General features: G+C 37.2%; 3 protein-coding genes and 1 long non-coding RNA gene across 10 annotated transcripts; 1 reads left to right on the top strand and 3 right to left on the bottom strand.

Annotated features, from left to right (window-relative positions):
• Window positions 1-23,885: 23,885 nt before the first annotated feature.
• Window positions 23,886-73,791, bottom strand: agmo (alkylglycerol monooxygenase). Of its 6 annotated transcripts, none has more exons than XM_017491662.3 (14): window positions 73,428-73,772; window positions 66,315-66,445; window positions 65,150-65,301; window positions 47,897-48,000; window positions 46,875-46,970; window positions 45,384-45,450; window positions 45,172-45,237; window positions 44,405-44,484; window positions 42,459-42,593; window positions 36,992-37,108; window positions 34,576-34,658; window positions 33,394-33,499; window positions 25,136-25,215; window positions 23,886-24,828 (listed from the first exon to the last, which is right to left on the bottom strand). In XM_017491662.3, the coding sequence occupies exons 1-13, from the start codon at window positions 73,557-73,559 to the stop codon at window positions 25,138-25,140; spliced, it is 1,347 nt and encodes a 448-aa protein (XP_017347151.1). In that variant the 5' UTR covers window positions 73,560-73,772; the 3' UTR covers window positions 23,886-24,828; window positions 25,136-25,137. The 6 variants fall into 6 exon arrangements, with proteins under 6 accessions (XP_017347151.1, XP_017347153.1, XP_047017221.1 ...); XM_017491664.3 differs by having other exon boundaries at window positions 23,886-24,825; window positions 73,428-73,771; XM_047161265.2 differs by having other exon boundaries at window positions 23,886-25,215; window positions 73,428-73,658.
• Window positions 73,792-75,777: 1,986 nt separating this feature from the next.
• meox2a (mesenchyme homeobox 2a) lies at window positions 75,778-85,092 on the bottom strand. The gene is made up of 3 exons (XM_017490178.3): window positions 84,053-85,092; window positions 78,805-78,977; window positions 75,778-76,766 (listed from the first exon to the last, which is right to left on the bottom strand). Exons 1-3 carry the CDS (start codon window positions 84,558-84,560, stop codon window positions 76,548-76,550), a joined length of 900 nt encoding a protein of 299 aa, XP_017345667.1. The 5' UTR covers window positions 84,561-85,092; the 3' UTR covers window positions 75,778-76,547.
• Window positions 85,093-87,075: 1,983 nt separating this feature from the next.
• Window positions 87,076-103,595, top strand: LOC108277457 (uncharacterized). The gene is made up of 3 exons (XR_008398242.1): window positions 87,076-87,694; window positions 92,859-96,780; window positions 96,906-103,595. It is a non-coding gene; the product is annotated as an uncharacterized LOC108277457 (long non-coding RNA).
• A 4,369-nt stretch (window positions 103,596-107,964) lies between these two features.
• crppa (CDP-L-ribitol pyrophosphorylase A) lies at window positions 107,965-142,990 on the bottom strand. 2 transcript variants are annotated; one of them, XM_017490143.3, is made up of 10 exons: window positions 142,535-142,989; window positions 141,524-141,800; window positions 137,161-137,310; window positions 132,658-132,762; window positions 132,491-132,536; window positions 131,463-131,560; window positions 127,919-127,993; window positions 127,696-127,788; window positions 126,004-126,135; window positions 107,965-108,460 (listed from the first exon to the last, which is right to left on the bottom strand). In XM_017490143.3, the coding sequence occupies exons 1-10, from the start codon at window positions 142,681-142,683 to the stop codon at window positions 108,356-108,358; spliced, it is 1,230 nt and encodes a 409-aa protein (XP_017345632.1). In that variant the 5' UTR covers window positions 142,684-142,989; the 3' UTR covers window positions 107,965-108,355. The 2 variants fall into 2 exon arrangements, with proteins under 2 accessions (XP_017345632.1, XP_053543339.1); XM_053687364.1 differs by lacking the exon at window positions 132,658-132,762 and having other exon boundaries at window positions 142,535-142,990.
• Between the last annotated feature and the right edge of the window lie 1,189 nt (window positions 142,991-144,179).

The following is a 144,179-nucleotide window of genomic DNA, read 5'->3' as shown; positions in this document are numbered from 1 at the left end:
TGCTAAACGCTCTGCTCCCGCTCAGCCACCCTGCTACTCAGGGAAAGGTTAAATAGGGAATAATTTAAGGGGAACGCCTCGGGCTGCATGTGTCGCCATTAAGTGGTGACTATGTTGAACAGTTAACTGCTTCAAAAAATAGCCTGAGAGATTTTAAGTGCTATTCTTTTGTCAGTATCATACCACTGATATAAGAAACATGTACTTGAATGTAACTATGACTGACATGGTGACTATTATGAGGGAAGACACCAGTTTTATAGAGTATCTGCACTTTCCCAGACCATTGTTTTGGATGAAGTGCTTTGCCCACTGACTCAAAATACCAAATTTTTTTTTTTATAAAGCATATGCTCATTGTACATATTGTTCACATGTGAATTCAGACCTTTACCAAATGATAAAGGCTTACATAAGACACTGGCAGAGTTTAAACAAACAAGGACAACTGAAAGTCCCTTTCGCAGATTTTTTTTTTAACTTGACACATCTCCGAGGCAGAGATTAGTCTATAATTACATGGCAGATCAGTGACAAAAAGGAACAGTGTACTTTAACAAGGCTTCACATTGCCAACAGTGGACTGATCGCCCACTTTTAATCCTCGACCTCATTATCACCCCCTGGTCTGGCTGCAGCAGTAAATTAATCTATCTGCAAAGTGTCAAATCTTCTCACCTTCCTCCTGGTAATCACCCGAGGTGCAAATAAAAACCAAGAAGCCAGTCTGATTCAGGGTCTGCGTCCATCATCAACAAAATCCTTCCATGTCATAATTAAAAACACTTATTAGGGTGTTCATTAAGCTGATCATATCTGTGAAGTTATACATACATACATATATATATATATATATATATATACACATATATATATATATATATATATATATATATATATGTGTGTGTGTGTGTGTGTGTGTGTGTGTGTGTGTGTGTGTACGTGTGTGTACGTACATATGTGTTTGTGTGTATATATATATACACACACACACACACACACACACACACACACACACAATACGTGAATATGTGAATAAAATCAAATAAAGAGATGGATTGGATTAAGAAGTCATGCTGTAGTGAAAAAAAGTGTGAAGGAGCACAAACCTAATTAAGCTTAATTCATTCTAGTCACCCTGTAAATGACAGCTTTAAATGTCAGTGAGCTGGACTCATTATCAGCTAAACAAATACTCTGTTCTTATGAACAACTGGGAAAATTAGGAAATTGGTTCAACACAAAGGTGTCATAGGCTGTTAATCAGCTTACCGATGTTAATATCCAATCCTTTTTTTAAGTACAATAAAGTAACAGTACTTCAATGGTATATATCATCTACACCCAAATCCCAATGCATTTACTCCATCTGTTTTGCTCTCTGATTAAAATGATATACTAGCATTATAGTTGATGTGAATACCTAGATAAATCCTACAAAATTCTACAAAATCTTCAATACCTTCCAAACTACATTCATGCATTATTGAGAGAGAAAGGAAAGTATGTAATAGAGAGATCCTAAACCCATTCCCTCCTGTGAATTATTTATTAAATTCAAATAACAGATGGTATAATTTTCTTAAAATATCTCAATCATTTTTCAAAGACACACTGATATAAAACAAAATCTTTATGCTCACTAAGGGTATGCATATGGATTTCGTATTGTTTCCAGCACATTTTCAGCAACATCCATCTTTCCAAATAAAATACCATGAACATGTGTATGTTTGTTCGGTTTTATCTTTCCATCAGCCATCCTGAGGCATTACCATTATGTTGTCTGCTGCACAATAGGCCTGGCTGAGACATATGAATATGTGACTGTAATTATAATCTGATTATAAGGAGACTCTCCTGAGCTCTCTCGTGTCATCACCATGATGGACAAATGATGCTAAACTACCCAAGCAAATTCAATTACCTCAGCAATTACTCCTCATATCTAGTGCTGACTTATTGGGACATGAAATGTTAATGGCAGAATAGATACCAGATTTGTTCATCATTAGAAGGTGAGCACATCTTTAGCTAATCACAGATGTTACAGCTCAATCCAGTAGTTCTGCTTCACAATGAAATTATTAAAAGACGGCAACTTCTGTTTTACTATTGCAACCCAGAAAGTCTAAACGGACAGAACAGATACACACTTCAGGAGTGGACAAGCAGATTTTGTGTCCAGCCTATTAGATTTTGATTCATTGTTGCCTGGCAAACAAGTAGATTTAACAACCAGGGAAAAATGCTCCTTATTGACTTGTAAAACAAGTTTTCATTTGGTATGTTGCTATATTTAAAATTTAATGCACTTCACATTAGAGTGGCATCTTAGTGCTGTAACTATAGGATGAGCTAGTCATTCCAAATCCCACCACCCGCCGCACTACACCCAATGCTCTGGCTGTTGATAAAACAGGTTTTACTAAGCAGATAAATTTTTGCGCACAGCTGACAAACATTTCAGAATCAGAAACACACAGGTATGTGGAAACACTGATGAAACCAAGGAAAATAAAGTGCAGCAAAACCTGAGAGTTATATAACCCTCCTGCCAACACAACATGCAGTTGCCTTGCAGTCAACAGAAAATGAAGATACTAGTCAGGCTCGATAAATATCTTTTATATGCAATACCAGAACATATCAGCATCTCGTAGCCCAACGTTATCCATCCACTTCCTGACTTTTTGTCAAGTGCGCAAATATGATGTGCTACATTAGAAAACTTGTTAGAATGATAATCATAATTGTAATTCATTCATTTATCTTAGTTTGTATTAATGCACATACCTAATTAACGTGCCTGCCATGCATTGTTATATTACTGTATATTAGCTACTAATTTTTAGTCTACTCGGTTTTCCAGGTGACCAAAACCTGCACACTGCACACTGGATCTTTTACTTGTCTGGTAGGCAATTACATTTATGATTTTTCCACCCCTCAGACTTAAATAAAGACAACGGTTCTTAGTATCCTCATGGGGTTCTACATGAAACCTCTGATAAGGAAATCCTACATTGTAAGGTTCAACATAGGTTTCCTGAGTGGGCCAAGAATTTTTTTTCTAAGAGTTTGAATATTTCATATCTTTTTTTGTTTTATTTTTATTTACTTATTTATTTTTTGCCAAATGTCTATTCTCTTAGGAAAATTGGTTAGTTCAGGGGTTTTTGTATTGGTAATGTTCTAGTTTTCTAAATTGGTTCTACTTGAAACCTTTTCTTAAAGGGAATTATGTTTTTTAAGTTGTGCCCTGAAGCATACTGTATTATTCTTTACCTACTATGAATCATTTAGTCATGAGAATGGGGATGCTCGCATCACTAAGAAATGTTAAGAAAAGTTTCTCATGCTCACACGAAATGTTTCTCATGCGCACGCAAAAGGTTTCTCATGCACACACAAAAGTTTCTCTAAAGGTGGTTGTGCCACCTTTAGCAGCAATAACTGCAACTGAAATGCTTTCGATAACTGGAGATCAGTCTTTCACTTAGTTCTAGGACTCGGCCTTACTCCTATGCTTTGGATCAGTGTCTTGCTGCATAATCCAGTTGCGCTTGAGTTTCAACTTACAGACTATGCTTGACCGTAGGTATGATGTTCATTTTGTGGAATTCTGTGTTTGGTTTACGTCAGATGTAATGGGACCCCGGTCTTCCAAGTAGTTCCACTTTCGACTCATCAGTCCACAGAACATTCTCCCAAAAGGTTTGAGGATCATCAAGGTGTGTTTTGACAAAATTCAGACGAGCCTTAAATGTTCTTCTGGGTTAGCAGTGGTTTTCACCTCGTCACTCTTCCATGAATGCCATTTTTGTCCAGTGTCTTTCTGATAGTGGAGTCATGAACAGTGACCTTTATTGATGCAAGAAAGGCCTGTAGGTCCTCTGATGTTGTCCTTTGCTTTTTTGTGACTTCTTGGATGAGTAGTTACTGTGTTCCTGGAGGAATTTAGGAAGGTCTGACACTTCTGGGAAGGTTCACTACTGTGCAGAGTTTTTTTCTATTTGGAGATAATGGCTCTCACTGTGATTCTTTGGAATCCCAGAGAGTTAGAAATATCTTTGTAACCCCAGACTGATGTATTTAAATCACCTTCTTCCTCATCATTTCTGTAATTTCTTTAAATTTTGGCTTAGTATGTTACTGGGTAAGAGCTTTTATTTTGTGTTTACTCAGGTTGCCTTTGTTTTATCTTAGATTTTGCTTTCATTTCTGAAACAATTTAGACAAATAGCTTTTACCCAAGTGTGTTACTTTATTTTTTTTGATGAAGGTCTAGGATCCTTAACAGCAACCTTCCTGTGTGTAAATTAAACAAATGAAGAGATGAAGGAGGCTGCTGAGGTCCTTGAGAGAAAGAGAGAGAACTGGTGTGGCAGAAGCTGAGTGACAACCCTGCAAACATGCTGGTGCCTTCACAGATTTAGTTGGCAGCTGAAGCAGCAGGATGAGTTAAGATGCAGCGTTGTTGAGGTGTAAAAAGTGAGTGAGAGAGATAGATAAAGGGGAAAAAAGGAAAGTAGAGGTGTAATTTACCTGCTGTTAAATCTTACAGGTTGGTTCTTCTGTGTAATATGGAATGCAAAGTGTGATGGATTGCAATAAATAAATAAATAAATAACTTTTTTACTGACAATATGTAATATTATGTAATAATTAGTTTTTCTTTCTTGTAATGTATTATCATTATTATAATAACAGTTTATGTCTAATACATATTTACTTCTTTATTATTGTAATTTCTATATAATTGCTTTAATGCATCATGATAGTCTGTAATGATGTTTTAAGTTATGTTATGTTATACACTTACTGTAAGCTCAAATTTTAATTCCAAAAATGTACAAATTTTAACCTAATTTTGTGTAAATCATGTCAAAGGTCATGTTGAAAGTAAAATAAATTAATTAATTAGTTAATGTAATGACAGCATCTCACTCCAACAGTCAACAGAAGTTCTGTTATATGTTCCACCACACTGAAAAACAGTTCTAACTCCATGCATATGTATGCAAGTTAAAAGATTCTCCACTAGTGCTACAGTCAGTAATGATGAGTATTGACAACAGGCCTATACACAGTGCAATGTCTCCATACAGGTTAATTAACCAAAACACCTTCTGAACAAATCTCCAGCCATGTGCACTGGACGGAGCTCTGTTTCTTCCTCTGACCCTCCAGACTATGGGTTCAGACACTTGTATTACTACTGCACTGTTTGTGTGCTTCTGCATACATTATGTATGTTGCAGAGTCTCTTGAAAAATAGAACAGTTAATTACATTCACAAATAGTCAGTTTTACAACAAAAATAACTAGTACTTTCATTAATTCACTGTCATCTGAGTCAGGAACTAAGAGTATATTTAATTGCAATATTATTGTACTGAATATATACTGAATCTGGCCAATAGTAAGGAGTATTTCTCAGGTCTGAACTCAGGTCAGTGCATAAATATATAAAGTAAAAAGAAAGTGCATAAAAAGAAAATTTCTGATTTTGTTCAAGTGACCATCCTCTTCTGTGAACCTAAACCATACTACAGTGACCATTTTTTCATCTTCGCTCTCATCTGAAAGAGCCGCCATGAAGAGGGCCCCCTGCTAGCCTGCAGAGCAATGTTTATGAGAAGGCCGAAAAAAATCAATCGCTTCCGCCTTCAACATCTTTGAAAGTTGCAGTGAGGTGAGGAGCAAAAGCATGTGTGTGATCCCACAAGACTCCCTTCTTTCCAACACAACAGGGTAAATTGACAGGGATATCTTCACGTTTGTATCCCGCTTTTCTTACAAACCGCACAATAAATAAAAACAAGAAAGCAAAGGTACTGTCTGGTCTTTGATTTCAGTCTCAATTTAATGACAGCATCAAAAAAGGAAGAAAAATGCTTTCAGTGCCTTAGCCCAGTGGTGTGCTACTTTTTTTTTTTTTTTTTAAATCCAGGGAATTCTTCCAGCATAGAAGAAAAATTATGGAACTCTTCATGATCAGAGCTCAGATTTATTTTAGGAATATAATCCAACTAGTTAAATATTAGGCACATTAGGCAAATATGCTCCATTATTTTTATTTATTGGAGATGGTAGGGCTTTTTTATTCCTGCACTTTCTATCCACATGTGCCAAATTAGTTTCACTGAATCAGTTTTGCCATAGTATCATGTATTACCAGCACATGATTTATATTTGGTCACATGATTTATTTTTGCTTTTGACCTTTATAACAAACCAGTACAAGAGACCAATCAATCAAGTTTTGAACAACTACATGAAAACTAGAACAACTGTGAGAGTAGTTGATTGTGATCCCTACCAACCATCCATATGATCATTAACAACAACAACAACAACAACAAAAACATAAAACAAACAAACAAACACAAAAATCGAAAATGCCATGACTGGAGAGCGAAGACCCTTGGACGTCTGCAGACTCCACACTGCGAACTACAGCATTAGCTGAAAGTCAGTCAGTCATTCACTACCTCTATTCTGTAACGAATACCCCACCCCAATAATTACCACTGCAAAACTCTCACGTCCAAATTAATAAAAGGACATGTGTAATGTGCCCTCATAGCTCAACAGTTATTCCAATTACTGCTTGTCCGGGCAGAAGATGGGCCGTCGCTGGGAGAGTAATGACTTTGACATGAGCTCGGAGTCATTAGGAAACAGCCGACATTATGGCAGAAGCTCCTGTGTGATTGGGGCCTGTCCTCAGCTCCTGCTCTTCCTCACTGAAATGACAACAGGCTCTTTTACAGAGGAAGATCATTCAACTTTGATATTTAAATGGTACCTAATTATACACAATATTACTGGACAGGATGATCAGTCAAATGAGACAGGCCTTATTATCTGGAACAGCTTTGATTTGACGTAAAGAGCTCATAACCAATAAATTCCACTGGCCATTCAAACTTGAATTTTACAGTATGACAACATTTGTTGTTTTATTTACCCCAAATGGGATTATGCCAGGCTTATTTAGATTCAGACTAGCCAATGCACATACTTGGATGGTTTTTTGGGAGGTGGGAGGAAACCGGAGAAAAACCCATGCAGACATGGCCACACAGACCGTAACCCAAGCTCAGGACTGAAATGGGTTATATGAAGCTATGAGGTGACCATGCTACAGATTGTGCCACTCATGTTTCTGCTTTATTTCTAATAAATATAGCAAATATCACTTATAACGACTGACGTTCACATAATGTATAGCCTGATTTAAAAGTACAAACTGTGAAAGTGTTTACAAAGCTTTTCCAGTTGTTATCAAAATGTTTTGCATGTGTTGGTTATTGCATTGCCTACTTGCTATCAGAGTTCACATAGATCATTACTGAAGAGATCTCACACATTTGCATAATCTCCAAAGTAATTATGAGCTCGACTTGTTCTGTAATCCCTATCAGTTTCACTGTGTTTTTTCCTTTTTTTGAAGGAATGCATATTTTGACATAAAATGTGCTAAGAAAATATAACACTCAAATCCACAGAGGTTTTCACATCCCTTTAATTCTCTGACAACCGCTAAATTTGTCAACTCTCAAACTCAAATTCCACTAAGGTGATGTGTAACAGTGAATATGTTGAACCCATGCTGAGAAACTGGAGGAGCAGTGCTGATCCTGCCAAGGTTTAAGCCATTTTGTGCTTGGAAATTTTCAAAACATTGTTGTATTTCATTATTGTGCAGAAGGTGCCATGATACAGTAAAACCTGCAAATGAGAGAGAATTTAAATAAATCTGTATTATTTAAATTAGAAAGATTTTATTAATGAAAAGGATTCATATTTTGAGTATAATTAAATTTGGGTACCAATTTGGGTACTTAGGAGTCACGTACTGACTTTTTCTGCTACCTTTTGTAATCATATGGATAACTTAAAGCGATAATGCCCTCTGACTAATAAGGTGACCATTCCTCTCAATCTGGCATCAGGCATTAGCATTATTTGGCTAACATTTGTGCTGGCATGCATCGCTCGTTACCTTTTTCTCCACATGCATGAATGTCCCAATATGTGAGTCGTCTTAGCTGCAAATGTCAATTACCACATTTCCCCTGACATTTCTGGCTAATAGCTGACATGCGGCAGGTGTAATAAGCATCATTACATTTTCGATGGCTCAAGACACATCGACACGCAAATGCTTGCTCGCAGGTTCTGTAAGATGAGAGCCTTGTTATGTCTACAGCATATTTCATTGTCAATTTGAGAAGCTCTACACCATACCACAACGATGAAAAATGGCTTTGTTAATGTAATAGACGCTCTTGGCATTTCAAAAAGCACTCAGCTCTCTTGATTACCTCATTTAGCCTTATTACTTAAAAGTCTTATTTACTTCTCCATTCATAAAGTGTAGTCTCGCATGATTAATGGAGTAGACTGGTGTTCAGGCAGAGACTGGGTCTGTGAGGGTGTAGTGAGAGAATTAGGGACAATCGTGAAAGGTCGAATAAACCAGGGGACAACAAGGAGACATGAGTCTCTTAGATGTACCTGTGCAATACATATAATTTTCATTCAACTGATTCAAATTTCATTCAACTGAATCATCCAGTTACACAATAGATGCAAAATAAACCATCCATTCTTAATGATGTTATATTTCCTCTGTATTCTTGGTCATGCCAGTGAGCCAATGGTATAACCTCACCACCATGTTTTTAGTTTTTAGTTTTAGCTTTAAAGTGATTCTCAATTAGAATCTGAAATCCACAAAGAAATCAATATCTTGATCTAAATCTACATTCAGATTTCTGTAAAGATGCTTTTTGTTTAGTGTTAATGTTTACAGTTGAGGTCAAATGTGTACATACACCTAAAGACAAATTCAATGCAAACTCAATTTTTAACAACTCCATTTCTTTTGGCAGTCAGTTAGGGCATCTCCTTTGTTCATTTCAGAAAGCTTTTTACAACAATCAACTAGCAATAGATTTATTTCAGGAGCAAACAAAGAACACAATCCCAATTATGAAGCATGGGGGTGGCAGCATCATGTTGTGGGAGTGAATTATAAAGGGAGTGGCACACTTCAGATAATAGATGGCTCAATGCACAAGGGGGAGTATCCAATACTGAAGCAACACCTTAGGACATCAGCCAGATAGTCTATAAATAACATCAAATTTTATTTGAATTGAAAGATAAATTAGTGTTAGAGTACAAAAAGCAAAAAGCTATACATTTTATTAAAAATCAAAACTATAAAATTCCAATCCCTGTTAATTTAGAATTACAGTCGAGTCTGGCTTTAGTCTGAAATATTAAGAGAAAGTTCCATAGCAACAAACTAATACTACTACAATCAAGAACATAGGAACCATTCTGTAATTACAGCTATTTTGTGGAAAGGAAATTTTATTTTTTAAAAAAAAGACAATTAATAGTAGCAACATAATAATCATCTCATAAATCACTTTCACTCCATTAATTTTATTGCATTTAAATGCCACACCTTTGTTTAAACCTTCCTGTTGTAGTCACCCATCCATCAAACCAACATATGAACAGAGGCAACAGCTACCAAATAGCCAAAATAGTTTCTATTTTTCACCTCCTTCATAACCACATAAACCCTGATGCACATTATGTGTCCCTACTGCACCATTGAATTTGCACACCTTCCCTTTCCATCACTCTGCTTTGTTTTGATGGATAAAAAATTGAAGCAATTTTTGACAGACTAAACATGGAGCAAGTCATCTAAAAAATAATCTGAACAGACAATCCTTTTCAGGTGATGTAACTGCTAATATGGCTTTTCTGCAGCAGCATAATCATCCTATTTGCTGTTAGGAAAATGCAGGCACGCATTTAATAGCCATAGCTTGGAAAATCATAAATATGTCACTGTTTCTCTAAACATAGCAAAATGACCCTTTTAGAGTTGTGACATCAAAATAGAAGAATAGTAAAGTAAAAAAAAAAATTTTAAAAAGGGCTGATTAGCTAGAAAATGATCAAGCCTAGCCTCTCACTAAAAACAATATTTAATGGGGAAGTACCACTGAGAACTGACTCACTCCCTTTGCTAAAAAAAAACAAAACAACAACAACAAAAAAACAAATTATTTTCATTTTTAGCTGTGAAATTTTTCAGGCGAAGGTGAAAAACAAACTGATGCTAAAACAAAAATGAAGTGTTAATTGGGAACAAGACTGTAGTAAATACTAAAAAATATATTAAATAAAGGTTATAGCAAAGAATATTACACTAAATATACATTTTTACAAATTTGGACATTTATGTGGTTGTGTAAGTATTCACCTCCTTGAAGTTTTCCATATATTGTAGTGTTATAACCTGAAACCGAAATGGGGTAATATGTCACGAATCTGGACAAAATAGTCAATAATAGTGAATTGAGAGGAAAAATTCATATACTTTGCAAAATTTATGTACAAATAAAAATTGTGATTGATTTATGTATTGATGCATTCTCTTTTGCTTCGAAACCCATAAATTAGTTCTGGTACAAACAATTGTACTCAAAAATCATATAATTCATTGAATGAAGTCCACCCATATGCTTACAGTGTGGTCTCAATATAAATATACAGTAGCTCCTCCTGGAGTTTATCGAGGGGGGAGCGACATTAACCATGGAGCTAGAGGGTGCAGCAATGCTCTCCATGAGGTCAGAGGGAGGAGCAAAGTTCTCCATGAGGCCAGAGGGGGGAAGCGATGCTCTCTGCGAAGCATGAGGGTGGAGCGATGTCCTCCGTGGAGCGACATGCGGCGCATAGCAGAGAAACTGAGTGATGTCTTCTGCAGAACATGGAGGCAGAGCAACGTCCTCAGCAGAGCAGGAAAGCAGAGCGATGTCCGAAGAGAAGCCTGGCATAGTGACATCCAAGGCGGAGCAGGGAGGCAAAGCAGAGCTCTTGGCAAAACCGGTAGGTGAAGCAACATCCTCAGTTGAACAGGGAGGTGGACCGTCATCCACATTCGAAAAGGGACGCAGAGTGTCATCCTCAGTCGAACAGGGAGGTGGAGCGTCGTCCTCAGTCGAACAGGGAGGCTGAGCGGCATCCTCCGTTGAGCAGGGAGGCTGAGCGATGTTCTACATTGAATCAGCAGGCTGAGCAAGATCCACAGTAGTGGAGGGAGGGAGGGATGGAAAAGATCTTACGCATGGCTTTGAGGCCGTCTCGTTGGCCTCACACAGGAACTTGGCATGAGAGGTCACCACGTTGACCTCTGGATGGAGCTCTACAGGAGAGACCGTCTCGTGGGTTTTGGGCTAGAGCTCTGGAGTTGAGGTCGTCATGTTTACCTCTGGCTGGAGCTCTGCAGGGGAGACTACTTCATGGGTCTCAGGCTCTGGAGCTCTGAAGGTGTGGTGGCTGCCCTGCCAGCCTCGGTCAGGAATTGGGCTGTGGAAGCCACCCTGTCTGCCTTCTCATAGTACATGGTGAATAGCAAGACAGGTTTCTCCGACAGCCTAGCCGTCCACAAAAAATTAAGGTTAGGGTGAATTCAGGACTCCCGAACACTTTTCTTAATAGTCCAACAAATTGGGCTACACTGCTATGGCCACTGGATCTTGTGGTAATCAGGAGCTACACCCACCGGCAGGCTGGGCCAGTGAGCCGGGATATCATGAACCCCAGCCACTGCTTCAGGCTTGGGGTTCACCAAGCTTGCAAAATAGAATTGGCACTGCAGGAGATAATTTTCCAGACAAACAGAAAATCCATCATATGGTTCAGGAGGATTCAAGTCCCCCATGAAAAAAAGGGTGGCGTTAAGTGCCGGCAAGGTTATCTTGGCATGATGCTCCCTTTGCTCTCCTGCTGCATCCATGGTGTAGGCAAAGTAATCTCTCACAACGGTCTGTCACTACGGAGAGGAGGAAACAGATGTAAATGCAGTTGGAGCAGTTTTATTTAAGAAAGTCCAGCAAGCAAATCCAATACGTAAGGCAGAAACAAAGTCAAGGCAGGTACAGGGTCAGGTGATCAGCAAACAGTAGATCATAGAGTAACCAAAGTACAAAAACCAGGGGACAAATAAAGTTATATTTATTTATAATAAAACATTAAAAAAAATAAAAATCAGAATAGTGAAACAGGAAACAAGGCTTGGTATTGACAAAACACAACGGAAACTGAGCAAATACTGCAATGAGGTTGAAACAGAATGAGGCTTATACAGGTGAGCAGTGATGAGTGTGTAATTGAGAACAGGTGCATACAGTCATGTGACATGGTCAGGTGAGGTGCAGTGGCTGATGGGAATCGTAGTCTCTAGTCCCTTTTCCGGTATTTACATGACACCATTATAACTACCTCCAAGACATTTTGTATCCTCTGACCTTTTAATTTAATGTTTGCAATAGGACTGCCACCATACCATTCAACTGTTTTTTTTTTGTTTGTTTGTTTTATTTTAACTTTTGAACCGAATTTATGTTGATTGTTTTATGGTTGTACTTGATTTATTTTCTTTTGTTTCCTTTTACTTGATTTGAAGCTGAAAATTATGAAACAGAGGTAGAGATTTTCACTCAACTGTACTGTATATGGACAATTTTTCACGTTTTCATGTTCATAAACTTCAACAAATGTCTCAAACATTTGGGGAAAACTGTCTAAAAGCCCTGAACATCTGGCAGGGTAACATGTCTTCCACTCCACCAGTCACTTGAAAAGCAAAGCCTGCTCAAATGCTAATCACATCAGCTGAGACGATGCTCTGTCCACTGTCTTCCGTTCCTTCACAATAATAACAGCACTAACTGAATGAAGAGGCCTTACATGGCAGAATTGTGCACAAAATAGGGCCTCAATTACTTTCCTACTAGGACATTCAGGCATGGAAAACCACATTAGACTACAAACAGACGACTGCTCACATGAAAGGCTACTTTGGGGATGTTTGAATATGAAGAAACAAACACTTAATTTGCCATAATCATGTTATGAAGGCCTGTAATTGACAGGGGCAGTTCAGGGATCTGTAGCTCTGTGGCTGGAAGTCATAACAGCCAATCACCTTGCTATTGCATGACATATTACATATATTTCACCAAATATTAACAAAGTTAGGCTAAGCCAAGGTTGTCTGGAATATCAGCACAGCCACAGGGTTAATTTGAGTGCAACAAGTCCTCTGTCTCTTTGTGCAGCACATCAATACATGGCTACTTTTGGTTAGTAAAAGCTTCACAAACCGTAAAACAAGCAAAAATCAATAGTTGACAATGAAAATGGCTCACAAGGTCAAATACGCAATAATTTTTGTGTACTCCTCTGTAACAAGCAGTACTTACTGAATATTTCAGCTTCTTCTGTCACTTTCATGCAAAGTTAGCATGAGTGAGCACTGAGGAAAAGCTTATAGCATATAAGGTTTAAAGATAAGTCAGACGGTCAGTTTTCTCCTGACATCCATTTTGTCACTCTGTCTTCTCAATAAGCATTTGTTTTCCTTTTCTACTTGGTCATCTGAATTGAATACTCACAACAGATTAGCATGAAATATTCTCATACTTACGACAGCAGTACACTTAAATGCAACCATGTCCTGTGCATACTAATGACAAATTCAGAAATCACTTGCAGAGTTGCCTGGCCATGTGTGTGTGTGTGTGTGTGTATGTGTGTGTACATGACACCATTGTTGGTATGCAGAGAGCAGTCTTGTGCTTTCACTAACATCCGACTAGTATTACAAGCCGCCTGCCAGCAATGAAAACATCCTTGCATCACTTTGTTTTCTCAAGCGACAGTGATGTCGGAACTTACCCTCTAATAAGGTCCATCCATAAAGCAGGACCACCAAGAACAGGAGCCTCCCTTGCATGAGTTATTCAGTATTAATACCCTACAACATCAGAAAACACACTCTATTGTAAACACTGGGCTGAATTGAAACACACCCAACTTAACATTTATGTACACTATTAACCAGTGGGAAATCAGAAAGAAAGAAGCAGGGGCACCAGCAAGCAGATGAGGGCTGAAAACCTTGGAACAGTGTTTGTCAAATAATAATGTTGAAAGACACAAAGTAGGATGCAATAAGTCCACTATGTAGAAATTCTATATTCACTTGTGAAAAAAGGAATAAATTTTCCTATAATTTTTCAAGATTTTTCACTGAGTTAAAGACCATGTTCATAATACTTTATACCACAGAAAAGTCTCGGTGCTAACAGTGATGATGATTAATTTTCTACTGCATTCTATATACAGCAGCTCTAACAGTAGTGCAGGGCAAATCATATCATTATATCTAACTAATTATTGTTTCTATGGTAACAACTCATTTACAGGGACATGTATGTTGAATGCTCTACATGATCATAAGGCTAATAAATACATTTTAAAAAGGTGCTATTTAACAATGAACCTGTATAACAGTTAGTATGCTGATGTTTTTCTGTAAGGAAATGTTTATTTAACATTTATGGAAGGAGTCAGTGCTTCATAAACCTCAGTCTAAGTTTCCCAGCACAGGAAAGCCTTCAGGACAGAGGAGTTTGCACTTTCCAGTTTCTCAGTCACATGACAAGCTGTGTTCCACTATATTAAATGTTACTGTGAGCAGTTTAAAAGGACAATGCATCATTAATTAAACAATTAAATTGGTAATTGTTGGGAAACCAGTATGGTATAAGAGGAATAAGACACTTTTACATATGTTGTTATTGGAAAATAAGCAACTTTGGTGTGGTAAGAATAACTCCGCTCAATCACACCACTCCATCTTTGTTTATTTTGCTATAACAGCACACCCCCAAATGTTTTATTCTACTTATTATAGGGGATCACATATTACACAGTCCATCCAGGATTTTTTCAATTGCAGAAATTAATGCAAAATCAAGGAAACTGCAATATTCGGAGGTTGTCCACAGGTTTGGGCCAAGACGTGTCATGTGACGTCAACACTACGCACGTTCAGCCAAAGCAATTCATGTGCATCGAACATGAGTACAGCTAAAAGGTCTCATTTGCCAACAAATATCACTGCGAAAGACCATGCAAAACAATTTCTTCAATTGCAATTTTGCCAATTCAAGTAGTTTTCTGCAAAAAAATGCACAAAAATCTCAAATCTTGAAAAAAGCTGCCGCAAAATCAACTATTTTTGGCCACAACAATCACAAAAAACTCAGTGAAATCCTGTACAGACTGCTTATATGTAAGACCATAGCTAAAAATGTGCATATAACGTAATTATTTGGCAACATTAACAGTTTATTAGTGCCAAATGTCGTGTTCTCCTAATCCTACTTTATATTGCTCTCTATATAACTAACTGTATAACAATATAATAATTGCACCAGTTCATTACAAACAACTATATTTTACAGTGCAAACATGCTGATAACACTTCACATTAGGACATTGGGACTTCAAGGCACATTCTGTGGTATTTATCAAAGTACTGAAGTGATATGAGCACTAAATAAATCACTATTAATAATTAGCACTCAATTAACATGCAATATTTGACCATAGGTTACTAATTTGCTAATTAAATATGTGAAAAAAGATTAAGCAAATTGTGTGCAAACAGGATATTCTGATATACTTCAATTTAATTAATCTGCTAAAACAGATTTAACATAATGTATACTTGAATGCATCATAATCAAATTTTTTGTCAAAATCAACAATTTTGCTGAATTAAAAAAATCTATATATATTAGATAAAAACTTTGTATGTTTTTAGTCGATGCCTATGTGTATATGATGTTTTTAAGCTAGATTTTATATATATGTACACACACACATATATATATATATATATAAAATAACTTTTAACAGATATAAAACATCAAGCAATCAACACGTTAATGAACAATGACTCATTTATTCAAGGTACAGTATCTAGAATTTACTTTAAGGTGAATGCCTTTCTATGAACATCTCCAGGATCAGTTTTCTTTTATTTTTCCACTTCTGTGTTCATTAGAACAATCATACAGCCAGGTCATATTTGAGGTGCATAATGTAAAGCAATAAGAAGTAGAGTAATCAGGACCTGGGTTAATATGATCAGTAATAAATCCAATTAGCTCTGTGTGTGAGTCAGAAGGCGACCAGTTCAACAGAGCCACCGTGCTGACACTCTGGGTAATGAAGTTTCAGGAAAACAAAAGAAAGCCAATGTACTTGCAAATGATCAAATTCACAAGACCTGACAATATATTCAGTGGAATCTGATCTGAGTTGGAATGAGCGAGTGTTATGTGGTTGAATTTTGTTTGATTTGGTATAACTGAAGTGATAAGAAAAGTTATAAATGCTAACTCTAACCTTAACTTTTATAACTACTCATATGTTTTGTTAAGTAGTTCCAACGGTTAGGAATTTGAAAGCACGATAACTTGATTTTCATCACAGTTCTTCCCATTTTAGAGTTGACAAAAAACCATGAAGCTCTCTGAACTCATGCTACAGGGACTGATGAACAGCATCTTTTCAAAATTATGTCTAAAATTCACTCATTAATTTTTAACATAGCAAGTTCAGCTGAGTGACAACTAATGTAAATCAGGATGATGCACTTTGCAATATTACACTTGTAGTAGATAGTATTTTTAGTCTATTCCCTGTAGTATTTTCGTCAGCAACCCATAATTTAGAACACTTATGTAAAAATTGCATACATTTCACAAATTATCAAGTAATTATTGAGTAATGTGTGAGTAGGTGTTGAGAAAAAAAAACAACAACAAAAAAAAAAAAAAAAACAAGTCTTGTATGAATAAAATGAAATTTGCATGAAAATAAATTAGGCATGTCTAAATTAATTAATCTTGTGGGGAAAAACACATGAACAAAATAGATCATGTGTAAAAAAACAATCTAATGTGACAATAAAATTATCATGTGGGAAAAATGATGTGAAGAAAATGAATTGTGTAAAATGTGTGTGGGGGGGGGGGGATTGTGTAAACAATATGAAAATAAAAGAATCATGCAAAAAAAATAAGAAATATCACATATGAAGAAAAATGCCAATTTCATGTAAAAAAAAACAACAAAAAACAAAACATTAATTCTGAGATTGGTGTGAGATAAACAAAGATCCATGCATGACATGTGAAAAACTATCTTATAGTACTTATAGTATGTAAAAACTCAAAAAGAACAATCTTATAGTATCTAGAAAACTCAAAAAATTCACATCATATAAAGTTCACATGGGCTTTAGAAGACGAGTTTAGAGGAAGAAAGAGGAGGATGAGGCAGTTGGACGTCTGTGTCCAAAGCTCATTCTGAGTGAGGGACACCTTCCAGTGGACTGTGACACAGATGAAGCACTTAAAGTGAGAGCCGTCGAAACAATCCCAGCAGGCCCAGGTGAATTAATGAATCCTCCCCCAATCCAGCAAGGAGTGATCCATTACTTCCTCTAATTATAAATAATAATCCTGATTATTACACTGGTTAGCCGCCACCAGCTGAGATGGATGGCCCAAGACATGATTTATCTTTTTTTTTTCCCCAACACTTCATATGGATATCCAGTCACTCCAGCATCATCAGCAGGCCACTGTGATCTAAACTCCAAATCACACAAACTGTAATGTATGTGCTTCATTGTCACAGCAGGACTTATAAGTATTGTTTCAATGAGTTATTAATTAATTAGCATCAGACAAACAGAACTGTACATTATGTACATCGACTGTATGCAACTCCTTCAATCTGTACATTGTTTTTCATCTTTAGGTCTAGAACTCATTCATTTATACATTGATTTATCTGTGAACCTGTAAAGTCCACATATTGTCACACTGTATTTCTGTCAGGTCTCCTGATCCAGAATAATTTCTGACTCAAACTGATGGAGGTCAGAGGTGACAAACATCGGGAGATTTCCTTAATTGATGAAGCCGCCCAAAGCTCCCTGTGGAAAAAATGTGTCTCATTCAATTCACTCACTAGAGCTAACAGAGTGTGTGATACTCCAGAGGTACACAGTCATACTGAGGTTTAAGCACCCTATATATTTATATATATATATATATATATATATATATATATATATATATATATATATATATATATATATATATATATATATATATATAAAATGTCTATATTTTTTATTAATGAAATCTTTTTACTTCACATACAGATCAAATGCCCAATCTACTGATCACATCATGAGCATAGCAAATTCAATATTAATACAATTTATGACCCAGCCAACACTCAGAATATACCTTCGCCTTGCTGTTGTGATAGCATCACTGATTTTTTAAATTTATTTTTTTGTACCTTTAGTGTGTATCGATTACACTGAACGTGAATGTAGCTTACATTTTAAAGACCACTCTTTAATTAGCACCTTTAATTAGCTTTTAGAGTAATTCTTTAAATGTACCCAAAATGCACCTGTCCAGGTAAAAGATACACACTAAAGGTGTGCTTACGTGTGAGGATACTGTAATAGTGACAAGGAAAGATACAGTTTAGTACCCATGTTTCTGAGAGTGTAGTGTCGGACCGCAACAGAAGGAGGTGTGCTAAAAGAGGGGAGGAAACAAAATACAGACAAATGAATCCAAAGACAAATATCTTACCTGCTCTAAAAGCCAGTGTTGAATCCAGCATGGAAAACACACTGCACGTTCATATTTATATTAAAATGATCATATTGAGGTAAATAAATCACTCTGGGAGTGGCATGTGATTGAAACTTCAATCTGTTTATCAGCCGTTTAAATGACTGAATATGATAAATAAGCTTTTCATGCTTTACTATGAAGCAACGATTGCAATAGCTTGTGAATTGTGTTATAAAGAATGTGCATAAACTGAAACACTGATCCCTCCAGTCGTCTGATAGCAGACACAGTAAAGTCCTGTGAGACATCTGAAGCATTTATCACACTTACTTTTAGAGTTTCTTCAACTTAAGTATGCTGCAAGGTCTAAATAACAGAAAACGAGCAAAGCTGATGAGACAACCGAAAGAAAAAAGAAAGAAAGAGAGCTGATTAAGTTGTATTGTTGTAAAGCACCTCTTTAAACTAAGCTAATCTGTTAATTAACAATGAACACACAGAGAATTTGTTTGTAATGCAATTCGGTGTAAAGGAGCTCTCAGTCTCTATGCTTCACTGCTGATCCAAGCAAGTCGAGTTAGAAATACTACAATCAGATGCACATCGCTGCTTCTCTTGCACTGGTGTTGGTTTAATGTATAATGATGGTGTGTGTGAGCTGCACAGCGTATGTGCACACTGTAGTCTACTTTCAAAAAGACATAATGTGTAGGTGTAGAAATCTATTTATGTATCTATTATAAAAATTATAATCTATTAGAAAAAAAATTTTTTTGGAGCATTTATTGTTGCAGCCCTATTCAAAATGAACAATGGATGATTTTTTTTTTGTTTGTTTGTTTGTTTGTTTATATTTTAGTGTAATTAAAATGATCTTATGTGGAAAAACATGTAAAGCTGCATTTCAGCATGGTATGCCCCGAAATTTCACGTGCATTCATATAAACACGTGACATCATGTGAATAGTATGTGATCACGTGAAAAAATAAAGTCATGCACTACATGCATGTTTAAAGTTTTAATGTAAAAAAAAAAAGAAAAAAGAAAAAAAAATAATGTCAAAACAACAATGCATTTTTAAATGTAAAAATTGTAAAAAAAAATGTAAAAAAAAATTTAGAGTGCAGAGAAAATGGGCATGCAAGAAATATATATATAACAAATATTATCCCTTTAGAAAAAAATCAACAACTTAAAATAACAAACATAAATGATACTTTAAAAAAACAACAACCTCCAATTCAGTAACAAACATATTTTTTTCTGTCAGATGCACCACTGTTTAAACATTTCTGAATCCAGTGTGACTCTATATATGATTTTTAAGTGATTGCTAACAAATTGATAAATACACTCATTAATAATCACTGATCATGTTAAAGCTTTTATTGCGAGTTTCCTGCTGACAGACAAACAGGAGCAGCAGAAGTGCCCTCTATTTCGACCGTCTACTATTACCATAAAAATATTACACAGAGATTCCAATACAACATACTCTTGCTTTAGATTCCATACATACTATACATCAGAGGGATGAAGATGGAGGCTTGGACATTTATTTTATATTTATAATATTGTAAGGTTAACTCAATGATTTTTGTTTTTGAGTTTAAATGTCCTAGGTTGTTCTATATATAAAAATCCACAATTAAGCAGTGTCATAAACTTCGTTGAGACAACACATAGAAAATGCAAGATGTCTTATACTAGACCTAGAAGAAGCCTGGGGTGGAAAAAAAATAATGGGATAAATGTAGTGTATATGAAATTCAAACTTGTGTTTTATAGAAAGCTGGAGTAATGTTGATGTAATTTATGCAAAATAATCGAATATTAAAACAACTTATAAGACTGATTTAGTAGCTTTATGAGATACAGGTCTAAAGTGATGTATGTAGATTCTATCTAGATATGAAAACCAAATTAGTAAAGCTTGTATGCCATCTAGAGGACACATAGATATTGCAGGTTTCTAAATTAAAGAGCTTCACTGCCCCAGTGTGGCAAGACACTCGATCTTCTGCAGAGTAGTAAAGTGTAACTTGGTCAAGTCATTAAGCACAGAACAAAATTCAGGGAGGGGTGGAGATGATGTGATGCAGTTAGATATGGATTAGTCAAAGAGGTCAAAGAAAAGAATCACTGCTAGAGTCCTCCTCAGAGTGATCTCAGACATACTGCACTCACACTCAATCAAAATACAGCGACAAATGCCTTTTTATGCTGTGATGGCTTTTAATACATAAAGAAGTACTTTACTATAATATACTATATATTATTTTTAATGTTTGTGTCACTCCCACAAACTCAGCAAACTCTTTAGGCACCCTTACATCTATAGTAAAGTAGTTTATGGGAGTTCAAACACAGACACTAAAAACGTACAGGATGAGGTTTGTATTTTTCATAAAGTCCAGGAACTTGTAATATGAGTTATGAGTTACACACAAATGTGTGTGTGTGAGTGTGTGTGTGTCAGAGAGAGAGAGAGAGAGAGAGAGAGAGAGAGAGAGAGAGAGAGAGAGAGAGAGAGAAGATCCATAAAAGAAAAAATAATCAATAAGACTTCACAAAAAGGAAGGGAGAAAACAGAGTATACATAAGGGCTGAACATAGAACAGGTGCGCACATTAGTAGAAAATAATAATAATAAGACAAAGGTGGGGGCAGCACTGGAACTAAAACAAGGGCACATTGCCATAAATAAAATAAAATAAAATAGTCTTAGACAAATATGAAAATGAAATAGAACTCAATCAAATCATAATGAATCAAATATTCAATCTAAACATTGTATTATTTCTATAAGAATTACTATAACTTTCACACTAGTGTTAACTGGAATATATATTTTTACAAAACATGACCTTATTTACAATGAGAGACAATGACATTTAATACAGAAACAAAAAATACAATATAAAAAAATGAGAATAACTTTCATAATTACACATTTATCAATTTCTTTAAGCTTCACTTTCTATTTAGTTCATATTGATTTTTTTTTTTTAATTGAACAAGAACAACTACTTTTGAAGCAAATTTTTGTGCTTAGTACAATTTCTCTAAGCAGCATGACATTAAAAAAAACATATTTATATTACATACAGAACGTGGTTAAGTCAATTTGATCTTTGTGAATATGACTGATATAACACTTTGTGAAAGTTACCTCAGGTCTGTGCATGCACGACTTCTATCTGCAGGATCTCTGGCTTTTGTTTGTAAATATCCTGAAATATTCTTTATAATAAGATAAATAAGATAATAAGATATATGAAAATATCAAGATCTTTAAAATACATAAAATTCAGAATTGTGTTGTTCTAGGTCAACCGGATGTCCAGTGCTAAGTAGTGAACAGAACATAAAGGTTAAGGACATGGACACTGCAGCACTCGTCAGAGTTTATTCTCAGTTTAAAAATGACAGAATTAAAGGCATTTACAGGCAGATGGAAGTAAAAGCAGGGATAATTTTCACCTGTAAAAGCAACCGAGTGGAAGATGAGAACCACATCGGGAGGCTAATTAAACTAAAAAGAACAGTCTGAGATACATACTGTATCTGCTACACTGATAACAATTACACAGCATGAGCAATTGCTTTCTCTGTCTGCATCCTGTATTTCTGTCACGGGCAAAACTGGAGCAGAGAAATGAAAGTAACACCAGATAAAACATCCTATGGCTGCACAGACACATGCTATTAGAGCTGTTGAAGCTCATTCCAGGGATTTCCTTCTGTTGAGTAATATGCAATAAAAATAGCATAAAATGTTGAAACATTACCTAGTGGTCTATAACAATTTTGGAGGTCAAATCATAGAAAACCTGTGAGGTGAACTAAAGAGAAGAGTCCACTAGAGTGGTACCTGGAAATGTGAAGGATCTGGAGAGATTCTGTATGGAGGAATGGTCTCATATCCCATGTCATATATTCTCTAACTTCATCAGGCATTATAGGAGAAGACTCAGAGCTGTTATCTTGGCAAAGGGAGGTAGCACAAAGTGTTGACTAAAAGGGCGACAATTGTTGCACATCTATATTTAACAAAGAGTTTTTTTTCATAAACCTGTGTTGAGTTTGCAATTGTTTGATATCCATGAGAGCAGAGTATTTTGTGAATTTTTTTTAAACAAAAGATCAAAAGGTTAAACAATAAAGGCAATTTTTCACAGCCTTCTTTGCTTTGCATATATAGTAAGGGTGCCAATATTAGTGGAAGGCACTGTATATGTATATGTCTTTTGATATCCCTTTTCCTGTTGTTTTTTAAAGATATATCTTTGCATATGAACACATATTTGTTGTATGTATTTCTAATTAGAAAGTCAGAAGACGTGCAAAGTTAAAGTATGGTAAATAACAATAACCTCTCACTTTGTTTTTGTTTTTTTATCTTACACTTGTTTTTCAGTTGCTGGAAATGTCATCTTGCAGTAGTTCACTGGAAACTATATCCTCTCATGTACTCCACTTTGAATAAAAATGCCTGCCAAATGAGGACATTGAGTCTGACTTTGGCAGAATTTTATCTGTGGAATTTTCAACATCCAATCTAACAATGAAGTTCTTACCAAAATTATTACAACAGATGTATCATATTACAATAGATGTAACCACAGTGAATAACTTGGTAAAAAGAAAAACATGTTAAAACGATGATGCAATTGTTTGTCTGTATTCTAAATGTGCTTCCACTGAATGTTTTCAGTTAGTCTCAAATAACAGTCGATTCTACATTTTGAAGATTTATTTGAATAATGATTGGGTTAATCAGAAAAGGACAGACTATCACACTAATAAGAATCAGAATAGGGTTTAATGCGTGGCTATGGCTCAGGTGTTAAAGCAGGTTGCCCAATAATCGTAGGGTTGGTGGTTCAATTCCTGGCCCACATGACTCCACATGCCGAAGTGTACTTGGGCAAGACACTGAACCCCAAGTTGCTCCCGATGGCAAGTTAGTGCCTTGCATGGCAGCAATGGTGTGTGTGTGAATGAGTGAATGAGACACAATGTAAAGCGCTTTGGATAAAAGCGCTGTATAAGTGCAGACCATTTTTATATTTATTTCAGCGTATATATATGTGGATGATGGACACTGGTCTTACACATGAGTGCACTGCTGTTTATAAATTTTTGTCATGTGCTGTCCTGTCTGTAAATCAACTGACTGTGTTTTGCTCAGTTATCCCCCCAATATAAATTACAAGCCATCTTGTACTGAAAGTGCTGAAGTTTTGATGCCACCTTGTGGTCTGTAACACAATTGCATGATCATGTGAACTTGTTGAAAACGATGAAAGTAGGTTCAACAATTTATTTTCAAAGATGTAGTAAACAAATGTAATTGAAATTACATTACATGGTAAAGAACAGCCAGGGGCTGGGAAATATTCAATCTTAGTAAATCGTACAATATAATTCAGATGTTATCACTGCTATCCAAATGGGGGTAAAAAACAGATTAAATATGATGCACCTATTAACAACTTTTAATTAACAAAAAGCATCATATGATGGGGATGATTTTTTTAAACACAAGACTGTACTTTATGACTCTGTTTGATACTTTTATGATACAAATCTTTTATAAAGCTAACAAAAAATCAGATATTCAGCTAAATGAACTAAAGTTAGGAAAGGACAGGTTATTACATATGGACAGATTTACTGAGTCATAAATCACAAATAAGTTTTAAATATCAATTTGCTAAAATGATTAAAGCAAACAGAGGTAGTAAAATATATGTTTGTTAAACAAGATAGCAAACTGTCAATGGAATAGTTTATATAAATGTGCCTATAACATTGTTTTATTCATTATGTCATTATAATTTCATTTTCTTTTCCTTATTTTATGTAGATAAATCAGTCCACTCCAGATAATGAGGTCAGGCAGTGGGTGAGGAGGCCTGGGGTGCAGTCAGCATTCCAGTTCAACCCAATGGAGTTGAGGTCAGGGATCTGTGCAGGACACTAGAGTTCTTCCACTCCAATCTTGTCATACCATGACTTTTCGACCTCGCATTGTGCACAGGGGCATTATCATGCTGCAGCAGGTTTGAGCTGTTTTGTTCCAGTGAAGGAAAATCTTACTGCTACAGCATAGAAGGCCTCCTATACAGTTGTGTGCTTCGAAATTTGTGGCAACAGTTTAGGGAAAGACCAAATATGGGTGTGATGGACAGGTGTCCACATAGTTTTGGCCATATAGTGTATTTTGTTTATCCTTCTATGTAAATTCTACTTTATTAAAAAAAAAAAAAATGAAAAACGGGATTATATTAGTAGTAGTAGTAGTAGTAGTAGTAGTAGTAGTACATATTTCTGTATTATTATTATTATTATTATTATTATTATTTATTGCATATGTAAGAAAATTCTGTGCATTTAGTATTATATGCAAAAACGTCTATTAATTGATCAATCCTATTCCACAATGCACAATACTTTTTAATTAACTTGTTAGGTAGTTGGTCTTCTAATTAAAGACTGTAGACAAATTAGGATGCTTCACAGCAAAATACACTTAGTGTTTGTCCATTTAGCTTACATTCAGTGACTCTTCTCCTTGTTAGTCAGTTTAGTGAAACACTGCAGAGCCCAGTAGATTGCAGAAAGAGTAGCAAAAACCTGCATGAAAAGATTTTTAGGTCAAACTCTTGGCAAAATGTTAACATGAAATATTCAACCATGTTGTCTGTAGTTGTCCTGCAGTGTAAATAGATTAACAGAATTCTAAACTTGTAAATGAAACAAAGAGCACATTCAAGATTATACATTGGTCATCATCATGAAGAACACTGTAGGTACTGTATAAAGTTACAAATCTCTTACATTCAAAATGTGTACTCCTGTGTTTCTGTAACAACCAACATGTGAAAGTAGGCCATGAAGGGGAAAAAAGAATAACAAAAGGTTAACATCAAGGCCAAAGAATCTCCCATAATGCAACAGCTCTGTGTCAGGAGGTTAATGGTGGTGGTCACTGAGGAATGAAGTCAGGGGGTTCTGCCAAAAAGTGTCCCGGGTGGAACCACCGCTCCTCCCCTGTGTTCTAGACCATAAACTGCATCCGTGTTCTTAACTCGGGCCAAAAGAGAATCCTGTCCATCACAACTCCTCTCCTCTGATGGGAAAGAATGCTTCCTCTGAGCTCCCCAGCTGTTTCCCTCAGAGAGAATGAGAGACAGAGACGCAAGGCTTGGAATGTCCCTGTGATTCCTGACCCCTCACTACCTGAATCACCCAGCATGGCCTTACGAGTTACAAAAAAAAAAAAAAAAAAACTCACCTCAGCTTGTGATTGGAAAAAAACATGCTGTAATCAGATATTCAGTGAGTCCAAGAAGATATGATATTCAGAAATATGTTACCTAAGAAATATCTTACTTAATACAAGCAGATTAACATTAGTTCCAAATTAGTTTTATCAACCAAATTTGTTATACAAATTTTAAAGTCAAGATGTCGAAACCAGATGTGCTTTTCAACAGAACATTTTAGCATTTTATTCTTACTGGTATAATAAAAGGGTTTACAGGATGAAAAAGAGACAATTCTAAAGAGAAAAATTGTCATGCAGTAAGATGACCTGCATTGCAATTAGTTTCATTAAAACATAAAATATATTTAAAAACAACACAATTAATTTTTGGCTATTTTGAAAAAAATATTGTTGCCTTTGACCCACATAAAATGGCAGAGAAATCTAGAAATTAAAGTAGAATACTAAAAATTATCATACAAATATACTCCTCATTAATAATTAGGAAAAAAACAACATATGCTTCCTGTATTTTTCTCTTAGCATTTTTAAAAAAATTTCCCTCTTATTTCTCTCCCCAATTTGGTCACCTGCCAATTCTCACCCACCAGCCAGCCTTCCCCAATCATACACCAGCTATCAACCTGGAAGGGTAAAGGCTAACATGTGCATTCCACACATGAAATCAACCAATCACATCTATTCAAACTGCTGCATGACAGGGCAGCGTAAGATAGTCACTATCTGCCCTCTTCCTCATACATGAGTTCAGAGATGCCCAATATTGGCTAGTGTCACTGTGATTGACAAGGGAGAGGGAGTATGCCATTTAATTTGCTCTAATAATGCTGTAGTTATGACCGTTGTTTATGTGCATGTGAAACTTCTCATAGCCATACATTCAACACATACATGCATCCATACAAAACAAACACATTAAAAAGAAGACAAGGGAAGAATTGTAGAGTAGATAGTGAACTTTGTGTTCAGTCCAGAGTCTCTAGAGGAGCTGCTGACTGAAAGGAAAACAGAACTGAAGCACTGCTGTCAGCTCGATGATATACAGCTCATAATAGGAAGTTTCCATCCTATACTGTTCACATGGACGGCCAACATACACACTGTTTTCAGACACACACACACACACGCACACACACACATTTATGTGGATTCCTCTGTTGGATTAAATAAATCTAATCCAACCTAATCCCTAATCACCACATCTGTAGTGCATGTGCAACCCAACAATCGCTCCTTGCTATGAGACAGAGACTCTTGTTTAAAAAAATTTTTTTTTTTTAAATGGAGTAACAGTAAAACTAATTCTAGTTAATTACGTTTTTCCTGAAAGTTCTGTGGGATCCCATGCACCACAGACCCTTTAAAATGTATTCCCATTTCTCAATACAATTTTTACAGATTTAGTACTTCATTTTCACTGAATTTTGCCTGAAAATTTCAAGAAATCATTCTATAACAAAAACAGATCAACTACAAAGGGACTAGAGATCAGGTTGGAAAAACACTGGAGTGTTTCTTTGGAGCATTAAGTTAATTTATAGTAAAACAAAACAGAATTTGAGCCTCCTGCATATCATAAACTATTGTGACACCCTTCACACTACAGATGTAATCAAGATTAAAACTCATCAAACTCAGAGTAGCACAGCATCATGCACGATATCCTATCAGGCATAGTAGAAATGACACTCTCTCACACAGTCAGCTGGGTAAGAAATAAAAGCCCTGGAGCTTTATAGCATACACTAGTTATAGCTTCCCAGACCATAGACTGTTTTTTAAGAAGAAAGTGGTAACTATTTTGAATGCTAAGTTCAGTTTTATATTATATGGATCAAGGTCTCAAAGTCCCCCACATGAGCAGGAGCTCTCTGAAGCCATGTCTGGAGAGGATGAATCGGGCCGAAGGAGCTGCACTGGGCCAAATTAGCCCCGCAGCACTTTGATGCAGTAATGAAGGAGGCCGCGGCCACGACATACACGTCTCTCTAGACGCTATGTAAACCACTTCAGTGGGATTCCTGAGAGAAGGACAAAGATGGATGGCTCCTGTGGGACTTGTAAGGGACCTACAGCGGTCGGTTTAGCAAGCTAAACCTGTGGCCTGAGCTCCCTGAGGCACGCTATCACTCTCACACACATGCACATAGATGCTTTTTTGTCTTATTCTCCTTGTGCAGACCTTCAATTGATATAACAATTAATACATTTAAATCTAACTCATCTTTAACCTCAGTAACCAAAATGAAACATTTTAGCTCTTTTAGTTTTTTTTTGTTTGTTTAGGTTTTTTTTTTTTTTTTTTTAAATAAAAGCTGTTTCCTTTTTTTTATTTTTTAAATGGGACCCAGACAAATGTTCCCACAACGTCAAAATGGTCAGATATTCCTGTTGTTGCAGGGACATTTGCTCCCTAAAATGCACACTTGTAGCGTGATTCATTCTCTGCTAACAGGATAAATTTGCTGTGGAATATTTATAAACTTTTAATGTAATCTAAAGGTAGTATACGTTAATCAAAGCCGTGTACACAAAATTGTGAAATCGAGAGTTACTATTATTAGCAAGGTCAAAAGTATGAATCCCTATTGTCATGCTCTGGTTAATGTATTTCACTGTGGCTCATTACGGGGTCTGATGAAGACAAACAGTCACACACATGTACACACATTGTCTTACTTAAGACAAGTTCAATCAAGCCGATACCATTAAGCAGTAAGTATCTTAATAATCTTAATATCTTAATGTAATATTTTATTTTTTAATAAAGTTTTTTTTAATGGACACACCATTAATGACAAATAATTTACAGTCATTTACAAATTTACAACACAATTAATGTTACTGCATATTTGAAATATCTATTGTTTAGAATGTTAACTTATTTCATCTCCATGAGCTTTAAAAGAACTTTGTATTGCACAGCTGATATCCTACTGTATTGTCTAGTGCATTATACTGCAATTAAACTTGCTTTACATTTATTGTTCAAGAGCGCTTCACTTCTTTCCTGGATTATTATATCACTATGGAAAGAGAAAGCTCGTAGTATTCCCCAATTCAGTCTCAAGCAAACTTCATATTCTGACAAACAGTGGAACATACTTAAAACCTGTAGGTTCCACTTTTGTACAAAGTGTGTCAGGTGCTACAGAAAGATAAGGCCATGCTGTGCTGAGTGGAGCTTTTACATGGAGTGACCTTGATAATATTGTCATAACCTTTACCCTTTAAAATGTATAATTATGTTCCTCTCTTGAGAAATGAGGTGCATAAATATTATCTTTAATTTGTAAAAAAAAAAAAAATAATAATAATAATAATAAAAATGGAAAGAACTCAGGAAGGAACAGTACAAACCTGTAGTGCAAGATTTCCAGCTCTGAGGTATACTTTTGATGTACTGATATTTCCAGTCATTACACCTTAGTATAGTATATATACAGCATATGTGAAGTCTGTGAGCTTCACAATCTATTATAAAAGAACTATAGTATATCTGATCAATCATACACTGTTTTATTGATCAAAATGGCATACTGTGTGAGAGAGTAATGCAAGGGTAGAAAGTGCCCTTGTTGAGAGCAATGCAAAGTTAAGACTCCTTTCAGAGACAGGTGTATTTTTATTAGCACTCCACTTTAATTGCTATGAGCTCACCACTCACAGTCTGAAGAGAAGCTCCCTTAATTACTGCAAGGCATGCAACATCTGGAATGTCTCATATCCAGACCCCTCAGCCATGTGTGACATCACTTATCCGCAATTCAGGTGAATCCACATGGCTCTTCAAAATGCAAGTGTGTAACTGTAAACAAGTGTAAAAGAGCAAGTGTGGGCGTAACTGTAAGAGCGTAAGAGACGGGTGTGCTTGTGTGCTGGGAGTGTGACCTCGCCACCTGAGTTTATAGGCAAATCCTGCTGCTTTAATGAGGAGCCCTCTCAATAATGAATACCAGCCTGTGGTTTAAAAGCCACTATATATCACAAGAAAGACTTCTACTGTAGTGGTCCTGATATATGACAGCCAAATCAAAGAATTGCTTTTATTTCATGATTACTAATATTCTTTAATTAAGCCATAAGAAGAAAAATTATGGATTTACAGTTTATAGCAGGCTTTATTATTATTATTATTTTTTTTTTACTCCAGTCCTGTGGAACCACTGACCTGTACAGTTTTGTACACTTGGCTGACTTTAAGCATATCTGAAATATGTTCCAGAATTTTAGATAATATTAGCTGAGATTTCCATTGTCTCAAATGTAATTGAGCCTTTTTTCCATTCCAGACACAAGGATTAAATAAAGATCAAGTTCAGTTACCATGTCAATTTATGTTCTGAAACTAGCCTGGAAAAATTTAAGATTAAGAGTTAAGCATAAGCTTAAACTTAAGCCTGCAGTATATATGTGCAGAGAATCTGAGAATCTGATACATTAGCATTGGAAATATTATGTCCTTTAGTTAAACGTATTACTAACAGTGATTTATGTTGAAGAGTTTTCAGATTTTTTTTTGAAAATCACATTCACGTAGTTGACAAAAATTAACATGACTTTTCAGTGTTTTTCCTCAAATGCGCTTAAGCTTTAGACTAAGGCTCACTGACCTATGGTCAGTACCATATAAATAGTGAAATATTCAATTTCTGGTCTTAAAAACAATCAAATATGTTAAATATTGGGTTCCTTTTGTTATGGACCACATTTTGTTCCAGATTACCAGGGCAGCTTCCTTTACCATTAGTGTAGTAGTACTGCTGAGAACCAGTAGCAAAGTCATCAACTCTTCACCATGACCCTACATGGGACTGATTGAACAGTTGAGGAAGCACTTACAGAGCCTTGTCCTCACTAAAGCATAATGCCAATAGTGATAGATGAAGCTTGTGGGTTATGTAAATACTGCTGAATATTCATTGTCATTCCTCTGACATTGTAATTCACAGCAGAGCGCAATGTAAACAGCAGACAAATCTGTGGCTCCCTCTAGGAAGAAACAGGTAAGTTATCCTTTGCTACATTGTATTAGCAGGAACAGAAATGGGCAGAAGGCTTGGCTGCTCAGCCCCCTGGGAAAGAGAAGAGGGATCACCTTCATAACATTGGAACAAAGACTGAAGGAGTTGGCATTGGGCTTAAGAGAAATGCAAGAGCTGTTAGTGGCAATGCAACAGTGCAATGAAGTGCAAAATTCTGAGGAACTTAAAAAGAAACAGACCTTTCTTATTGACAGACCCTTCTTATTTACTTCTTATTCCCTAAACTTGAATAATGAGCCCACCCTGGTTGGGAGAGCTGATAGCCCACCACTGGAGCATCTACTGAGCAGAGTGAAGCAGGAGTGCAGCTCAGCAGGAGCAGTGCATGTACTGCAGGTTGATATTAAGGTTTATTAAGGCTTAAAAGTAATAGAAAAGGGAAAAACAAGTCTTGATATCAGCATGGTAACATTGTCTAAATGAAAAGCTGCATGGCTAGTGCTGCAAAATTTTCAGGACCCCTTAAGGGGGTTATACATACTAGTGTGAACAGACAATACCACAGTCATGATCAACCATCAAGACGACACAAATCTCAAGAAATGTTGAGGGTGGGCTACTAAGCTCTGAAAGTAAACAGATGCACATACCTATTCTGTCTTTAGAGCTGGCCACCTACTAGGCAGATAAAGACAGATAGGGGACGTACTGTATCAGTCCTGCGCCCAGGTATTAGAAAATTAGCAAGAAGGTAGTTCAGGTAATGTGGAACACCAACAGCAGAGTAGAAGTTGATCTGTCTGTGAACAGACTTATAATTCACTGCCTGCTCTGGATCACAGACTGATGTTATCCAGGATGTGTTGGCATACAACTGGCCAAATCTATAGTTTTTATATGATTTTCTTCTAATACCACTGCTATAGATGATACTGCAGTGGATCTGACTGACTATTTAACCAGTGTGTTGATAACCCATTTCAGGTCAAACAAACCAGGGTTACACTTGTTGTTAATATTACTAATAGGCCATCTGTGCTCACTACTAGGGAAATTTTCTCACTATGTTGGAAAACACTGGGCATAAACCCTTTACTGTAGCTTGTGCCATGAAAGATGTTTTGGGGTTTTTACAGAGCTAGTTCGAAGTGTCTCTTCCATACCCTACCTAAAGTGTATGTAGCGGTACTGTTTGCCCAATGGGAACAGCTTAATTGTTTGCTGCTGGGAGGGTAGAATCTAGTCAAAATGTTTCTTAAAGGTGTAAAACATCTCTGGCCACAAAACAGTCATAACACAATACAGCTAGTTAACAAGAATATTTATTTTATTCAAAGTAAAACCTACGGCCCTCGTCAACCACAGCCCTCAACAACACTTTAGTAATTTATCTAATCACTCTATACCGTTCGTCCCAATTGTATCAACTGTACAATAATATAGTAATTATTAATGTATCACTGCACAATTTCAATGTAACATTGTACTGTCCTGTGTAGGTCTTTTAAAATCTTGCACATACATACAGTATATGCATATTCAATATTCTGCCATTTCATTATACTTCCTCCTGAGCATATATTATGTATTATGTTTATTTTATGTTACTTCAGTGTTGACTGTTTAGAAAGATCAACTCCCAACTTTTTGAAGCTGGTAAATGAACATTGTTTTTGTCTTCACACAGACAGGAGCAAAATAAACAATAGTTTTCTCTATACTACATGTGGGAACTTTTTCAGACTCTTTTATTCCTTGCAGATCTACGGGGAACAGAATTGTGGGCGTTTTAGCACCTACGTCTACAGATGTACGGTCACACACACACACACACACACACACACACACACACACACACACACACACACACACAGAGAAAAAAAGCGAACAATTTTACTCTCATGTGTAAATCTCATCATCTCTCTCCAGTTAGCCACAGACAGAGCTAATTGATTCCAGAAGTGTTGCCTCTACTTTAAGCAGGGGTGGAGCAAAATGGAGAGATTGGGAAAGAGAAATTAAGCGACGGAGAGATGGAGGGTTAGAGGTGCTGGAGTTGTAATGAGGGGTCAGTCGCAATCCATAGACCTGTTGCGAGAGTCAGGAACACATGGCAATTTTATGGTCAATTGAGCCATGCATCTGGGGTTATACATCATTGTGGTTGTGAACTAACACCAGGGCCCACTACGCACCGCATTTTCTCTCTCACACGCACACTCACACACACACACACACACTCTGAGCAGGCCACAGATGCACACTCTCAGACAGAATAGGCAGCTGCACACTATGTTGATATGCTTCATCTATACTGCTTTACAGCTGAGCCACACACTCACAAAACCCACGCCCACACTTACCATTAAGTGAGCTCCTGCCACTTTCAGTTACACTAATTAAGCAATCTAGTGTGACACAACTTATGTTTAAGCACTGTTTATATGCTGTATATAATATGTGCACTGTTGTGCTGAATTCACAGAGATAATGTCTATGTTGTGTCATCCATTTTGTGTAAAATGTTAAGAGAGTTACCTCTGTTGCAAGATCCAGTAGAGGCACCATGGAGCTGATATAACCAAACCTGTTGAGTGCCAACATTAGTAGGCAGCGTGACATCTCCCATAGAGCAGCATTAGGACTGTAAAAAACAGAACAACATACAGTATTAAGTCTAAGGCTGTTGTTCTTTTTACTGGAGCATTTTCATGGAAAGTGTGAAACTGATCCCCAGTGCAAAGCACTATTGTTTACCTAAAAATACTGTTCTGGCATTTACATCATTTGTATCTGCATCTTTTTTTTCTACCCAGCGATAGAAATGCCAGCAATGTCAGTATGATTTGTGAATTCTGGCTGTGACAGTTCATCAACCTCAAATCACTCAAAATATGAGGTTTTTAATCCTGTTTGTGAAGATATTATTGTTGTTTGCACCTGCTTGTAATACTTTCTAATGAATTTAGTTAGACCTATTTCCCAAAATATAAACGAATTACTAACCTATTTGAAACCACCATGACCCAGACCAGGCAGTTACTAATCACAAGGACCACTGCACATTCATGTTAACTGTCTATGTTTGAGCTTAATATCTAATTACTTGCCTATGCCTGAATGAAAGTAAAAACCTAATACTCATATGTATAGTGTGCCTCCTATTCATATCTGTATTTGTATCTGTTTAAAAAATATATATTCGGGGTTCTATCCCAAAGACAGAATGCCTTCTGGTTACATAAAGTAACGAAGACCCTGAAACACAAATGAGTACACAAAACTTGACCAAATGTAAAGTAAACTAAATAAAAAATAATTAGAACAATAAGAGCTGTAGCTATTATCTATCATTTTGTTCAAAAAAGGAATGCACAGATAATAAACTAATAAGCAGAACTTTGTTTTGGAAGGAATCCAGATGTATGAAAAATTATTTACGGACCCAGAATCGATCTTTGAGTGGACACACAAGGTTTCGGTCCAAGTGTTAAAACGTCCAAAGAAAAAAAATAGCATGCTTACATTTTAATGACCATATGGAAAAGTGTAATGTCTTACTATGGCCATGTTGCTGTCATTGACAGAGCTCTATAACTTACATCAATAGTAACAAGTATCAAAATGCTGTATTATACACATCATTTTTCAAAATGTTTTATTCCCAAGAAGCTCCATTATTGACCAAGCAACATACTGTATATAATAAAGTCTCAGTACCTTAGGTCCATTATATACCCAAGGATGGTAAGTGTGAGTAATATGTATCCAGTGATAAGCAGCACAGTTGTTTGAGACAGCATCTAGAGAACAAAAGTAGAATAGAAGAACAATATGGTCTCAATACAAAACCAGTGGATGTCAACTCAGTTGCTCAGGTTAACTTCAGAATCCCACCCACAACCTCCTCATGTTTATGTTCATGACCCTTATAAAGTAAACTAGCCAGAGAAAATCTCATTAGGGTAGGTATTATGAAGACCAGCCAGCATGGGTGCACAGACAACTGCAGCTTATTCTGTTTGACCTTTAAACTTACAGTGCAGAGCCCTCTGTCTGCTATATGAGAAATTCTATAGTTACATGGTTGACATTTGGTGGATGTTTGCTCTCTAAACCTTATATGCAGAGTCTTCGAAAATATTTCTCTCTTGGGTACAGTACAAGTCCTCAAAGCTTAGACTCTCATTTAGAAGTCACCACATGTAGTGCAGCTGAGCTGTCCATGCTGTATGTAATACATTTTGCTGGCGCTACTGTGTTTCTTTCTTTTGTTGGACACTTAAAAGACAGTTTGTGTAATGTTAGAGCACTGAAAATAATCTGTTTAATAACAAATTGGTATAATTAATTAGTATTATTAATCATTGTCGATATCTCAGAAAGAAGTTATTAACTTGCTCACTGATAATGTGCAACTATACTCTACAGTTAACATAAACACAAATAAACCAACTATGTAACTGCTAATGATATTAGATTGCACAGATAGACATACGTGGGATTTCATCTTGGTTTTGAGTTGCATTGTCATATTCTCAATTAGTTATTTAACATTAGCCAAACCTGTCAACACATAACACTCTGTATTTTGAAAATTTCTAATAATAGTGACTAGCTATTCTATTGCTATCATCCTCTATTAATTTGCATATTGGATTGCGAAAGCACAAACTGAACTCATGCATAATTACCATATTAGTACTATCAGAATTGATTTAATGTAGGAAGGTCTCCCATGAAAAAATAAGTTTAAATTCTGAATATATTTAAAAATGCCATTTAACAAAATGAAGTACAGCAAGAGCTTGATAATTGAGCAGTAATTTGAAAATAGCATGAGAGGACTTCTCGTGCACGAACCACATCAGATGGTTAGGTTCCATAAGATCATTGATAGGACTGTGATGTTTCTTGAATTACCAATATGTGACATTGCCCAGGTCTCAGAGGGAACTTTGTGAAAACACTGTGAGTCAGTTTCCTAAGGTCTGGCTTATGTTTTTAAAATCCTTTCAACATGCTAATTTCTAATTTGTCCCACTATCCTATTTCTACAATAACACCAAGCCAAAGTGTAGAAAACATTAAACCATCTGGATGTTTTCTTAGTCACTGCAGTAACAGTCGAACTGTGTTAGTGTTTCTACTCCTCCCAAGGCTAAGATTAAGTTACTAACATTATTGTCCTCACTACTATTAATTTCTGAAGAACAAAGTGCAAACTAATCTACTGTGTTGGTTTTGCCGAGTTAAGCAGTTAACGTTTCAGCAGTGGTCAATTTCTGCAACCTCAATAATTAACAATAAGTCAAACAACTAGCAAGAATGATAGTCTCAAATGGGTGATGCAGTTGAGAGGTAACTCGCCAAGTCTTAAAAATAAATGTTTTTCTAGCTTTGAAGTACCACTAAGCTGTGCTGTAGCATCACTTGTCAGTGCAAATAAATGTGCATGGCACATAGAGGTATAAATACACACTTTGACATTATTTATTGCTTGACCCAAGGGCATTACTTAGTTATTTTCTCTGGAAAGGCTGATGGATGCAACAGGAAGGCTTTTTAGGCGATGGGAAATGGTTGAATTGGCTCTCAGAACATTTGTATTGGTTGTTGGACCACCGGCAGCTGTTTTATTGGTTGGTGATGGGAGGGAAGGGAGGGTGAAAGAGGGATCTACAAATTTCACAGTAAGGCACCGTCGAGAGAACACCACTGAGGTAGGAATCACAGGAAGACCGGCTGTTTCATTTCAGCAGGGAAGCAGGGTGGGTCCATGAAGTTTGGCTAACCAAAACTATGCCTGGGGAACACACACTTCCAATGATACCAATAGGGGAACATAGTGTCTGCGTTTTTGTTAGGGAGGTGGAGTAAGATAGAAAATAATACGCAAATGTTGCTTAAAAGATGTCTGTCCATGCACTCTAGTGAAAGGCCATATAATCGAGGTAATTAGAGGGAGAGTTTGACTGTTGTTTGATAACAGGCCCTGTGTTATAATATTAAGCACTGAGTAAATTAAAAGCTTTCAATGAACCATTAAAGACAATGAAAGATTTGCATGGGCATAAAAGCCTTAGCAAAGGCAAGGACCAAATGTCTTTCTACGATAAACATTTAAGTTACTCACATGTTCTGTTGCAAATAAGTTGTTGTAATTGACCAGCACAAGAAGGAACTGCACATGCACATAAGCTTGAAGTGCAGATGACCAATGTGGATTGTGTGGCACTTCCTCTCCTGTGATCTGAAAAGAAGCAGTATGTTTATGAAATATGAATAGTATTTCAGTAACAGTTAATCAGTTCTGTGTCCTTCATCACTATTCAATAAAAATTTAAGGCTGTCTTCCAACTAGCATCTTGTGAACTTGGTGGCATGCCTGACATGTTATTTAGTATGGTAGTATTCAGTTTTGAGGCATAGTCCAAATATTCACAAATTTGATGATATAACAGATCAGCAGTTATGGTATTACAGAAATACCATAGTTTTTGAGAATAAAAATTGTATTTTGCAGATCAGCATGACCGTCACATTTAGTGAGTATTGGGTAATTAGCTAATTAGCATTAGCTAAAAGATAAAAAGCTGTTACTTTCTCAACAAGAAATCATAATAGGGGATAGTGGTAGTAAGTTAGCCCATTGAACATTATAGAGAAAAACTATAATATCCGGTCACTACAAGACACAGATCAGTGTAATACACATATAACCAAGAGTAAAGTACTAAAATAAACAGAAACATACCAAACACTACTAAATATCCACTCATCAGTCATTATCATTAACTAAAACAACTTTGCAACTGCATAACAATACAAATTCCCCAACACAAATGAATCACATCACCATCATTCACTAGCTTCCCACTAAATTAGAGAACAAATAAATACAGTACCTTACCTGTTCAGTAAGAAAATCTAAACTAAAGCTCCATCACTCCTAAATCCATTGTCCTCATTGACTAGATTGACTCATTCACACTCCCACACTCCTATTCTCTCTCTCTCATGATTGGTTACTGACTCTTGCCTGTCACTATAAAGTAAGACTTCTATCATACCAAAGGTTTGATGAATCTGAGACATCTGTATGACTTTCATACAAATGTTTTGCCAATTCCCCTGATGTCCCTGTTACAGTGTTGACTGTGAATTACTGTTACAGGATTCTCAGGGTGACTCAGCAGCTCTGTATATCATAATATACAGTATTTTGATGTGACAATAATGGTCACAATAATGATAGCTTTGTAGAGAAATGCTTTGATTACATGCTTTTCATTTAAGGTTTGGCTATTAAATTATAGTTAAGTCCTCAGAATGAATATCAAAACCCGTTTTTATCACAGTTCCATAAACATTCATTCACTCATCTTCAATAACCACTTTATTCAGGTCTGGGTCATGGTGTACCACGGGTATCACTGTGCATTTTACCCAGGATGGGATGTCATTCCCACCATTCACACACATTCACACTAATTTACAACCAGGGGCACTGTAGCAATCCACCAATCTGCATGTTTTTGGACAGTGTGACGAAACCAGATAACCTGGAAGAAACATGCAAAACTCCACAAAGACAGTAACCCAAACTCAGGAGTAAACCTGATACCGTAGAACTGTGAGGTGGCAATATTACCCACTGTACCACCATGTCACCCAATCTCCACGAAGACTGTCCATTAAATAACACCTACATTAAATTAGTGGTACCTATAAAAAATTTTTAAAAAGGTTTGCGAAACCATTGAAATTTCCTGGATGTCTGCACAACATTCTAAAACATGTTCTGAAAAAGTCAGTATAAGAACACACACACACACACACACACACACACACACACACACACACACACACACACACACACACACACACCATTTGAACTTGTCTTACTGCTGAACAAATGGTTTAAAGAATCAGGGATATTGATGTAAGGCCCAATGAAAGGAGGTTAATTAGATCCAGATGTTCCAGTCGGTTCAGGTGTGGGTTTGACCTCTAGAGCCATTTATAAAAAAAACACATCATTTTTGTTACCAGCTTGCACAGCAAGTGCAATTTGGATTAATCAAAATGATTTCAGCGGAAATCAGAAAAAAATCGGTTCAAGCTTATTAGACTAGAAAGGGTCACAAAATAATTTTTAGAAAGTTGGACCTACAGCAGTAGTTCAAGATTGTGATTTCTCTCCTTGCGACCTTGAGGATCATTGTAAGCACATGCTGTAGAAATCTTAAACAAGTAACAAGAATCCTATTAAGCTCTCTTAGCATTGCTTGCACTTAACCACACAGGAAATCAATGCTCTCTAAGAAATTCCTGAAGACCACCTGGATGTTCCAGCTCGCTACTTGGAAAAAGTTTTATGGACAGATGAGTTAAAGTTTTTGGAAAATGTACATAGAACTGCTTTGGAGAAAATGAAACACTTGCTTACAAACATATAAGCTTGGGAATCATGGATGAGGTAAAACAGTGTGAAGCTGCTTGGGATTAATTGCAGATCCCACATGACCAATGCTTTCAAATTGTATTTACAGAAGAATTTCATTGTCTGTCTGAAAGGCTTAGTGGTAACAAGGCCCAAGTCTAAAATGCAGGAGTAAATCAATAACACAGTAGCTTCAAGAAGAAAGTCCATATTTATAAATGACTAACTCTGACCTCAGTCCCATGAAACTGCCGTGCATGATCTAAGGCAGGCTCATTTAGTGAAACACCTCAAACATGTAAGTGAGCATATTTTGACAAGTGAGCTAAAATTCCTTCTAAATATTGTGTATGACTCATCAACAGCTGCACAAAGACTTCTGGTAAAAGTTATTCACAACACAGCAGCAAGCAAGCTTTTCGTCTTCATGGCACAGTTCAATGGCTTATAAATAGTCATATCACAAACCTTTTCAAATAAATGTATAAACTTTTGAATTCTTCTACTTCATCTACTTCTACTACATCTTAAGGGACTATAATGCATATTTCCGGAAAGCAGGTCTGCAATTTTTATCAGGACTCTTCCCACCTCCCAAAAGCATGCATGTGCAGTAGGTGGACTGGCTTTCATTAATTGCCTAAGTAAAAAAAAAAGTTACAAAAGGAAATGCTGTTTTTACTGTATTTCTATTTTATAGAATATACTTTTATACTTAAAATATTTTTATTTTATATTTGTACCACAGCATTGTTGAATTCTCAATTCTGATTGGCCAGAAGGTGTTGCTTTTTTTTTTTTTTTTTTTTTTATAAATAAAAGCTGCTCTGACAATAGTTTCAGGTGTAATTTAAATGATAGGTTTATATCAGTGTGCTCCTTCTAATACATTATTGATTCTATAGTAACAGCTACACATTGACTTGCCTGGCAGATGCTCCTTATAATCTAAAAATCTAATAATAAATGGATTAACAAAATGTGTGGCTATTTAACAAAGAAAATGTTTTCTTTTAGGAAATGTTTATTTAACATTTATGGAAGGAGTCTCCAGTGTCAGCACTTTACAGCAATCAGTAAGTTTTCCGACACGGGAAAGTCTGCAGGACAGACAACATTGTCTTTCTGGTTTCTCATAAACATCGTGACATCTGATTTTTTAAAATCTTATTAACTTTATGCGAGAGAACAAAGAGAGACTGGAGAGGGAATGATTGTTTATAGCTGTTATAAGATAAGTTGTTATAACTGGTCTTGCAGACATTATATAACATCAGATGTAGCTGTAAATGGATAAAAACCAAGACAGGCCATTTATTAATAATTAAAAATTGTGGCAAATAGCTTTGGTATAACAGGAATAAAACTTTGGGACTGTTCATAAAAATAATCCACTCTGCGGAAGTAAAAGTAACACTGAGTTACATCACACCCCTGTTATGGAGAATTTTTCTTAATGTGTACACCCCTTCATGATTTATTCCTTAATTATCAAACAGGAGTACATCATTTGCCTCTAACATATGTTAAAAAGATTTGAAACAACAAAGGTAGTAATCTAAAACTTGTGTACACTATCATATGTTTTAATACGTTATAAATGCCATAAATGTATTCTGAATGTGCAGTGTATAATAATAATCTTACATTCATTTATATGAATTCTTAAGACTCTCTCATGTGCAGCCGCATGTGGGTTTGACCTACTGGCTTCAGCAGTCCACTGCTCTGTTTTCCCTCAAAACTCAACTCCTCCAGCACGACCCTCCCTCCTTCGCAGGAGTATGAACAGGCATGGCCCAGCTCTCGCAGTCCAGCACCTTTCAAGGTATTTCAGTCAAACTCCAGCACTCGCCACATGCTCTCCATCACCAGGCTCTCTTTAGAGCTGCTTTAATTGCAGTGTAGGGGAAAAAAGAGGCTTTGTTTCATGTGTGAAGTAAGAATGGCTAAAAATGTGCCACACACACACATTGCTGTTTCAAAGTAAACCGCCGCAGCTCCTGATGGAGAGACTTCAATCCCGTGTCGTGGGCCTGGCTTTTAAAGACATGTGAAAATTGAGCTTATTGTGCTTCAAAAGCATGTGGGACTTTTTTTGGCACTGGGCTGTACTTGTAAAGTGTGTCATTTTATATTAAGAGTCATTGTCACGACTTTTTTCTGTCACTGAAATTGTAGGCCATGGATGGCAAACAAGATATAAACGTTCAAGAATAACAAGATTTCTCATACAAATTTAAGCGTAAACTTGCCATCTAGCTGCCCTTCAGCAGTAATAAAGCCAGGAATAAAAATGACGGGAAATTAACTAATCAAAAACAGGCTAGTGTACTACAGCCCAACATGCTGCATAGCTGTTTACTGTTACCATTGTGAAATTGATCATTTTCCAGTAACAGCAGCTCTCGAAATGTTTTACTCTGCTTGTATAAGAGCAATTTTCCAACAGTGACCATTTTTCATTTGTTAAAGAATGACATTATATATTTTTATCTGTTTATAGTTATGTTTCATGTTGTGGACCATCCACTAAACAAGTGAGTTCCTGTTATAAATTATGTTATAGCAGATATAAATAGTCACTTTTGAATTTAAAAAGACAAAAAAAAAATTAAGCTTGTCTTGAACCAAGAAACTATAAAGCACAAAATTCTCTGTTTTGAAGAATGTCCCATGTGAAACAAAATCCAGTTTCAGCTTCACCACTTACAAAGTGCTGACACTGAAGACTCCTTCCTTAGAGACAACTTGACCATATCAACAATTTCACATATTTGTTAATTAAAGTATGTTTTAATGAAGCATCCACCATTAAAGTACCTGTGTAAATTGTTACTACAGAAACGATAATTTACTGTATTAGAAAAAGCACATAATATAAATCTGTCTTTTGCCTTGTAACCAGAAATATTGTCAGAGCCGCTGTTATAGGAAATTAATCAACACCTTCTGACCAATCAGAATTGAGAATTCAACAGCGCTATGATATGAGTTAAGCTACTTCACAAACCTACAGAGAACTACATTCAGAATTTTCCTCTACATGGATTGTCCATCATGAGTTAAATTATGGGCTTTTACAGGTTGTTAGAATCAAGACCTTATTGTATAATTAGAAATATAGGAGATGAGAGAAAACAGAGACGTTTCCAACCTCGGGTAGATCTTCAGGATCTCCAAGCCTCGGTTTGCCTGGTGTCCAGCCTGGTCCACTAAAGATGACCGACAGCTTGTGTGTAATACCATTAGCACTGATGAACTGCTTCAACAGATATGTGTAGTATTCAAACTTCAGAAATAAAACAGAGCAAAAACAAAACCTCATGATTTGAAAAACTCATCATACAGAAGCATATGTGCAACAAAAACTCACAGTGAGTTGTTTACATGAGCAAAGTACTCTCATAACTACAAGAAATCCAATTTACCAATAATCTGTTTATTGGTGCTACTGATACTGAACAGAAGTGGTTTTACTGGAAAACTTTGTTCAAGTACTTTAATAAAGTATTATCTCAAAGTAAAAGTAAAAAGGAGTCAAAATAACTGAGTAGGAATTTAAAAAAATGTATACAGTGGAAAAACTAGTAGAGTTATTGATAACACAAACATGAACAAATACTTTAATTGAAAAGTGAAGATAAAATGTTTTAAGTTTTAATATTTACACCCAAAGAAATTCAGAATGTTATCAACATTCTGCATTTTTTTAAAATTATAATTATTTTTTGCTCATGTATGTAGACTTATAATAGTCATGGATTGAATAAACATTAGTCTATATAGGTGTAATTTAAACAAATGTCCGTTAATATGTCCTAACTTACTTTCCTAACATTACTTATGGCTTAATTATATATATATATATATATATATATATATATATATATATATATATATATATATATATATATATATATATATATTAACTAATGCAGTAAATAATAGTTAAATGATCCTTAATGTAAAGTGTTACTTTTGATAAATCAGTTCCAAAGCCCCAGTCTTTAATATTGGCCCTGGTGATATAAAGATTGAGATTTGGGTTGAATTTTGAGCAGTGGGTTGAGTTTCTCTTTCAACATGAGTTTATTAAACCTGTTTCTTTTTTCTGGAAACTGATCACATTTTTTAGAGCAGTATTGTAATACAGGTACTGTAGCTGTTACATTGTGCATTTTATTGATCATTTTTACCCGGTGATAAAAATCCTAGTAGATTCTTTTTCTGCCCGGTGTTTGGGTTTATAAAAATAGATTTATATATATATATATATATATATATATATATATATATATATATATATATATATATATATATATATATACTTGAATAACATGTATAAACTTGTATATGGGTCTCCTACATTTTCATTTTCTAAACTCAGAAGCAATGGGGGGATGCAAAGATTTGCACTTGACAGTCTCCATGTCAAAGTCCTGCATCAAAGTCCATATTTTCTGACAATACAAAGTTAAACAGCTTTGCTGATAGTCCTCCTGGACCACATTTGTTTAAAACAAAGCATACAATACAAAAAAGATTGCAGTAATCTAACCATTATGGAGTATAATGTTATAAAACATATATGTTTCAAATCTGTTAACAGCATATATTTTTCTAGCAATGTTGTATTTGGGTGGAGGCTTGTATTAGTCTGTTGTATTAGTTTTGGTGGAGTAGTAAAGGTGAAATGTGAGTGAAATGTTGTGTCAATGAGTGAGTTATAGCCAAGGGTTATTAAGTTCTTCCAACAAAAAATGTATGAGAAACACTATTGTTATTTCATTTGACATTGAAACCAGTGTCTAAGTGTTTCATGCCACAGATAAGATTGCGTTTGTCGTTTGCTTCCAAGAGAAAGTGCAGAGAAAATAATCAAAGGCAACTTGCACATGGTTTCTTGCCGACACTCTCGCCTCTCTTGTTTAAAGTGCACTGCTAATGTTATGGTTATGGTATGGCTTTCCCACTGGTGAGGAAACAAGAGTGAAAGCAGCAGAGAATGCACAGCTCATATTTACATTTAACATAGCACTGAAATTCTGAGCTATAGACCTCGCTGGGCAAGAACTCAAGATATATTTGTGGCTAACATACCTCAACAGACAGAATGTCAAAGGTGTTGATGGGGTGTGTGAGTCCATAGATGACTTTATCATCTTCTGGAGCAAAGGTTCCTACAAGAGAACATTTATAATACACTAATAAATACTTCACTCACGTGTATTGCTTTTAACATATATGAAAGGCAGATGCTGTAACATATATTATATATGTTTTTAATGTTAATCTTAAAGTTTATAACTATAAAGGGTGCTGTATCTGACAGTTTTTTGCACTGCATACACAAAGACACATTGACTTAATAACAGCTTAATAACTATGTTTATGTCTAAAATTAATTTTTAGTGTGTTTTTTTTTTAGTTGTTGTTGTTTTTATGTTACATTTTCTTCCTTACAATTTCAACCTGGTTATGTGTGCAAAAGTTGGTCCCTAAAAGCAAAATACATGTCCACACTCACATTGTATTTATGTTTACTGTATGTACTGTATGTTCCACATTGTTACACTGTTGTATTTACTGTATCATACTGGATTCACTTCCTCAGCATAGATTTATTGTCTTGTCTATATGCAGTGCAACATTTATAATTTGCACTGCATATTGTCTGGTGATTATCTTGTACCACACTGTTGTCAGTTTCCTATAATATTCTGCACCAAGGTACTGTTTCATTCTACTGTATATTCATATAATCTAGAATAAGAATAAAAGCCCTCTACTCTACTGTATACACACACACACACACACACACACACACACACACACACACACACACACACACACACACACACTCTTACCCAACATCCGGTCCCAAATAATGAGAGTCCCTCCATAATTCTTGTCAATACAGTAGCGGTTTCTCCCTGCATCATGATCCAAACAGAATAAATTACGAGCAAATCACTACAACTAACATTGTTTGGTATATATATTGTTTATAATTGAAAACAATTATATATAATTATATAACGTATATATTTAAAAGTGGTCTACCGTGGGTGTTACTCACCATGATGAACTCTGTGATGACTCGGAGTGTTCAAGATCCACTCCAGAGGACCAAGATCCCTGACGAACTAATGAAAAAAGCAGTTTTAAATTGTTTTGTGTCATATATTAATAAACAGTGCCTCTAGAACGTGATTATTAGTGTCATGTAATCAATTGACAACAACAACAAAAAACATCCAGCCTGGGGGTATCGTGCAGTGCCAGCTGTTGCTAAACAGAGATGTAAACTGTGTCTGAGTTTTAGCCTCACACATGTGATTAATCTCTCCTATTGATTGCCTTGTCTTTGTTTTGGCCAATATTACTGAGGAGGAATTGTGCAGGACCCAAAAGCTTGCATGGTTCACGTGCTTGCTAATGGATTCTGACACGAAACATCATTAATTTTATGTGTTTTCTTGTCTGATGAGCTCGCTCGAAGCTCCGCTAACTATGGAAAGAGAGAAGTAGCCAGATTTCCACATGGAAAGAACAATATAGATTAGAAGTAAAGCAAACACAAAGTTGGAGGGAATTACAATGGCTTTAAAAAGAGGGCAAAAAGCTGATAAGTTCCCCCAAATGCACCTACAGTGCATGTGTGCATGTATATGTGTGCGTGTGTGTGTATATATATATATATATATATATATATATATATATATATATATATATATATATATATATATATATATATATATGCACACACACACATACAGTACCTTAATTTCCCACCACACCAATCCATTATAACTCAATCTCTAAAGTTACTAAAGTTATACATTACACAGGTGTTTAGTTTGCCCTCAGGTGTTTGAAGGAAATAATGATTTTGATGGATAAATGTAAACCTGCTGAAGTCTAGATTTAGCTAGGGATTGTGCGAGTGAACATGATTTTTCAGTGGGTCATTATTTCACTATAATGACTGGTCTGGCTCCAGCTGAATTTCATCTTGAATGAAAAAGGTTGCTCGCCGCTTAGCCGAGGCTTTAACGCTGGATTATGCCTGGGAATTTCATGCCAATAAATTACATAACATCAAAAAAGCTCATAAAACAGGCATAAATTATATCCTTCAGGAACTTGCGGATGTGAAGACTGTTTTCACTAATGGTGCTCTAAAAGATGGAAATGATTCCAAATCCATTCCTGCTAAACGACTCCCCAAATGACTCCCCCAAACTGTAAAACCGATGGGCCAATGTTCACTCAAATGGCAAGGGTATGGTTATGCTTCTGTTTGGATTATTTCATAAAAGCTCATTATTTCTTATTGAACATCGGTCTGGAGTTTCAAACCTGGAAAGTGATACATAAAGTAGGTATTTTGTGGTGCATGAAGCATTGGGATGGTTAAAGTAAATAACCAGAATTAGTCTCAATTATGGATCATATGCGTTTTTCACTATATATGTACACTAGGCGTACTATATATCATGGGGCTACTTGTTACAAATACACCAAGCTAAAGTCTTAAATGTGATTGATGAACAGATTAACACTTTACCTCAGTGTGGATCCAAAACTGATAGAGCAAGTTAAACTGAATGTGTACAGCAAAGACTGACGGTGGAATTATTAATGCCATGGGGAGGTAGAACACCTGAGAACACACAATCAGCTCATTATATACATTATTAAAAAACAAATAAAATTAAAATCTTCAACCTTCAATTGAGGACCAGTATACACCTTGCAAATATAGCCTCACAGATTTAACACAGATTTCACTTTTCTTTGTAAAACTTTGTACAAACATAGTCAGATCTATACCATTAAATTCAATGTAAAAATTCAAAGAAAGTTTACACATGATCATGAATGTGAAGCTCATGTTTTGGACTGAGGACATCCTTGATAAAGCTGCACCATGTATATTTTTAGGGCTCAAAGTGCAGTTGAGAGAAGATAGTAGAAATCAAATTCACTTAGAGAGAATGAAAGGGTATTTCAGAAACTCCTGATCTCCTCGGGTGTTTACGCATAACACACAACACAGAGTGATGCAAAAAAGCATCTAGTGAGCAGCAGTTCAGCGGGTGGAAATTGATGAGAAATTAGTCTCATCTTGTTGATGAGAAAGATGAGGAGAATGACCAGACTGTTTTGAGCTGACAGGAAGGCTACAGTAACTCGAATAACCACTCCTTACAATTGTGGTGAGCAGAAAAGCATCTCAGAATGCACGACTTGTTGAAATTTGAGGCAGATAACAGCAGAACACCACACCAGGTTCCACTACTATCAGCCAAGAACAGAAATCTGTATTAAATCTGTGTTAAATACAACATGCTCAAGTACCTGTTACAACAGAAACTGAAACTGCTTTGAACTTAGTGTAAAAGTAGTATGCATCAGTTATAAACTGGATTTATGATGGACTAATATAGTGCACAATGGGGAGAAAATGATGCAGACAAAACCACTAATTACTGCACCCCATATAGTGCACTATCTAGTAAATAGGGAGCCATTTCAAAAATTACAATGGGCTCTAAAGGAGAGTCTCTATCAGATGGTGATTGTTACCCATGAAGCAAACTGCTGTGTTACAGACTGCCGGAGTGCTGTAGTCAGGTTGTAGTACTCAGAGCTGTGATGAACTTGATGAGCGGCCCACAGGATATTAAGCTCTACAAAACACACACACACACACACACACACACACACACACACACACACACACACACACACACACACACACACACACACACACACACAATTATGCATTTTCACCAAACACATATCAGAACACCTAACTGTGAATGACAGAGGAGAGAAAACTCAAAGTCAAACTATATCCACTTCTGCTTTTGTGTTTGCTTTAGATAAAAACTATGATAATAAGCTTTGGTGAAAGATACAAAAGCTAGTGCTCAGTTGCAACACACCAGTTTATATTCGCCATTTTGTAGTTGCTTCTACAACATTAACTGCTCTGATTTGGCCCTCATTCTTGGATCCACAGAATTATGCCTGCTAAGTTTGAAAGGATCTTATGAGCTGTTCTGAGACCACCCAGATGGCTCTGTAATGCTTTAACATGGCACAATGGGCTGTAAAAAGACGTTTAACTGAAATTAAACTATTCTTGTGCTAAAACTAAGAAAGATCAAAGACTTATCCCTGTGAAAGCCTACTGAAACTGTAACTCCTTTCAAGTAATGGTAAGTTTTACAGAATTATAATAACCAAGAAATGAGTCATTTCTATGGCAATGCCAAAAATGGATATATTGATCCCCGTCATGATGAGGCATGTATGGGTTCTATTTCCAGAGAGGGACAAAGCAAAAACTCTTTATGGGTGCTACTGTAGATGAAACCTGGCATGCGGTTCAGTATACAACTGGACTTTATTTATCATCAAATCACTGTGTCTGTTTTACTTACTTTCAGGAAAAATATTGCATAAAATCAAACAATCATTGACACAAGAAACAGGCTGGCACAGTGAGTATCTTTTCCACCACACAGCTCCAGGGTCCCTCGTTCGATCCTGAGCTCAGGTTACTGTCTGTGTGGATTTTTGTATGTTCTCCTCATGTCCACACTGGTTTCCACTGGGTTCTTTTGGTTTCCTTCCTTCTTGCAGTAACATGCCAGTGTTGAAATAGCTATCCTAAAATTGCCCCTGTGTGAATGAGTGTGCATATGCAGTTCCTGAAGATGAATGAATGAAATAATGTGGACCACCAACATACAGCCATTCAGGAGAAGGAGGTTTCTCTATTTGCCTGTTAATTCAGAAAGTTCCACCTCATGTGTTTTCAGGGTGTGGCTTCAGAGGAGTATGGATGTGAGGGTTGTATTTGTATGAGTTTTGCTTTCAAAATGTTCACAAAATGTATACCTTTCAAAATGTTCACTGACTTTATCAATTAACAATTTAACAATTAAGTTAAATCCTGGCATAGTAGTCTGCTTACTTAAATGAATATATGTAATGACTGTAAGGGCACACGGTGGCTTAGTGGTTAGCATGTTTGCCTCCCACCTCCGGGGTTCGAGTCCCGGGGCTGTGTGTGTGGAGTTTGCATGTTCTCCCCAGTCCAAAGACATGCAAAGGTAGGCTGATTGGTGTGTCTAAAGTGTCTGTAGTGTATGAATGTGAGTGTGTATGTGATTGTGCTCTGCGATGGACTGTCACCCTGTCCAGGGTGTACCCCGCCTTGTGCCCGATACTCCCTGGGATAGGCTCTAGGTTCCCTGTGACCCTGAAAACGAGTAAGTGGTAGAAGATGGATGGATGGAGGTAATGACTGTAATTATAACATGATATGACGCCAGTTAGTTTACAACCTCCAGTGTTCATGTTGTCAATTCAGTCCTTTGATATTCTCCTTGTGTTTTCTATTTAAAATAAGACATTGTGCTACATTGAATATTAACACTTTTTACCTGCATGATTCAGTAACAATATTTTAATTACTTGCAACCTTTCTAGCACCAGTTCTAGCTGCACAAAATATTAACACACGGCCTCAGGGGGGTGGGGGGAAGCATATGTTATATTGTTGATGTCTAACACATTTTAAATATCACCTTCAGTATTAACACTGTCAGAATAAGACATGAGAAGCTCTGCTTCAACGTAAGCTCCATTGAAAAGGTGAGCCGGTAGAGTTCCCTGCACTCCAGCTGAACAAACAGAGAGTTGTGAGGGCGTAAGAATAACTCTCTCTCCTCTCATTCTGCTCTACAGCAGCCAGCAGCACTGAGCCAAGATGTCAAAATCACCTGGATGAAGCCAAGACGAGCAGCCGGAGTGCATGAGCTCTGGGGAGAGCAGCGCATTTTCCATTCAGAAAATTTCATCAGGCCATTGATGCTGAGCCACCAGGCCTCTTGTCAAGGCTACATGTGGCGCTTCAAGTTAAGAGCATGTGTTTGTGTCTGCGTGTTTCACTAAAATGATATGGAAGGGGGGAGGGAGCTGGTAAAAATTTTGGCACTGTCTAGACTGTTGAGTGTTTTGATTGATTGCACTGATTTCCTCCTAAAATGCCGAATGATCATTACACCTGGTCCTAGTCATGTTGAAGAATATGTGCTGCACTCATCCAGCATGCCAAGTCATTAACAAAGTGACAGACTAATCAAAAGCCATTACATTATACTTTCCACCTCCTGCTTCTGTCATGTGTCAGATGAATGTGCTATCACAAAAGTACACACTGGCAAATAATCCAGCCATTGTTTGATAGTGTATGAGTCCTCGGTTTCCCCTTATGGGGTGGAAGAAAAGAAGATTGATGTCGGGTGTCACTGGTAGGAAGTGTGTACAGCTAGGCCTCATTGCAATCCGTGTCCTTGTGTGTGAGGCTCGGCTGGACACTGCATAGTTTGGCAGTCTGTATTCAGAGGGGAAGCACATTAATGATGAGAACCCATGCCACAGAAAAGCTTTTCCCATCTAATCTGAGCACCGAGGCCTGCACATTTACACTGCCTCTTTTCTCTGACAGTGAGGGTAAGCATGTAAGCTGCATAGCACTGCATGGATTTCTAAATGGACCAATAAAAAAATAGTCATGAAAAGTGCAAGTGATATTTTGCAACAGAAAATGTATGGTATTGCATCTACATAGTTTCCAAGAGTTTTTTTATTGTGATTTTCCATTGTGTTTTTTTTATAAAATGTCCTTGTGTAACTTGAAAAGTGCTTATAGTCTCACAAACTTTCTGTGCTGTATTACCATAATTAAATTAAGATTGAGTATATTTGCTGATAGTTTACAATGAAAATGTGTATTATTTGTAGCCAATGTAGTCAATATCAATTTCTACCTGGTCAATTAGCTTTAATTATGTATTGGTTGGCCAAATGATAGCTAACTTACTTTCAAACTTGGCTGCTGGTTTACCAGCAATGTAGATTATTTGTTTACACAATATTTTAATGCTAACTAGCATATTCTCTAACATAGTTACTGATTTACACAATATAATATCCCACTGTTATCTAGGATTGGTTAAACCTGGATATTCACTTACACAATATAATACTCTAATGTTAGCTAGATTACTAGCCCACTGGGTTACAAAATACAATATCCTAATATTAGCTAACTTCCTTTCAAACTTGAACACTGCTTTATCCAATAAAATGTGAAATTAGGTAGCGTGCTTTCAGACTTGGCTACTGCTTTACATAATATTATAGTTTGCATATTGTAACGCTTAAGAAAATTCACTATGTTTCACTATGGTTATATTATGGGCTGTTATGGTAACCATAGCAGCAGGGTTTTCTTCCTACAGTACGCTATAATTTGTAATTAAAATCAAGCACTAGCAAACTAGCTACCCAAAAATAAACAGTATTGCTCTGAAGCTATCTTAAACTAAATCATGTTGTTCCTTACAAAAAGATCCTTCCTTTCTCAGTAAAATGTGATGGCTTTACATGTTTTTTAAGAAGCAATATCATTCTCTCAGATTTATCAACTTTGTGTGATAGATAGGATGAGAACTAACTAGATTTTTTTTTTTTTTTTTTTTTTTTAATGGAGCTTACTTCCAAGTACACTTTGAAGCAAATATTTCATTAACATTCAAGTATATGGCTCTGAACTGAAGTAAGTTTACTTACCAGTATACATTATGTCCCATTTTAGTCCAAACAAAGTCTAGAACTATTACACAGATAGTATATCAAGTAGTAAACTTGTACTGTTTACTTAATGCACCCATAGCACACTTTAAAAATGTACTAAAATATAAATAAACCATGATTTTATCATGCCAATGAAACTATGGTTACCACCCTATTTTGGTGTAAAGAAAAACTAAAGTGGTAATATTAGCTGAGCTAACTACTGTACTTAGCTACCATAAATTTGTGCAGTGCCATATTTAAATAGTTAAGCTAATGTTGCTAAATACAGTACTGTGCAAAAGTCTTGGGCACATGCAAAGAAATGTTGTAGAGAAAAGATGCTTTCAAAGATAATTTAATTAAATGTTTCTACATTTAAAAAAAATACTATAAAGAACAGTAAACAGTAATAAATGAAACAAACTCAATATATGGTGTGATGACCCTTTGCTTAAAAAAAATTGTATTCTGAGATACAGTGTGTGCAGTTTTATAAGGAAATGAACTGGAAATCTTGCAGAACCAGCCACGGTTCTTCTGGAGACTTTGACTGTCACATTTGCTTCTTATTTTTGCAGCAAAATCCAGCAACCTTTATTTATTTATTTATTTATTTATTTTTTTAGTCTGAAAAGTGGCCTCTTTTGTAATATACTGCTTCATTACTGGCATACAAACATTTTCTTTGTAGCATTTAATTTTGTGCTAAAAACTAATGCTTGGAAATCTAAAAAGTTTTTGTACTTATTCGATAATGTAGAAGTCATAAAATAAAAATCTATAACAAAGTTTGTACTAAAAGAATAGAGTGCCAAATACTGTATGTTAGTTCTGTTAGGTTTGGGGAATATTGTTTTGTTTTTTGTTTTTTTGATTGGGGGGGGGGGGGGGGGGGGTGCAAACAGCACCATTCCTGTGAGGCTGTAATGGTGTACTGAAGGGAAAGTGCTGACTCAGCATTGCTGTTCCCTAAATTGAACTTAATTTAAGGCTTATGTAAGATGTGCCCTTGAAGTTTGATTTTAAAATTCAAAGGATCAAAGGTGAATGCGATATGATGAAAGCCTCTGTATCTGTTAAATCTTGTTATTGTGACCTGTGACAGACTCAGATTACAGAACAGGAGAAAACTTCTGTCACTTTCTACACACTGTTACTAGAAACCTATAATAAACTCCAAACTGTTCCAGTTTGGTTTCTCATCTCTTCAGTCTGAGAATTACAGATCATCACTGTGAATCCTGTATAAAGAGTCAGACACTGTAGGAAAAACTTATTATAATTACTTTAAATTGCTCAGCAAAATTATTTGTACACTGGTCTGTTATATAGGACTTGATGTTATTATCTCTTAATTGTACACGTGAGACATGCTTCCTAAGCTTGGTCAAGTGAGTGTTGGCATCTTCTGGGTTATCAAGTGGGCACCCTCCTTCCTCTATGTTTCGCTGATAGGCCCATGACACATGATGCCTCCAGAGGGTTCAGCCACGAATCCCAGTGTCCCGGGCTCAGTCCCTTGATGCCATCTACTCACTTGAGGGCCCAGGTGGAGTCCTTTCTCTTTATCCAGAGCCACTGACTATAGTTTTCTGTAGTTCTGGAGAGATCTTCGACTGCTTGCTGGTGGGCCTCCCTCATACGCCCAACTCTCGGAGTAGCCTTGACTTTGATGTGGCCACAAACCCTCTGCAGCCTACTTCAACCAGCCGGACCTTTGCTTTCCAGCCGCGATGTTGCGCATTGGGTGCAAGCTCAGTTTACCTGTTGCTTGCGCTCATAGGCTTCATCCACTCCATCCATCCAGAGCACTGCAAACTCAATGATGTACACAAGCTGGAGTGAGGATGACCACAGCACAATGTCTGGTCTGAAGTTGATTGACACATTCTCAGTTGGGAAACAGAGCCTCTGGCCTAAGTCTGCCACAATCTTCCTATCGCGTGCACCACATAGCCACAGTGTCTGGTCTTGGAGAGGTGGGTCTGGCTTGACCCTCACCTTCCCATACAAATGCTATTGCTGGCTGGTGGGATGAAGGGGGGAAGGGTGTTGACGCTCATCTGCTGAATGTCTAGCACTGTTGCAAGACATCATAGCAACTGGTTGTGTCACCAGGTGTATCAGCCTTGAGTGAGGCTGGTCTTGCAGCCCACCAGGATGTGCTTTATTGTTGCTGGACTCAAACAGAAGGAGCATGTGGGGTTTTCTCCGTACCACTGGGTGAGATTCATGAAAGATGACAGACATCATAGGCAGCCTTGATGGTGAAGCTCCTTCTGAATGTCTCCATTTCCCACAGCTCTTTCCAGGAGATCTTTCTCTTCTCCACTCCCTCCAATCTCATCCACTGCCCTTTCCTTGCCTGAGCAATGGCCTTTAGGCACCATGCTGCCTCCTCCTGCTGACGTATCTCCTGCACCACAAGCCTGCATCTCTGAGAGTGAGTTGCCTTGTTCCAGATTGGTATGCTGGTCCCAAGGCCAAGACCACTCCTCCCTTGCTCGAATCAGCCCATGACATCTCTGTGCTTGAACGCTGCCTATGCCTGCTTGGATGCTTCTGCTGGGGTCCAGTTCCTCCCAATAGCCAGGATGGGGGCAGTTTGGCTACAAACGGATCACTCGACTCTGTTAGCATCATCTCCAGTCTTACTTTGGTGCATTTGTACTCCTCTGAGTGACTGGAAATGGGTAGCTCTAGGACTCCTTTGTCGTAGAGCCATAAACTGCTGAGGCACCTAGGAAGACCGAGCCACTTAGTTATGTATGAGTTTATCAGTCTCTCCAGATTTTCCACTTTCGAGATTGGAGCTGCATATTGGCTTAGTGTCCACATGAGGCATGGAAGGAACCCAAATTGCATACAGTAGAGCTTCAGCTTGCCAGAAAGTGTGGTTCTGTCGATGCTCTTCAGGCCACTGATGACATCCTTCCTGAGCTGATCTAATTGCTCTGTGTCTTTGAGGGATGTGCTGTACCATCGACCTAGGCTCTTCAAGGCTTTTCAGAGACCGTTGGAATCATTTTATCACCTGTGTAATAGCATTGGTCTGATTGCTTCCCCTTGATGATGGAGATTCTTCTGGACTTGCTCGACTTGATCATCATCCAAGCCAGCTCGATGTTCTCTTGAAGCTTTCTCAACAGCTGTACTGTACAAGCTTTGGTCATGGTGAGTGCCGTGAAGCCATCCATGTATGCTCTGACAGGCCACAGCTTCAGGCCAGGTCTCATGTCCTCCCACCACCCATCGAGATGCTCTAATTATCACTTCTATAGCCATGGTGAAGGCCAGCGGGGAGATGTTCCAGATGTTGCCACGCTGTGGTTCAGTCTAATGTTGTCAAGTATAGCTAGATGTCCTGGAAGTAGGCCTTAACAGTGCGGGCTACTGGAACCCTGAAGAAGTCGAAAGCTGTCCAGAAGAGGTTATGAGGTACTGAGCCAAAGGTGTTGGTGAGGCCCAGGAACACCACATGAAGGTCAGTTCCCTCCTTCTAAGCGACTTGGATACCAGATGGTGCTAGCGTGTTCCAAGCAGCCGGAGAAGCCTGATATCTTTGCTTTCTGGATGGATGTATCAATTAAATGGTTTCTTTGCAGGTATCCCACAACTTTTTCAGTTGCTTTTAAAGGTCTGCCTTGGACACTGAGAGACTTCCACTTTTCTCCTTTGTGAAGAGACCCTTTGAAGGGATCTTTGTAGAAACTTGTTCTTGTCTGCGCCTTTTTTCTATGCTTCTTTACCAGGTTCTCAGCTCTCCTCAGTGTCACAAACCTGCTCCAGATTCCTGCTTGCAACAAGTTTATACCTTTCTTCTCCTCCTCTGTGGCCTTTCTCCATTGCTTCTTCAGCTGCCTCCTCTCTCTGACGATCTATTTCCTTCTGCCTCTGGACTTAATGGGGATCGTCAGTGTAGTTTTCCTCCTTTCTACCACTCAAAATAGTTTAATTCCCCCATTCTCTCCAACCTCTTCATGGTGATGCTTTTGAGCATCTCTAAGATGTTGCAGAGGTCAGCGTTGACCTCCTCCCACATTGCCTGTTTGCAGGACTTGATCAATGGTTTTTGCCCCTGGATCTTTTCCGGTGCAGGTCGAAATGGGCTGGGTTCAGGTTGTTCACCTGGGCCTCGCTCTTCCTCTGCTGCAACATGGTTGTTGATGCCTCCCACCTTTGGTTTTTGTTCTGCTGCTGAACTTCAGTTGACTGACTCGGCCTGCTTCTCGGAAAGTAGCTGTCGGTTTGAGATCCCTGTTGCCCCTTCTTCAGGCACACTTACTTTCTTTATCTATTCAGTGAGCTTTAAATAATAAGAGTTAAAAGCTTGAGCACAGCATGTTTTCTTGTGCATTAGCACATTTTATCATATTTTTATCACTTTTATCTCATTTACAGTACTGTTAAACCCAACAGATGTGTCCAGCCTAATGCAGGCTTGCACAGACTGTCATATAGCTTTGTACAATCAATTTTCAATTTGTTTCACATACATTATAAGGCAATATCTCTCAGAAGCAAGGAGGTAGCAGTTTTTAGAGCCAGTCTTTTGCTGCAGACTGCTCAAGCTAGAATTTAGTTAAAGCTCAGGTAAAGCACAGTCATTAACAAGTATATGGCTCTTCTAGGAGAGAGGTTTAATTACAAATATACATTTTGTCCCATTTTAGTCCAAACAAAATGTAGAATTAGTACATGGATATTATATAAAGTGGCAAAATTCAGTGCACTGTGATGTATGCACTCATACCACAGTGCTGTTGAATTCTCAACTGTGATTGGTCAAAAAGTGTCGATTATTTTTCTAACAGTAGCTCTACCAATAAATCTGGCTGTAACTCAAACTACAAGTTTATATTAACTTATTAGATCTAATATATAATTTCTATAGTAACAGTTCAGACACAGGGATGCTCATTCACACTTTACATAAACTACATGTAATAAACAGATTTGAAAAAATCATGTTATTTAACAAAGAAAAAAGTAAAGTCAATGAAATTGTGAAGTTTTCTTCACAGTGAAGACATTTATTTAATATTTATGGAAGGAGTCTCAAATGTCAGTAAGTTTTCCACAATGGGAAAGTCTTCAGAAAAGAGGACAGAGGCTTTCTCAGTTACACAACATGACAAGCTGCTTTGTTGTGAGTGTTTTTTGTTGTTGTTGTTTTGTTTTTTTCTATTAACTTCAAAAGAGATAACAAGTGGCTGCTGAAGGAACAACTGCATACCTTTTTATTAAATTAAGTTGACATTAAATAAACTATAAATGACTATAAATGGATAAAAACATGTTAAGTAATAAGTATGAGTTTTTTTTAAATATACTAATGTATAGTATTATTTTCCAAAATTATATATATATATATATATATATATATATATATATATATATATATATATATATATATATATAGTTCAGATAGACCAGTGAACATTCCTTCAGGTTTACTACTAGGCTTCATGTCTGTAGAAGGCCAACATTCACGGTTTACAAACAAAGCCAAAACCTACTATTTCCCCTACACTATTTGTTCTGTTTCACATAAAGAACACCCGCTGTGAGATTTCAGTGAGAAACCACCAGCATGTATTCCACAGCGCCACCCTACACAGCAGCGGTGCACTAAATGAGGCGCTTTGCTGCAGAGTGGCAAGAGACTGCATGCCACGTCACTCACACTGCCAATGGTCTGTGAAAGGCAAGCTGGAAAGGACAGGCCGAGTGCTAATAAGAAATGCCAACACAAACAGGCGGCTGGGCCAGCCAATCCCTCGCCTGTCACCGCAATACTTCTCACTGTCTCCACTTACAAGCCGAACCTGCTGGATGTTGAGGATGGTTTAAAGGTGTGATAAATTTCAAACTGCCAGCATACACACAATAAGGTAAAGGGCCTACCTACAGAGATTTGTCTTGTGGGATTATTTTAAGTAGTTTCATTTGGTAGCCGGCAGGCTTCACGTGCACAACAGTGATATCCTGTGTCCCGGGCAGGAGCTGTCAGTGAAATTGCTGAAAGCTTGCTTATGACTAAAAATACACTTCTGAGAAGGACAAGGAGTTGGTTATCATGTTTCCTACACATACTTTAACTATGGAATAGGCTCAAGTATCTTTCAAATTTAATATTTTCCAAGCCTTCAACTGAAAGGTGTGTTGAGATTTTCCTATTTTTTTTCCTAGCAACTAGCCAAATGAATATGAAATAAATAGCAACCGTCGTATTGTTGTTGTTTTGTTTGTTTTTTTTACACAATTTTACAAGATCTGCAAAAATGACACCAAAATATATATTATTAGAAAGAACATTTTATGGTTGTATACTAATAATTTACTTTCCTTAAAAAAAAAAATCCCTCAAGCCTCATGATCACAAGATGTTATCCTGCTACAGTCCCCTTTGTTAATGTGTGAAGTGGTAATAATGTTAATTTCTGCAGATGTAGGCCTCAAAATAATACTGAAAATAATGTCCCAATAATATCTTTTCCCATATTATTTAGGGGTCCAAGCACCAAAGTTTATACCAGGATTCTTCTTCTTCTTCTTTTCTTCTTCTGCTTCTTCTTATTCTTTTTCCTCTCTATTACATATCATTTTACATATTGGATCATATCTCAGGAACCATAAGTCTTACTGTGAAAAACTCACTTACATATTTTGAGCTAATTTGTATAACATGCAAAACTTACTTTTGCAAACCAGTCCAAGGATTTTTGTGTATTTTCAGAAAACTTCTATCAAATTACTCATCAGAGTAGGCTTGGGCAACACATGCCAATTAAGTCTGGTATAGCAGAGCTTAGACAGCTGTTTATGTCTGCAAAGCATGCTCATCCATAGAGAGCAGGGTTGAATTCATATAACTGTTTTTCTGGAACCATAGGTCTGATCAAGCTGAACTTTCTGCGTCTTTGTGCTAAACTCTAAATGGATTTTAGATGATGATATTATGATGATGCACAAAGGGTGCTTGGACCCCGTAGGTTGCCACTTACGGATGCATCTTGTCTTTGAAATATACGCATCGCTGTTAACATTAAAGCTTCTTAATCAGCTTTATGCAGCAATATAGAAATAAAGCATTCTATATTGTATTTCTTGTCCAGGCTATGCAGGAGATACTGAGTTAATGATCTGGACAGCATGTACAAGATCTCTGTATTTAAAAATAACTGTGGAATCACATGCATATGACCAACAGACTTTTCTACACTGTCTACAGAGACATTAAACCTTCAACTCAGCAAGATACATCCCATAGACTGTGCTGGCCTAGGTTTCACATACACACACACACACACACACACACACACACACACACACACACATATTCGTGCAGAAAAGTGGCTGATTGTTGATATTATTTCAGTGTCCCAGAGGTACACCTTACTTGTCCAAAGCCCAGAATCCACATCCTGACCGGCTCAATTCTTTTGTACGCCCTCCAACCTGAGCACACGGGGACTTCCAGTGGCGGCAGAAGATTTATGAAGCCCCTGTCACCCAGGGTTAACCCCCGCCACCTTCTACCACGAGGATTCCTTCTGAAAACAATAACATCCAGACCTGCTGGCCTCCGGGACGCCCCACAGTGCCAGTGACGTGATCTGTTTGTTCTAGTGATTGCTGCTGTCTGCAGTCGCTAGCGGATCGCTGTCACCGTCATATCAGCTAGGAAAAATCTCCCGACACTCAAAATTACAGGGTGTTATCTTATGCAGGAATATTTTAATCAAACATTTCCAGCATTTGTAATAGAAAAATGCCTAGAAATAAATAACTTTGTTCAATGACAAGAAATAAGCCAAGTGTACAAGTGAGGATTTGCATTCTTAGAAAAAGGTAACTATTGTGAATGATTTTATTTTGTGATATATATTTTGTTTCTATTAAAAATCCTTAAGGGTAAGGGTAGTATACAAAATGTTTGTATACTGGTATAAGGTTCTCTACAAGCTGTAACTTTATATTCTTCCTGTCACAGACCTAATTCTCAGGTAAACTACTGAATAAAGTTTTTAAAAATTAATTGATATGTTTTGTGTCTTGATTTGGACAATCCGGCAGCCTGGGCATGCTGTAAACTCTGACTGTTCTGTGATGAGAAAGTGGACCTATTGTAAGTTTGGTCTACCAAATCACTACAGATATTTTCCATGACACAGTGGAAACTAAAATGACTAAAATAAACAGAATGGAAGAAAAGAGCAATTATAGAGACCTATATTCCTGTTGTCACTATACTTTTGTGTTAATGACCATTGGACATTATGATGTAATCATTGTGGGTCAAACACAGAATGATTCTCTCTGATAGAGAACATAAACAAGTCAAAAGCAACCAATGGTAATAAAGCAAGTGTGCCTTGTTTTTAAACTAAAAAAAAGAAGCTTAAACTCATATGTATGACAATATAACCTAGAGAAACAAAATATGGTGAAGATAAATTAAAATACTGGAATAATGGAAGGATGGCCATTTCATGAAATGCAAATGAGGCATGTAAAAAAGAAACACTTCAGAAAAATGATTCTGTGTGAATTGGCCATAATAAATTGTTATACAACATTTTTTTTTTTTTATAAGGCATTGTAAAAGCATTCTGCTATTAAATAATAAATTGCTCAGCACATACCCTATATGGCCAAAAGTATGCGGACCCCTGAGTATTGAACATTCTATTCCAAAACCATGGGCATTAATGTTGAGTTGTTCCTCTTTTGCTGCTATAAAAAACCTCCAATCTTCTGGGAAGGTTTTGCACTAAATTTTGGAATGTGGCTGTGGGGATTTATGCACATTCAGCCCCAAGAGCACAAGAGGTTGGGCAATGATGTCCACCAAGAAAGCCAGGAATGACATTGGTGACATTGTAGTTCAACCTAAAGGTTTTCAGTGGGGTTGAAGTCAGGGCTCTGTGCACCAAAGTTCTTCCACTTCAACCTTGGTAAACCATATCTTTATTACCCACAATTTGTGTACAGGGTCATTGTCATGCTGGAACAGGTTCGGGCGTCTTAGTTCGAGTGAAAGGAAATCATAATGCTACAGCATGCAAAGACATTCTAGACAACTGCATGCTTCCAACTTTGAGGCAACAGTTTGGGGAAGGTTCACATATGTGTGTCATGGTCAGGTGTCCATAAAACTTTGGCCATGTAGTGTAAGATAAAAGTTGTTGGCAGAGGTAAAAGCCAGATCACTGTAACATCACAGCTGTGTCTAACATTCACTCACCACATTTATTGGGCAATATGCTGGTAAAGGAACATTGTTTTTACTTTAATGAATAATAAAGTATCACATCATGGTTTTGTGAAATTTATTTGCGGTTTAACCTGGTCATGGTGAGGTGATAAGGACACATATCCTAACACCTTGAAGACCTAACTTTAGTCCAAAGTTTGCAAACTCACAACACTCAAAATGAATGTAAAGTTCCAGAAGATTTTAATTGGTTCTGCAAACCGTCATCTGATGTCTCCACTAACTGTTATCATCAAAAGAATACTTTTAAGTAAGCTTTGAAGAAGACTTAAGATGTAGAAATTCTTCCCCTTATTTTCCCACCTTTATCTTTCTCTGATTTTCAACAACATTTCATTCTACATTGGCTTTCCTATTTATTGCTCCTTCTGGACAGGTCACTGTGCCGAGGTCTCCAGAGAGCGTTCTGGAAATAGAAGTAGGCAGAAAGCAGAGCTGGTCCCTGTCAGGCCGCATAAGAGAGAGAACAAACAGAACTAGCACAGCTCTCATCAAGTCATACTTAACTCCATTTGAATTCTCCTGACCCAATCCAGAGTAAATGCCATGCAGTTTGGGGCCCTGAGTCTTTCTGACAACATTTTTTAATTTGTCCAAATTCTGACAGGGAAAATAAGGCAAAGCACCAAATCAACCCTGAAATGCAACAAAGCATTGACAAGATTCCAGGCAAAGCTATAAACCTTGTTTATCCTGCGTGCTGCTTAAGGTTTGCATGAAACCAGAGGTAGTGTGTGGTCAGACCAGAGAGTGTGTATGGGTCAGACAGACATGCAGCTGCAATGGTGTATGACTCAGATCTGCTCCAGAAGAAGACGACAAGGAAAGCACCAATAAAAAGAACATTTGAAACATACACCGAGAGTTGGAAAATCATGTAACAGATGGAAAATAATACAGATGACTTATTAACTTGTCAGATATTCCAAAGCTACAAATAGAAAATGCAATAAACATACTGACATTTTGACTGATCATAGATTTTTACATTAAAATCGTTTATACCACAGCACTGTTGAATTCTTGATTCTGGTTAGTCAGATGGTGTTGATTCATTTTCTATAACAGCACCATTAATCCACTCATTCTAATATGTTATCTTTTTAATAGTAACTTACACAGGGACCTGTATGGCAGATGCAATTCACAAAATAACGTATGCAATCATTGAAACTGAGAAGTTTTGTTTGTTTTTTTTTTAACGAGGAGATGATTATTTAGCATTTTTTGAAAGGAGTCTCCAGTTTCATTGCTTTAAAACAGTCAGGGGTAAAGCTATAATTTTTCACACTCTTGAAAGTCTTCAGAACTTTTTGCAGTTTCTCAAGTCTTTGTCTTATTGACTTCAAAATTAAGCAAAAAGTGTGCCTGGTGAGGAAATAACTGTTTACAGCTTCTATAACAAGATAACAAGAACTAACGTGTTCCACATACATTTCACAACATTAAATATAACTATAAATTAATTGAACAATATACATGTTGTTGTGCTTTCAAAAACTGCAATCTTTGGCAACTTGCTGTGGTTTCTAAGGAATAAAAAGCTTTGTATATACACCTCATAAATACAGAGCTGAACCCTAGACTCCTAACGTTAAACAGTATTGAATTTGCATCTGCATTGTATTTTGGTGTTTATCATTAAGAACTGATTATCAGAAAGGTTGTATGACAAACTGAGTCCCAACTGTACCCTAGACTACTGCTCATATTACAGTAATGTCTTCTCAATACTGATGGCATCAGAAAAGAGAGGGTTTCACTTAAAAGCACTTCCTCCTTTCTTTTCCATTTCCAAACAAATAAGGGCCACTTTTAAGTGTTTTACATGAAGGGAGGAAAATGAAATTCCCATTAAAATAAATAAAATAAGTGTTCATATTTCACAATGGCACTAATTGGGGTCTGTGTGGTTTTATGATAGTCATATTTCTGCTTTTTGTCTGTTGCTTTGCTCAAAATAAAGATTTATTGCCTGCATGTGCAAAAAGAATAGGATTTTAGATAAATATTCCCATGCTTCACCGGAGGCTAAATTGAGTATGAAAACCAGTTTGAAGCCATTTGTGTCAAAGTCAGAAAATGGCAACACTACACTCATAGGATTAGATTTTAGCAAACCTGGCATACACTTGTGTCTATTGAATTGGTTGCTTAAAATAACACACCAATAAAGTCCATTCACAAAAAAATAAATAAATAATAAATGCTCCTTTTTCCTGTATATAAATGAAATTAGTGCAATGTTTTTCTTAATAAGAAAGCATTTGGGTAATAGAGTTTATCATACACTTCATCATATACAGTAACCTCCCATCTGCATCTGCGTTATTGTGAACATGTGGCTTTAATGCACTTACGCTATAGTCTATAGTCTATAAATAATCCCATGCACTGATATTAAACAGATAAAAGGCTGAGGCCATGGCCTTTATGTCTTTAGTGGGAGTTATGTCCAACCCTGTGATATTCAGGAAGGATGATGGAACAGGAAAGCTAGACAAATAATTTCCTTCAAAAAATGTACAAATTGGAGACAGGAGACCGCTGATATAAATGACATTTCTTACTTCACCAACAAGCACTCTGGACAGTGGAAAACACAACATGACAACCACAAGCACCTCATCACTCCACTCCGTCTCAGTGACGTCTGGAGAGACATGATTTTAATAATGTACTGGTGTGTTATTAGGATTAAATCTGAACTAGCCTAAATTGATGTTACATAAACATGCACTTAACCCTCACAAGGGAGATCAGTGACCCCTATTAGCTACAGCGGGAAGAAATGAGGTCAGTAAACTCGTCTTTGACATATTGATTATATTTCTCTTTAACAGAAATGTTGTAATGGGCAACGGTATTGGCTCAGGAATGCTGCCTGTTTTGAAGGCGACTTAAAGGAGTATTTTCCGCTTAAACATACCTTTAAGCCTAGATCACATGCGCTTAAAGGAAATTCACCAAACATGGTTGTAGTGGTAAAAATAGATCTATAGATGAGTTTTGACATAACGGATTTATAGACAATGGTTTGATTGAATTAGTAATGGCCAACACCTAATATCCTCAGCATTTCTTAACATTCCTGAAGTCATTTCCTGCACTTAGTTCCTTTAATTGTTCTCTAGTATGGCATTGCATGTTTTTGTTAATTTCAACATTGATATATTGCCATTCATTCCTGTGAATGATCCTTTAATATACCTTATAAGCCTATAAGACAGAAATGCCTCAAGTATATTTTGTAGAAATATTTGCAAGTTTTATAGTTTAATCATATTTGTAGGACTAACTTTAACCACATTTTCAGTATAACACTGGTTCAGCCTGTCTAAAATCACTGTTGGCTTTCTTCAAATTTGACATAAGAAGAGACTGGTAGAACTTTATATTTGAAATTTATATGGGTTGGGGGTTCAATTCCCACCACAGCCCTGTGTATGCAGAGTTTGCATGTTTTCCCCATGCTGTGGAGGCTTCCTCCGGACACTCCCCCCCACTATGAGTGAGTGTGTGAATGTGTATGTGAGTGTGCCCTGCGATGGACTGGCACCCTGTCCAGGGTGTACCCCACCTTGTGCCTGATGCTCCCTGGGATAGTTTCCAGGTTCCCCGTGAACCAGTAGGATATGTGGTATAGAAGATGGATGGATGGAATCTATTGCAATAATTGGCATATGGGTCTAGGATTTAACTAGGTCTACTATTATTAGCTATGTATAGAGTGCAGTGAAATATCAGACATTTTAGCATGCTTAAAATTATGAAACAGAATAAAGATAGGAAAAAATAGGAAGAGTTTGCACTACTGGAAGTCAAATATAATAATCTGGGGGAAAATGTATTTCAATGTTGCAGTCATCAAAGTAGGTATGGTCTTTAGTTACATGACATACCATGGCTGCATCGATGAACCCAGTAGTATCCAAAGTCCACACCTAGGAATGCTAGCCACCATGTCCAAGCTGAATCCCAAGGTAACTCCAATATGTGGAAGTTGTTCCAAACATATATGTAACTGGAAACCTCCAGACTTCTCATAAAGAGCCTGAGATAAACAGAATATGAAATTAATACAAAGATTAGTTTGTGAGGAAGTCAGCATTTATGCTGTTCACAATAAAAGATACAGTCATGACAAACATCAACAGTCAAGCTCAGTAAACTTCAAATGAAAACACTTCCTCTGATCTGACAGGTATAGTTTCATTTTGTTTTTATTTCATTATACAAGTATTACATCATTCATTATTTATTTTTTTAAAATGATGCAATTAAATGTTTTCTACTTTAAAAAAATCTATTATAAAGAGAAGTAAATACCAGTAAACTAAAGAATGGCAATATTTGGTGTGACTTTGCCTTTAAAAATACATCAGTACTCTGAGGTACACTTTGTGCAGAAAATTGGTTGCTAAGTTTTTCTAAGCATATTAGAGAATCTGATGCAGTTATGCAGTTAAGTCTGGAGACTTTAACTGTCACACAAGCTTCTGTTTTTGTATGTAAGCATACAGCCTGACAGCCAGCATTCTTTTTTTTCTGTCTGAAAAGTTGTCTATTTCATAATAAGGCAACAACAAAAAATGTCTGTAACATTTTTGTTGTTGTTGAAAAAGCGATGTTTGAGAATCTAAAACATTTTTACTGACCCAAAAATGCATAAAATAAACATTTAAGTATTGAAATGTAGGTGCCTAAGACTTATGCACAGTAGTGTATTTGATTTTATTCTACAGGATGTCTCCATACATACAATTAATACTTTTTTAGCAAACATGTCCTCTAAAATTTTTCATACTTTTTTTACATTATATATTTTATTTGAGATAGCCTTTAAGAATGCCTTTGACAAAAAAGAACATATTGAAATAAATAAATAAATAAATAAATAAATACATAAATAAATAAATAAATAACAACAATTTTTCAATAACCTCACTATCTTTAAAAAAAAAAAAAAAAAGTAAAATCACACACTTTGACACAAAGCTATAGAGTATAAAGTTGAGCTAAAGCGATAGGTGTATAGATACAGGTAAAACAATGTGACTAACTCACTCAGGCAGTCGGGACATCATGCCTGCTGACAGAGATGTGGTCCCATCATTAATTTTGATGAGAAGGTCTCCAGTCTTCAGCCAACCCAGCAATCCCTCCAACAAGATCATTCCAATAAAGAATGGAGTGGCCTACATGACACAAACATCAGAAATTGTCATTTTATGTTTTACATTTTAATTTGTTATTCTACTGATATCTTTTTATGTCAAATTTACAGCAAACCAACAGTAAATGTATGTAGCCAGGAATAGTGTCAAATTAAAAATGTGGATAAATGCACTCCTAAAATCAAAATATTACTGCAAAGTGTATTTAGAGCATGTCTGTCTAACAGGCTTACAGGCTAGATTAAAGGACAGGCTGACCCAATATTCATGTTTAATATTTATACAATAATTTTTTGCTTTTATTGAATTTAATAATTGCAAGCAGTGTTCACAGGAAGGAATGACAATAATTCAGACATCATTGCACTTTTTTATTTATTTATTTATTAGCTCATTATTTCCCAGTTTAGCCATTGCCCATGCCTGTCCACTGGCTAGATTTCCTCTATTGCACAACAGCTATTAATCTGGGAAGTGCTAACACATGTTTCATCTGAGCATTGAATCTTTTCATGCTACTGCTGAAAAGATGGTATAGTTGCTGGTGGGAGTTGCCAAAGAATTATTTACAGTTAATAGAACTATTTATATTATTACTATAATACTATTACTATTATTATTTAATATTGACACTAAATGTCATTTCATAGTTTCTGTTGTATTTAAATTGCTGAAAGCATGAAATTTCAACTACCTATAAATATTTTGTTTACAACAATTTAGATGATGAACTTATAATAATATTCCACTTCACACATGTGGACTTCATGCCAGAGAAATGTCCACAGTTTTATAGCAAAATATTTTTCACTTCTGGACAAACGCCGCACTGTGAAGGGAACTGTCGAAGCAGTGCTTAAGTCCCTCAGTAATTCTCAATAATACCAATGTGCAAATATCAGTCGAGCAAGGTCTCTCACATGCACACTTAAATGTAAATACAGTCCTTACTCACTAACCCCTAATATTGACTCAGTTAGTAGTGTGTTATGGTCACTTTTCTGTCTGTGAGTAATAAAGCAATGATAATCAGTTTGTCCGAAGTTCATTCATTAACATCAATATAAGGCATTCATTCATTTATCCTTAGTAACAGCCTGGTCAGGAGTGTGATGATTTAAATTAGGCTAGTTATTTATTAAACAAAAATAATAACTGCATAAATGGGATTAAAATGCATTCCCACATATTCCTCTTGTTATGAAATTATGAACTCAAGTGAAGTTGCTGAGGTTTAGGAACTATTAGAGCCAGAATTCACACACCATGTTGACACTGCTGGCAATTTAATTCTGTTTTTGTCCTAGGTTTTTGGGGTTCCTAGTGGCATAGATTTAGGGCATAGAAAAATATTTTAAATAATAAAAATAATCAAGAAAAGCACCAAAAAAAATCAACAACACTGGATTAGGCCACACCCACTTCATCTTAAAATCCAGATACAGATACAGAGAGTGGCACTGTAAATGGATAATAAGCGCATTATGTGTATTCTACATTCCCTAGGCTTCATTTAACCTGCTGTGCATTGTGGGATTTTAGTGCGCTTGATATTCTACGCTATACTTTAAAGCATTATTATAAAACAGTAAAACTCCCCAATGAGTTTAATGAATATATTAAATAAAGTGGTGTGTTTCTGGACATAAAGTGTGTTTCATAAATTGAAACAATGATTATTGTTTGCAATTTCTGGAACCAGCTGTCAGCCAGCTAGCACATTCCAAATTTTTCCTGCTGCAATGTTAGCTGTGCTGAGAGCAAACTGGCTCAACTCGGAAAAACGTGTCAGGTCCCTGTTTGCGTTGTGGAATGTGAGACACATATGCATGCACACACACACACACTCATACACACACACACACATACACACACACACACACACACACACACACACACACACACACACTGTGAGGTACAGCAGATACAGCTTGCACTGTTCTTACTGTTTTCTTATGTTGAGCGTGTGTGTGTGTGTGTCCATGTTTAAGTCTCTTTATGAGGACCAATTTTTCCTATAATAATAGGAATATGGAAGAGTTTTTGAATATTTGATTTACAAAATCTGCAACTTCACTAAATAAATGAAAGGTAACTTTTTTGTTTACTGAGTTTAAGGTTAGGTTCATGTGTACATGAATGAAATACCCCACAAATATAGAATTACAAATGTGTGACTGTATGTGTGTGTGTGTATAAAAACACTCCAGGGCACGATATACCACTTGGGACCCCCCAACATTACACGCAGCCCCACATCTGGCTGTGGACTGCAAGTCAGCACCGCACAACCTGCAAACAGAGGTCTGTCTGTATCAATCTGGAGTTTAGTACAAACAGGATTTTCACTTATTAAAGCTACATCATATTGCATTATTACAGCCAAAGTTTTATATTGACCCAAAAGTGTCAATATAAAAAAGTAAGAAGTTTTGACTGTTTGAGGTACATTTCTACATTTCATAGTTTTTCGTCCTCATGAGGTTTTATCCCATAAAGTTTAAATTTTATCCCATAGATCACTTCTATTTGGTGGTGTGATAGTTTCTTTTATTCAGGCAGTAACATATTTTGGGCTTGTGAAAATAGTTGAGTGAATCTTAATGGTTTTATAGAAAGCTTTGTCTGTGAACGCCGATCTTGTCAGGAAAATTACATTTGTGAAGCAGATGTCGGGGTTTTTAATCTTTCTCTTTGCTTTGGGGATGATATTTTACACTAAAAGTACAAATATCAAATGATTTCATTTTGAGATCTGATCACATTTCCCATCAAAATGTGTTTTATAATAGCAGGAGGTTTCATTTTATTTACTATATTCTGACCATGGTTAAAATGATATGCAACAATACCTGACATACATGTCTTTTTCTCTTTGTGTCTTATAAAAGCCAATCCATGCACACACATGTGAACATACAGATGCATGCAGACAGGCATTAAAATAAAGTCGTTGAACAATAGTGTGCAAAGTTAATCAGTGTGTGTTTGTGGCAACATTACAACAATTCAGATCCCTGCTGTGTGGTTAATTGTCCGTTCCCAAGTGTTTATATAGGTCTATTGAAAATTAACCTTTCTACCTCAAATTATAAACATGTGTTGACTTGGTTACAGCCAAACCCAAAACACACCCACAATTAAAATTTGAGGGGGCTTTAAATGTGAGAAAGTACACAAGTTTGCAATATGCTGTGGCATCAGGCGAATTTTGACTGTAACATAAACAGTTCCAGACAGAAGAAGTCTTAATGTCTGAAAACAAAATGAATTTGATTACAATTTAGGCTAAAAAAATGGTTATAGTATGCAAAGCAATTGCAGCAGACCTCAGATAAGTTTTGGGCTGCAGGAAGAATCCTCTGCTCTTGTTCTGACGCTCAGAAACGATTTCATTTCAAACCCCATACTCACATTGCCCAGATGTGGTGTAATGATTTACGACTAGTCCACACAGCCAGCAATTACAGCTGAGATACAGATTCATTTCAAGCATTTTCTACTGTCAAAGATACGGTTGACTTTGCTTTTAGTTTTTTTTAATTGTATGCTGATCCAAAACAGCCACTGCTGGGCCCTTGATCAAGGCCCTTATCCCTCAACTGCTCCGTTACATAAATGAGATAAATGTAAGTCTCTTTGTATCTTACCATCTGATAAATGCCAAAAAATGCACGTAAACTACTGTAGAAGGTCAAAGATCTTACATTGTCATTTTCTTAGTCCTCACCATTTACTCATGCTGATGAAGTCTTTTTTAATTGCAGGTAGTATAAAAGTAGTGATAACAGACAAGTCAGCTATTTGAGTCAGTTCTGCTCACACTTCACTCTGAAGTGAATCTTTAGCATAATAAGGTTTCTTTTATCAGTTATAATCTGAACAGGAAACGTTTTTAGAATGTTTTCATATTTTCACACACCAGTTTTCTGCTACAGTTTCAGAATAGAAATACAGTCCTACTACAAAGACTAGAAGGAGGATAAAGTCCTTAATTAAAACCTTTTTTTCAGAAAATGACTCAAATTGGTGCCAATTCATTCTTGCCCATTTTAGACAATCGCATTCTTTTGATGTAGCTGTTTGTTTGTTTGTTTGTTTTTACTAATAATGGTAAAATAGTAATAATTTTACTACTATATTTAGGGATCTATAATTTTTAAATATATATTTGTTTTCTTAGTAACATGGCTATTTTACCCGTGCATCATATTCCTGTCATAATCATCAGTTTACGTCCAGTGATTTAAGAGTGCCACATTACCATGTTATCATATCATGTTGCTGCCCTCTCATGCAAATCAGCTAATACTAGAAAGCATTACACAGCATTCAGATTTCAGGTTAGATGGAACTGGCAGTATTTTAAATGCTTTAGCAACTAGATGGCCTCAAATAGCTAAATAGCCAAAGAGCAAAAGTAGTAACACTTCTGTTTAAGATTTCTTGGAGATTAACATGTAACATCGATCATATTTGCTCTGAGATAATTTCCTGTAAATAAAAGCCCTGGACTTATAGCCCTAAGCAAAGTTCAGTGTGAGCTCACACTACTATTAATGGTGTTAGGGTCAGTCAGATCTGCCATGACTGGAATAAAATGCATGAAATAAGCTATAGGTGAAAGCTCACACATATACACTGCTATGTGAGTGAACACCTTGGAAATGGCCTATGATCCACTTTCTTGGAAATTTCAACAGGTTCATTTCTCATAATACCTAGTGCAAACACTGTGATATCCCAAGTGACTTTATTCAAATACCTGTGATTATGGAGAGCCCAGGTGTGGGGGAGTTACTGATTTTCTCACCCAATTCACTATAAACCAGCCTAAACTGTAATTTATCAAATGAATGCTAAAGCACAAACCAGTACAGAAGTTGCAAATTAGAAACAAATGCAGCCTAACATGATTTGAAGAACCAAATATTAGAGGGAAAGTAAAAACCCATTCTGGCAAAACTTTTTTGCTCACTCAGTCATTTATGTAGCACTGTATGTTGCTTCCAGGTCTCTCAGGTCTTTCCTGACAGACCTCCATTAGACCAGATATTATTTGGGTGGTGGACCACTCTCATCACAGCAGAGGCACTGTTATAAAGGTGACCTCTTTGTGTCTGTGAGTGGTGCTGGTACAAGTGAATCAGACGCAGCAGCCTTGCTGGAGTTTTTAAGCAATGTGGGCCATATTTAGAGCTGGAGACTGAAGTTAAGTTATGTCAACATTTGCTTAGGTGTTATGAGTATTCAGAGTCCGGTTACTCCGTAACCTGACTCAGTATGTCAATTTTCTGGGTGCACCTTTCAGATTATGCAAATCACCTGTGTGTACTTAACACCTATGAGATTGCCAGATTTCTTCTGGTTTTCATGAGTAGACCAAAACAGGGTGTTTCAATAATATCCAGACCACTGCCTTTAAACAAAAGCACTTGTCTTTAAGCCTGAAAAAAAAAAAAAAATAAATAAAAAATTTCTTTTGCTCTCAAACAGAATACAATGTACCATAATATGATTATGTTAAGGGGTGGTTATGGCTCAGGTGGTAGAGTGGGTTGTCCACTAATCGTAGGGTTGGCCATTCGATTCCTGGCCCACATGACTCAACATACCGAAGTGTCCTTGGGCAGGACACTGAACCCCAAGTTGCTCCTGATGGCAAGTTAGCGCCTTGTATAGCAGCTCTGCTACCATTGGTGTGTGAGTGTGTGTGTGAATGGGTGAATGATACACAGTGTAAAGCGCTTTGGATAAAAGCGCTATATAAGTGCAGACCATTTACCATTTATAAATGCAAAAGACAAAAATTAAAAATAAAAAAGACTAATACAATGATACATGAATGAGCAGTGTTGAGATTTGATCTCACAACCATCTGATCAGTAGTCCAATGATTACTGATCAAAATCAAGATCAATTCTAGTATAAAATGGAGGCAATTACGGTATTAAATTCTAAATGAGCCCTGTGTATTTTAGTGTATTTTACAGGCCACTTCATTAGATACCTACCTTTCTGGTCCACCTTGTAGAGAGACCAATGAGACCAGAGGCAAAATGTTCTCATGTGTACACTGTGTTCTATGCATTTATCTATGTTAGTTTGATGACCTTAGCACTGGTGTTTGCAGTGTAGACCAGAAACAATACTTTGTCAGTGTCACTGCTGTACAGAGAATCTCCCACCACTCAATAATATCTGCTCAGTGTTGGTCCTCTGTCCACTGTTGAAAGGACACATTTTGCATAGCAATAGAGGTACTACAATCAGTAATTGCTTACAAAATGCACCTAGAGTATATGGTAGGGGAACCAGATAAAATGGCCAGTGATTATAGGTATAAGCAAGATAAGGAATATAATATGTGGTTGTAGGAAAATAATCACTTTTGAGGTGGTAACAGTAACTCCGTTTCATGTCGAATTACATTATGCCACCCCACTGTTGATTATTTTCCTATAACAGCAAATCCTGAAGTGTTTTATTCCTTTTGTATCACCTCAAATTACACTTTCAATAGCAGTGATTCTAACATGGGGCTTTGGGACACCCAGGGGTCCATGAAGGGCAACCAGGGGGTCTGTGAATTTATTTATTTATTTATAGTGGTGGAAATCATAACCCATTGTTATCAAAGTTATATAATAATTAATAGGTTTGTATTGTTATTAGTTGGTTTGGCTTGTCCCTTGAATTGAATGGGTTTAATCCAAACCTATAAATAATGTCAGTTTATAACTGGTGTGTTCTATGGGTGGAAAGTTCTCTAATGGCAAATGAATAGATCAAATACTATTGCACACATTTAAATAATGAGTAAATAACACATTTAAACAACTATTTCAATAGTTGGATTATGTTTATAATGTGAATTAATTTCACAGTTATAGGAGTTGCTAACTATAAAAAGTTTAAGAAACTGGTAGAATGGCCTTATACTGCAGAAGGCGATGGCATGCGTGTGTGCAAGCCGGTGTTGTAGTATGAAAACTTAACCTACCTGTTTGACATATTGCGGAACCTGCTCTACTTCCGCAAACAACGTCTCGTTGGGGGACATGAGGTAGAAGAGCATGCGAGTCCCCTGAGAGAAGGACACAATGGTGTCGTCCCTGTCCTCCACCTGCGCCATGCTGTGTTTTCAGTGTGTGTGTGTGTGTGTGTGAGAGAGAGAGAGAGAGAGAGAGAGAGAGAGAGAGAGAGAGAGAGAGAGAGAGAGAGTATGAGCGGCTGCTGTGTTCACAAACACCGAGCTGACTTTTGTCCTCCAGGGGGAATGTTTGCGGTGCGACTCTGAGAGATAGGATGTGATCAAATCCCCATATTTATCAAGATATTCAAGGACACATGGATCAGAAGTAACTCTGACACTGAACTCAGCTATCTGAACTTCCGCTTCTTAAAAGATTAATATTATACAAGAATTGCGTAACTCCAGATGGCCTACATAAAGTGCATATGACAGGCTGTAAAAAAAAAAAAAAAAGAAGAAAAGAAAAGAAAAAAAGAAAAGAAACTATAACATCAAACATTGGCTAAGAATAATGTCGATTCAAAACCATTTGTATCAGATCCTATTAACACCTTAGCAACTTTTCTAGTTGTTTTTAAATTGCTGTATATAAAATTAGTTAACTTCTTAAACATCTAAATCTTAATAGTGGCATTTTTTTTTGGCTTAGAACTATAACTAAATACTATACAACTATAACTATAATTTTAATAGTCATTGATAGTTGTTGATGATCTCCACTGTAATCACATCAGTAGAACAAAAGAAAACGTGGGCAGTGGTGGCTCAGCAGTTAAGACGGTAGTTCTAGAACAATAGACCAACTATGAGCTCTACCATGAATGTAATTTACATGTATGGTATTTGGCAGATACCCTTATCCAGAGCAGTTGAGGGTTAAGGGCCTTTCACAAGGGCCCAGCAGTGGCAGCTTGGTAGTACTGGGATTTTAATTCATGAGCTTCCTCCAGTAGTCTAACTGAGCTACCACTACCACCGCCCTGTCCTGAATATTGACAAACTCCAGGAGTCCAATTGATTTGGACAGATTTTCCCTCATATCCAACAATTTTCTTTCTGCTCTTTTTGTTCTGGTTTCACCTGATTTGTGTGACACACACACACACACACACACACGACACACAGAGTGTATGACAATGCACAGTTACATTCTAGAAAGAAAAAACAAGAGAGGTGAGTGAGTTATTAAATGAAAACAGAAAACTCTAGTAATAAATCAGTCTATATTCTTATGTGTCAGAATTCACAAGTATTATACATTGCATGAGACCTTTTATATTATTTCAGAAATGAAATGAAATTAAGTTAAGTTAATGAATTCCCTATTGAACTCAATGACAATAACTTCTAACGTAACATTTAAGAAAAAAAATTGAAAGCAGTATCATTTATTTTTCAACTGTATTGTGAACTAAAATCAAGAACTACAGTAAAAGGCTATTTGGAGTCATTACCTCATCACTGGTCATGTCCCCAAGGTCACAAAAAGAATGCATATCCTGTTAAGGTACCTCATTCACGTCAGCAGGAACATCTCGGCACATTTCGGAGAAGCATTAAGTGAGTAGGCCTGTTTTTTGGCTCAGACCATTTTTACAATATTACTTTTCCGGTTAAAGGAACGCTTCCTCAAAACAAAAAAGACTGGGTTACAGGACTAAAATCATGCCATAAAGTGCACAGTGTACCACAGCTCAAACCTAAATGATACATTTCAATTGACCAACATGCTGATAAGTAGTTATACAGCCATACAGTTTTAATCTTCACTGTTTGCATCTATGCAGTGCTCCATGCGATACTTCCTTCACACTTTGCTTTTACTGTTTATTTTTCTTCTTTTCTTCTTCTCTGTTTATTTTATTTTTTTTAGTTTCTGCTAATTGAAACTAAACCACCAAACATCCATGTGGTTCTTGTGGCCGACGCGCTCGATTCAGTGTCTTGGTGGGCGAACCTGTGTTTAGATACTGTGATTTTCTTTACAAATTAAGATGCATGCTCACATTGTGGCGAGACAAGTTGGATCCCATAACAATATCTGAAATGCACTTTTGTAATAGAATATGATCCATTTGCACACTTCCTTTTAGGCCTCTGGCAGAAGTCCTGACCCTGCCTAGCGGAGATACTGAGTTTAGCATTCTCTCTAGAGCTAGTGCACTGCTGCTTCCTCAATGATTTATTCATGTTAGCCACACTCTCCATCCTGGCATAAATTAGCCATAATGAGGCACAGACAGGATCACACAAAGCAGTCAAAATCCATTTGCTGTTGATCATGGTTTAGGCCAAGTTTGCAGACAAAACTACAGACTGAAAAAAAAAGCTAACAACATTTTTATTTATGATGAAAATAGCAGACGTGAGATGGGTGGTAAGAAAATAGTCATACTGATATTTACACAAATTTAAAAGTGAAAATAAAGGGGGTTTTTTTCTTTCTTTTTTTTTTTTTTTTTTGCTTCTTGCACAATCTAGATTGAATCCTAATTTTGTATACATTGAGACTTGTCGAATATACAGTATAAACAAATTAATGATGGTTTAAACCAAAGCATAGACCCACTTTGTAACACAAGGCATGTTTTATGGAATGTTCAACATTTTGACCAAATTAGAAATAACATTTTAACACTGACAAGTCCCACATTCCTTTTTTAATGAAACCCTGTAGGCATGTAACGTATTTATACTTCCCAACTCTTACAATATTCCACTTGTAAACTGTTTAACTGTTCATTTACAGCAAGGCACTTTGTTGTTCTTGTTGTTGATTTTCTTAGTAAAGCACATGCACATATTTTACATAATCATAAGTCTGTTTAAAAAAAAAAATGTCAGTCCTTTGTACATATGTGCATGTATTTTGAGCACTGTCATTCAGCTATCAGCTACCAAAAATCCTTATAGGGACATTCCTTCTACTCCTCTAGGTCTTCCAGTTGTGGTTTGTAATGAAGCCAATGGAGATTAAAGGTCCTGGACTGCTGACCCAATATGCGGCTCCTCTTCATAAATAGCAACTGTGATAGCACTAGGGTATGATAGGACCCCAGTTTTGCATTCAGGGGCATCATCTTCATATCATAATTGAGCATGCTCAGAGCTCTGATCGCTATCATGGCTGTCCTCGTTAATCAGTGAGTCTGCTCTGTGGTGGAGTCCGACGATGCCTGAAAACTCCGAAGGCAGCAAAGTCCCCTTTTTCACATGCACCAGTTCCTTCTCCCTTGCCACCACCCCCTGCTGTCCACCCTTCACTCGCTTCCACTTCATCCGTCTGTTCTGAAACCATACTTTCACCTGGAGAGGGGAAAAAAACAACTCTGAAAATACACAACAGACTCAGTAAATTCTAGGAGTGAATGCTGAACAGTGTGCTGTGCCATATGGTTTGCTGATGAGTTTTCATTTTGGCATAGTACTGTATGAGCTATCTACACAACATCCATGACTCACCAACCACAAGTAAGCTAGTAACATTTGGTCAGTGAACAGTTGCTTATTTAACATGATCACATGAGTATGTGCTATTTATTTCTGCAGGTTGATATGCAAAATTTGCTAATGCGGTCTGTTAAAGCTATTTAAACAAACAACAGTGAGAGTAAAAGACTAAGACTTGAAAATGATCTTTCTGCTAGACGTCTAGATTTAGGCAGTGACTGGTGCGGGTCTAGACATTTCAGCAAAGATCGTCCAAAAACACAATATTTAGCATACCAAGTTGGACATTATATTTATGTGAGACAATGTAAGTCATCTCAATAGACTTTCATGGATGCCCCTAGTCAGTTGGGACTCACTTGGTAAGATACTACCATTACCCAAAATGGACTGTTTCCATATTAGTGATAATAAATTGTCAGAGTGCATCTGTTCAGTTGTATCAAATGCTTCCCTTATTTCCTTTCCTGACAAGTGGGGGCAATCATTTACATTTCCGGGGATGATGAGTAAGCAGTTTCTTAAATGGCCACCACTATGTGAAGGAGGCTTCACTGGTCATGAACGTTGGTGCCTAGGGGCCAGATCAGACTGTGCTAAAATTTATTTTTGGTGGGTCATGATGCGGATAAAATGAGTCATGTGATGTGGCTGTCATCCTACTTCGCAAATGTTGGTGTTTGCTCCTGGGCAGCAAATGCAGTGCTATTGATCCTAATGGATTCCTCAGACAGTTTTCACAAATAAACCCAAATGAGAACATTCAATATTGATCACTGTTGAGGGATGTTTTGTCTCCTATAGGCAAATACTAAGCTAACAGACAAAACAAACCTAGCTGTTTTGATGACATATTTTAGAATCAAACATAATCTTGGTAACATTGGGGTTAATGGTGTGTGTATTCCTTGTGATAAAACTTGCCATATGATTTGCCACTTGTGGCCCTTGCTGTCACGACTGTTCTTAAAATACATCTGCAAGCTTTGCACTTTTGCCCACAGCACGGAGAGCTCTCCACGTCACTCCTGACAGGTTTGAGTACTTATTACGTCTTCTTAGTATCCCATCAGGCAGTCAGTCCTTCTAAAAATGTAATCTGAGTAAGCTAGGACACTAGCTGTTACAATTATATTTAAAGATATTATGACTAACGCATGGTATTATTACTACTTTTGCTGTTATTATTATGTAATTAGTGAATAGTGGCTGCAGTACAGTGATAATTGTCCAGAGATTTCATGGCCTACTTCAGTAGTTGCTGGTTCACACAGGGATCACATAGCAAGAAGGGGTTTGTTTACTCCGTCGTGTGGCAAGGTTAATGTTATGCTGAGGGAATGTGACCCCAGAAAAAGTGCCTAAATCTGAGACTTCAGATGTCAAACCCTCACTGCGAGCTGTGCTAAAGAGCCGTTGAGACTTGGAGAGAGGTTTTTTTTTTTTCTTTAAGATTTATTCATTAAAGTTTGATAAGGAAGGATAATTGAGACTGGGTTTAAATTCTGAATGTTTTGCACAATATCAGTGTTTAAATGATTCAGAACCATGATATTTGATCAGATCTTTTCAGATATCTCAGTTTCCCTCACACCAATTAGATTGTCCCACAATATTTATTTGGCTACACAGAAGGTCTTCCTACGCAGAACAATTTGGGAGATTGTGCAGGAAGTGCTTAACTACACGAGCATATCCTTAGCCTGCCTCCATTTCTTCACTATAGCCTGATGAAGGGACCTTGCTGAAACATCTGGAATATGATAGTCCCCATGATAATATCTGTCCACAGACACAGCAGCATGGAGAAGCACGCAAACTGAATACTAAATTCAACACTTTAGTTTTAGACGAAATGCTGAATGTTCAGGCTTGAGGTTGCATGTTGTCATACCTGCCTTTCCGTCAGGTCCAAGTTTACCGCTATTTCATAACGCCTCAGTCGGGTCAAATAGTTGTGATGGGCGAATTCTGCCTCGAGCTCCCGGATCTGTTCTTTAGTGAAGGCGGTCCTTTCCTTCCGGGGCTTGCTACTCGTGTCCGATTTGTAATTTCCATCCTGGGACTCTGGAGGGAAGCAAAAGAGAAGAAAAATATTTCCACTTGATATATAAAAACCAGAATTTCCAAGTGATGCTAAATGACTATAGAGTTTCCATTTCCATATCACAAGGCATTAATACCTTCTCAGAAACTGGTGTAAAAGGGATTTCTGCCTTGTGACATTGTGGTTGACATAAAATGCCATCGTTAATAAAAGTAGGGCAAGCACTGCAGTGTTTTATAGCACTGACGTTCTCGATGGTGATGGTTCATATTCTGGCTGCTGGACCTCTCACAATGTGTTCACTCTTAACAAAAGCCTTTTCCAATGTGGAGTTCATTTGTCTAACTCTTAATGAATTTAGGGACCTTTAAAGTTTTAATATGGAATAAAACAAGTCTGGATAACGTGTAAAAATATGGTTCTTTACTTTATTTACCTCAGCATTTTACAGGCTTCTTCCCTATATGACTCACAAGCTATAATAAATTTCAGTTGTGTTAATGTCTCTGTCGTTCTCTCTTTGTTACATTTCACTCTCCCATATGTATATGTGGAATTACCATTTAAGATTTAAGCTTCTATATTATTTGGCTATTGAGTTAGTACTTATGACAAACGTTGGACTGGAAAACTCGGAGCGAAAGACGAAAAGTTGTCCCAAGAAATTTTGACCTCTGCTGTTTTTACACCGCAATGAAGAAATTCAGTTCTTGGTGTTTGTTTTATTGGTAGAAACAGAGAACTGTTTGTCCTTCTCATGACTAGATCTTGCGGTATGTTTTTAAGGCTATGCCTCAGTGGCAAATTGCACATCAAGGCAACAAAACCTCCGGTCTGTGCTAATCCAACTGGCAATCCTAAACCCAGCTGTAAATAGAGCCCACTTTAACGAGGCCCCATCCACAAGCCATGGGAACAACTCTACTATTTCAACACACACATATTTCCAAAAGGAACTGATTTCAAATATATACTATTTTGGGGTGAACAGCACTTCCTATTGCGTTTGGCTAGATGGTGAAAGTGTGCAATTAAAAAAAAAAAAAAAAAAGTTTATGAAGATTGGGGAAATGTGCTTTTGTCCAGTATAAAATCTTTAGTTATTTATATTTAAAAATCAGAGCAATTTGCACTATTAATTTTGTAGAAAAAGTTAGTTTTTAAAATATGTTATACAGTATGTATGAAACTGAACAAAATCCAACCACCTTTGTATGTTTGTACTAAAAACAATAAACAAACAAACAAACAAACAAACAAACAAATAAGATCACATTCTTCTTATAGCAGAAACTAAATAATTAGACAGACAAAGGTCATGAAATTATGAAAAAGACTGCCAGAAGTGCACTTTACAGGCTTTCTACAGAGATCAGGCAAAGTCTACTGTGGAACTACTGATTTCTTACACCATTTCCATTCTGCACGGCCCATTTCATCAGTCGCATTTCTCTGTGACCTCTGTAAGCGCTCGGAGTGGTCTGTAATTTTAGCAGGACTTCGTTGGCTGCTGGGCGTCTGGCTGTGTTTGCCTCTGATTGAGGCCTGGAGAAAGCCAGTTACTGTGGGCTAAACACAGCCATTGTGGAAGAAGAAAGACTAACATGTGAAGTTGTTTGCGAACAGCTCCACAACTTAAAGCAACTTTTCCCCAGCTTTACGATACAGCGGCTACACCGCAGCAATTAGGTCTGCGCCTTAACTTTCATCTCACTTCAAAAACACAAGCAGCGCTGGAAAAAAAATGCAGTGTTTTTGCTGTGACAGTCTGCGTGTCTGGATGATTTTTGAAGTTCTCTGCACTACATTAGTTAGAAATGATTTATCATTTATTTGTCATTAATTATATCACAAAGTGTCATTATTACTGAGATTGATTTCAGATACAAGACGTTAACTGAAAACAAATGTGTCAAATAGTCATTTGTTTCCAGATTTGTTTTAGTTTAGTGTTGTATATGGATCAGCTGCCCAGCACTGAATTCCGTTGTGAAGAAGTAAAGATTTATTAAAGAAATTCTGACACTGTAGTATGCATCCAGATGTCCCAATGTGGAAATAGTTTATCTGGCCTAATAATATGGTGACATTGAGTACAAACTCGCTTGTACAAGCCTTAAATCATTTATTTTTTTATTTATCCCCCAGCCAGAATGGATCATAATTACTTTTCAGCATGTAGGAAGCTTTACATGTTATATCCAAGTCACATTTTAGCTATTCCAGTTTATTCTTGTCTATAGTTAGCAAATGACAGTATGCAGATATCAGCACGAACAATATAAAGTATTCTTTTGTAAAAATAAATAAATAAATAAATAATACTAAAATAATAATAATAATAATAATAATGATGATGATAATAATAATAATAATAATAATAATAAATACAAATAAAATTAAAATATAAAATATGTCTATGAAAATTCCCAAAGCTTGCTTAAAAGTGACCAGAATAAATAAACGTCCATGATGCCAAAAAAAAAAGGTTTCACCTTATATTGAAAATCTAAGCGAGAGAGTGAGGGGGTTGGGGGCTGGGTTAAGGCCCAGTTTTTAAAAAACAAGAGGTCAGTAGTGTTACTGAGTGAAACTGACAAGCCAACCATTACAGCTCCACAAGAAAAATATTAGAGTTTGCTGTTGTTTTCTTTGGACTGTCTTAATGAATAAAGTCACATATAGAAGATGAAACTCAGTCACAAAAAATTAATGCAGTATCTTAATTGATTTTCTTCAAGACATCAGACTTCATAAAGTGTAATTCTATAGGTCAAATTATATAAGTGAACCACCAATGAAAATACTTAAGCATTTTCTAGGAATTGAAAGTGAAGCATTACATAGTTCCCAGCATCTAAATTGGATGTGATCTTAATTAGACTGCTGTCACATCTTTGAATTGAACAGTGAGTATTAGAAATGCAGTTGTGCTCATAATCTACATATAGTTCCCCAGAGTCCTATTAGAACCAGCAGAAAATCACAGTTGATAATGTTAGCAGCCATTTGTCAGATATAAATCTGCCGTACTACATGCTGAACTACAGGAGAGCAAAGAAGGTCATTTCAGAGGGGAAATCTCAATCAATGCTCACTACAGCCCTTCCACCTACAGCCAGTTTATGTACAGCATGCCTAATTAAACCTACAAAGGGCCAGAAGAACACTTATTCCATAAACACAGAAGAGTTAGTTATTATATATCAATCCAAAGGAAAATATTATGACTTAGATATACAAATAAACATGTACAGTATACTCTGTGTATAAATATATATATATATATATATATATATATATATATATATATATATATATATATATATATACATACAAATTCAAATAAAAATTTTATTTGTCACACACACAACTATACACAGTGCGATGTGTAGTGAAATGCTTTTTTACGACTGTCCTTCACATAAAATGGAATTTACATAGACTTAAATAGACATATATGCTCAGTTAGTAGCAAGAAAATTACCTCCACTGGTCAAATGATTATTTTAGGAACATTAGGGAAATTGTTGGATATTGTCAATCAATAAAGATTAGGTCCAAGCTAGACACTGATATTTTATGCTAAAATTTCTATGTGTATTTTAGACTGCATATTATAATTGACATTAAGCATAAAGGAGTTGTAGATTCATTTAAAAGAAAAGTCTTTTAAGTCTAAATCTTACATTTTGTGCCTGTACAAATAGTGTTTCTAATGCATATTTGCTCTGTTTCAAATGTTAGTAATGTATATTAGCTCTATGTATCGATTTTCAGATTGACATATAAACAGTAATCACAATTTACTGTTACTGAAAACACCTGCTGTTTCATTTCATTCAGTGGGGCTTATGAGCTGGAAAAAGAGAATGTAAAAGCCCTAACGTCCTATTAATAACATTGTAAATTAACTACTCGACGCATACTTACTGCTGAAATAAATGCTAAAATAACTAAATAAATAGATAAATAAATAAATAAATGCTCAAATATTTTGTTTTATTATAACAGCAACAACAACAATAATAATAATAATAATAATAATAATAATAATAATAATAATAATAATAATAATAATAATAATAATAATATGTGAGGAAAAAATTACAACTGAAATATGTGACATTAAAGCCTATTAGATACTACTGAACTTTTTTATAGATATTTTCTCTAAGCACCTTAAATATATTTTCTACTTCTCCAATTCTGACATCACAAAATAAAATTAAAAAATTTAAAAATCCAGATAATGCTTTGCATACTCTGAGTCTACCCTCTCTCATCTCTCTATAGGTGCTGCTGTTCTCTCCTTTGCAATCCTTGAAATCCCTGATTATCTGTGATTTTATTTATTTATTTATTTATTTATTTTACAGTATGCCTAATTTTCTGCTCCCTAAAAAGTGCAGAGACGAAACAGATGGTGTGTAAAGTGAAACATACGAACAGTCGAATGCCCACACAGAGTTATAGACTGGCCTTTGCTCCTGGCTCTAGTCAAAATAATTGCTTCTGTGCGTGTCAGCCAACACCTACAAAAGTCTCTCTCGCAAAAATACAGCTCCACATTTCCGAGCAGCAGGAGACTAATTTTCCAAAAATGCTACTACAGAACCGAGTCTGAATAATCCCACAGCCTGCTACAATGTGTTAATAGCCACTGAGTCATGAAAGGAAAGGTAACGAAGGGAAAAGCTTCCGATCCTGTGTTTCTCTTTATGATAAACATTTGCGTATGTAAAAAGTAGTTTTATATATATATATATATATATATATATATATATATATATATATATATATATATATATATACATATATATATATATATATATATATTCAAAGTTCCCAAGATTAATCTGTCAGTAAATATATATATATATATATATATATATATATATATATATATATATATATATATATATATATATATATATATATATGTATATATAATTTTTTTTCTTTTCAAAAATAATAACATTTTAGCAGTACTGAGTATTTAGTGTAATTTTGAGCATTTCACAATCATTAAAATGAATATTTTAATATACACTATGCTAAATATTTTACAGTCTGACTTCATGCAGTCTCGTACCTGAACTATCACTCCTTCTTTTTCCGTTCCTCTTCTCTGCCTCTGCTGGAGACAGCGTATGACGCCCAAAGTCGCCACCAGGCAGACAGGAGACCCCTGAGGGCACAGCTCCACCAAGACTGGGTGTACTGGCACAGAGACTCGGGCCACCAGGTGCCATATCTGAGGAGCCCGAGTCCGTCCCTGCCATTCCCAGGCCTAAGCGCACATTGCTATTTGACACACTGGACATTTGGGGTATGTGCCAGCTGCCTTGCTGTGGTTGGGGTGTTACAGGGTGATGTTGCTGGGTAATTTGGAGTCCACGCTGGTGCCCATGCCCTCCGAAGAGCCCATCCTCGCCCGGGTAACAGCTGACCACACAAGAGGGAGAGGAGGACGAGGAAGAGGATGAGAGGTCAGGGTAGGCCGAAAGGTGCTCGGAGCGGCTGTGCAGGGCGAAGGCCGGGTGCAGGGCCTGAGGAGGAGTGTGGGGGCCACGCAGGCAGCCAAAAAGTGTGTGATCCATCGCAAGCGAAAAATGAACTTTATCTCCGCACAACAAACACAGCAAACGTCAAAAATTAATAAACCAATTCCCACTCCTTCATAAAAGATGTCCTGGAAAAAAGCTCAAGAAGTATATGTACATGTGTGTGCATGTGTGTGTGTGTGTGCATCTAAGCATGCCCATGTGTGTGTGATAATCCAGAGCGTGCGGCGGGCGCGAGCTGCCAGGCGGCGTTGAATAAACAGCAGCAGCAGCTGAGCCGAGCAGGAGCAGGAGCTCAGATGACGGCCTGGAGGAGAGTGCAGAGGAGATGGGAGTGGTAGGAGCTTCCTGCCATTGCTCAGAGTTGGGGCTATGGGCTTTGGGCTGGGGCTTCCAGATGCATGCTGGGCGGGGAGCCCATGCAAGGGGGGGTGTTATAAATAGAGCTGTAATGTGAGAGGGAGGCTGGGTCAGAAAACCCACGCTGCCACTACTGACCACATCCACATGACAGACCCAGTATAATATACAGCTAGATAAATGTACAGCCACAGCTCAGGAAGTTCATCTCCAACCTTGTGATTTTGACCTGTAGTGCCCTCTCTTTGTCCTTGTATTCTTTAGCTATTATTTCAGAACAGGAGATAAGTAGAAAAGGACATGAAAGCCAGAAGGAAAGCATGAGTGTTAACACACAGTTTGGCAATATTCCGTACCCTCTTACCTCACTGTAGAGATGATTTACACAGCAGGGGATCATTGCTGAAGTACTGCTGACTGTAAATATTCACCATAAAGTGTTAAAGACAGTTATTCAAGCAATCTACACCTCCGGTGATGACTGTGCATGCAACTGGTTTTGGAAAAGGATCTGCAGAAGATAATAAAAACCACTGGATTTTAACCCCAAAATTGTTTTACATGTTCTTCTTTATTTCTATACGCTCTTTTCTACTATCCATACATTCTACAGTATATGATTACTACTATAGTCAATACCAGTCTTGAATCTGCCATTTTACAAAAATGGGTTTTTCGGCAGTATAGATTAAAATATTCAACCAAAAGGTTCATTTAAAGGCGTTTGTTAGAGAATCAGTTTGTGAATCAGTTGGAAGTGTGAATTATACACTGGCATATTTCCCCCCTTGTGTGACTGACCAGGCATTTTATCCATAATATTTTTCCTTTAATGATGAATGCATGTGTAATAAAGGAGTCAAGCCTTAGAAAATATTAACAGTTAACAAAACAGTAACAGTGTTCAAAAGTTCTGACTCAGCTGCAAAAACATATTTTAGTGCTGACTATTATTTAATACAGTATGTGTCATTTCAATAACCTTTAACCTCACTGACTAACTTTCAGTAAGTCACTTTCTTTATCCTGGTCAGGGACAGATTGGAACCCAGAAGCATGAGGCAGAAATACACCCTGGATGGGACGGCAGGCCATCACAGGGCACTATGCACACACACACACACACACACACACACACACACACACACACACACACACACACACACACACACACACACACACACACACATTCACACATAAGGGCAATCTAGTTTAGCTAATTCTCACACTTGCATGTTTTTGGGAGGTGGGAAGAAAACAGAGATGCTGGAAGAAACCCAGACACACAGAGAACCTCCACAGGACCTCCACACAGACAGTACCCCAAGCTCAGGATTGAGCAGGTAACCTTCGGTCTATGAAACGGCAGTGCTACCTGCTGCACAACCGAGCTTCCAATCCCTTTAACCTTTTGTCTTTTATTTCTTTGAAAGAGTTTCAAACCCAGACACTAAGTCTTACTTAGTGAAATCAGACCAAACACAGCCTCACTTCATAGAATAATGAATAATTAATGTATAATGGCATGAAATTTACACATGGTTGTTTTTACGCACTTACATTTTTCACAAGTAGTTTTTATTTTCACATGTTCTAATTATCTTCACACATGATTTATTTCATGAATTGTGGATTTTAATTTAATGAACTGTGTATAAAAACTAATAAAAAATGTCGTTATTTTTAATTGATTATTATTATTTATTTTAAAAATAAATGCTCTTTTTTTACATGTGGTTTAATTTTTCAAATTTGATTTTCTCACACTGATCATTCACGTGATTACAATATAATGTCCCTTGTTTACTTGAGCTGACGTGTGCAAATTCAGGGCATTCTGCTGAAATGCACAAAATGTGCATGTGAAGGAATTTCACGATTCATATGCAACTTTTAGACACTTTGGTGCTAGATCACCTGTTCATTTACACTTTTTTCACATGTGTAGTGCATTTGTTTTAACACAATGGAATTTCTTCACATGATTCGTCTGTTTTAGTGTTAGTTTTAATTTTACTCTCTGCGTTTTGAATATCAGTTGACATTTTCATTTAATTAATGAATTTTCACATTTTAAGTTTTCAAATGTAGAGCATGTGTTTTTATTTTAAGTGATTTTTTTCTTCTTTTTTTTTTACGATTCGTCTATTTTCTACATGTCGAGCATGTGCTTTTATTTTTCGTGTGTTTAAATATTATTGTCCACTGGAATTCATATGTGCTATAAATGTACTTCATGTTTTTTTTTTTATGTGATCACATATTACTCACATGTGATTAAAAACATATCTATGTGATGTAAAGGAAAAGCACCTGCAAGCATTCAAACATGAGAGCATGACAATGACATCATCATCCATGTGAATGTGATTTCATTTACAGTAAGATGTCTTGATCACTTGTGGACCAGAAATCCTAAAACAGTGCACTCATAATCTATTTTTCTCTTTTTACTTTTTCTTTCATTTAATGATGAAAATCCTACACTCATAAACCGACTGCTCTAATTTGACCATAAGAATATTCCCACGTAAATAATAATCACACAGTCTGTTCTGATAGCACACAGCGCTGAACGTATTCCCTATCGATGGTAACACCCGCACGTGGGCGACTACAGCACAGAGACTGAGTGTCTTTTCTGTTCATGAGAACGAGGAAATAAAATGCTGTATTTGGGGAAATGGTTTTAGCAGACGTTAAGGAGAGAGACACGATCCCAGGCTTCAGGGAGGGAGAAAAGAGAGAGGACAGAAGATCATCCTTCAGTTTGCACCCTCGCTACGATGCGCTGCGAAAACACAGCCGAGGTGAGTATACACAGAATTCTGATTTTATTGTCGATTAATTATTGTGATTAGCTGGAATGGGGGACACTTGGTACACACACGGTTTGGTTTAATGTGTGGAATTGCTCCCGCATGGCATGGCGTATGTGTTCAATGAGTACAGTCTGTGGGCCTGTTCCTATTCAGCACACAACCTTAATGCACCCAGCATGCAATGGGACGTGTGACCTGCAGTTTAGGGATAAAAATGAAAGACCTGTGTATATTAGTTTTGATGGCCTTATCCAAAAGAAATGTTAAACGGTCCTGTGTGGTGTGGTGCATTGTGGAACAGTATGTAGGCTTATAGAAATCAGCACACTGACATCCAATAAGCCTCATCTCTAAACTGATTTTATTTACAGCCAACTGCTGTTGAAGATTTAAATAGCAAATAGGAGCTAAAACATGAACGTATTACATTTTCCATTTTCTGAAATGTTTTGTGCTGCTGCAATGAGAAAGCTTCTTGGCTCCCTGTGGATTTCACATTTAAACTCTCACACCCACGTTTGCTGGTCTATAAGACTGAATAACGAAAAGCTGGAATAAAAAATAGACTTAAATTGATAACAGGGTTGTGATGAGGTTTTGCAACATTGTACAAAATAAAATAAAAAATAAAATATTCAAAAATGTACTTAATTAGGAATTGATTATGTACTTAGAACAGCCACTGGATTTTTTAATCATTGATAAAATAAAGTAAATAATAATTCAAATAATTACATTAAAGTCTAAACATCAAACTGTTTACTATTTATAGTTTACTATTTAGAATCGTAACAATGATACGACTTAGTATATTAAATTAATCAAAATTTATCTCAGACATACCTAAAGGCATATATGATGTGTATGCTTATTAATTAATTAATTGATTAATTTATTTATTGAGCACACAAAAATTTTAAGAAATTGTCCATTAAAAAACATTGACTGCTGTATGTGACTTTCATGCTATACTTAATTTTTAAGTGACCCTGTTTACATTTTAAAGATTTTTTTACTAATAATTTTTAAAATAATTACATACTGACATGGCATATATAATATATTTTCTATATGTGTTTTTATATGTATATCTTGGTTAAGTCTGAATGTGTTACAGATGTTGGGTTTTTAACAGGACAGCAATCTGTAAAGCGTGGTTCTCCCTCATAGAATTGCTGTATATATCCGACTTTCTAATTAGGAGCTGTGATCTTTGTATGAAAATGGCCCGAGTTACATATTAAATATAAATATTTTATTTTGTTCAGACCATTTCTGGTATTTTAATCTATGTCAAATAAAAGTTATAGGATATAGGATTTAGTTATAGGAAATACAGCATTATAGTAGTATTTTAAGAGAAAATTATGTTATAGAATTATATAATAGCAAAGGAAGTAAAGGTATACAACTTTTGATTCCGTTATATTGTTCATATATTACATTCTGAAGAGTCTGAATGAAAATATCAAGGCAGCTTGTGTAAACATTTTGCTGAATGTCTTGAATCACTACAACTAGTAGAACAGTTGAAACACTCTGACAACAAAGAATACATAATAATAATAATAATAATAATAATAATAATAATAATAATAATAATAATAATAGGGCATGGTGGCTTAATGGTTAGTACGTATGCCTCACACCTCCAGGGTTGGGGGCTCAAATCCTATCTCTGCCCTGTGTGTGTGGAGTCTGCATGATTTCCAGGTACTCCGGTTTCTTCCCCCAGTCTAAAGACATGCGTTGTAGGCTGAATGGGTGTGTGGGTGTGTTTGTGATTGTGCCCTGTGATGGGTTGGCACCATGTTCAGGGTGTCCCCCATCTTGTGCCCTGAGTTCCTTTAGATAATCTCCAGGCTCCTCGTGACCCCGTATAGGATAAGCAGTATGGAAAATGGATGAATGGATAATAATAATAATAATAATACGTGAAAATACGCAATTTATTATATGTCTTATATTTACTATGAATACGCAATAAATACATATTTATTTACATTGCTCATGTGTAGAACGACAATCATTCATTTGGTCATTCACAATTAATGATTTATAATGAGCATGAAATTGAGGAAATATTTTCTATATACACGTCACACACTTGGCAGCCCAGAGTAATCATTGATACACTCAACTGCTCCATTATAAAAGCCAAGTGTACCAGGCTCAGGTTCAGGTACTTGCCCACGCTGGCATTAAGCAGCTTCATAGTCTAGTCTTTATGCTGTCTGTCAAACAGTACAGCTAACTACAGTGCCCACAGGCAGCCATTACTCATGATACAGCAATAGGTAATTGCATCACCAGAGCCATTTATTTTTTGCTTCCCCACCATACTGCTTTAATAAGGCCAATCAGTTTGAAAAGTGGAGTCAACTTTTTTATGATTTAATGGCTTCCTTCTCTCTTTTGGTGCCTATAGTCCCTTAGTGTAAGTCCGTGGGATGTCGAGCGAGGGACATTCCTTCCAATAGCAGCCTAATGGATTCTCAATGTGGAGGTAGAACTTCATCAGAAAATCCAATCTCACGACGTCTGTTTTCCTGCAGTTACCCTTTTAAACATACGTTTCATTCATGTGTCTGCCGATTTTGAACAAATAAAATGAAACTGATTACATATTATATTATTTTGCCAAAAAATATTGAATTTCCCCCAATAATCTTATATCTTATATTTTAAAGAGTCTGGAAATCATTAAATGTTGTTTTTTTTTTTGTTTTTTTTTCAGTAATCATTAGCATCTTCTTCTTCTCGAGTGAGTATGCATGGACACCTACTGGTGTGTGTCCCATTCCAGACATTTACAGGAAACTGTTGATTAAATCAATACTTGAAACACCAAACAAACTGCACATCTTCTCTTTTCTGAAATCTGCAGCAATATAAGAGTCCAGTAAGCCAAGAATCTTTCATCTTAATAAGTCACAATGGAGAATCAATTATCACTTGCTGTCAGATCTTCAAACTTATTTACTAGCAATATTATACAAATTCTTTGTTTGTTTGTTCGTTTTTTTTTTTTTTTTAAATCTCAATCTCAAATTCAATTTGTTGTAGATACACATGCCAAAATATCCTAACTCTCTCCAAATTCATATTCCAAAATGACTGAGAAAGCTAGACTATTGAAACATTGAAACACACACACACACACACACACAGACACACACACACACACACACACATATATATATATATATATATATATATATATATATATATATATATAAAAATATATATATATAAATATATATATATATATATATATATTTACATTTACATTTACATTTACATTTATTCACTTAGCAGACGCTTTTATCCAAGGCGACTTACAAATGCGAGAGATACAAGCAAAGTAAATATATATATATATATATATATATATATATATATATATATATATATATATATATATATATACAAGATATATATATAGATATATATATATATATATATATATATATATATATATATATATATATATATATATATATATATATATATATATATATATAAGCTGTCACAAGGTTGTGATGGACTTTAACAGGAAACATGCCAACCAAACATATTAACACATTCAAAAAGACTGGATCGCAGCTGATAATGTCTTGTTTCTCTAGAAACTTTGTGTACTACACTGAATTTTTACATCTACAACATAGTACAAATCTGGTTTACATTACGGTGCATGCCTGAATGGTCATGTATGTCTTTTAATAATACAATATATTAAATAATACATTATATAGCAGTGTAATGTTCCTTCAAAAGCAATTCCATGTAAAAAAAAAAAAAAAAAAAAAAAAAAAAACTATCAATACACTTATAAGTCAATGAAAAACAATAGTAAATTGCATAGTATATTGAAAATGCATGCAATGCACAATATGTACAAAATAATAAGTGTTAGAAGATCCTGGTGTAGCCACTGAATCATTTTAGTAATGTATGTGTTAGTGCGGTAACGCAATTCCACGTGCATCTGTATCCGTATCTGTATTCAGATATAAACCTGAAAGGGGTGTGGCCTAAACCAGAATGGTTTATGATTTTTTATTATTATTTATTTATTTAATTTTATTTTTAGATTTGCGCAGGAATGTTTTTTATTCTTGCTTGTGCAGATAGTATTTTTGTTTGGATACATACATTACATTTTCTAATGAATTTGTTTGGTGTAAACAAACTAGTAACCTAATTTAAACCACCTTGACCCTGACCGGGCAGTTACCAAGGATGAATGAATAAACACCATAAATGCTTTGCTGTTAGAGCATTGTAGGTACACTGACCTCCTGCCTGTGAGAAAACAAAAACCTTCTGTGTGTGTGACTTTTGTGTTGCATGTCTCAGAGGATCCCAGTCCCAATGCACACCCCTATTCTCAACCAGATCCTATGTGAACCTTTCGTGTGCTTCTATTCTCCTATATTTCCTTAGAACACATATGTTCATTTGGTTACATCCTCTAATATATACAAATACTTGTCTTGGTAATAAGCTACTGTAGGATTAATTGGCTAGTATTATATTATTGTTTGCATGCCAAATAATTATACAGTCGTTATCGGTGCTGTAGTAAGAGTAAGTTTGGTGGAAGGTGGAAGAAACAGCTCGGATTACTCCATTTTAAGTTAAATGCCACTGAGTGTGCACATTACAGTCTGTTTCTACGAAGACTACGAATGCTCGCACTGTCTCTAAGAAAAAAGACGCAATGTTTTGTATATTTGAATAAAGTTGCGATTAAATTAGTTCCAGTAACCTGTAATCTAGCATTAACTGTAAAATGTATGTTATTGTGTCTAAATCTGTTTTACAAAGGTAATATCTGAATGATAGGATCTATGAGATGTAATATACATGTCAACTGATTATAGTGTAATACAGTAGCACTATATATGCGTCTGGCATGTGAAACAAAAATAAGCTCCATCAAATGAAAGTGTAATGGCTTGTGAGGAATGAGCCAAGCTAAAATGGTTATTTTTGCCCTGCGCGCTGTCAGTCAGATTTAGATGCAACCCAACAGAACTCGGTGACCCCTGCATTTTTTTACTGGCTGGGGTCATGCAAACACTCACACTCACACACTCACATTGCTCAAGGGAGCCTTTTACACTGGCCTTTCCCTCTCTTACAGTGGGAAGCAAGACTTAGGAGCATTTCCCTACACGGCTCCACAACAATCCCATCAGCCCCTAATCAGGCCTGGATCAGGCCTGGACCAGAAAAGCAGCTCCATCCTCAGCCCACCTCCATCCACATGCTCAGGCTATGACGCAGCTGCAGGACAATGGAAGGATATTGAAATGCGTTGGTGTCTCCAAGAAAGTCCCCACAATCATCTGCCAGCTTTGGCCATGAGGTGAATATAGAATGCTGGAAGGGTTAAGAGTGTGTTGCCTCATTGGCTTCAGTTTCTCATACTGTGCTTTGCATAAGTATTCACACCCCCTCCCTCTGCAGAACTTTTTCTTATTTTGTAGCGTTGCAAGCTGGAACTGAAATGGAATTAATTGGAATTTTGTGTCTTGGATCTACACAAAACAGCCTACAATTTTTAGTGGAAGGAAAATCATTTTTGTTTGTTTGTTTGTTTGTTTTTTAAATCTATTGCACAAGTATTCATCCTTAATTGGTCACCTTCAGAAGTCACATAATTAGCTGAATGGAGATTACCTGTGTGCTATTAAAGTGTCACATGATCAAAATATGAATACACCTGTTACTGGAAGGCCCCTGAGTTTATTTGAGGACTTACCTGAAAAAACCAGCATCATGAAATCCCAAACAGCTATAAAAACAAATCTAGTTTCAGCAAATTCCAAGTTCCATGTATCAATTAGGGTTTGATTATATTAAAAAAAAATCCTACACTTTGAAAAATTCCGTGGAATTTCCATTAAAGCCATTATTAAATATAGAAATAATATGGCACAATCACAATGAGAACATCCAGAAAAAATATAGGTAAAGAGGGCATTAGTCATAGAAGCAGCCAGGATCACCCTTACAATATTATAGGCTATTTTTTGTAGATTTATGACCACATTGAAAATCTGGGATTTTTTAAATTATTATTTTATTTAAAACTGGAAATAAACAAAGTTTAAGAATTTTGAAAAATTTAAAACAGAGTAAGGAAATGTTATGACATTCGTTATGTTATAATATTCAGTATTATGTGTATTTAATATTCAAGATTGTGCATTATTTGTAGGTTATTATCTGTTTACATTTAAAAACATTTGTCATATTGATCATGTTAACTCCTTTGCACAAAAGGAACTCATTGATTTTCCTTGAGTTTTATTCCTTCCAGTTAAGCACTTGTTCAGATGACACTCCAACGGATTTGATCTAACATCTATCCCGATGTACTGAATATTAAGAAATTCTGACATTTATGTAAATATTTCTTAGATACTACTTTTCACCTAAGTTTTTGGTGATAACAATTTGTAATTTAAACTTTTATGTTCAATTAAAAATGAACGCAAAGCATTTTCACCACTAAAAATGTGAATATTACACTGTTCTTTTCCACTGTACATTAAATTGTGGGAATATAAACAGGCTCTCTCTCTCTCTCTCTCTCTCTCTCTCTCTCTCTCTCTCTCTCTCTCTCTCTCTCTCTCTGTGTGTGTGTGTGTGAGAGAGAGAGAGAGAGAGAGAGAGAGAGAGAGAGCAGGAGAGAGAGAAAGAGAGTGTTAAAGGGAAGCTGTTCAAAATCAAATCACTCTACTGTACAAAATGATGTACCAGATTTTTGTCTTGATTTCCCAAAAGTATCCGAGCACAGCAGTTATCAGCGATGGTGCAGTGATAAACATACTGTACATGAACAGTCTAATAGCAGGAATAATGTTAACATTATGCTGTACAGACCCTGACCAGTTCAACTGGTGAAAACAAATCACCTTCAATTCCCTTCTGTGCCACTTTTAGATTATTTGCAGGCTATGTTATAATGCCTATAATTGAGTCTAATTGAATCTATTTAACTTTGCTTTTACAATCAAGCAGTATCGAAACTGATAGAAACCAGGCTCATGTAAGACTCTGTAATTATTAGCTTGTTATTACAATCTGAAAGAGACTCCTCTGCTAAATAGCTACTCCTTATAGACCTCGCTTAATGTCATGATTCATGTTGGTTATATCAATAAGCTTTTTTTTTTTATCCAGATTGTTCCATCAAGATATATTGTAGAATATAGCATACAGAGTTGAGTGCATTTGCTTTCCCATGATTTCGGGACGAAAATGTAACTCTATTTTGCAATTTATCCATAAACATATATGTTGAAATTTTTTTTTAAAAAGATGCATTAGGCAAGATGAGCCTGCCCCCACTCTTACTCATGTATACAAAGCTACGTCCCCAGAACCTATGGTGGTTAAAGTAGAGTTAGCATGCTAACTAGGACTGTCATGACTTTAGTGATTGATGAGAATAGTCAAGAGTGCCTTCGTTGTCCTGCTTTTCTTCGTAATGAGCTGTGGGATTAACATTATTAGCACTTCAAGGTACACAATAGGCCATTCAGCTCCTTGACAGTGAAGTTATAACACCATAAATCCATGACATACAGGAGTTTGGGGGTTTGATTCCTATCTCTGCCCTGTGTGCATGGAGTTTGCAAGTTGTCCCTGTGATTTGGGGGTTTCCTATGGGTATTCCGGTTTCCTCCCCCAGTCCAAAGACATGCATTGTAGGCTGATTGGTATCTCTAAATTGTCCATAGTGTGTGAGTGTTTGTGTGATTGTGCCCTGCGATGGGTCGGCACCCCGTCCTACTCCCTGCGACTCTGTCATTCCCTGTGATCCTGTGTAGGATAAGCGGTGCAGAAAATGGATGTATGGATGGATATTTACGTAAAGCCATTCCTACAAACAATTCAAAACTTAATACAGATTGCATTTGCATATCTGTCCAGTGTCCAGCTTCATCCCCTTCACAAGTAATAGATTACATCATCATGGAAAAGTGTTACCAATGTTTATTCTGGCTTTACTGCACTTCTTGTCATTAAGGTTTAAGCACAGTATGGTGTTTGCTCACAGGAGAATTATTTGGCTGCACTGTGCACATGCAGATTTCAGACTGAGAAAAGGGGGTGGAGTGAAGGGGCATTGGCAAGTTTCTATAATTGACAAGAGGCCCATAACAAACACTCCAGACCATAATGCATTTTTCCAAACAATTCTATCAGCCACATAATACATTTGTTCTGAAGCCATTTTTTTTTCTCTCCAGGTTATTTGCATAAATAAGAAAAAAAAATGCCTATTGCACATTTAAACATGTAACATAAACATTTAAACGTGGCTCATTAACAATTCCGATTCACTCCTCAACAAATGAAAAAAGAGATAAATAAGAAAAAAGGTTTAAAATAGCAATAGTTTATCAATGATCGTCTTGGGCAAAGAGTACCCAACCAATCAATAGAGAGCTGTGAGGAAAATTGTGGTTATTATTACAACTGAGAGTATCCAAAGACTGAGGACAGGGAAGAGGTTGTAGTCAGGTATATATAAAGGCAAAGGGTGACCATACAAATTATTACAGCATATTTCTATCGTATTCAAAAAGAGAGATGTAATCAATTACGTTTGTGTTAGTGTCTTTCACAGATGTTCTTTCCTTATGTCATCTTGCTATAAAGTGCATTTCTTTGTCTGTTTTTTCCAGTGCCAAGATTATGCAAACTTTCACACTCAACTGTATACAAAATGAAGCAGAATCACTTGACAGGTTTTTCGTGCAGAATTTTATGCTCCACTTTCAAGTGTTCAGACTGTCACACATTTCCAGGTGTGGATTCATTTAGGAATTCCTTCATACTTCCACATTCATGGCATTAAAGAAAGAAAAATGATGCCAGGCCTGTTACTGTGTAATCAGGACATTGCTACATTTCCTTCCGCGATAAATAAACTCTTTAAAAGTGAGAAAGCGAGACGTTGAGCGTGTGTTTGACTACATGCATGTGCGTGTGTGTTTAAGGTCGGCTAGCACATGAAAGCCTGGAAAACTCTCGATGCCACACTTGTGGTGAGTCGTATAAATAACATTGATCAAACAGCCTTGATGTGTAAGTTTCCTGCTAAATGGGCTGTATCCTGCCCATCCACCATGTTTACCTAAAGACTGATGGACCTTCTCTCTGATTACTACAGCTGAAAAGACCTCGTCATCCAAATGCAGCACTAATATTCCAACAGTTCAGCATCATTCTGAAACACAATTCTGGACTGCAAAGGCTTACAGTGAGGAAAGAAAAGCAACCAGACCCTTTAATGAAGAATGATGGCAAGTAGGCACAGATTCAATGAGCTTTCCTTTACTTTTGCTGAAGTTCTGATAAAGCTCTGCAGAGCTCCCCAAATCTGTAATTACTCACTCTGTACCACAGTTGAGTTAAAGGCAAAACAATGCCCTCCTCGCTATTATAAAAGCCCTTGTGACAAAAGCCAAAATGATTGACTTTGACATCATGGAGAGGGATTGCAGTCATTTGAGGTTGAGCGAGAGAAAATGCCTGAGTGTGTACTTTGTTTTATGGCCTGTGCTTTCCTCTCCAAGGGGCCTGCATTTATTTTTGTGTCTCAATCACAGGGCATAAATCACGCCTGTCTCTCGCTGTTTTGCCCTCAGCCTTTCTCTTTCTCCGTCTGTCGCTTTTGCTCCATCTCACACTATTATCACTATTCCCTTTCTTTTTTCTTTCTCTCTCTCTGTGCATTATCACACAATGTGAAAAGGCAGTCCTCTCCAGCCAACGAGGGTCCTGTTTTCTGTCCTGCGGAAGAATTAGCCCCTCAGACGTTACCACATCCCAGGCTGCGGTGCATACTTTCAAAGCCTATGTTTCTCCACTTCACCCGGGCCTCAGGCCTCGTGGCCTTCCATTCTCAGCCTCTAATTAGATTACCCAGATTCTCCGTTTTGCGTCGGGCTCCACTCTGGGCAAGACCTACCTTCTCAGAGCTGTAATATGGAGCCTTAAAAAGAGGAAATGACCTAAATGGCGGTCAGATAGGAGTCTGTTACACCCAGTTGTGTGCTGACACAACCACTTCTATGCAGTTGCCAATCCTCACCAGGATTTATGGCGCATGGCGGTTGGTAATGGTATAGTCGGGCAGGGCTTTTATGGCCAGGTCAAGGCCAGAACGGCAGGTTAGGATGCTCAGTTGCTGACAGAGGGTGACCATGATACAGTAGAATGTACTGCTGCTCCAAATGTACAGCTACATTAATGTAGTCTAAGAAACAGCACTAGATTCTTAGCCCATAGAGACATTCTCCAATCATCAGAGAAAACAGTGTCGTGACAGGCAACAGGATCGTCCTCTGGAGTCGATCACCTGATATATCAACTGTCTAGATTCAGTGTGCCCACTATTGCCTCAGATTTCTGTTCTACGCTGTTAGGAGTGGAACCCAATATGGTCTTCTGCTGATATAGCCTCAAGTTTCAACATGTGCATTCTGATGCTTTTCTGCTCACCGTGGTTGTAAAGAGTGGTTATTTGAGATACTGTAGCCTTCCTGTGAACTCAAACCAGGCTGATTATTTTCCTGACCTCTTTCATCGCTTTGTTCAGTGGATGTTTTTTGTTTTTCACACCATTGTGTTACGATTAACTAAAACTCTTCACCTGTATCTGCATGTTTTTATGCATTGTGCTGCTGCCACATGATTGGCTGATTGGTTAACTGCATGAATACATTGAGGTACAATTGATGGTGAGTGCATAATTGAGCAATTATTAGCCTTTTCCACAAATTTCACAAAAACAGTTCATTGTACACCTGTAGGACAAAATATTTTTTATGTAAGAATTAAAGGAAATTTGAATTTTTAATGCAAGCAGTGGTAACATTAAATGAACCGTATTTTGTTCTGTTATTTATTGTTTAGCATAGGCAGTTTTTTTGTGTGTGTGTGTGTGTGTGTGTGTGTGTTTTTGCTATATATTAGTTCATACATAGACCGTATCAATGTGTAACTAGATGTACATGGATTAATCTAATGGTTTAGCAGGTGATGTGTAACTGATATTAGATATATGATGGTTTTCTAATGGGATTCAAATGTGTTAAATTCAGGAATAGGAGAAATGGATATGTGTTGCTACCACTGATTGTGTTGGAGGAAAAGAATAAAGGAAATGAGCAAATGTACAACTCACATGAGAGTTTTATGATTGTGACATTATGACTGAGTTTAAAAACCTTCCTAAATGTTTATTAAGATGCTCTAAACTAACATTCTACAATAGTTTATGAATTACATGTAAATCATTCCATGAATCATTAATTATATAAATGTGTTCAGGTTATTCACAGATAGGGACCTAGATTTTGAATTCTCAAGTGTCATTCGTCAAAAGGTGCTGATTCATTTTCTATAATATCAGCTCTAACAATAGTTGGGCTGCAAGACACATCACAAGTTTATATTAATGTGCTTGCTTTATCACATGTTATCATTTCTGTAGTAATTCCCAGGGACTTGTAGTGTGGGTGATGCACATTGTCACCTAGCAGAGACAGGTGGATGTCTGTGCAACCACACTTTCATTCAAATCCAAGTCGTTAGGCTGAGTTGTAATCAAAACATGCAAGGGTCATATCAAACACACATGCAGCAAACAGGGAAAACAAAACCAAATCAGATACAGGAAACAAAATGGAGGGAGTCAAAAACCTTGAAATAAACATGATACAAACATGGAACCAAAACCTTGCAATGAACACATGATTGAGAGACATGTAAACAGACAGAAAGATTGGAACAAGCTAGAAACAGGTGTTAGTTTTTAGGTGAGTGTGAGAGTCTTAATGTCTGGACTGGCTTGGCTCCAAGGTGGAATAGGATGTGACACACATTATCTAAGACTGACAGTAAACAGTAATAAAGCGTGTTGTTATTTAACAAAAGAAAAACATATGAGACAAATTTGTGGGGAAAAAATAGAAACTGTATGATATGATGAAGTTTTCTGTGAGGGGATGTTTACTGAACATTTATGGAAGGAGTCTTCTGTGTCAGCATTTTGTAAAGGTCAGTCATTTTTCCCAACACATGAGAGTCTTCAGGACAGAGGAGTTTTTTACGTGTGTTTATGTATCATTAACTTCCAGAAAAGAGAAGGGTGAGTGAATGACAGTTTATAGCTCCTTAACAGGAAAGTGATAACAGGATCTAACTTGTCCCAAGGACATTCCACAACATTAAATGTTAAACATAAATGAAATAAATGCAATATGCTGTGTCATTATTTAATAAACAAAAACTTGTTATCGTTGGCACATTGCTGTGGTATAAGAGGAATAAAACACTTCAGCATGTGTAGTTGTGAGAAAAGAATCAACTTTATGGTGCTAACATCCAATCTTTACAAAATGAAACTTCGACCATCATGAAAAGGTCACATACATAGAGCAGCACATGTGAGAGGCTGAGAGTTTTTAAAAAAAATTTTGACAATACAGATTTGATTTACTTTATGTAGAATTTCCTTGGCTCTTGAATGAAATTAACGTCTTTGTTTCTCATCTAGCCTAAAAAATTTACATACTGCATCTACAGGGTGTCCCAAAAGTCTCTACACATAGGGGACTATGTTTGCCAGCACCACGTCGGTTGTGCCTTCGTCAGTGGATGTTCGTGGACGTCCACTTCTCGATCCGGCCGCAACACTTCCAGTCTTTTTGAATTTGTTAATAAGTTTGGCAACAGTGTCGTGTGTGATGTGCTCGCCATGTTTACTGTTAAAAGTCCATCGCAACATTGTGACAGCTTCCTGATCCAACCATGAGAATGATTTCAATACGTTCTTCTTTTGTCAAAGGCGTTCTTAAAGGCTATCTGAAAAAAAAAAAAAAATCTATATATAATATAAAGTATGAAAAATTTTGGAAGACATATTTACCCTATGTATGGAGACTTTTGGGATACCCTGTAGTTTTAACCATATTGCTATCTCTCCTGTTCATAAGCTGAAGACACCAAGCAGGCCAAGAATCAGCCGAGCAGCCAGTAATCGATTACTTACGGACACCCTGAAGTGAAGCAATGTATGTGGAAAGGAGCCAGAATTCCTGCATGGTTCACCTAATTTAGATGTACATACCCTCAAATTAACGTTGACAATCTGCACTTTAACCTAGTCATTTTCAAATCCAGTGTGCTGAAATACCGGACAAAATAACAAAAGGGGGTAAGTGTGCATGTGTGTGTGTGTGTGTGTGTGTGTGTGTGTGTGTGTGCAGAGAATATGGCGTAACATGAGTGATGTCTCTGCAGATTCTGCTCGGAGGAAGTGGTGAGTGTGAGTGATTCTCAGTCATAAATCATTCCAGCAGGATTGTGGGAGGCTGCCAAGCACGGAGAAATGGTCATGTTCTGCACATAGACTATCTCTCATACACACAGCCTCTTGTTCCACACGTGCTCTGCTCCACATTTTTATATTTCAGACAAAGAGAGTACCACGAAGGGTAGATTTATGAAAATGCACGTGTCAGGACGAAGAGTGGAAGCCTGTATTTACACTCCTAGATTTTACAGTATGGAATGTAGCTGTTTATGTATGTAGGTGGTTATGGCAAATCATTTCTTGTGCATGCTTTAGATATTGGATTTTAAAGTATATGTTCCCCAAGGTGCTCCAAAACAATAATTACTGTACAAATAATAATTACTAGCAGGTAAAAAGTAGCACTTACGTAGAAATAAAAGTTGCAACTTAACGGTAAGCAAATACTGTAAATGCTAAGAAATAACATATTATTCATATGCAGTAATAAATATTTTAATAAATACATGAGAAGACAAAGGTAAACATGTCTGATAATGCTTTTAACATTTTACCATTACTCACCACTCTATCCCAAAAAGGACAAATTATGCTTGATGGAACACCGCTCACACACTCATTCACACCAAGGACAATTTAGAGTATCAAATCCACCTAGGCATGTTTTTTGTGAGGTCGAATGAAACCGCAGAACCCGGAGGAAACCCACACAGACACGAGAAGAACATGTGAAACTCCTCACAGACAGTAACCTGAGCTCAGGATTGAACTCAGAACCCTGGAGCTGTGAGGCCTCACTTAAAAGTTAAGGCTTAATAATAATATCACATGTTAATATGGCTCTTGGTATCAAATATGGCTCTATACATTACTAGGTACTACAGTACGTGCTTGTAAAATATATACAATATATCATTTTATTTTGCAGGAGGTCCTGCAAAATTATAAATGAATTTAAACAGCTGAAGGTGAAACGAACCAGTCCACAGGGAGTAAAAACCTCAACTGAACTTCATCTATAGCACACCATGCATTTTACATTGGCACAGCTCTAACGTTAGAAAATGACTGAAGCGCCTCTCATGAATAAATATCACAAGCAGCTCAGCGTCCGCTTCAGAGCTGTTCTCAATTAGCAGCTATCACACTGAATTTCACAAAAAAAAAAAAAAAACCCACACAGCTGGGGAATGTGAGAACATGGGAATCAGATTGCCTTAACAGGATTTTGACACGTTTCTACTCAGCAGGTGACTGCAATAACACTGAGAATGATTTACTTAAATGCACAGGTTTTGTTTTTTTTAAATATATATATCTATGTATGTATTTTATATTTGCTCCATTACAATGCAAACCTTCCCTTCTACATTTGCAACCAGTTGTTTGAACGTTTGCCTTGGTGCTGAATTATAATAAAATAACTCCTTGCTAAGTTTTGATACTGATACTGGCAGAAACCCTGAATCTTCAGCAGCTCATGAAGCAGAGCTTCTTAGAACTGCTTAATCAATCTCAATCATGAGCTGTGGCTTCACACCGAGACTCATTCTCTTCTTTCACCAAATCCCAGGACCACAGCAAGAAAAACCGCACTTCACACATGCGTGTCACATGGAAATATGGAACAAATTAAACCTGTGCACACAGAACAACTGACCAATCTGACATCTGAGTCAGTGAAGGAGCACGGGCTGACCAAGAACATAAGAACGTTTCGGCATTAACGTTGAGCAATGAAGATTCTGTTTTCCCCAAGCTAACGTTGGTTAGGGCCTCTGATATAAAACAGAAGGCATTTAAGTGACTTCTGAGACCACGTTATAGCCATTAAAGTGCTCTCAGTACACCAAAGGATGCGTGGTCTTGGTCCTAAACCCTGTCTGTTTCTGGTTCCTTTTTTGTTCTCATGGCTATTTCCCCTGGGTAGTCTAAAGCATAAGGGTGTGTGAGGGATAAGAGGTGGGGAAGGATAAGAGCTCCTGGCCTCACGCCATCCATAATTACCTCACACTCTGGCTCGGCCGACGGGAAACCCAAAGCCTTAATCAATTAGCAATCAGCGGTTGGCTCAGAAGGAGCGAGAGTCCCTGCATGGCCCCAGTGTGCAGACACAAGTTTAGTGGCTAGTCCAGAATCCTGCTGTCATCAGAGCAGTCTAAAGTTAGAAAAAACAGCCAACTGTGTGAGGTATCACAGGCTTATGAGGCAAAACATCATTTCTGACACTAATATTTTAAATGGAAATAAAAGCATTTATACCCAACAACACATAGAAAGTGTGGTTTAAAATATATTTTTAAACAAGTAATGATGCTACAAGTTTAAAACCAAACTCTAATGATAAAAAATATATATATTCTAAAACTAGGCTTTAGCCTTTTTCGGACAGGTTTAGTGTTTCTGGGTGACGTAAGACAAGCAAGTGTCTATGAACCTAGGTTTGTTTTAAACACATAACAGTACTGTGCAAAAGTTTTAGGCACCCTAATTTTTCAGTACAAACTTTGTTATAGATTTTTTATTTTATGACTTATACATCATCGAGTCAGTCCAAAAACATGTTAGATTCCCAAACATTAGTTTTCCAGCATGAAATTAAATGTTACTGAAAAATATTTATACATCAGTAAAGAAAGCAGCATCTTACATATAAAGAGACACTTTTCAGACAAAAAATACAATGAAGGCTGCTGCATTTTGCTACAAAAATAAGAAGCAAGTGCGACAGTCAAAATCTCCAGAAGAACCGTGGCTGGTTCTGCAAGATGCTCAATAAAACTTACAACTCATTTCCTTATAAAACTGCACTAATTCTTCCTGAAACTCCTATTTTTATTTTCATTTTTGGTCACACCCAGTATTGACTTTGTTTCATTTATTACTGTTTAATGCTTTTTACAGTATTTTTTTAAACATAGAAACATTTAATTTCATTATTTTTGAAGGCATCTTTGCTCTACAGCATTTCTGTGCATGTGCCTAAAATGTTTACACAGTGCTGTATGTTTTGTATGTTGCTTTATTTAACATTAGATGGCAAACACGTAGCAATACGACTGCTGCTCTTCCTCTATTTCTAGAAAGCTTTAAAAAAAAAAAAAAATAAATAAAAAATTGGGTGATATAGTGGGATATGTGAATATATCCCACAGATTTAATGTCTGTAGCTGTCATTATAATATCCCTTTTAATCATGATTGCAGGATCATACTCGTCTGATTTCATAACAGGACCTGTTTAGATATGTATGTATATGTACAGTAGGTGACTAAATACCACGTGTATCAGCTGTTAAAAATATTTTTCCAAAGCAAGAGGCAGCATCTGTCTGCAAAATCACAGGTGTCTAGCTGGGTGGGATTAAAATAATCAGACTAGCACAGAACTGGTAAGAAATAAAAACAGCATGTGATCTGGTCTATAATTATCTGTGATTGAGGAGGGAGGGGAACATCATAGCTAATACCAACAGAAATAAAATAAATAAATACTGAGTAGTACCTGCAAACAATGGAGTAGGCCATTCTGTCCAAAAATCACTTTTTTACTAATTTATTTATGTATTTGTATTTATTTTTTTGGTAAGAACAGCAGACCATTCAGATTCTAAATGGGTGAATAGAACAGGTTACCCAAATAAAGTGCACACACAATTTGAAGTGCACTTAAAGGGCTATTGTGTTTTTATGATCGAGTGTGAGTAAAGAAGAGGCCATTGCTATGTCAACGTCTTAAAGAATTGACTTTGCAATCTTTCTGTAAAGTAATGACCATACTGCTCCTAGTGGTGATGATACAGTGTAGCAATAGAGAAAGAATAACTGGTGCTGTTCCACAAGAGGGCAGTATTTCATTACTTTCTTTAACTCCCACCGTCCCGTATGACTGCTTTGAAATGTAGAGACACTTTGGTAATAATTCCTGACACGCACTTTCATAAATACAGCTTCTCTAGTGACCTGATTACTGACTGACTGATTGTGAAAGTGTTGTTTGTCTTTTACCTGAGAGATATCAAGGGGGTGTTTTTTCTGTCATTTCCATCGGCAGGTTGGAGTTGGGTGTAGAATTCTACATTATGCTTATGTCAGTTCCTGCTCAACTCTTCCCACAGAAACTGAAGTGATTTCCTATCAGCTCACACTTTGGGCCCAGAAGTGTGTAGTAACATGCTCCATTTATTCTGTTACATTTGCTTAAGTAACTCTAAACAAATAGTAGTAAGAGTAGTTTTAATGGGGCTACTCAACATGTTTAAGGACACAATTCTCTGTGGTTAAATCACAAATGGTGCCATTTTGTTATACTACACTATTTTAAAAAGGTCACATCAAGAATACTTATAATGAGTCTTTATTGGTCACATATACACTACAGCACAGTGAAATTGTGAAACATGTGCCTGTCAGGAAGTTGGGGTCAGACATGATACAGCACCCCTGGAGCAGAAAGGGTTAAGGGCCTTGCTCAAGGGCCCAACAGTGGCAGCTTAGCAGTGCTGGGGTTTGAACCCCTGACCTTCCAATCAGTAACCCAGAGCCTTACCACCAAGCCACCACTGCCAGAGCATATGTAGCTAGTGAATAGAACATTATTTGTGATTTGGCCTAACTACAGTATGTTAGAAGGAAGATGAGTTTAAGATGGTGCATGACTTTGGTTAAATAAAATGGCACCACAAATAAGAAAGTTTAGGATAAAAAGACATAGTCCTGTTTATGATGTTCTACACTTTCTACTGGTTATGTGATATGAATGCATGTTACTGTATATGAATGAAAATTATAGACTCATTATTATTGAACTGTATTTGAATACTAAATATTTTCTGCAATATAATATTTAAAGAAAATCGACAGACATAGGATAGTGATTGTGTACAGCACAAGCTAACCTCATGGCCATGTTGATTAGCTTAGAGGTTTTCAACCCCTAGCATATTCTGACTGTGTATTGACATATATATTTAATTTTACCCATCAATGTCTAATGTAAAATTGAAGTTTTTGTAGCCAGGGATGAACAGTAAAACTCATTTTATTGTTAAAAACAATCAACTCAACTTGATTGTTGGACACAAATGCAAACCTTGCACTAATAATGACATGAGTTACTGAGACAAAAAAAATATTTAAAGTATACAGTACTGTGCAAAAGTCTTCGGCACATGCAAAGAAATGATGTAGAGCAAACATACCTTCAAAAATAATGAAAATAAATGTTTCTCCATTTAAAAAATACTATAAAGAGCAGTAAACAGTAATAAATGAAACAAAGGCAATATTTGGTGTGATGACCCTTTGCTTTAAAAAAAAAAAAAAAAAAAAAATAGTCTCAGGTTCAATATGTGCAGTTTTATAAGGAAATGAGCTGTAAGTTTTATTGAGCATCTTGCAGAACCAGCCACGGTTCTTCTGGAGACTTTGACTTTATTTCTGCAGCAAAATCCAGCAGCCTTCATTATGTTTTCTGTCTGAAAAGTGTCTCTTACCACTTAATATGCTGCTTTCTTTACTGACATACTAACATTTTTTCTGCAACATTAATTTTTTTTGCTAGAAAACTAATGTTTGGGTGTAAAGTCATAAAATAAAAATCTATCACAAAGTTTGTACAAAAAAAAAAAATAGGGTGCCTAAGACTTTTGCACAGTACTGCATTCTGAAATATTTAATTAAAAAAATACCATATTTACATATTTCAAATATTTTTAGAAACAATCCCATTGACCCTCTGTAATTATGCCATGGACCACAAGGGGACTCCTGTTTGAGAAACACTGGGTTAGTTAGCAAAAAGTCAATGTTATGCACAACCTGATTTTACAAAGAATGTTAAAGTACACTATGTAATACATATGTTGATTCATTAGTTTGTGATTTTTGCATCCATTTATTTACATCATCATCCCTGCTGCATGTTCTGAAAAATTTAAATCATATCATCTTAGGGAGTTTCTCTTCGCCACTGGCTTACTCAATTAGGATTAATCCACACATTTCAAACCTGTATCCCGTGTTTATATGTCTCTGTAATGCTGCTTTGACACAATGTCCATTGTAAAAAGTGCTATACAAATTATATACATTGAATTGAATGTATATACATTGAATACGCTATACATTGAATTGAATTATTCTGTGTAAACATGTAATGCAGTGAACGTAAGAATACCTAGTGAATAACTACTTAAGTAACTTTCTACTTCTTATCCAAGTAGTAACAGTACTTTTAACTGAGTAAGGAGTTTAGCATATTTATTATTCTTTACTATCATGCAAGTAGTTCTGGCCTTAAAAAAAAATGAAGCTGTTAAATTTAAGGAAGACAAATTGTCTGCTACGACGACAAGTTAATCTGATGTCCATTAATCAAGATGTGTGCTGTAAAATGGCAAACCTGTGCCTGGGGGCCTAATTATCCTGTACCTGCCATCAGTGTAATAGCAGGCAGTTAGATGTGACTGTTAAAAGTTCATTTGAAACAAGAAGCACTGGCCACATTACTTCTGCACTGAAGTGACGCCATCAATAAACTCCTCTGCTAATCATGGCAGCGTATTAATCTAGCTGGATGCAGACCAAAATGCACCTGGTGCTGTTTTTGACTTGAACACAAAAGCTAGTGGCAACCTTACACTCACCCCTCTGACTTTTCTGTCACTGTTGTTGGGTTGTCTAGGTTGCCTGGGGAAACAACATCGCTGATCATAACTCGATCCGATACACCTACACTGTTCTGTTCAGGAGGAAAATACAAGTTTGTGTCACGAATATTACACAAGCATGTGAAAGTGCAATTTAGCCGGGATCAGCCATAGAGCACGTAAAGCTAAACAATGCGTTAATGTGATTCATTAGTTAAACTCTAGCCGAAACATCAAGAGTCAAGAAAAGACAAAAAGTAGTTTAAAAATATAGAAAAGTTTTTTTATTAAACAGCTTACACATCAGGGTTTTATAATGTGTCATTTTTTAAAAATAATGTACAGTGGATTAAGTCCATGGCTGAGGTGGTGCTGTGTGTGGGCCATTAAAAAAAAAAAAAGAATCTTTTTATGGGGACCAAATGTATACGTGACAGGTTTGCCATTGTGGAGATATTTAGCTGGTGCCAATGGTTTCCTTTGGGTTACTGAGGTTAAGGTGGGGGTTGTGTGTACTGTAGGTGTAGGCATAGCATTGTTTCATTGTTTAGCTTCAATAACACGTATGTCACTGGAAAACCCCACAAAGAGAATGCATGTGTGTGTGTGTGTGGGGGGGGGGGGGGGGGGGGGGGTTGACCCTGGTGTCTCAGGCTTGTAGCATCTGTCCAGTAAGAACTGGGTTTCTGTCTCTCACAAGAGATTCTGTGATTTCTGATAGTCTTGCTACAGACCTCTCCCAGAGCTCAGGGACCTGAAGGAATACATACATACATACACACACACACACACACACACACACACACACACACACACACACACACACACACACACACACACACTTATTACAAAAGGTTACACAGGTGTCATAACTAACAGCCCTTCAGCAAAAAATAAATGGGGTGTAAACAGAGAGTTCCGTTCAGGACAAGAAAGTCACGAATATAAAAGACACAAAAACCCAGCAACAAAACAGAAAAACTGCATGGATAACCAAAGAGTCCTGCACAAAGCCTGAATGAGTCAGTGGACCCACCCCATTACTGTAAGAAAGCAGTTAAAATGATGGGGAATGTACTTTATTACATAATCTGGGCAGGTTCATTACTGTAACACACATGTTTAATATTTAGTTTAACCAGTGCCTTCATCTAGAAGATGTCTGATGCGATAGCTCCTCGGAATTCTTAACAATTTACAGCCCGTGATATTAGGCAGCAAAGAAGAAACCACACATCAAAGACACCAAAAGAGCTTTTATTCTTTAAGTCAGTCAAGCTCCTCCTCTGATGGTCTCTTAGTGTTTGCGTTTATCTTTTGTCTTAGTCTTATTTCATGTGACATGTGTGTTTTTAATGAGCGCTCCTTTGCTTTTACTTGCTCTGCCCCAGCTGCTAATTGGCATGTAACAACTAATGTCAATCCGGCTCCTAATTTGTCACCTGAATTGCTTTACTGTGTGGAAATGAAATCAAAACGAAAATGCAGAAATCAAATGGAACTTCCATTTGGATACAATATTGGGTTTTCCACATAATATACTTTCTCTATTCGGTTGAACTCAAAGGGAAAGTCACTTTCACTCAGGAATAAACTAGATCACCCTGCCGTAGTTTATTTTTAATGAATTCCAATTGTGTGACGTCTCATGTGTCTCAAGCTGGAAATCCCACTTCTGACACTAATGTTTCGATTTCAAAGAACGCCGAAGCATTGATTCCAAACAGCACGTAGTAACTCTAATGTTTGCATATAGCAAATAGCTCCATTTCTGACATGATTTACACATTTAACGCATAACATATTGTTTGCCAAACGTATTGCCAATCTGCTATGGCAGGGGCCTAAAATTTTATCCATAGATCAGGGTTGGATTAATCATAAATGTATTAACTATTCCACCGGACAAGTGAAGGCTCTAATGTGCTGCCGTCTCATGTTTTGGTTTCCCAGAATCCCGATTCACTAGCCTAACAACGGTAGCACAGGCAACTGCTTAAATTTAAGAGTACACGGGAAGCCCAGCTCCCCTAAAATTTCATTAAAAAGCACCAATGAAATGACTGGCAAAGTGTCTATAATATTCATCGATCTTGGTGGAATTCAATATTTTAGCAAATCAAATGATCAAATGTCGCACTGCAATATTGCGTGGTGCAATCATTTAACTCAAACTTTTTTAGACAGACACAGTGTTTACAAACACTCAGTGAAGCCTGTGCTTCAATTAGTGTCTGTTAGGTGTTTGTGTACTCACTGTTTAAATGGAACGAAAGATTAACGCTCATTGTACACGCAATTTTGAGTCCCACTAGCTAGTTACTTTCTTCTTTCACTTTCTTCTTTAGCTAGCAGCTTAGCTGCTTTTCGGCACAAAATGGCAGACACTGCTAATCTCAAAGTCTAAGTAACTGCTAAGTCTTTTGATGCTTATAAGGAGAGACTGAAAGTTAAACAAGAGAACGGTACAATGGCCATGATTCAAAATATAGGGAGGAAAAAAAAGTCCCTTTTAGCTGTCTTGTTACAGTAAAATTGATTGGCTGTGTTTATTATTAGTCTTAGATTTTGTGGCTTGTCGACCATACAAGTCCCTGTGAATTACTGTAGAATTAATAATATGTTAGAATGAGCACATTAACCGCCAGTCGCACTGTAGATAACGTAATGTAATAAAGCATGGCGAGCTAGTTAGCTATTTAAATGCATTACTGCAGCCTCAAACGAGTATTAAATCCCTGTGTGGGTGTTGACTCATTAGCTATAGTTATTATCCTTTTCTAATAAATAGTTTAAGGTAGCACATCATGTTTGAAGCCTTGGCAAAAATTCAGCAAGCAAAATTCTGCCTAGAATAATTTTTCTTAATATGCTTAACTGCAAGGTTTCTGCTTGTTGTGCTAGCTGGAGAGTTATACAACTTTATTGTGTTTCCACGCAAAAATTGTATTCCTGCCATTTTGTAAAAGTCATAATCATCCCTGCAGTCTAAACCGATTAGCTCAATTCAATTCAGTTTTATTTGTATAGCACTTTTAACAATGGACATTAAGCAGCTTTACAGAAATAGATCAATTTCAGACCTAAATTTTAAATTGATAAATTTATCCCTAACGAGCAAGCCAGAGGCAACAGTGGCAAGGAAAAACTCCCTGAGATGATATGAGGAAGAAACCTTGAGAGGAACCAGACTCGAAAGGGAACCCATCCTCATCTGGGTGACACCGGATAGTGTAATTATAAATAATTCCCTTGTATAACTGTGTGCTACATGATAAAACAAAAAGTGCGACTGTGTAATCAGGAAATTCGCCACAGTTTCAACATGAATTCATGAAGTGTCCAGCGATATTGTTAGTAAGAGCTAATGTGATGTGTGTAGTTCAGAAGGTAGTTCATACGATTCAGAATGAGTTACAGCATCAAGGTATGTCACACTACAGTGAAATTAATTTTGTTTAAACATAACAAATAACAACTTATTTATTTAATCAAAAGCAAATAGTGAGTCTCTCTCTCTCTCTCTCTCTCTCTCTCTCTCTCTCTCTCTCTCTCTATGAAATCTGAGAAGAAGAAAACATTGTTGACCACTGGTCTACTCGGCCTACTTGTCTGTCAGCAACTATGAATAAAAAAACTGATAACCCAGACATGTATTCTCCTTGTCCTGTACTGGGCTGCTGATTTTGTCCTCCCGGACAGATAGAAGCCACACTGAATCACTTGAAGATTAAGACTGATTGATTAAACAAAAGAAAACCTGCAGTCACACCATCCCTTTGCAAATAAGATAGGACACCATTTCATTGGGCTATTACTAGGATCGTGACGGTGGTCATGACAACCGCAACACCGCGGTGGTAGTTTGCCACTGTGGTGGCGTCACATCACACACCACGTTAATGTTTGTGCTTGAGTGGATGCTATGGCAAGTACAAAGTACAACGGTTTGTATAGTGTAATAATAATAATAATAATAATAATAATAATAATAATAATAATAGCTATATTCATTTGTATTTATTTTTGTTCATTAACCATCATGGTGGTAAAAATCTAGCTACTACCCATACATTGTAGTTTTGAAGTTGTTCAGTCACTCACAACCACATATAGTTATGGGTTTTGATCTCCGTTGTCTCTAAAACAAACAATGGGAACTAAGTGAATAGCAAATGCACCTACAGCAGATTCTCTTCATGACCTAAAATCCATGCCTCATGACAGAGACTTTCCACAAGAGTGTCTGTTTGTGAGCTTGCAGATGATTCACTACTCACTTATTGATTAAAGTATTGCTTTCTCTAAGAACATCAAATTATGATCTGAAATCATAAACCTAATCCCAGCATTTCTCATGCAATGCAACACTGTTTAAATTTTACTTTTGGCACTGATATAAAAATAATTGTCCAAAAGGTTTCCTGTTTTTCCTTACAAATGTAACAGTCACTATATTTTTACTTGTTTTTTTTTTTAAAGCATTGGCTAAGAAGCCACCACATCTGTGTGCAGTCAACAGAAAATCTCAATACACTATAAGCCATCTTACCTCAAAACTCTTTACCCAGTCTCTATATCTGACAGCTATAACTGCTTGAAATTTTCAACTCAAGACATGTCCACGCATCAAACATATATGGAGGAAAATCTGATTTACAGAACTGTTTTAATAGGGCATTGCAAATTTCTGTCATATTTGCATGGGCAATGCTTTCCGCCCACTCGCAACTGTTTTTCAGTCCTGTCTATAATGTTGCAAAAATTAACCGCAGCTAAACACAAAACTGTTCATGTGGTTGGTTTAGTTATTGGATTGGCATCAACACTGGCAAAATGAAAATTAAAAAAAAAAAAAAAAAAGAAACTAAGTCAAGTCATGAAAGCCAGCAAAAGATCACCAAGGAGGATCAAAGATTCCACGCCTGCATAAGATCCTATATTGAACGGTTTCCACTGAGGAATATTGATGGTGGAATATGAATCATATATCATGAGAAAAGGTCAGAGTAAGTAAAAATTTCCTGGTTCCCATTCAAAGTTGGCTTTTTGAATGACTTTACCTTATTGCCTTAGTTTTCCAGTGAATATATTAAGGATGGGTTCAATGGTAGGCCCATGACAATTTATTAATTATATGTAAACAAAAAGTAATAGTTTGACCTTTAAAATGCCCGGTTCCTTTAACAATATTGCTGTAATTCTGCTGTAAACTAACCAAGCCATCACAGCAAAAAGTAAAATATAAAAATGCTCTTGAGAACAAGCCAGAACATCTTAAAGTAAAGTATTTCTGTCCTGCCAATATTTTATGTTTATCTGCCTCCAATTTAAAGGTGTACTTTTTCACAATGATCAAATGGTCTCATGTCATTCTGTTAAGTAACAGAAATTGGATTTCTACACTGGTTCTCTCATAAAGCCTTACTACATTATAAAAGAAAACGCAAAGCCCACAGGAGTCAGAGAAATGTGCTAGTGGAGAAAAACACTCCAATCTGAAATGACCCAGCACTGAGAATTCAGTGCCCCATAAATCAGTCAGAGTTGGAAAAGAAGTGATGTGTGAAGCACCCAATACTCTCATGCTTCACTACGTTTCCACTGTGAATTGACAGCCGTCCAGAGGAAGCGGCAGAAACCCGGCTAATGAGCTCCACTCTGTCTATTGTTATGGCTCACACTTAAAGAAAAGAGGGAATGCAATATGTATAATCTTAATTCCTCTTAAAATCTCCAACTAGCAGATGTAATAACTTGTCACTTGTAATGAGAGAACTTTCCACTGATACCTGGTGTCCTTTCCAGCTTTTTATAAAATGGATAAAACATTCACTGGTGCTCCATGCAGCACCAAGCTGGGGCACATGTCCTCTTATATTGCAGGTTGATTCAGCTGGGAATTCAGACTCATAACTTTAGTAAGTGAACAGTACAAATTCCTGCAGGAAACAAGATTAAATCTAAATAATGCTTAATATCATTATATTAGCAAAACTTGATGGTGCACTGGTCAATATTTTCATTGCTCTAACATGTTTGGGGAACATGATCAAATCTAATTGTTGAAAAAATGTAAATCAAAGTAAATCTGTTGATTGGCTGTGTTCTTGCTTTGCACATTACAGAAATTACTCCATTTTTAAATAACTAAAAGGAATAAGCATGAATAAGTCTGGGAGCTGCTTTATCAAGATGTAGAAACTTGCTGTTAGTAAAGAGGATAAATTTGGCCACCATAGATTCTGGGAGGCAAAACTTTGTGTTTAAAAAAAAAGAGGGGGGGTCTTCATGTGAGATCTGCTAAAGTTAACTATGAATAATGTTCATTCATTCAGTCGGTCATTCATTCATCTATCTTCAGCAACTGCTTTATCATGGATAGGGATGTTTAGTTAACACACCTATTCGATGTTGCATGGTGGTCTGGGGCAGTGCCCTTGGACTGGAAAGATAACATGGTGGTCACTATTTTTAAAAATGGGGACCAGAGGGTTTGTTCCAATTATAGGGGAATCACACTCTTCAACCTCTCAGGAAAAGTCTATGCCAGAATTATGGAGTGGAGACTCCATTCAGTAGCTGAACATAGGATTCAGGAACAATGCAGGTTCTGCCAAGGGTGTGGAACATTGGACCTGCTGTTTACTTTTGCACAGCTTTGTGAGAGGTCAGGGGAGAATGCTAATTAAGTCTTTATGTGTCCGAGTCAATGGTTCTCTCCCCAAAAAGAGAAAGAAGCTCCCTTCAGGTGAAGGGTGTGACATTGCCTCAGCCAAAGGAGTTGACGTATCATGGGAACTTATTTACAGGTGATTGAAAGAGAAGGAGATTGTGATATTGACCAGTGGATCGGGTCAGTGGCAACAGAGTTACTGCTGTAGCAGGAGCTCAGTTTGCAGACAAAGCTCTCGGTTTGCCAGTCAATCTACATCCCCAAGCTCACCTATGGTTACGAGCTATGGGTAATGACAAAAAGAATCATGTCATTAATACAGGCATCAGAAAAGAGTTTCTTCCCCAAGGTTTAACGTTGAGGATTTTGACAATCAGGGAGGGCTTCAGAATAGAGCCACTTCTCTTCCAAATTGAAAGGAGTGAGTTGAGGTGGTTTGGGCAAATAAGGCAGTGGTCACTAAGCCTCTTCCCTAGGATGTACCATCCTGCAGGTTTCATCTACGACCAAAATCTAGCACACCTGTTTTAGTTGATCAAGAACTTTTTAAGGCAATGATTAGATGGGCATGATTATGGTTAGAGCTAAAGTCTTCAGGAAGGTAGATCTCCAAGAACAGGGTTGCTGACCACTGTTATAAGGATACCTCCCAATTTGTCGAACAGAGTCCCCCTTGGCTGACAAAGACCCCCAGGTAGACCCAGAACCCACTGGAGAAATCTCCCTTTTGGCTTAGAAATGTCTGGGGATCCCCAAGAGGAGCTGGAATCTGTAGCTGGGGATAGAGAAGTCTGGACTGAACTTCTCAGCATGTTGGCTCCGCAGAAGAAAAATGAATGAACGTATGATTTAACTACAACTGAATGGAAAAGTTAATTTGCATGTATGTAAATACATGTAAATTTGTTCATATTAACACAGGAATACATAATATATTGCCTTTCCATCAATTTTATATTACTGTTATAGGATTGTGAAAGGGTTAGTGAAAGGACTGATTTTAGATTTGCCACTTGTTTGGTGGACTGTATGTATTTGATCCTTTTCCCAATGTCAGTCTTTTAAAATACATAACTATCAAGTTAAAATTCCAATTGATCTTGGACGTTACTCATGTTTAAAAGAAGGTATTAATAAAGGCAGATTCTGTGAAAAACCAATAATTTCTGATGTCTTGCCTTCAAGTTCAGTTTAAAAAAAATAATAATAATAAAAAAAAAATAATAATAATAAAAAAAAAAAAACACTGGCATTGTTTCAATCAATAACCAAAATGCAGTGGCACACATTTGACTGGTTTTGTTTGAGAAAGGAAAATTCACTGAAGAAAAACGGATGGCCCTTATGACAGCCAGACCACACAGTGAGAAGCCATTGCCTAACTGTCCTTGGAAATTCCAGAGCTGCAATCAACCTTTCCATCAGCAGCAAGCGACCCACCGCTGTCTTGCACCAGTGCACGCTTTGAAAACGGAGCCTCAGCAATTAGGAACTTTACACTGACAATTTGCACCACTCCCTGTCCAGATTCATCGCCTTTGCTAACATCACCTTTAGGTAAAAAATGGGAAAGAAATATAATAGCAAGTGCAGACACCAGTTCTATGGATGAGAAAAAAAGAGAGACTATACTTAATAAGTTGAGCAGTTGTTCTCTGATTCAAATGGCTAAATCACTCACGACTGGATTGCAAGTGTGTTCGAGTGATGTCTCCAAACTACCACAAGAGGGCACTACCTCAAAAGAAGCATTAAAAACAATGGTTTACAGGAAATTGTTATGTAGATTACTATTTCACCATTTGTGCATGTTGAAAATCTTTTTTATGCTGGATTTGTAAACTCAATTCTCATTTCCAGACTTAACGTCTTGCAAAATTCCAGCATTACAAAGTAGAATCTGACCTTCACAGGAATCGGATCAATGTTAGTGAATGAAAATACTATCAATGTTTATGATTGAAATTAAGTAATACCTAGTACAATACAAATTAATTTGTCCAGATTATTACAAATGTGCAAGCATGACCATTCAGATCAGTCAGAAGTAAACAACTGAGAACAGATGGATTCTAAAATCATTTGCAAGTGAAACTTTGCACAAACATCATCATAAAGCCATATACGGCTTTGTCCTTCTCAGCTATGTCATGAGAGCGAAAGCCCAACAACACAATAGACTTAAAAGCAGTCCTGTCTCTGCCTAAGCAGTATTGCGTTTCTTGCTCTGACAGTGCATTTCTTTTAGGGTATTATGATAGCTCTGGGTACAGACTGACCCCCCTTTCCATCTCCAGCCTCCATTCAGTGGACAGTAGCTGGAGGGGAAGACCATGACAGAAATCTCCAGCTCATATACCATCAGCTCTAGAGATTTGATACGGGCCTAAATCCCAGTGTCATCCTCGGTGAAGTGTCCTCTCATGTCAAGATGGCTATTTTCATTATGGATGAGCTCAAATCAGACGTCAGGTGGGTCACGCAGGGTTGGAGCTCGTATTTGATGCGTTGGTGAATAGAACATGACAAAGAATCTTAAATCAAGTTGTTTTGTCAAACGTGGTTTTGATTGATTCCAGCCGCTAGGGACTCACTATATTTTTGTCATAAAACTGAAACTAGAGCCTTTTGCCACAGAACAAAAAAAAAAAAAAAAAAAAAAACAGTGTTGTCATAGTGGTTTTGATTAATTTGACTTCATAAATTATCAGCAAGTTTTTGTTTTTTTTACAGCACCTTCCAAGTTAGAATCTAGCCTCAGGTCAATGCTTAGGCAACATAAAGATTAAATAACTTGTCTTGCTATTCACTTTACTCGCTTTAATTTGTACCTATTTAATTTCCTCCACACAAAACCTTTTTTTTTTTTCCTGTAGAAAGGAAAATGTGTGGACTTACGCCAAATATCTTATGAGGACCCTGTCATGCCTAATCCCACTCACTTCATAGAGAGGGTGCCTGTTTTGTTTGACTGCGCATTTCTCCTTTTGAGTGCTTCTCCTCAATCTCGCCAGCATTTCTATTGAAACTCTGCATTGCACAATGTTGATTTAAGAGTAGCTCAGATAAACTCAGGTTCAAGAAGAAGAAGAAAAAAAAGCGATAAAGCAAGTTTCCGCTTTGAGTTTGAAAAGAACGCAGTTATCTATAGAGTTTTCCCCGTCTAACTAAACACGATTCCACAAAGCTCTGTCTGTGCTGTCTGGGTCTATATCCTCTTCTTTCTTCTAAAGAGCACCTTAATCATAATCGGACACACACACAGCACCGGAGCAAAGAAAATACAGGAAGCTTTGGTTGCATTACGAGTGAATGCATTTCTATTTGAACAAGTGAGTGATTACTGTGTTTGTATGTGGCTTGGCGACAGACACACCTGCAAACAATAATGACTACAATGCTCTCTTACATTCGCAGGTCTGAAGGAACAGAGGAAATATGTGTTATGACATCCCCAAGCCCGCATAGAAACACAAAACTTCCGCAGCTCGGAATCTCAATGGACCACGGGCTATAAATATCACATTAGGGTTCAACAGGGTCACGTATATCATTTCCGTAAGTGACAAAACTTTTCAAGACGTGCTGAAAGACCGTCTTGTATGGTGTTGCAGGGAACAACAAAACAGGAGCTCCCACACCTCAGAAAAGTATACAGTTCATGTTTTTACATGGATGTCAAAACAAGCCTAGAACGCAGACTAAACAACTGCGATTAACAGACAACCAGAGGTCAGAGTGTACGAAAGAGGACGCCCAGTGGGAACCAGTCTCTGTAAAGTGCGAGAGTCAAAACAGAGTAGAAATGATACACATGACCAATATAATACCTAATACAGGGTGAACTAACAGGTCAAGGGCGAATGATGCTAAGAGCCTGTTGAGTAATCTGCTGCAAGATTAGAAGCAGTACAGTAAACTACAAGAATGTATAGAAAAAGCAGTTTAAGTCCACTTGTGGCAAATGAAACTACTAGATGTATGGACTACATGAAACAAACAAACAAAAAATTCTAGATGAACACACACTAGGGCATGCTGTTATGGAAAAATAATCAAGAGTGAGTTGCTCTGATGCAAAGTGGAGTTACTGTTACCACCCTGAAGATTATTTTCCAATAACAGCATGTCCGTAAGTGTTTTATCCAAGTTATATAATATAAATTACAATTTTAAATTAATTAAGGAACCACACGTCAATAATTTTATTAATTTAGAGTTGAATAATAATGTTGTGGATTAAGAAAATTAACAAAACATGTTCATTCCTGTTATAACTTACATTACAGCAGCTATAAACTTTTGTCCCCTCACCAGCCTAATATTTTTTCCTCTTTCTTGAAGTTAAAAAGGCAAAAAAAAAAAAAAATGCAGCTTGTCAAACTATTAACACTTTGCTTTTACAGATTTACCTGTGACTGTTTCAACATGCTGACACTGGAGACTCCTTCCAAAAAAAAAAAAAAAAAAACTCCTTCCTTGTTTCGTTTTTTTTAATCCATCCATCCATTACACAAGTCTCTGTGCAAGTTGTGACTATAGAACTACTGTCTGAGCTGAGCTGAATTAGGCATTTACAATATCCTCATTTGTCCTTACATATACTCATACTCAAACCCACTTGGCTTACAGTTGTAACCAAAGCTATTTAAAACAGGATTTAAATTAAAACAGTATATACTCAAGTAATTGAGGGTTAAGAGCCCTGCTCAAGAACCAGCAGTTGCAGTTTGGTCATGTTCGGATTTAATCTCAACCCAAAGATTTAACCGCTGAGCCATCAATGCTCACTAACTCCTAAGACACATTTGGAAAGACTTTTTCAGAAAGTGTTAATTCATTTTCTATAGCAGCACAGTTGTGATAATAGTGCTGGCTGTAATTCAAATCACAGGATTATATGAATGCTCTGGTTCCAATATGTTATCTTTACTGTAGTAATGGTTAATTCACAGAGACTTCTAAAGTTAAAAAGGTTCATAAGATGCAGATTTTTTAATACATCCATTTTTCATACCACTTATACTACATAGGGTTGTGGGGGAGCCTGTAGTCTATCTCCGGGAACTGCAGGCAAAGGCAGGGAAAGGCAGGGGACACCCTGGATGGGGTGCCAACTCATTGCAGGGCACAATCACACACATTCAAACACTATAGACAATTTCGGAAATACCGATCAGCAAACAGTGCATGTCTTGGGACTGGGGGAGGAAACTGGAAAAACCGGAGGAAACCCCCGAAGCACGGGGAGAACATGCAAGCTCCGTGCACACAAGGCAGAGGCAGGAGTCAAAACCCCAACCACTAACCACTAAGCCACCCCAACTTTGGGGTAGCAATGCTGCTTCATCTGTAATGTCCCAATCTGACTCAAGAAATCTCCCTGCTCTTTCCTGACAGTTTGTCAGTTGTGTGTCAGTGTCGAGTAAAAGCAAAACCCTTTCTGAAGATCCAAAAGCACGTCTTGCATTAAAATGCTGAACCTCTTAATTCATTTCTGACAAAGAAATGGACACGCAAAGCATCAGACTGGGTGGTCGCCACAAATTTAAACCAAGTGTTCCCTGAGCGTAGCCTTATGGATCAAACACATCGCAATCAGTTCTTTTACCGATTTACTGTTTACAAACCAATTCGGAAGACCCGGTAAGGACCTGTCTTCCATAATAACATAGCGTTTGTTTGTCAGAATATTGTCTCACGTTGAGTCTCAGCACAAGTATTCGTGAAAGTTGCTTGATGAGCATCAATGGTTTTTGTGTAATCTGTCAAATCAAAGCTGGGTAAACAGCAGCTCAGTGAGTAACATTTTTCCCCGCAGACTCACATTTGCACATGCCAGTGCACATCTGGTGCTCTGCAGGCATAAAAAAGATCACGCGCGATATGCAGCACGAGTTGCCATGGATTTCTGTGACCTCCTGTGGCTTTTTTTCCTTTAACACCAGGTTAACACATCAGGGAACGGGAGGCCGATTCTGAGACTGTCAGCATGGATACATCAGCCTCAAACAGGGAAAACAAGGAGGTTTATCTAGCTTTTCCAACTGATGGAAAACAAATGTGCAACAAGGAGGCCCAAATACAAAAGCAACAATATTTTTGGGAATAGAGGATGGCCATTGGGATAGAAACCAAATACCAGAGAAATCTGAAAATTAGAGGCAATGCTTCATCTGAAGCTATACACAGAACACCACAAATTAGCATGTTGTATCCTTTTGTTAGTTTTTAAACGAGCCATTCTTTATAGTTTAAGATAATTTAACTTGTTGCACAACATTTTTTTTTTCTTTTGCTGTACTATTTTTGCTGTACTTATTTAAACCCAAAGCTCATTGGTGGGTCTAGAATAGTAAACACTACTATTCATTTACTATTTATTTCACTGTAATTACAAAATAATATTTGATTACATTAATAACTAAACATTGGGGCTTTCAAAAAATATGTTGGAAAGCTTTTGAGTATTAAGAGTTTTTTTAAAACTGCTTACCCGACACCCTTGGGCAAAAACATAAACTCAGCTTTATGCTTGGACTGTATTCTCCCTCATTTGTAAGTCACTTTACAAAGAAACTTGTTTGACATATAATGCAATGTAAATTTATACATGCAAAAAATATTTATCTTTATATATAGATGGGGGGGGGGGGGGGTCTTAGTGAAGTGTCGGCCCATTATGAGCCACCAGAACAGCTTCTGGAACTGTACTGGAGGGATGAACACCGTTCTTTCCAAAAGTTATTCTCTCAGATGGTGTCTCCAAAATCTTTCATTAATTTTTAATGCAGTTAAAAATTAGTGACTGTGACTGAAGGCCATAGCATATCATTCTAGTGACTGAAGGCCATAGCATCTCGTGACTGAAGGCCATAGAATATCATTTACATTGTTTTCATCCTCATCAAAACACTCAGTGACCCTCATGCAGTTACAGTGCTGTTTAATAGGAGAAAATCTTCACCGATCACACATTAGGGATAATGGTCAAGTTTCGATCTCAGCTCCTAAACACAAAAGAGCAAGAGCTTGTTTTCACTCTCCAATTTTCCAGTGATGTTAAATGTCATATTAATTTGAAATCCAACCCTGAAGTAGTGGAAACAACAAACATTGGACTCAAGGACTCATTGGACTCTGTGCAGCTGCATCAAATAGCTGCATTGCATTCTGGAAATGCAATGCAGCTATGCGATGCAGCTGTACCAAGTTACGGCGGAGACTCGGCTTGACTAGTTTGCGATCTAAGAGCTGACGAGTGAAATAGTAATTAAGGAAGTCTTAGCATGAAAGTTGAAGCATATATATGCACATGTATGTATGTATGTATACGGTGCATGTATGTATACAGTATATACAGTACAGACAGTGTAAGCAAACCCTGTGAGAATACACTGGCAAACACAAAATACATCACATTCCTGAGAAAAGACACCACTTTCCAAGTGTCCAATTTCACAACCTGCCATTTACTGGTAGATCAGAAACCCTAAAAGAATGGCTCTTTAGAGCAGCCCCCCCGTTATTCACTTTTTTCTCTTTTTTTAAGGAGTGGTAGCTAATCTCCTCTCAGGTTTAGGATTCCTTCGCCGTGCTCTTTGAGGAGAAGGAAGCAGAGGGAGAGTAAACACCAGGGCTCTCACTGAGGAGATTAGCGTGCCCATGTATCATCGTGACAACCCTTTTCAGTGAGTGAAGAGTCACCAGGACCCTGAGCTATAAGGATCTGGTGACGTTTCCCGTCACCACTGGAATCATTGATCAGGTCAAAAATCATCAAATTGACTGATCAGGTGGTGTGAAGTCATAGCACTGGATGTGCTTTAGATGTGCATTTGTTGGCAGTTACTTTTCCTATAGCCTTCATGAAGAGCAGTGGCTTGAGGTCTGTAGATTTGGATGATTTTAAAAACATTCACTGTCATGCCATGGGTAAATGATTGAAGAATGGGGGGAAAATGGCAAAAAAAATGTATTCGTGCACTTGAAGGTTAACAGTACTCAACCTTCAAGCTCAGAACCTTAAAAACCAAGTGTAGGTATGAATTTCTAAAAAATACAGGAATCGAACCTATGACACAGAAGTTGCTAGCAAGCTGAGCCACAAGCAGGATTTGTCTTGAAATTCAAGCACTTTTATGGTAGAAAAATCAGCCATTTTCCAATATAACTTAGATAAATATTTAAGCTTAATAGACATCCAATAAATGGGAGAGTTTAAAGAGGGGAAAAAAGCAGCCAATTTACCTTATTCTATTTTGATACCCAGAAGTGATATAACACATTTGTAAGCTATTTGGCACAAATTATAAATGTCAAGATGTCTTCCAATGTGCTTCTGGAAAGTGTTTTCAGCCCCTGCACTAACCATGGCCGGTACTTTTCTTTTCTTTGTTTTCTACTTTGTTTTGGGACAGTTTAAGTTAAACTGCCAGCCAGCAGTAATAGTGCAATTTTAGCGAGCAGGTAATTGTTCGATACTTATATAAAAGACATATGACGACATGCTTTATACCCAGTGCTAAGACACTATAAAATAGTTAAATGTTAAATGCACAACATAACTTAAATCATCAATAAATTACCACACACCGAATTTTAATGATGTAAGAATATAAAAATACTAAATGACTTTGTTCTTCACCAAATGTCACCGAGTCCAACTATAAAGTCAACAGAGTGATGAGCTAGTTGTTTATTAAAAACACATTTCAAAGCGTTTTTACTTGCAGCAGACTTTCCAGCATCTGTATGAACCTTGCTGAGAACACAATGTTGCTGAAACATGGGAATAATGAAATACGTCAGCATCTACAAGATACAGCAAAAACATCTCTCCTGAGAAACCAACTGGGCATGATGCAAGTTTTGAATTCCCAATAAGACAAGGACGCAAGAAAACAAAGAGCAAGATGTTTTTAACAAGACTCTTAAAAAATGTATTTACGAAAAGCAATCCTCATCAAATGCATGTATATGGAAAACAGCATGACATCTAGAGGACTGGAGAGCTTCCTGTGTAAACATTTGGCTTGGTGGGAAAAACACTGTGGATTGTCTTTTAACAGTTCTCATGACAGATTATTCGACTGTTTTGCTTCCTGTCGTGTTATATTCTCCGTCCTTCTCATGATCACTTCAGAGCATAGTTTATAAGACGCAGACACCAGTTCACAAATAAAGGTGGCACAAAAAATTCAAACAGAATAAAGAGGCACGAAACTATCATTGCGAAGCATCTGGGAAGAATCATGTTAATTATTACAGGGCCTTCATGATGGATTTACACCCTTCCACTATTGCATGCGATGATGTGCGCACAATGTGTTCAATCACGTCGAGCACACATCATCTCTGTCCACTCCCTTTTTTAACCTTTTCCAAAAAGCAGCTGGAAGGGGGAAACGGTGATAGCGCTCCATAAGACATGAACTCTGGACTGAGGAATGCTCAGAAGTGAAAGGACATTTCAAGCCTCCCAATGACAAATGTAGGGTGGAGCGTTTTTTTAATTACACTCCACCTTGACGTCACATGCAGCGGGTGCTCCATCTTCCACAGTCTCACATCCTGGCCAGCTCAGGCTCTGTCTAAAGACACCTAACTAATCATGAACAGCTCCCAACTGCTCTCATAGTCAGGGTGAAGTGATACGGACTTTCCCATGCAGAACAGCATGGTCAGTTCACGTCCAACAAACATCCTGATTATATTATAGCTCATGTTTTAGCTGATTTAATATGTAGGGCATATAACATGACAGAGAATCTTGTTATAAGAAAATAAAATCAACTATGGAGTGGTGTGACGCAGCCTGACATGAAGCAGAGTTACAGTTATCAGCCTAAAGCAGATTATTTTCTGATTATTAAAAAAAAAACGTCATATTCCCTCACCAGCCTCTCTTTTTCCCATCTCTCTCGAAGTTAATAATGTAAAAATGCAGCTTGTCACGTTATCGAGAAACTGTAAAGCGCTAAGACTTTCCCATGTCTGAAAACATAAAGTTACAGCTTTACCTCTGAGTGTTACACAGCACTGATACTGGAGACGCTTTCAAAAATGCTACATAAATATCTCCAGGAAACGTCAGCACATCAACAAACAGACACGTATTTAATATGTTTTTGTGGAGCGTCCACCGTACAAGTGCCTGTGTATGTAGTTATTACAGAGACTATAACATATGAGAAAGAGTGCATTAATATAAACCTGTGATTTGCCTTTCATAAGTAAGTAAGTAAGTACATTATATTTATAAAGCACATTTAACACAGCGAAGCTGACCAAAGTGCTGAACAGAGTAAAGTAAAATAGAAAACAGAATAAAACCAAATTAAGACAGACAATAGACAATAGTAAAAAAAAAAAAATTATTAAAACGCCTGGGAGAAGAGATATGTTTTCAGGCTCTTCTTAAAATTGATAGTTGAAGGTGCGAGGTGGATGTCCAGTGGCAACTGATTCCATAAACGAGGGGCAGCGACTGAAAAAGCTCTATCCTCCTTAGTTTTTAACCGGGATTGAGGGACATACAGAAGAAACCTATCAGAAGATCTTAGAAATCTGTTAGATGAAGATAAGAAGATCTCTGAGATAAGAGGGAGTTTGATCATTAAGAGTTTTAAAAATAAATAACAGAATCTTAAACTGAATCCTAAAATGGACCGGGAGCCAATGAAACGATGCTAAAATTGGGGTGACAAGAACAAATTCCTGGTCAACAGCCTTGCAGCTGCATTCTGAACCATCTGGAGATGAGCAAGAGATGATCGAGGAAGACCCAAGTACAATGAATTACATCCGGCATGATCATCCGGCACCAACACCTTTGACCAATCAGACTCGAGAATTCAACAGCATTGGTGTACAAGTTAATATAAAGAACATGATTCATGTTTAAAATCTAGTAACTTACAGTCACCTCCAAAAGTATTGGAATGTCAAAGCCAATACTTCTGTTGCATACATATAATCCCAGAATTAATCCCAATATAATTGGGAGGAACTTCATCATGCAGTAAGACAAAGACCCATAACACACTGCTAACACAACAGACTTTACCGTGGGGGGGGGCTGGGGGGTGGGAGTAGAAGGTTTTAGACTGGCCAAGTCAATTACCAGACCTTAACCCAATTGAGCGTGCATTACACCTCCTGAAGAGGAGGCTGAAGGGAGAAACCCCACAAAACAAACAACAACTGAAAGAAGCTACGGTACAAGCATAGAAAAGCATCGCAAAAGAAGAAGTTTGGTGATGTCAGTCGGTGATCGGCTTGATGCATTTACTGCAAGAGATATGCAATCAAATATCAAGTGTTATTTACTATAAAGACTATGTGCCGATATTTATGTTCATATAAAAACCATTCGGTCTGTCACCAAAGGTGTCATTGTTGTAAGTTTTTTAACACATCGAGATATAAACGAAAGATGAAATTCAGATCTATTGTCTCATATTTATCTTCTGATCTCAAGCCCAAATGCCTTCAGTGTATACAAAAATATACCTTGCTGTTCCAATACTTTCAGAGGAGACTGAATAACCTGAACATGTTTATATGAAATAAGCACTTCCTGGAATGATCTAACATGTAATTCATAAAATCCGGCTTACCTTAGAGTAAATAATTTGCACACAGTAGAGTAAAATATTCCCCTGCTTGACCTTCATGGAGAGATCCATGATGGCAGTCAGCTCTTCATTCGTTTGGATATCCGATGCCTCATCTGACATACGTAAATGAACCTACAGACACGGAGAAGAGGAACTGTTAAAAGCAGGGTTTACGATACCACACGTATTTATTTTTCTAAATAACAAACACGAAAAACCAATGTTATTTAAACAGATTCAGTATCTGGTGATTGAACAATGCAGGATGAAGAACACCATGTGTTAATGTGCATTCCCACCAACGCAGAACACAAATAAGTGGTTGCAGTGTCTAGACTATAATCCATCTTCCAAGAGAAGGCATTTCAGCATGTATAACAGTATCCTCCTCCTATTCAGAAAGCTGGGTGCTCGTGTAAACAGCAGAACCACTTCAAAGACAGCAATTAAAATTCTCGGTAAATTTTCCACTGCACCCAATCGCTAACTAAAATGTTTGCCGTTGACACAGGACTTGGGATTCTGTGACTAAACCTCTGCTGTATTTTCCATGGGCTCGCTTCATTGTTTGCTGTGTCTTTTAAAAATCTGGATGCTCGTCTTAAAATGTCAGATTTTATGGGAGACTAGAACTCATCTGTACTCAATCTTATAAGCAATGACTAACAGAGAAACCCCAAATGACACTACAATCAAAAAAATGACTGTTTATTACAGTGGCTTCTTACCACTACCATGAAACTGATTAACCATTTCACATGCATGCCCTTTGGCTTTCAAAGAAAGCGTATGCTTATCAGGTCCTAACAACAATCTCTATGCTATAATCCACAAACAATGTTGGACCACCACTGTGACTAAAGCTATTTATATTCTAGTTGGATCACAGATGAAGTAGGATTTCAATTCAAATCAAATATAGAGAAAAGGGGGATCTTACAAAGTAACAATACGGGTACAGTGGTCTGGGAACGTCAGGCATTTATTTCAATTCAAGTGGCCAGTCACATTGCCAACAGTCACATGTTTGAAATGAAACGCACTGAAAAGTGATGACAAGCAGGTGCCATACGCTCGCAAACAGACTGACGAGTTGTAATGAGAACACACACACGCACAAACACAAACACACACTTGCATTCTCTAAACTTTAGATCCATTGGCATTGTGCCCCACAGTCACATTCAAATGGTCGGGTGTTTTTAAGACACGTTTCAGAGGCCTTTCACAAATCACAGTGGGGATTTAATTACGTTTTGATGAGATGACATTTCCAAAGATTAAGACAGATTTGTTTTGAAGTAGACGTGCTGGAAAAGAACAGGCTGCTAACTGGCCAAGGTTTTTTTTCCAGCTCCTGTTGCTGCCATCTGGCTACAAAGGTGACAAAAAGCTTGAGCAGAAGTTATAGTGACCTTCTGTTTACGTGCATCGGGGATTAGCAGTTCTGCACAATTTGGAACTTGACTATGTGGAACTTGATTTTAAGCTTTCAGATTTCAATTAATCTGGTTAAGACTTAATTTAATACATTTTGTGCATAGTAATATGGAGTCAAAGTACTCAAATGTAAGATTAAGGATACTGAATCACAACATCACAGAACTGCATGCACTTTTAATCAAATGTATTCCAAATTACAACAAACCTTCAGCATCTGTTAAACAGTCATTGATGTGTATAGATACTCACCCATACAATAACAACCGGATACAAAAGGGCATGCTTTGACTCCTTAAAAAACTTCACCATCTCCTCGGTTTCAGATAAACTTGCACCACTGGTCTGCAAAAAAAGTAATGTATTGTATTAAGCCCCATTATGATTCATTTACGTAACAGCGGGATTAGTTTCTGTATATCTAAACTACAATGCACGTTTCTGCCAAACAATATTAAGTGCAATATTTCAGTACAGATATCTGGATGAAGTTCCTGGTCTTCAGCAGCAGTTTATTATTTTCCTTTGTGCATGGGATAACATCCACTGCCTGCAAAACACAAAAGGATCAGCATTCAGTTACAATGATTACAGTTTAACAATTCCTCTGTTACTTACTGAGAATTATAATGATTAACCCTAACCTGGACACGCACACACTTAACCTGAAGACATTTCTTACACTTTATGTCAACAGAAACACACAGAGATAAAATAATAACTCTATAATAGGCTGTGATTGGTACAAACTCAACAGTGAGAGAAGAAAATAAATTATAGATATGAAATGGTTATGAGAAACACATGTGGGCACGTAAACCCTTTTGAAATATAACTAATTTAAGTGTGACACAGAAACGCATTTCAATCTTCCCTGTAGACTTCTGAGATTAAATGTGCTGACTTGATTTAAACCATGTTAGACATGAAATCCTCCTTAATTACGGATTGGCCACGGGCTGTTACACCGCAGCACTTACACCACAAAAACGAGATGATGCAATATTCATAGTTGTACAATTTAAAAGTATTGAAAATAATTATAAGGTCTTATAAGGATTGGTTTCTGACTGATGTTCAATCAGATATATACATGATTAGATTTCATTTCGATAGCATGTTAGGGCAAATATCTGTTAGCTAAATTGGACTATAAATTGTTTAAAGGAATATGCCGTGGTTTTTATATCGCTTAATCGCTACCATCTACCACATCTGTACCATATAACAGATGACCAATGAGATTATTTTGACATATTATACTGTTTTTGGAAAAGAAGCCCCACTTACAGAGAAACTCACGTATAATAAGTCTAAGAGCAGTTGTTAACATTTAAATAATGCAACTATATGATATTCATGAAAAGCAAATAAACATTTAATGGAACTATAAATGGTTAAATAGTAAGAAGTGCCATTCATTAATAATAATAGTAAAAAAATTGTCATCATTGGCTAATTGTTTGATACAAGGGAAATAAAACACTTCTGGATATTCCGTTATTGGAAAATAATCATCTTCTGTGTGCCAACAGTGAAGCCGCTTTGCAACAACCCCGTTGTTGTTTATTCTCCTACACCTGCATGTCCGGTCATGTTTTATTCCTTTCATAGTTTGCTAATATGATATTATGACCTCAACTCTTTCCTCATTACACCACCTGCCCTTGGAGAACCGGATCACATCACGTACTAGAGAAACACTATCACTTAACGTGGATTAAGATCACGGCTGGCTTTGAGAGAAATTCACTTCCTCTTCCACCATTTCCTCCTTTTCTTTTATCTGTTTGGAGTCCTGAGGACCACATCAACGATCATGGCCACACAGAGGACACGAAACTCCAAACCACTACCTGAGGAGCGTCCCAGTTCTGCTGCCAATCCGTTATTAGACACCAAGATCTGTGCAGTATGCGATATCATCAAAAGGAGGATGTGCGCTTGGCTCTAATGATTTAAAACTTGGAACCATTACAAAAGAGGATCGACTTTCACATAACTTGAAGGTGCAGGGCCATACCGATGATGCCCGGATTTTTCTTTAATAGCAGACGCTGACAAGTTAAACAAACCATAACACATTCTTTGCCTGTAACATGAAACAGGGTCATTGTTTACACTCAGGGGAAGTGGATATGAAAAGAAGCTCAGATTATTGGTTAATATTATTTGCATGGCAGCCTGGGAAAATCTTTCACATTGTGCAATTTTGACATTTTCTACTACATTGTATGTAGACTTAAACTACAGGCTTCCTAAACAGAAAAATTCTCTTTTGCACCCTACCATGTATAAGTGGTAGGGTAAGGGCAGTGGTAGCTCAGTGGTTAAGACATTGGACTACTGATCAGAAGGTCATAAGTTCAAATCCCAGCACCTCACAAGCTGCTACTGCTGGCCCCTTGAGCAAGGCCCTTAACCCTCAACTGCTCTGGTGTATAAATGAGATAAATGTAAGTCGCCCTGGATAAGGGTGTCTGCCAAATGCTGTAAATGTATAAACAATCAATGTATCGATCTCCTAAAAGGAACTGCTTTACATTTGCATCTGATTTAGAAATGCACTGAATAAAATCTAAATATACGTAGACTTAAAATATATATTGACTTAAAACTATATAACAAAATTTCATGGTCTTTTTTGTGATATGAAAATAGTAACATTCAACGCTATCTTTCTGGCCACAAGTCTTGAGAGCTGTGCAACGCTTGAGAGAGGGAAAATGACCGTGAGGCTAATGTATGGCTCCGCATGTCTGTGGTTGAGGCATAAAACGCCACCGTAGACAGTGCTGTTTGTAGCCTACTATGACACTCTGCTTACATAGCTGGCAGGGCTGTTTTTGAAAACTATTTCCTTGATGACACGTTGTATCTACAGTCCATTTTCTGGACCATTAGACTGAATCCCTCCTTCTCATCAGTTCAGATTGGCAACATGTTGATGCTTTCTCCTCACGCAACTTCTGGCGTTCCTCATATTCTGGTCGGTGTTTTTGCTTGAGGTGGTGGAACAAATTTGATGCGTTTCATCCATCCTTTGTTCATATGGGTTTTTGACACAATTTTCAAATCATATGCGTTTGATTCACATTTGATCTTCTGTATCTGAACCACTTCCATATTATGGAGGAAGCTCCTTCTTTGGGGATTAATTCTTCTTCCTCATCTAGGGTTTGAACTCCACGTTCTACCATGCTTGTTCTCGTTGTACGTGTGAGATGCCCAGGTTGCAGAGCGTAAACATGTTACCAACTATATCTTCAGTATCACGGGATGACAAATTCTCATCATGGGGAGGAATTGTAATGGTATATCATGGACAATACAATATGGCAGAGCTCTACTACCTAATAATCTTTACTGAAAGCCTAGGCAAGTTAATAACAACATTTTTACATTAGTCTGGATAAAGATATAGATGGATTTCTTAAAGTAGAATTCAGCCTCGGGACGTCAGACTGTTGATCTCCAACCGCTACACAATTTTTCACCATGTAAGCATGCACAGTAACAAATAAAAATGCTATAATTAAATTGCAATTTAATGGAAGATCATGGAAATACAATCACTCTGAATGACCGGTTCACAATAGGAACTGACAAGGTGAAAAAAATCCAATCCAAAATCCAAGAAAACCACATCTTGCAGTACAATGTCGAGGACCTCAGGTGGCTCCAGGATTAAAGTCCAACAAATAGGAGGGAGGTTTACTGACATTCACAAGTTAACGTATCCATTTCAGCATGATGTCTGCAGGTGATGTAATTACAGCTTTGTGTATACCAGTGTGGATTTGCACAGAGTGTGGGAATGAGACTGGAGTTCGGAGTGTGTGTTTTGGGTGTGTGTTTTGGGGAGGGGGATTCCATGCATTATACATTAGCCTAGGAACATCTGATACACCGAGGCCACCCAAGCAGACGCTACTTTTGCTGAGCAGGGAGATGAGGTCATATAGACATTATGATCATAATCATTGTACCCTGACATATTACAAAATCATTCTCATTACCATATGGTTGGATTCCAGGTTTTTCTGGAGCCTGTTGGAAAGCTCAATGGTTTCTGCCATGGCTCCTGAGATGAGGCACGCTGACAGCAAGAGAGTCTCTGGAAATGAGAAAACGCTCAAATGTGGAGTTTAAATAATACAAAACTGAAGAGAAACTCAGACTTGACACACCTGTGAAAAGCAAAATCCTACAGAAATGTGCCTATATCTAGTTAATGAATGTGAACCATATCATCGCTTATTTTTATCATTTTATTCAGAAATGTCAATTAAGCAACTGCATAGATCCATGCAGGGAACAATCTTCGCAGGGTTCTGAGAGAACATTAAACAACAGTATTAAGCAAGCAATCGAGGAGTGAGTAGAAAAGAAACGTTTTGAGGGTCAAGTAATAAAACCCAGCAAGCATTCTTTGTGGTCGAAATACCTCCCACATATCAAAGGGTCAGAGTTTAGTCTGTAGATAATCAGACACAGGATTCAGACGGAGTTGAGCGCAACTGACTAATCCAACCTTTCGCTTTAACATAAATGTAACTGCATGCAAATTCTCCCCTAACGTAAATTGTTTTCCTCGGAAAAGATCAAATGCAGCCACAGATCCAGCACCATAATGGCTGACCTGAGAAAGCAGTTAACTGGGAGCTGAAAGTGAAGATCTCTGGGGAAGGGGTCTTAAAGCATTTTTTGTTGTTTTTCCACTCTAAACCCTTTCTGGCATTATGTTACAGGGCTGCCCTCCAAGCGCAGAGTAATGCCTGGGCAGAAGAGCCAGGGGGACAGGCTGACAGCATGGAAATTTCCCTTAAAGCATCGTTCCAACACCATCACGTAAATATGCACACAAATCAAACGATCACTGAACAGTGATAAAACACAGCACCTTCTAAACCTGGGGTAGAACGTGCTGCTGACATTTTCCAGAGGCACGATCCTGGCTTACTAAGAAATAAACTACAGTAGTTTAAACACACTGATTTCGGGCATGGGCTGTATGTTGGGGCGATCGTTAAATAGAAATAAATACCTTTAATAATTGACTCTGCTGCAGCCAAATCGCGTTTGTACGTCACCTGAAAAGCAGCAAAGCTCAAATTAAAAAAAATAAAATGTGCAAAAATCCACTCAACGTGGACTGGTTGAATACATGTGACGTGCATTAAATTCCAGTAAAGTAAAGGCCTCGTCTCTTACTTTCCACAGTGTCGGTGGTCCCTCAATGAGCTTGGCACTGGTGCCGCTGTACTGCAGGGCCAAATGCAGGCACTCGGTGCCAAACTCAAAGTCAAACTCACTGCACTGTGGAGAGAAATCAGAACATAAGGCAAAGCAACAACAGATCCATGTGTGTGTTTATGAAATGGTGAAATTATTTACTATGGATGACAGAGAAGGACACAGAAGAGGAAAAAGGTAAACATGCACACGGATTAAGCATCCATTCATAAAGGAAATGGAAAACATGGATGGATAAACTCACCCACTCCAAGAACAGAGTTACCACAAACATGTTGCATGCTAGTTTTTGAAACATTCTGTGTCAATCACGGAGTTTTGTTTTGCTGCCTTTTGACCACATGTAATGAGATTTTTATTAGAATCAAGTTACCCACAGACTTGTTCTTTTTCTAAGGGGAACACTGGGACACCAGACAAATGCTCACAAGTCTAGCTCACAGCTCTGAGATCACAGACACATCACAGAAGGAATGGACTTAAAATGATATAACAATAATTCATGGTATTTTTTGTGGTAATGATAAGTCACATCGGCACACAGTGGTCAGTGTTTTTGCTTGAGGTGGTGGAATAAATCTGATGTGTTTCCATACTTGGTTTTTGATACACTTTCTAAATCACAGACGTTTGATTCACATCTGATCCTCTATATCCGAACCACTTCCATATTACGGAGGAAGCTCCTTTTTCGGGGATTAATTGTTCTTCCTCGTCTAGGGTTTGAACTTCACCTTCCACCATGCTTGTTTCGTTCATCAACTATACCGTCAATACCACGAGATGACAAATATATTATCACCCCTGTCTTCCAAACAGTTCCACTTTGACTTATCCGTCCACAGAACATTCTCCCAAAAGGTTTGAGAATCATCAAGGTGAGTTTTGGCAAAATTCAGACAAGCCTTAATGTTTTTCTGAGTTAGCAGTGGTTTTCACCTCGCCACTCTTCCATGGATGCCATTTTTGCCCAGTGTCTTATTGATAGTGGAGTCATGAACAGTGACCTTTATTGTTGCAAGAGAGCCCTGTAAGTCCTCTGGTTTTGTCCTTGGCTCTTTTGTGACTTCTGGATGAGTAGTTGCTGTGCTTTGGGAGGAATTTTGGAAGGTCGGCCACTTCTGGGAAGGTTCACTACTGTGCAGAGTTTTTCCATTTGGAGATAATGGCTCTCGCTGTGATTCTTTGGAGTCCCAGAGCCTTTGAAATAGCTTTGTAACCCTTCCCAGACTGATGTACTTAAATCACCTTCCTCATCATTTGTGGAATTTCTTTCAACTTTGGTATAGTGTGTTACTGGGTAAGACCTTTTAACCAGTGTTGATTTGATTGAACAGGGTTTGCAGTAGTAATCAGGTCTGGTTGTGTCTAGTCCAGCTGAACCCCATTATGAATGTAGTTTCAAAATAGGCAAATACATTTTCACACATGCCCAGTTGGTATTGGGTATTATCATATAAAAACTGTATTTTTTGTTTATATTTCTGAAACAATTTAGTATGAGATATTATTGGGTATGAGTATGGGGCAAATACTTTTTCACAGCATAGTGTGTGCATTATTATATATATATATATATATATATATATATATATATATATATATATATATATATATATATATATATATATATATATATATATATATGATAATTTCATCTGTAGGCTGTAGAGAGACCTGATTTCAGAGAGAGAGAGAGAGAGAGAGAGAGTGTGTTCGGTGATCTTAAAAAAAGTCCAACAGGTCCTGCAGTCATTTAACTCTTGGCATTTTGGCCTTCTGTAAAAGTAGAACACACGGGGGTTGGGTGTCTCTTTTGGATCTACAATGGCTCCATCATTCTCAAAGGATGTCACACTGTGAATACATCATTCAAGCAGAATGGACCACTGTAAGAGCTTTGACACATATCCCTTGGCCACATTTTAAAAATCTGTCACTGACTCTTTTTATTTAAAAGACAAACTGCAGTAACCTTGAGTAGCAAAAGTATGAGAAAATGAAGTCAAAAACAGAGTTTGGACTACTTCATGTCATCCACGGGAAGATATATTACCTTTGGTTTTAAAAGCAAAGAGCTATACATTCACCATTGTAGGAGTTGAATGCAAAAAGGCCCAGGAGTGTTATATCATATATCAGCATTATATCAGCCATGTACATACCTCGATAGCCTGACTATACCTCTTCACTATGTCAGACATGTTGGGACTTTCATTCTCATTTATAAAGCAATTTGACAATCAGTACTCAAGAACTCTTATGTTCTACACCACAGTCAAAGATAGCAGTAAAGGTGAACCATCTGAGATTAAAAAAAAAAATACATAGCTGTGAAAAAGTGATTTCTTCTGTTTTTGTGTATCTCACACTAAATAGTTTTAGATCTTCAAAAAAAAAAAATATAACATAAAGCAAAGGCAAACTGAGTGTAAACACAAAGTTTTTAAATGATAATTTTATTTACTGAAGCAAAAAAAGTTTCCAATACCAATTGGGCCTGTGTGAAAATGTATTTGTCCCCATAGTTACTAATTCCCCAAATCTATGAAGCTTCATTCATAATGGGGTTCAGCTGAACTAGACACAACCAGGCCCGATTACTACTGCAAACTCTGTTCAATCAAATCAACACTTAAATAGAACTTTTTCAACAGAAGGAAGAGGTCTTCCCAGTAACACACTATGCCAAAATTGAAGGAAATTTCAAAAATGATGAGGAAGAAGGTGACTGAAAGACATCAGTCTGGGAAGGGTTACAAAGCTATGTGACTAGAAAGAACCACAGTGAGAGCCATTATCTCCAAATGGAAAAACTCGGCACAGTAGTGAACCTTCCCAGAAGTGACCGACCTTCCAAAATTCCTCCAAGAGCACAGCAACTACTCATCCAGCAAGTCACAAAAGAGCCAAGGACAACATCAAAGGACCTACAGGCCTCTCTTACATCAATAAAGGTCACTGTTCATGACTCCATTAACAGAAAGACACTGGGCAAAAATTGCATCCATGGAAGAATGCCTTCTGGGAGAAAGGCAAACCTTTTGGGAGAATGTTCTGTGTATTGAGGAGTCGAAAGTGGAACTGTTTGGAAGACAGGAGTCCCGTTACATCTGGCATAAACCAAACACAGATTCCACAAAAAGAACATCACACTGATGGTCAAGCATGGTGGTGGAAGTGTGATGGTTTGGGGATGCTTCGCTGCTTCAGGGCCTTTGCAACTCAAAATAATTCAGGGAAACATGAATTCTTCTCTCTACCAGAAAATCCTAAAGGAGAATGTCTGGTCCTCAGTCCATAAACTGATACTCAAGCGCAACTGGATTATGCAGCAAGACAATGATCCAAAGCATAGGAGTAAATCCCAGTCCTAGAAGTAAGTGAAAGACTGATCTCCAGTTATCAGAAGCGTTTGGTTGCACTTATTGCTGCTAAAGGTGGCACAAGCAGATTTTAAGTTTAAGGGGGCAATTAATTTCTCACGTGTGATCGGTGTTGGACAACTTTTTTTGCTTCAATAAAATAATTAAATAAATACTGTATTGTGTGTTTAGTCAGGTTGCCTTTGTTTTATGTTGTATTCCGTTTGAAGATCTAAAACCATTTTGTATGAGATACTCAATAACTAGGAGAAATCAGGATGGGGCAAATATTTTTTCATAGCACTGTAGCTGTGTTTCTTTTTAACACCATAACCTGTATTGAAATTTTAAAGTGAACCACATTAAATATGTTTAGATGGAAAAATTTGTGACATGTTGAGCTGTTCTGGTGCTAATTTGCTGGTCCGTGCTGTTTTTCAGTATTCTGTGAGAAGTTCGCTGTACAGTGCTCTACAGCAGTGACTCCCATACTGGGGATCATGGGGGAAGGATTTCAAGGGATTGCGAGATGATTTGAAAAATAAAGTTTCAGTATTTTCTGATTACAAAAAATATTTTTCAATATTAAAAGTTAAGATTACAAATCAATATTTTCTGATTTCTAAAGACAGAAGTAATTAGAGTGTTTAAATAAAATAAAAATAAAAAATTTAAATAATATTTCATGACTAAGATATGACATCACCGTGCGGCGACTGCTCGCTAGTTATCACTACAGCTCGCTACTACATGTGGAAACCACAACTGCAAAAATGGATTAATCTGTAATTCGACTTGATGATGTTAAAAATGCACATATAAACTATAGTGACAGGCTGCACTGCCTAGCTAACTCATAACACTCTACTACGGGTATTTTCCATTTACAATTCAATTTCCATGCTACAGTTCATTAAGAATTACAGGTAGAGACTGAAGCGGCACCACAAATGCAATTCGGTCATTAACTGCACCAGGTCCCTTCCTGGTGCATGATGGGACAGCCAAAGTAGTACATCATCAAGTCTTTTTGTTGTATAGTACAATTCTGTGTGAACAAAAGTACTCAAATGTGATGTGAGAGACATTTTCTTACCCGTTGGTAGGCCTGATAGATGACATCATAGAGAAATCCTTGGGGCATTTCACTGGCCCTGTACTTAGTTCGCTCCAGTGAATGGTCCAGGAAGCCTTCGGAGGTGGTGGCAATCACTGTGGACACCAGAGGACGGATGGCCCCAGAAGCCTGTTGGAATAATAGAAATGCCTGTAATGAGTCTCAGATTCTCACAGCACCATCAAAATAAAACTCCAGGCAAGTCAAGTTGGTTTCTACGACATGAACTTGCACTTGAACTACTGTTTGCTACTATTTTTCTTTTCTTTTCCAGGAGATTCCCTTAGGAAGCAGCTTTTGAGAAAGAATTTAGAAATTCACAATTGAAGGATTTAGGCTAAGCACAACGCGATCCCTGTAAATAATGGCACCCATAAGCCAACAAGGAAGCATGCTCCTTATAATTTACTCCATTTTAGCTGATCACCATAAGGAGTGGGTAAGTAGTATGTTTTGTGTAAAGTAATGCTGTTTAAGTTGCTCAGGCTTAATGGATGACTCTGTACTCAATCTGACATTCTTGTATAATCAGGACTAATGGAGAGGTAATGAAGGCCATCTGGCGACAGCCTAAGGTAGAAGAAACAGAGAACTAAAATCAACTAACACTAAAAAGTGATAGCCTTACCAGCATTTTATTCTATAAAGCACACACTCAGACACTCAGATAGCTGTGACCCACAGCAATTATTCTTCTTTCTGAGATCTTTCTGGTCAGTTCTCACTCACCTCATAAAAATGACACAATACTTTGGGACTGTGGTTTGTTTCAGCAAGTCAGTCGAAACATTAATCTCAATGTGCGTGTTGCCAAATTACTGTTTTGGATTTGAGATAAACCAGGACACAAACATCAGCATACTTTTAACATTTTTGCAGCATTATGCTGTAAACAGGGGTCCACAATATGGCAAAAATATTGTATAATAATACTTCCACTTCAGTTCAACTCACTTCAAGTCTTTTTCTTTTACTTCTAGTGTAGTCACTGAATGATTTCACATTGAAATCCGAATAACTAAAGGGTTAGGAACACCCATTGTTTTTCGACCTAATGTCTATCGACCACATCTGTAGCATATATGAGAACACCATGGACAATCATTCCGATACGCTTCTCCAGACTGAGAAAAGAACATTAAATCTGTTTATATAACCTGTTTATAACCGAATCCTAAGGGCAGCTGTTGGGGCAGCCAATAAACTGTTATGTGAAAGATGTATAGGATGTTTTCATGATTTTTTTGGTCAAATGTATTTATACAATAAGCGCGACATATACAGAGTTTCAACTTGAAACCACTGAAAGGCTGTTCCAGTGTTTAAAATTAGGATTAAAACCACCTAAGGAAAAACTGTCATGTCTATCTCATTCTAAAGCCTCAATTATTCGTTTTTCATTTGTTTTTATTTATTTCGTTATATTGTTACATACAGATGGATAACAAGGAAAAGCTAAATAACTTTGTAGAGATAGATAATGAACAGATGCTTCCAGACAGGGGTGCGTGATACGACTGAACAAGTAAAATCCTATAATGCTCTGTGGCAGATACAAAAAAAAAAAAAAAAAAAAAAAAAAAAAAAAAAAAAAGGATCAGGCTCATTTGACTTCAATTTTAAATAAAAAAGAAGAAAGGATTCATTATTGAGGCATGGATGGAGGAGCTTCAGTCACAAAGCCTGCTTGACTGGCTGTATTTCAATAGGAACATTGAATAAAGTAACATCTTTCTTTATTTATGGGCAAGATCATTCAGTAAGGCTGGAAATTGTCAAAAGTGCACATTCAATGACTGTGATTTTCATCCATTAATGTGATGAAGCATTATTGTGATGTACTGAAAAATATACGAGTGATAGATTAGAACAGTATGATGGCCCAGCACCATATTAATACACCTTATATTTGTTCTTCCTTTGTCACCTGTCTGTATTTATTACATTAATTGACAAAACTCAACAACTGCCCCTAGCCTTCCATTATAAATGAGTATTGAGTCAACAGGCTTCCTGGTTTTTCAACAACACAGAAAGAAATGTGTTGGAATGAGATTCTTATAGATGCAGTAGATGGAGATTTGGTAAAAAGTTCTGAAGTGTTCGGTTATCAATAAAATTTCGTATCACGCACATCCTCATTCATAAAAAGCACAAACACTGGTAGATGAAGCCTTACTAAATCAGCTTTGCCTTGTACACTCAGTGGCCACTTTAATAGGACCACATGTACACTTGCTCATACATGCAATTATCCAATCTCGTGGCAGCAGCACAATGCTTTTCTGCACACCATGGCTGTAAAGAATGTATATTTGAGCTTGTACCAGTCTAGCATTTCTCATCGGATTTCTCCCATCAGCGATGTGTTTCTGTCTGCAGAAGTGCTGCGCAGTCTGGATCTTTTTGGTTTGTTTGTTTTTTTGCCGCATTCTGTTTAACCTCTAGAGACTGTTGCGCAGGAAAGTCCCAGATCATCATACTCATACCAACCCATCTGACACCAGTAATTATGCCACAGTCAAATTCACTGAGATGGTTGATATTTGATGTGAACATTAACTGTGATTACATTACAGTGCATCCGGAAAGTATTCACAGCGCCTCACTTTTTCCACATTTTGTTATGTTACAGCCTTATTCCAAAATGGATTAAATTCATTATTTTCCTCAAAATTCTACAAACAATACCCCATAATGACAACATGAAAGAAGTTTGTTTGAAATCTTTGCAAATTTATTAAAAATAAAAAACAAAAAAAGCACATGTATTCACAGCCTTTGCCATGACACTCAAAATTGAGCTCAGGTGCATCATGTTTCCACTGATCATCCTTGAGATGTTTCTACAACTCGATTGGAGTCCACCTGTGGTAAATTCAGTTGATTGGACATGATTTGGAAAGGCACACACCTGTCTATATGAGGTCCCACAGTTAACAATGCACGTCAGAGCACAAACCAAGCCATGAAGTCCAAGGAATTTTCTGTAGACCTCCGAGACAGGATTGTATCGAGGCACAGATCTGGGGAAGGGTACAGAAACATTTGTGCAGCATAGAAGGTCCCAATGAGCACAGTGGCCTTCATCATCCATAAATGGAAGAAGTCTGGAACTAGCAGGACTCTTTCTAGAGCTGGTCTCCCGGCCAAACTGAGCGATCGGGGGAGAAGGGCCTTAGTCAGGGAGATGACCAAAAACCCGATGGTCACTCTGACAGAGCTCCAGCGTGTCTCTGTGGAGAGAGGAGAACCTTCCAGAAGAACAACCATCTCTGCAGCACTCCACCAATCAGGCCTGTATGGTAGAGTGGCCAGATGGAAGCCACTCCTCAGTAAAAGGCACATGACAGCCCACCTGGAGTTTGCCAAAAGGCACCTGAAGGACTCTCAGACTATGATGAAACAAAGATTGAACTCTTTGGCCTAAATGGCAAGTGTCATGTCTGGAGGAAACCAGGTACCATTCATCACCTGGCCAATACCATCCCTACAGTGAAGCATGGTGGTGGCAGCATCATGCTGTGGGGATGTTTTCAGTGGCAGGAACTGGGAGACTAGTCAGGATCAAGGGAAAGATGAATTCAGCAATGTACAGAGACATCTGTGATGAAAACCTGCTCCAGAGTGCTCTGGACCTCAGACTGGGGCGAAGGTTCATCTTCCAACAGGACAATGACCCTAAGCACACAGTCAAGATAACAAAAGGAGTGGCTACAGGACAACTCTGTGAATGTCCTTGAGTGGCCCAGCCAGAGCCCAGACTTGAACCCGATTGAACATCTCTGGAGAGATCTGAAAATGGCTGTGCACCGACGCTGCCCATCCAACCTGATGGAGCTTGAGAGGTCCTGCAAAGAAGAATGGGAGAAACTGCCCAAAAATAGGTGTGCCAAGCTTGTAGCATCATTCTTAAAAAGACTTGAGGCTGTAATTGGTGCCAAAGGTACTTCAACAAAGTATTGAGCAAAGGCTGTGAATACTTATGTACATGTGCATTTTTTTGTTTTTTTAATAAATTTGCAAAGATTTCAAACAAACTTCTTTCATGTTGACATTATGGAGTATTGTCTATAGAATTTTGAGGAAAATAATGAATTTAATCCATTTTGGAATAAGGCTGTAACATAACAAAATGTGGAAAAAGTGAAGTGCTGTGAATACTTTCCGGATGCACTGTATCTGCATGATCTCATGCATTGTGCTGATGCCACATGATTGACAGATTGAATAAGTGCATGAATACAGAGGTGAACAGATGTTCTTATTGAAGTGGCCAGTGAGTGTAACAGTAAATGAGGAGCCACACAGTTGAAAATTTGTGCATGTAGAATGTTCTAACCCCTTGCTCTTTGGCTGCCAGTGTAATTTTGAGTAGAAAGTCCTCCTCTATGAACGGACGCACGGCATCGTGGATGATGACCACCTTTGGTCTGGGAAGCACGGGACCCTCTGCGCTCTCGCTGAATGCCTGAAGACCGTTGAAGATGGATCTATGTCTCGTGGTTCCCCCTTCAACCACTTTCACTTTTGCATGTTGAAACTGATGGATGATTTGCAGCATGAGCTCATGGCTCTCCTTGGCAACTACAACGACGATGCTTTCAACCCACGGGATTCTGTTAGAAGAAAAGAAGAAAATCAAGTGTCCAGCGCTAAAGTGTAACTTCTCAATCACCAGTGATGATGAGTTTTATTAGTCATGTCAATCAATCACTTGTCAATGAATCTACAATCTGGCCTAGAGAGAAATCAGCCTCAGTTTTGCTTCTTCGTACCATTCTGTGTATTTTTCTTATGGCCATTGGTGGTGCTGTTGTGCTCAGATCCTGTACAAAATAATCCAAGTTTTTGGGATGGAGCTGCACTTTTGGCGGGGCTACATGTGCCATAAAAGTTAAGGGTTAGGGTCAGGGTTAGGTGTCGAGGTAATTACATTGCCACTAACCAATGAGACCAGTTATGGGCCGAGCAACCCTTTGGTCTTGTTAAAAGCAAATAATCTGAATGAAACCTTACATTAATGTCTTTTTGAATATTGAAAGACTGGGTGCTTAACCCATATTTAGTAATTCCTTCTTGTGGACCTCAACTGAAAGACTGTAGAAACTACATAACCCAGAATGCATTGCGCTTGTATCAATTACAACAAAACACACACCAGTGCTTTTCGTTTCATAGGCATACTCTTTGAACATGACATGAGACGCCAGCATTAGAAACCTCATCTAGTTGTATGTATCACCGGTTTCACACATGCAGGGCGTTCACTGGATCTGTAAAGCAATTCACTCCACCGCTATGTTCCACTGACAGAGTATGAATGAGAAATAATAGTTTGCGGTTCAGATACCTTTCAAAAGTTTCGATGGTGAAGCTGATGAGTGGTCTGTTGAGAAAAGTGCAGAACTGTTTGGGGGTCGACAGCCCTGTCCTTTCACCGCAACCAGCGGCCGGCAGAACCACAGCCACTGGGAACTCGACGGCGTCGCGCCCCAGCATTCCCTCGCGGTGGTCGGATTCGAATTTCAGGAAAAGCCCCGGATCGCCAGGCCGGCGCTGTCCCCGTCTTTGATTCGAGGCTAGTCCGTTAGCCAGCTCATACAGCCTGCAAAGAAAACTCTAAATAGCGCTAAATAACAAGAACGGACAACACTGACTTCCAAATAACTCTGAACCTCCTAAAATTGTTCACTTCGGAGGCTATGAAATAATGGCTTCTACTGCCTATGTAGTGCACTATAAAGATAGTAGGACTCCATTTGGGATTCAGCCTTTACTTAGACGCCTGCGCTACTTTAGCTTTAGCATGGTATCAGCACTGAAGCTGATTATAACGTTATAGCCTCAGGCCACTGCATTCCATTTTAATGGAATAATAATAATAATAATAATAATAATAATAATAATAATAATAATACGTTCTCTTAGTCCTCAAACCGTGTGTTAGTTGGATAGAGGACTATTAAAGTTACGGTGCTATTAATAATTAAAGGGGCGTAAGTAAGTAAAGCTTTATTTATTAGCTTAAAAATGTTTACAAAGTTCTTTACAGAAGACATAAAAATGTTTTTAAAAAATTTAAAAAAAGAAGAATAATAATAAATTTAAAAAGTACAACAATCAACAAAAGACTAAGCAAAAAGAAATAAGAATAAAACAAATAAAATGATACAATTAAAATCAAGTATGGAAATGAAATGGTTTGAGGAAAGGCCAGAGTGAAGAAGTGTGCTAATTGGCTACAAAGTGGTTATTAACAAAGGGGCATGGCTACATGGGTGGCACAGAGTGGCATAGAGTGGCATCTGCCACCCCAGAGGTCTATTGCTCCTGATAAATCATATAAACTTCCATCCAGCCATCCAGCCATCAATCCATGTTCTATACAACTTATCATACACAGGGTTGCAGGGGAGCAGTGGTGGCTCAGTGGTTGAAGGCTCTGGGTTACTGGTCAGGAGGTCAGGAGTTCAAGCCACCACTGTTGTATAAATGAGATAAATGTAAGTCGTGTCTGCTATAAAAAGTAAATGTAAATATCCAAGGGCACAAAGTGGGGGACACACTGGGCACAGTGCCAACCCATCGCACACACATTCACACACTACAGACAATTTGGAAATGCCAGTCAGTGTTCAGGAAACCCCAAAGCATGGGGTGAACAGGCAAGCTCCGCACACATGGGGCAGAGGCCCCTGACCCTGTAGGTGTGAGGCAAACATACAAACCAGTAAGCCACTGTTACCCCATATAAACTTAATAAATGGTATCATTATGTATGTTTAGGGTATTTGTCTCAAATCTCCTGAGTATCATGAATTATAGAGCAACTGTGAAGCCAACACGGTAATATTATGTGAATAATGATAAGATATAACATGGTGCTTAGTGTGCTCTTGCCCCCATGTTGCCCCCTTTCAAAAACCTGTATGTGAAGGATTCTGTCAGAAATATAACACACTGTGGTCCCATTTTGGATCAGAGCTAATTGAGTT

The sequence above is a fragment of the Ictalurus punctatus genome, chromosome 17 (genome assembly GCF_001660625.3).
Source record: "Ictalurus punctatus breed USDA103 chromosome 17, Coco_2.0, whole genome shotgun sequence".
NCBI classification, from domain to species: domain Eukaryota; kingdom Metazoa; phylum Chordata; class Actinopteri; order Siluriformes; family Ictaluridae; genus Ictalurus; species Ictalurus punctatus.
The sequence above is the reverse complement of the archived record's forward strand: the minus strand, read 5'-3'. Positions and strand labels throughout refer to the sequence as shown.

Coding starts and splice junctions, on each gene's coding strand:
- agmo (XM_017491661.3), bottom strand. CDS start 73,559: ATGGCGCAGGTGGAGGACAGGGACGACACCATTGTGTCCTTCTCTCAG. Junction 46,971..47,896: donor CACAGCAGTTTGCTTCATGG/GTAACAATCACC, acceptor GTGTGTTCTCAG/GTGTTCTACCTCCCCATGGC. Junction 34,659..36,991: donor ACTTATTTGCAACAGAACAT/GTGAGTAACTTA, acceptor TTTGTTCTCTAG/ATGCTGTCTCAAACAACTGT.
- meox2a (XM_017490178.3), bottom strand. CDS start 84,560: ATGGATCACACACTTTTTGGCTGCCTGCGTGGCCCCCACACTCCTCCT. Junction 78,978..84,052: donor AAGAAGGAGTGATAGTTCAG/GTACGAGACTGC, acceptor GCTTCCCTCCAG/AGTCCCAGGATGGAAATTAC. Junction 76,767..78,804: donor TGGACCTGACGGAAAGGCAG/GTATGACAACAT, acceptor TCCCCTCTCCAG/GTGAAAGTATGGTTTCAGAA.
- crppa (XM_017490143.3), bottom strand. CDS start 142,683: ATGCTGGGGCGCGACGCCGTCGAGTTCCCAGTGGCTGTGGTTCTGCCG. Junction 141,801..142,534: donor ACCATCGAAACTTTTGAAAG/GTATCTGAACCG, acceptor TTCTTCTAACAG/AATCCCGTGGGTTGAAAGCA. Junction 127,789..127,918: donor GGAACTTCATCCAGATATCT/GTACTGAAATAT, acceptor CTTTTTTTGCAG/ACCAGTGGTGCAAGTTTATC.